We start from the raw sequence: 144,179 nt of genomic DNA, 5'->3' as shown, positions 1-144,179 counted from the left end.
CCCAGTCAAGCCATACGTGAAACACAGTTCCACTCCAGGCCAGCAGGGGGAACTCTGAAACAGGATTAAGGGGAGGAGTGCTGTCTGAGGGCCCGGAGAAAGGGGAGGTAGTTAGTCTGCAGAGGGTGAAGTGTGCAGACGTGGAGAGAGAAGCTGGAGGTTGACCTAGGAAGGAGAGCTCCCTCAGCTTGAGAGTGCAAGAACTGGAGCCTGGTCTCCACGGCTGTACGGACACTAACGGTCCTACAGCAGATACCAGAGGAGTAGGAGGCTGTAAATGCCCTACTCCCATCTAAGACTTGAGGCACAACAGCAGCTTGGATAGGGAGTCAGGACTCCGGAGAAGGGAGTCCCCGAGAGAGGCTACAGCTGTCTGCCGTGCAAGTAAGGTTCTTGGGAACATCTGACAGGAGGAACTTCAGAGTAACTTAGTACTGGAGTACTTCATTCAAACAAGTGCTAGGAAGGAGACTGCACAGCCCGTCTGCTGAGAGAGAATCCCTGAGTTGCTTTCAGGCTAGCCTGCTCCAATACCATCTGTAATCAGGACCCTGGACTGCAGTTATCAAGTAAAGGTACAGAAATTGCACCCCGCTGTGTCTTGTCTGCTTCCTACCCTTACGGCACTGCTACATCACCATGCCATCCACCTCTACGCTGCCCTGGGACTATAGCTTCACCTGTGGAGAGCTTTTACACCCTTGCTGCACCCTACCATCAGTCCCAGCGGATCTCCATGCAGCGTCGGCTTAACACCTCTCTTGCCGAGCACCACAGGTGGCGTCACGAACTATTCCATTCCACTTAAACTACATCACATTCCACCATTACTTGGGCGCCCAGGGCCACGGACCGGGTCGCCGCTGCTGTGACACATCCCACTGACACCGGCCCGGTACCGAGTACCCCACAGCCCTGGGAGGGTGACCCATATACACGGACGAAGAGATCCATCTTTCTTCTTGACGAAGAAGAATCCAGCTCCAGCTGGAGAGGAGGACTTCTGGATAAACCCCCGAGCCAAATTCTCCTTTATGTAATCAGACATGGCTTGAGTCTCAGTGGGAGAAAGAGGATAGATCCTACCTTGAAGCGGAGTGGATCCGGGGATTAGGTCGATGGGACAATCGTAAGACCTGTGAGAGGGAAGAGTTTCGGCCTCCTTCTTGTCGAATACGACCAGCAGGCAGCGGGTAATCCGGGTAAGGCTGCAGGAGGGCGCGGAGATGAACCAGGCCGTACGGGTATGAGGCAGTGATCGTGACATGACTGACCCCATCGAAGGACATCTCCTGACTGCCAATCCAGGACGGGTTCATGATGGTGCAGCCACGGACGACCTAGTAGAAACGGTGGAGAAAGATTCGGTAACACAAAGAAGGCAATGCTCTCCTTGTGGAGTGCTCCGATTTGAAGTTCCATCTCTTCGGTGACACCAAGATTGCGATCTTCCATCTACGGAGATGATGTGCCGGGACTGCTGCAACGGATTTATAGGAATCCCGAACTGCCTGGCCACTGCTTTCTGGATGAAGTTTCCACCAGACCCAGAGTCCAGATAGGCCATCTCAGAGAGCTGCACCTTTCCGAAGATCACCTGTATGGAGATAGTTAGTGGAGGAGAGGAATCATTGTCACCTAGGGAGGCCTCTCTTACCTGTCCCAGGTGGAAGAGTTTCTCCGGTCTCTCCGTGCCACTGCATAGACTGGGAGCAGGGCGTCCACCATAACGATGCAGATTCCTAGCGGACCTTGTCTCCTGCCTATTCCTCTCCACCTCAACGCGTTCAAGCCCCATGAGTTTTTTCTCTGAGACCGAAGTGGGACAAGGTGGAAACCGAGGTTTCAGTGAAAAAGATGCAGGACGAGGGAACCGCTTCTCGAGAATCCTCTCTCTGGAGCGCTCCTGGAGACGCAGGTCAATTCGAATGGCGAGGGATATGAGATCATCCAGGGTCTCAGGTAGGTCCCTGACTGCCAATTCATCCTTGATTCTTCCGGATAATCCACGCCGGAAGGCTCCGACCAAAGGCTCATTGGTCACTGGAGCTCCGAAGCCAGGGTACAGAAACGGATGGCATACTGACCGACAGAGAGAGAGCCCTGCTGCAAATTGAAGAGAGACTCCATGGCAGATGTGGCACGACCAGGCTCATCGAATATCTTGCGGAAGGTGTCCAGGAATACCTGCAGATCAGACATGATGGGATCATTCCGCTCCATTAGGGGGTTGAACCAGGCTAAAGCCTCTCCCTCCAGGTGAGAGGCAAGGAAAGCCACCTTGGCCATGTCAGTCGGATAATGCTGAGGCAAAAAACAAAAATGTAACAAGCATTGGTTGAGAAATCCTCTGCACAACTTGGGGTCACCATTGTAACGAGGAGGCTTGCAGAGACGAGGGCAGGATCCTGTAGTGGGCACAACCATAGAATGCAGTACTGGAGGCTGAAGGACTGGGGAAGCAGCAACCAGCAGTACTTTAGTTAACTGGTCCTCCACAGAGGTCATGTAGTCCAACAGGCGAGTCTGCATCTCTAATTGGTGAGTGAGTTTCAGATGGAGCTCTGCTAGCTGGGTCGCGGTGGTGGGCTCACCAGCCTGTAGAGCAGACAGGTGGGTATCCAAGGTTTGTATAAAGGCCACTAGCTGATCCTGACTCTGTCGAAGCGCAGCCAGCTCTCTCTGGGCTGAGTATCGGGTATCAGCGGGGTCCATGGCCTGAACAAACTGTTAAACCCACAGGGCGTGAAGATGTATAGTGGACTCACTAGACCACTGATGGTGCAGTGGTAGCTGTATACCCGATACACAAGAGACAGGAGAATGAGCTTCAAAAAACCAACGATGTTTATTCAAGGAAGCAAACAAATGCAAAAGGTGCCTGAGGGAAGAACCCTCTGGACCACAACACAGAACCACGTAGTGGAGCACTGGGCAAGGTGTACCCCTATACAGGGGCTCCCCCGTCGCAGCACCAGGTGACCTTAATGCCACGATACCCGGACCAGAGGGACGACCCATACAGACCGTATAGAGGAGGTGGTGAGAATCCCGGAAGATCCGTGTAAACTTAGAAAGGCGGATATAGCCAGCAATGGTAACTGGATGATTCGCAGAGAACAGCCTTGGTCAGTCTGGGGTAGAAACCGGAGTGTCCTGAAGGATCCAGGAGAGGGAACTTCCAGCAGAGGATTCTGAGGAGACAGAGATATATTAGAATATTGCAACAGCCTTCAGTATGCAGAGCAAAGCAGAGTGTGGCCTGAGTGGAAGCCAGCGATCCCACAGAATGAACACGTTGTTCAGGCACCTCCCTCAAAGGGAGGATGCATTTTATGCACAGAACATCACAGCACAGACAGCCCTAATAGCAAACAGGTGCCCTGCTGTTTTAAGTATGTGCAGGAAGCGGGGCGCGTCTCCTAAGAGCATTACCAGGAGGCCTGCCAAGAGGACGCAGGTTCGTGGCAGAGAAAGGAGCTGTTGATTGTCTGGAGCCACGGACAGGGTGAGTAGTACCAGTGGAGCTGCGAGATAGGCGCCGGTCTCTCTGCGCAGCAGAGACCGGGCCTGCGGCTAAGGGCATAACAGTCTGTGTGCCATCGGATAAAAAAAACTGGAAGCACATGGACATTTCACACAAATGTGAGAATGTAGAATAGGGGATTTTACAAAAAAATTATCACTCCACGTCACACAGTGCAGATACAGAATAATATCTACATCCAGGCACTTACCGCTGACATCTCGTCTGATTAGAGCCGCTTTTTCCTTGTTGTTTTCCATCTGGTCAGACCTTCATGTCGACATCTCCGAGCCACAACTTGTCTTGCCACGATGATCTTCGCAGCCCTGAAAATAGCAAGGTCACATACATTGTATACTCGTACATACATGCGTCTCCCCCGAATACTAATGTGTAGAGTTGAGCGACTTTTGGTTTTTTAGGGTCGCGTTTCGTTTCGTGAAACCCGACTTTTCCAAAAGTCGGGTCGAGCAAGATCGTCCGATTATAGGGAAAAGTCGGGGTCGTCCCGAAACACGAAACCCAATGTAAGTCAATGGGGAATAAAAGTCGGCAGTGAGAGGAGGACAGGAAACACACCTACAGTGCCCATTTGAATGCCAAAAGCATCAATTCTTCTTACTTAAGCTTGTCAACCTTAATTAACTTCATAATACAAGTTACGCACTGAAAAATGGGGGTTATTTGGCTGAAGTTGTGGGGGGGTAGGGCTGGCTCCAGGTTTTCATGTGCCCTGGGCGAAAGAGCGCCCCTTTAACACATACCACAACTCATCATGCTCTGATACGGCAGAGAAATAGCGGTATAGTACAATGAAAAATACTTCACTTTTTACATCTCATGACGAGGCCCATCTATTTCTCCATACAGAATCATTGGTCCCATATAATGTTTGAAACAGTATATGATGAGCTCCACATAATGCTACAGTATATGTTGGTCCCCATGGATGAAGCTCCACTGTCTTATGGGCCCAAATAATGCTCCAAACATAATGGGCCCCATTTCTAATGCTCTAGTGTATAATGGGCCCTGTAAATGCTGCTCCAGTGTCTGATGTCCACCTTTGGAATGTTCCAGTGTATGGTGGGCACCATCTATCATTCTCCAGAGTATAGTGCTCCCCAAAAATTGCTGTCCCAACATTGAAAACAATCAAATAAGTCTCCTCGCTAGGGAATCCCTGTACTTGTCTGGACTCCTCGTCATCCCCATCTTCCATCACACTGCACAGTATTTCAACTTTGCAAGTGCTGTGATCCTGAGCAAGCAGGGGGGGGCCCACTCGTTGGCGACGGCACTGGCACAGGGCCCCTGATAGTACGGTGGTGTGTCTGATGGCGGGTGGGCTGAACCTGCACTTTCATCTGCAGCTTCCTCTTTGTCACCGTGTAAGATGGAACTGTATATGGGAAGGGTAACCTGAGTTTCATCAGGGTCAGATTCAGGCCGTGTAGCGTGCGAGGGGAATGTAGTGGTCTGGGTCAATGTACCAGCAGATTCATCGAGCAGTGGCTGGGCATCAGTGCACTTGTGTCGCCCCCAGGAATACGGTCGCCACAGTGGCATTACCTTCCTCCTAGGGAGTGTGATGTCATGCTTGGGAGCAACGAAGGATCTCTCTAGCAGGTTAACTGATTGGGCGGCGTTATTCCCACGAGTCATGATGACCCTCCAAACAGCGTTCATGAAGACAAAGTGTTTGTTTTACGTGGGCAGTATGGTTGCAAAGCTGAACCTTAAAGGAATGTCCAGAAGGGCACCACCAGGAGTGGAGCCTACGGTTAAATTCGACTCCACCTGGGAAACCTCAACCATGCCAGCTACAGAACAGATGCACACATTGCAAGCTTAATTCCGTTAACAAACGAGACTCCGTCATGCCCCGCGGTCCGAGTCCGGCTTACTAGAGGGACACGTGAGGCTCTGGCACATGAGATTGGCCAATAACTGGTGTGTCATGCCATTACATGTCCGTGGCTGCATGTGCGCTACACTGAAAAGGCCAGCGTTTGTCGCTTACAGGTGCAGATAACCCGCTGAACAACGTTAGTGATGGGGATCACTGATGACAATTATTACCCGCGAACAATGATTTCCCAGTAAGTGCAGGTCAACCGCAGTTCCGGAATTAGGCCTAACCGTCATTCCTGAAAAAATGAAAAACTTACGTGTGCAAACCACAGGTGCTGTAGCTTGCTTAACAGCTCGCCAGCCGTTCTCACGCCCAGTATGGATTGCACGTGATTGCACAAAGGTTAGAAAGGGTACCGTATCCCCGGATAACATGTATGGATAGCGTACACATTCAAAATATATGTCTGTACATTAGGAGGCAGGCTCAGACGGTGTTAGGCCCAGTATGGATTGCACGTGATTGCACAAAGGTTAGAAAGGGTACCGTATCCCCGGATAACATGTATGAATAGCGTACACATTCAAAATATATGTCTGTACATCAGGAGGCAGGCTCAGACGTGTTAGGCCCAGTATGGATTGCACGTGATTGCACAAAGGTTAGAAAGGGTACAGTATCCCCGGATAACATGTATGAATAGCGTACACATTCAAAATATATGTCTGTACATCAGGAGGCAGGCTCAGACGGTGTTAGGCCCAGTATGGATTGCACGTGATTGCACAAAGGTTAGAAAGGGTACCGTATCCCCGGATAACATGTATGAATAGCGTACACATTCAAAATATATGTCTGTACATCAGGAGGCAGGCTCAGACGGTGTTAGGCCCAGTATGGATTGCACGTCATTGCACAAAGGTTAGAAAGGGTAACGTATCCCCGGATAACATGTATGGATAGCGTACACATTCAAAATATATGTCTGTACATCAGGAGGCAGGCTCAGACGGTGTTTGGCCCAGTATGGATTGCACGTGATTGCACAAAGGTTAGAAAGGGTACCGTATCCCCGGATAACATGTATGAATAGCGTACACATTCAAAATATATGTCTATACATCAGGAGGCAGGCTCAGACGGTGTTAGGCCCAGTATGGATTGCACGTGATTGCACAAAGGTTAGAAAGGGTACCGTATCCCAGGATAACATGTATGAATAGCGTACACATTCAAAATATATGTCTGTACATCAGGAGGCAGGCTCAGACGGTGTCAGGCACAGTATGGATTTGACGGCCCAGATTACACAGCGGAGGAGCAGGGAGAGGTAAAGATTGCAAATGCTGGGGCCCTGCCCAAGCAAGGGGGGCCCACTCGTGGGCGTCGGTACTGGCACTGGGCCCCTCATAGTACGGTGGTGTGTCTGACGGCGGGTGTGCACCACCACCGTCAGAGACACTTGATTGCACTATGAGGGACCCTGTGCCAGTGCCCGCGCCCAAGAGTCGGCCTACCCACCTGTCCAGGGCAACGGCACTCGCACGGTGTCGTGCGCTAGGTGGTGACCCCGGCCATGGGGGGGAGGCAGCACAGTTAGGGAGTTTTAGAAAGTGGCATATGTTAATGTTGGACATTCAGCTGATGCAAAAGGCGAAATAGGTCAAGTCCCATGAAGAGGTGGACCAAAGCAAGCCATTTTTCTGTCACCCTATGTGTCATCAGGGGAAGGTGGGACAAAATCCTTGGAAACCCATGCATGGTTCATTTTAATGAAGGTTAGATCATCCACATTTTGGGTTGACAGACGGGTCCTTTTTTCTGTCAGGATTGATCCAGCTGCACTGAAGACTCTTTCCGATAGCACACTTGCAGCTGGGCAAGCGAGCTCCTGTAAGGCATATTGGGCCAATTCAGGCCAGGTGTCCAGTTTAGCGGCCCAATAGTCAAAGGGGAATGACCTGTGTGGGAGAACATCGATATGGGAGGAAAAGTAGTTTGTAACCATAGTTGACAACTGCTGTCTCCTGTCACTTTCCATCAATGCAGTATTACCAGTTGTGTGAGCGGTATTTGAAAAATCAGTCCACAACATTGTCATGAAACCCCTGTCTCCAACGCCACTTCTGCTGTGTGCACCACGAACACCTCTGCCAAGCTGCCCCCGGCCCGTACGGCTCGTGTGAGAACCATCACCGCTGCTGTGTGCTGGGAATGCCTCAAGCAAACGATTTACCAGAGTTGCTTGTTTATTAGCCAATATTAGGTCAAGGTTCTCCTGTGGCATGATGTTTTGTAATTTGCCTTTATAGCGTGGATCCAGGATGCTGGCCAACCAGTAGTCGTCATCGTTCATCATTTTGGCAATGCGTGGGTCCCTTTTTAGGATCTGCAAGGCATAATCTGACATGTGGGCCAATGTTCCCGGTGTCAATGATGCACTGCGAGTGCTGGTTGGAGGAGCACTTTCTGGCAAATCCACATCCCTCCAGTCATGCACAAACCCTGTACCAGACCTTGCCACGCCAACATTTTCACTTGCCCCACGAGATGCATCCTCCTCCCCTAAGTAATCATCCCCATCATCCTCCTCCTCCTCCTCTTCTTCCTCCACCTCGTCCAGGAGAGGTCCCTGAGCAGACAATGGCTGAATGTCATCAAGGATTCCCTCCTCCTCTTCCTCCTCATCAACATTGGCTGCAGACGCCTGCTCCTTAAGGTGCGTCAAAGTTTGCATGAGCAGACGCATAAGTGGGATGCTCATGCTTAGGATGGCGTCGTCTTACCAGCCGTGTGCATTCCTCAAAACACTGAAGGACTTTACAGAGGTCTTTCAGCTTCGACCACTGCACACCTGTCAACTCCATGTCTGCTCTCAAAGTGCCTGTCCGTGTATCCTCCCACAAATGCATTATGGCCTGCCTCTGCTCGCACAGCCGCTCCACCATGTGCAGGGTGGAGTTCCACCTTGTTGCAATGTCGATAATGAGGCGGTGGTTGGGAAGGTGGAGCAATCGCTGCAGCTTCTGCATACGAACGGAGTGTACAGGCGACCGGCGGATGTGCGCGCACAGTCTTCGCACCTTCTGGAGCAGGGCTGTTAACTCCGGATAATTTTTGAGGAAGCACTGCACCACCAGGTTCAAGGTGTGAGCCAAGCAAGGTATATGGCTGAGTTTTGAAAGGGCTATGGCTGCCACAAAATTACGGCCGTTATCACTAACTACCTTGCCTGCCTCAAGATGTACACTGCCCAGCCATGACTCAGTTTGTCGCTTCAAGTACTCGGCCAGCACCTCGGCGGTGTGTCTGTTGCCCAAACACATCATCTGCAACACAGCCTGCTGACGCTTTCCACTAGCTGCTCGATAGGAGGACACATCGTGTGCAACAGTGGCAGCTGCAGATGGAGTGCTCGTACGACTGCGCTCTGTGGACGAGCTTTCGCTTCTGGAGGAGGAGGAGGAGGAGGGTCGAACGCCTACAGCCAACTGTTTCCTATACCGTGGGCTAGGCAGCACTGTCCCACCACCGCTGTCCCCTGTGGACCCTGCATCCACCACATTAACCCAGTGCGCAGTGATGGACATGTAACGGCCCTGGCCATGCCGACTGGACCATGCATCAGTTGTGAGGTGCACCTTTCCGCTCACTGACTGCTTGAGTGCATGGACATTGCGGTCTTTCACATGATGGTGGAGGGCTGGGATGGCTTTGCGAGAGAAGAAGTGGCGACTGGGTAGGTCATAGCGTGGTACTGCATAGGCCATGAGTTCGCGGAAAGCTGTGCTTTCCACCAACCGAAAGGGCATCATCTCAAACGAGATTAGTTTGGCAATGTGGGCGTTCAAACCCAGTGTACGCGGATGAGAGACTGAGTACTTTCTTGACCTACTCATAGTGTCTGGGAGGGTGAGCTGGACTTGAGAGCTGCATATGGTGGAAGTAGCGGTGGACAGGGCGGACTGAGAGAGGGTTGATGATGGTGATGGAGTTGGTGTTCTTTCTGATGGCCTAGAATCAGTCTTTCGTTGATATAACAGTGGGATTCCCTGACTGCGATGGCCTTGCAACGACACCTCAACATTTGCTGCTGTGCTAACCGGTGGGCTTACAGTGGGGGAAACAATGTAGCGTTGCTGACTACCTTCGCTGTGATCAGTTGCACATGTGGCACTTGAGGTTTGGTGTTGTGTCCACGCTTGCAAGTGCATGCTGGTTAAATGTCTAAGCATGCAACTGGTATTCAAATTTTTCAGATTTTTCCCTCGGCTAAAGGTCTTTGCGCACTTCTTACAGATAACCTTGGCCTGATCATGAGGATTTTGTTCAAAAAAGTGCCACACTGCACTCTTCCTACTTTGGCAGACATTTTGCGGCCTAGCACGCTGTGATCTTTTGACCCTCTGGACAAGCTGTCCAGCAACTCTTTTGATGTTTGGAACCTGTCTTTGGAGTGCTCCGGGCCTGCAAGATAACAGCTGTTGCGATGTCGATGTCTGCTGTGGATGCTCCTCATCTGAGCTATTGGAAGCAGCACCCTCTTCCCCCAATGGATGCCAATCTGGGTCAACAACTGGGTCATCCATCACCTCCTTTTCTATGTCATGTGCACCTTCCTCTGTGTCACCGTGTATGGTGGTATAGTGTGCGGGAAGGGGCACCTGAGTCTCATCAGGGTCAGAATCTGGCTCTGTACACTGCGAGGACAATGTAGTGCTCTGAGTGAATGTACCAGCAGAATCATCCATCAGCGGCTGTGCATCAGTGCACTCCATGTCAGATTCATCTTGGCCTGGGTAATTCACCATTTGACTTGATAATCCAGGCATGGTATGTGAAAACAGCTCCATGGAGTAATCAGTAGTATGGCCTGCGTCATCCTTCAATCTTGGTTGGGGTGAAGGACACAAGGAAAGGTGTGGTTCATGAACATGAGCCTCCAATGACGACTCAGTGCTTTTACTTTTTACAACTGAAGAAGAGGAGGCGATAGAGCTGGAGGCTGAGTCAGCAATGTAAGACAAAACTTTTTCCTGATGCTCTGGCTTTAAAAGTGGTTTGCCAACTCCTAGAAAACTAAGCGTTCGAGGCCTTATGTAGCCAGACGATGACGCAGGCTCAACACCTCCTGCATTCGGTCCTATTTTGCTCTTGCCACTACCATCAGATCCACCACCAACACCATCATTACCAGCTGCCAACCCCCGCCCAATTCCACGGCCTCTTCCACCAGCCTTCCTCATTTTTGGTAGAAATGTAGACAAAATCCAACAAACTATATAGTAATGTAAAACAAGGTACAAGGTGTCTATAGGACAGGGGAGATTTTGAATTTCTGCAGACACTTGTGGACATTGGACACTTTTGGATTGTGTAAGGCCCACTGATATCTGAGCGCTATGTCACAGGCTCGATGGCACAGCTGTGACAAAAGTGACGAGAGGATAAGGGAGATTTTGAATTTCTGCAGAAACTTGTGGACACTGGACACTTTTAGATTGTGTGAGGGCCACTGATATCTGAGCGCTATGTGACAGGCTCGATGGCACAGCTGTGACCAAAGTGACTAGAGGATAAAGGAGATTTTGAATTTCTGCAGACACTTGTGGACACTGGACACTTTTGGATTGTGTGAGGCCCAATGAATATCTGAGCGCTATGTGACAGGCTCGATGGCACAGCTGTGACAAAAGTGACGAGAGGATAAGGGAGATTTTGAATTTCTGCAGACACTTGTGGACACTGGACACTTTTGGATTGTGTGAGGCCCAATGAATATCTGAGCGCTATGTGACAGGCTCGATGGCACAGCTGTGACAAAAGTGACGAGAGGATAAGGGAGATTTTGAATTTCTGCAGACACTTGTGGACACTGGACACTTTTGGATTGTGTGAGGCCCAATGAATATCTGAGCGCTATGTGACAGGCTTGATGGCACAGCTGTGACAAAAGTGACGAGAGGATAAGGGAGATTTTGAATTTCTGCAGACACTTGTGGACACTGGACACTTTTGGATTGTGTGAGGCCCAATGAATATCTGAGCGCTATGTGACAGGCTCGATGGCACAGCTGTGACCAAAGTGACTAGAGGATAAAGGAGATTTTGAATTTCTGCACACACTTGTGGACACTGGACACTTTCGGATTGTGTGAGGCCCAATGAATATCTGAGCGCTATGTGACAGGCTCGATGGCACAGCTGTGACCAAAGTGACTAGAGGATAAAGGAGATTTTGAATTTCTGCACACACTTGTGGACACTGGACACTTTTGGATTGTGTGAGGCCCAATGAATATCTGAGCGCTATGTGACAGGCTCGATGGCACAGCTGTGACCAAAGTGACTAGAGGATAAAGGAGATTTTGAATTTCTGCACACACTTGTGGACACTGGACACTTTTGGATTGTGTGAGGCCCAATGAATATCTGAGCGCTATGTGACAGGCTCGATGGCACAGCTGTGACAAAAGTGACGAGAGGATAAGGGAGATTTTGAATTTCTGCAGACACTTGTGGACACTGGACACTTTTGGATTGTGTGAGGGCCACTGATATCTGAGCGCTATGTCACAGGCTCGATGGCACAGCTGTGACAAAAGTGACGAGAGGATAAGGGAGATTTTGAATTCTGCAGACACTTGTGGACACTGGACACTTTTGGATTGTGTGAGGCCCACTGATATCTGAGCGCTATGTCACAGGCTCGATGGCACAGCTGTGACAAAAGTGACTAGAGGATAAGGGAGATTGGATTGCTTTTAAAAAAGCAGTTTGCGGAGCAGTGGGTAAACAGCAATGCCAGCCTGTCAGGAAGCCTTAAAAGGCAGCCCAACAACCAACACCACTGATACACCACAATATAGCCTCCCCTTGCACTGCACACACAGTGACTGGTGTGTTGTGCAGGCTAAATCGCTAGCAGCAGAAGCAGGTTTTTTTTCTTCTCAGCAGGACAAAAAAAAAAATTGGGATTGCTTTTAAAAAAGCAGTTTGCGGAGCAGTGGGTAAACAGCAATGCAGGAATGTCAGGAAGCCTTAGAAGGCAGCCCAACAACCAACACCACTGATACACCACTATATAGCCTCCCCTTGCACTGCACACACAGTGACTGGTGTGTTGTACAGGCCAAATCGCTAGCAGCAGAAGCAGTTTTTTTTTCTTCTCAGCAGGACAAAAAAAAAAAAATTGGGATTGCTTTTAAAAAAGCAGTTTGCGGAGCAGTGGGTAAACAGCAATGCAGGAATGTCAGGAAGCCTTAGAAGGCAGCCCAACAACCAACACCACTGATACACCACTATATAGCCTCCCCTTGCACTGCACACACAGTGACTGGTGTGTTGTGCAGGCCAAATCGCTAGCAGCAGAAGCAGTTTTTTTGTCTTCTTCCCTGCCTAACACTCTCCCTACAGAATCAGCAGCAACCTCTCCCTATACTGAGATCGGCAGAAGTAAGATGGCGGTCGGCGTGCACGCCCTTTTATACCCCCTGTGACGCCCACCAAAGCAAGCCAATCACTTGCATGCCCTTCTGAAAGATGGTGGTGACCCCTGCCTATGTCATCACGTTGCCCACAGTGTCTGTGGATCCTGATTGGCTGAAAAAGAGCGCAAAACAAACTTTTGAAACGCGACTTTGGCACGTAAGTCGCCGACCTCGTGGCCGACCTCATCCTAGGGTCGGGTTTCGTTTCATGAAACCCGACTTTGCCAAAAGTCGGCGACTTTTGAAATTTTTCGACCCGTTTCGCTCAACTCTAGTCCCCATCATTCATTATAAGTCCTTGATAGCATCAAAATGAATTTGGGGGTGGGAGAACACGCTATTAGGTACTGAGTATCCTCTGCTACCTCCCAATTCATTATAAGTCCCTGACAACGTCTTCTCCCACCTTTCAGTTCATTATAAAGTGTCCTATGCACCTTATCACCTCCTCTCCCAATCGCCAATAAGTTTTAAGTTCCTGATAGCATCACAATGAATTGTGAGATGGGGAGGATGCTGTCCGGTGCTTAGCGTCCTCCTCCACCACCCAATTCATTTTACTATATCTGATGTCTTCCTCCACCTCCCCCTGTTCATAGGTCCATTATAGGTCCCACTTCCTCCCATCCCAATCCCCCACATCCCTCATTGTCCTCCTCCCCCCCCGCATCCCATCATTGTCCTCTCCACCACCTCCATAACTGCCTTCTCCACCACCCCCATCATTGCCCTCTCCACCACCTCCATCATTGCCCTCTCCACCACCCCAATTATTGCCTTCTCCACCACCCCATCATTGCCCTCTCCACCACCTCCATCATTGCCCTCTCCACCACCCCAATTATTGCCCTCTCCACCACTTCAATCATTGCCCTCCCCATCACCTCCGTCATTGTCCTCTCCACCACCTCCATGATTGAACTCTCCATCACCTCCATCATTGTCCTCTCCACCACCTCCATCATTGCCCTCTCCACCACCTCCATCATTGCCATCTGCACCACCCTAATAATTGCTCTCTCCACCACCCCAATCATTGTGCTCTCCCATCACCTCCATCATTGTCCTCTCCACCACCCCCATTATTACCCTTTTCACCATCTTCATCATTGCCTTCTCCCCCATAATCCCATCATTGCCTTTTCCACCCCACCCATAATTGCCCTTTCCACCACCTCCATTATTGCTTGATCCCCCACCACCCCATCATTGCCCTTTCCACCACCTCCATCATTGTCCATTCCAGCACCTCTATCATTGCTTTCTCCCCCACCACCCCCATCATTGCCCTCTCCACCACCTACACACACACACACACACAAACACACCCACACCACTCACCTCTCCGCACGTTCTTCACAGCCGCAGCATCCGCACACACACGACCCACACCACTCACCTCTTAGCATGCTCCCTCAGCCGCAGCTTCTTCTTCGCCGGAAGCTTTTTGTCTGACACAGATGCGTACTGAAAGTTGATATCATCCAGCTGCGCTGCTGTGTCTGGCAGGAAGCGCGTCCATGAAGCAGGATGGATCCCTGCAGCTACACTCCACTGCCATTTTCTCTTGTAGGCAGCAGAGATGCAGAGATCGCTCCCTGCCTGCTGCACATGAGTGCAATATGGACAGGGGCCCCCCGAAGACTCAGACCAGATTGCACTCAGTTTTAGCCGCCCTACAGGGGTCCCCCTCCACCCCCAGGCCCCAGTGCAGCTGCAGCGGCTGCACATGCGGTATGTCCAGCCCTGCTACTTACCTTCCCTCTGTCCCCTCACAATACAGCATCCTTTTCTGATGTCAGCAGCTGATTTAAGTGTGTAACAGCGCATGATGTCACAGCCATGTGACCCCACACGCTGAACTCAGCTGCCGGAATATTCATTGCTCCCCACACTCGGGACAATGGGAGTGGAGAGCAGTGAATACTTCTATAATAGCGAGCACACTGTTAGCCGCAGCTGCCAGCTCCTGCAGCGGCTGGGCAATCACGTGTGCCTGCTATTAAAGAGAATGAATATTCACTGCTCTCCATTCCCATGGGCATGTGTAGCAGAGAATATTCATTCTCTTTAATAGCAGACACACATGATCGCCTAGCCACTGCAGGAAGCCGGCGGATGCAGCTAACAGTATGCCTGCTATTAAGGAAGATGAGTATTCGCTGCTCTCCACTCCTACCGTCCCTCACACCTCTCTGTGCCAGCTTTGGTGCATGAAGATGGGATGGACTATGGGCATGGGGAGTAGTGAATATTCATTTTCTTTAACATCAGGCACAGGTGTTAGCTGCAGCCACCGATTCCTGCCTCCTGTGATCCGCTTTTGCCCCCCCACAGCCACAGCTGAAGTAAGGTACATCTGGACAATAAGAAGCATCCTCACTTTTTTCCAAAACTTTGGAGGGAAAAAGTGTATCTTATTCTGAAAAATACAGTAAGGCCAGGATCACACAGGCGAGGATACCGGCTGAGTCTCGCTTGTTAATACCCGGCACTGCCGCCGGCACTCGGGAGCAGAGCGTGCAGCTCCATGTGTTGCTATGCGGCCACACGCTCCGCTCCTGAGTGCCGGCGACAGTGCCGGGTATTAACATGCGAGACTCTTCCGTATTCCTTGCATGTGTGATCCGGGCCTAAGTCTGGGACTGGAGTAAGATTTCTGGCTTAAGATATGCCATAGCTCATCATGTATTAGATGAGCTGTGGCATCACGTCTTCATTCCACCCACTCCAGCTGTAGCCATTTTGGAAAAGCTGAGCAAAACTGTCTTGAAAATGGCAACAATTGCAAAACTTTTCTGCAACTTAAAGTTGTACAAAAATTTTGCAACTTTTGAAAGTGTTTTATGCCAGATTTTTCGAGAAAACACTTTATTGAATTGGGACAATAGTCTATTTTTGAAAGCAGATAACAACCCAGCTTGTACTGTAACTCAGTTCATAGCATAGATTTCAATGTAATCTAAACATGTCATCCAGAAATAGCCATGCAAGAAGCATAAAAAAACACCCAGACAGTTCATTAGATGGACATTTTTGAGGAGCATTAAAAAGATGCAATGGTGTGTAGCATAGATTATAAAGTTAGATAGCTGCAGGTGAGAAAATATACAGTTTTTCAAATTATTTTCACATATTTCTTTTCACGTTTCTATGTGTCCCAATGATTCTATACAAGCCTAAGAACATCTATTGCATATAATAATACCAACTAAATAAGATACAACTGAGAATTTGAATGAAGTGTCATGCATGCAAATATGTGGAGGGTTCTTATTCCCAGTGGTCATCTTCTGTAAACTGCATTTCTATTCTGTTGAAAGTCTGCAGTGGACACCAAATTATTGTTTTTTTGGTGATTAATTATATTTCTCCTGTGCCTATGTGGGATAGTTGATCAGTAAAAGCACTTCATGGTAAAAGGTTTTAGGTTTTTTTTATTCATTTTAATAAAATTGATATAATTTTTATATGAAATTTCCTTGTTCACCACTTATTTAGGTGTGCCACGGGAAACAGTCTGAGGGTTTTTTAATTATGTATTAATAAAATTGATATACTTTTTATATGAAATTTCCTTGTTGACCAGTGATTTAGGTGTGCCCGTTGGATACATTGAACCTTTTTCCACCCTTTTTTGTTTTGGTAATCTGTACAGTTGATGGAGGGGCAGGGCACGCTTTTGTGAATGACAAGTATCCTCATATTCATAATTATTTATTCTCATGTGCTGTTTTTTTCTGTATTCTTTTGTTGACAGCTACAGAGCTTCAATTAGTGCTCTTTCTCTCAGCTTTGCTCACATGGACTTTGGCTGTTAGAGCTACTTCAGGCAACATGCATCTGCCCTCCTTCCTCTGCTCCCATCTCCTCTCTGGGGGACCCTTTATGTTAGGAACATTTTATTTTTGCCTCCTTCATGGGCTGGATGTCTTCTACACTGTGGACAGTCACAGAGGTAAATTTAACCTTTTATAAGGCTAGGTTCACATTAATACAATGCTCTCCATCAAGCAATATGTCAGGGTTTCTGTCAGAATCCTCAAAAAAAAACTATTCCAATGGAGACCTCAACATAGCCCCGAATGAGCCATTACCTGAAGTTAAAGGAGTTACTATGGACCCTGTCTGGCCTTTATTCTGGCAGTGTTCATCTATTTCAGACAAGTACAAAAACAATAAACCAATAGACTGTGGGCTATGCAAGCAAGCAGTCTCTGGAATCATGGCCACACCACCTGAGCTTAGGACCACATTCCTCAGTCCTCCCTCCATATGCTGCTCCTGTAATATGGCTTTCTGTACTTCCTCAGGTTTGTTTGGGCTTTCAATCCTTCTTAAGTCTTCTCAGAACCATTGACAGTCCTCTAAGCATGACATCTCACTTTTTGGACGCAAAACTATGCCCATTTGTAAAGAGGGGCTGGCTAACCCAATATTACAGCACCCTTTGTAGTTTGAACCAAGAGCACAGTAGCTCCCCAAAAAGAAACCAAACAATGAAACAATTTAACATGGCTTTATTTTTTTTACATTCAACATGGAGTCACTTTTATTTTAAACAATGTACAACAAAAAAACTTTTCTACAATTATGTACAGCCTCTGATCGCTCAACTTTCAGGTGCATCTGAGCTTGTGTCACCACTATACATTACACCCACTCTGTTATAGGCAATCACTTGTCTTCGGTTCCACTAACTCTCACTCACACACCAGTATCTACAACCGCAGTCCAGCCCCTCACATCCATGGTGCCCACATGCATAACTGGACAGACTCATCCACACAGTGCTATTTGCACAATTGGACAGTACCATTCTGGATCACTAGGCTTTTCCAACTGTTTTTGGCCCACTAGCTACTTCAGGTGCAGTTATTTGTTACTTGATGTCTGCACTCACCCCTTTGCACTTACACAGCTTGCTCAGATAAAATGTGCTCGCACTCTCTCTCTCGGCTCTGCTCACCTGAAGATTGGCTGTTAGGCTTTATTCAAGCATCAGTATTTTTCTCAATATTTCATCAGTATTTCTGTGCCAAAATCAGGAGTGTCTCCAAAACACAGAACGGATGTCAATCTTTCAATGATAGCTTTTCTTTGTAAGTGTCACAGGGCAGTAGGGAAAAACAGGAGACGTGGAACCTGGGCCCCTGAACTGCCCCTCAGGCTAAGGAGGTGCCCTGACTTTCCTTAACTTGGGGGTACACTTGATGGTAGTGAGGCCCAAGTCCCCAACCTGTCCCTATCTCCTGTTTAGCCCTGAGCTAACCCCAACCCCCTCCCCAGGAGGTGAGACAGGGAATAAAGTGAACTGCACCAATAACACAAAAGGAAAAGATAAAACAGACACCACAGGGTTAAAGCAACTAAAAAACAAAACTTAGCTTTGTCTGCTGCCAATGCTCCAAGCAGCAGAGAAAGGCACCCGATCAGCATCCAGCAGCATCACCACTGCTTCAGATAAGCTGAACCCCCTCTGCACTAGGTAGGTCCAGTCTTCACCAAGGTTGGTTAGCAAATGACCAGTATTACCAACTCTGATCTGCAGCAGCATGGGCCTTATAGAGGGAAGTGGGAGTAGTCACCACCTGCATAGATAAATAATCACCATGCAGTAACAGCAGCAGTCACCGAGGGGAAAAACCCATCAGCAGACCAAATACAGTTGTAGCAACACCAGCAGCCATCGGGGACAAAAAAACCTATATTAACCCCCGAGGGCTAGAAAGGAAAAAGGTTTATACAAGAGAGTCCAGACTCTGACACAGATCCAAAAATGGATCGTGACAGTAAGTTATGTAAGGGAGTGAAGCACAAGAAGACTCAGGGGGGGGGGTTACCTTCTCCGCTCCTGATCTGGAACCACTTGGCCAGACAGCAGGCTTGCTAGGGGGAAAACTTTCTGCCCTGGACGTGCTGGGTCATGTGACTGTTGGGAGGAATGAGGAACAGGAAGGAGGGCAGCCTGAGAGCTCGCGAAGCTCAGAGCAGCGTGTGCAGGGGACAGGGCAGGTTGCAGCTGCACGCAGGGGAGAAGAGAGAACTCCCTTTCAGAGGACAAATCCAGGGGGACTGTGCAGAGAGACTGCATCTTGTGAGTACGTGAGACCAGAGCCTGCAGTGACTGGAGAGGTGCGCGCTGACCCCCGTGCGTAGCCCCGGTACCTGCGGTGTTGGTGCAGAGCCCCTGACTCCTGTTGACAGACTTATAGAGACACAGAGCCCTTGATTCCTGCAGAGAGACTGTTTAGTTTTGAAGCATAGACTTAGAGCAGGGGACACCCAGAATGCCTTGTGTTCCCGCTGCCTTTCTTCATTAACCCCAGAGACCCCTGTTGTGGGTCCTTAGAGACTGCAGAGCCTACAGCGACTAGAGAGACGACAAGTGCTGCTGCTGATGGCACCGACGCGGGAGAAGACGACCCTACAAGCAAGTACTCAGCAGACTGATAAGTTCCAAGAACACCTGTTTCTAACTGTTATTCTTTTTGACTGTTTGATATAATGCTTTAAAATCAGTTTAAATCCCACGGCTTTCTCCCTGCAAGGAGTATCATATCCCTGTAAATAAAACCCTTTAACTTTTGATCTGTCTCATTTCCATGGTGACATACCAGCACCTGCACATTTATTATATTTGGCGTAGTCGGCAGGATGTCGCATGGTAGCGCGGACGGGGCAGATCAAGCAGTTGGGGAAGGCCCCAGGTCTAGCATTTCCTTGGGAGCCATGTTAAATAATCTGCCAAAGTAATGTGATGTTGTGGAGTTGGACGGAGCGTATCCAAGGACTGATACGGATGCATCCCATGACACCAGCCTGGAGGCAGAGATTATATTAAAGGCCCTGAAGGGGGAGGCACGGGATTCTGTTATGCTTGGGTCCCCCCCAGAAAGAGATACCCTGGACAAAGTGCTGCGCATACTTAAGGAGACGCATGGGGATCCCACTGACGTAGGAGAACTGCGCATGCGACTGTTTCACCGGGTGCAAAGAGAAGGGGGACTGAGACACAATTTATGAACGCTCTGCAAGAGCTCCATATTTCCATCAAACAGAAGGACGGCGTAGACGTAGGGTCAGTTGATGTTGTGCTCCGGGACCAGCTGGGGATGGGTTTGCGCGACATATTGATGAAACAGGCCCTGCGAGAGCGCATGCGGGTAAAGCCAGAAATAACTTTCTCTGAAATTGGCAGTGAGGCACGTGCGCGAGAGCAAGAGCAGGGAGTGTCAGGGCTAGTGGGGAAGGTGCAGAGCGGGGAGGTAACCACCCCCACAGACACTATCCCTCAATGGGTGGAAGACCTGAAGATGGAGATTAGACAGGTCTGTGAAGAAATGGCGGCCTCAAGAAGAACTTGGGCGATAGAGACAGTCCCTATGGTACAGGACAGAGAAGCTGCCCCCCGACGTGAGGTTGATTCTACCCAGAGGAGAAGCCCTCGTACGTGTTATACCTGTGGAGAGCCCGGCCACATCGCCCGGTGGTGTCCCCAGCGGAGCCGACCTTCGCCGCCCCACATGTAAAGTATTTCTGACAGAATTCACCTCAGTTTCTACATTCACCTATAAGTACTTGTGCAGGTGGCGTGACACACTGTGGAGATAACCCCAAGTACAGGTCTGTAACCTCTAATTGCTGCGTCTACCTCCCTCTGTAAAATACCAAAAGACATTGTCCAGTGCTCTTAAATCTCCAGACCCCTATCACATCTCAGCATCTAAGTGTGAACTGTAATTGCTGTGGACTACCCATGAGAGACTGTTCCTTATTTGTTCTAAGTTATAATTCCCGTTCCTGCTGAAGTAAAAGCAACTGTTATCCCCGACACTGGTGTGTGTCATAATTCCTTCGGCTGCGGACACCGTGTGGAGGTGGATAGCAGGGAACATTCGGCCTGGTCATTACTAGGCTGAAAAATTGCATCACGAACAAGATATTATATTTTTTTGTGCAAAAAATAAAGGTAACCAGCTCACCTGCTTTCTTGGTTAGTAGTGGTGCGTGGAAGCTCGGATATTGTGTGAAGCCCCACGTGGAGTAAATCAATAAAGAAAAAGTTTCCAGCTTCCAAATATGCAAAAATTTATTCAAGGCATAAGAACAAGGATAAATGGACATGCCCCATCAAAGCAGAAAGACACAGCAATGCATATCAAACAATATGTTCCTTTTCAAGCTCGAAAAATTTTTGTATATTTGGAAGCTGGAAACTTTTTCATTATTGATTATATTTTTTGTTAGTCTCTGTAGCGGGCTGGAAGTGCTCCCTTTGAGCTTCGACACAGTACATTTCAATCATTTTCTTACGTTTGACTCAGACTATCCCTACTTTTACAGGTCCTGCTAGCACTAGGTATTCCCTGTCTGGCACCACAGTACTCCCGAAATTGGCTACATTTCCTTCATGTGGATCCACAACCATCTACCACTGTGTGGAAGGGTTGTCAGTTCTCTCTATAGCTCCCAACTTGAGCCTTGAGCTCTGGACGTTGCAGGATTATCCACTGGGAATTTTGTATGATCTCATACTGCCAGAACGATTTGCCACTACAGTGCTTTCTGCCCACTGCACTTGAACTTGACTTTGCCTTTAGCCAACACTTTCACTAACTCTCATAAACTGACTCTAACTAGAAGTAGTTCCCTTTTCTACTTGCCATAGCTGCTTCCAGTTTGGGCTATTCACAAAATATTAACTGTATCTTGCCCTACTGTAAATATAGTAACTGTCTATCTTAAGCACTAGACTATATCCTATGCTTTCCCTACACCTGAGCTGAGCATACCAGTTAAACTAGACATTACCTGTGCAGTACCTATCACACAGGGCCATCTTTAACACTAACCTAGGGTGCCAGGATGCGGGGGGGTGGCACCTGAGCAAGGTTGGTTTTTTTTTTGCTTTTTTTTAGTCCAGGGTCGGTAAGGTCTTCCGGCTGCTGCAGGGGTCTGGGATCCCGCGCGCACACGTCAGCGCCGGTGCCCCAAAGCTTTCTGAGAGCTGTGCACAGGTGTCTTACCTTGACGGCTGCGCAGCTCCAACTCCCTCCGCCCTCACTGGACTTCTGGTGAGGTGTCGGCACGTACGCGATGATGTCATCGTGTATGTGCCAACATGTACAAGGACACTGTGACCAGTGGGGGGAGAGCAGTTGATAATGAATAGAGGGTGGGTGTGGGAGAGAGAGAAGACATGACAATGAATTGGGGTGGAAGGGCCATGTAAATATAATGAATCGGGGGAGCGGGAGACACATAGTCGGGGTCATTAAGGATGCAGTGACTGGTAATGAATTGGAGGAAAAAGTACAGGGGCTAATTAATGCATATATTTATTAAATGGGGAAAATGGCTATTTGTAGTTGGTGGGAGCGCAGTGGTGGATTAATAAAAACTAATTATATATTAATGGTTGGTGCACGTCCGTATTCAGATGTGTATTGTAGAAGAAAGGGAAAAGTGGGGATTGTGCTCTGTAAGTGGGGCTCTAGATAACTATGTGTTATTTTATCAGAGACGAGCCCTGGCTGGAAGAAATTATGGCAGTCTGCACTGCATGAAAAAGAAAAGCAAAGATGAAGGACTTCAGCTAAAGACGTCACTGGTGAGTCAGTGTGTTACCTGTTCACTGACACTATACACTCTATTACCTGGTCACTGTACATTATATACAGAGCTCCTGTGTGTAATGTCACTGGTAATCGCTGTATTACCTGTACACTGACACTATATACAGCGCTCCTATGTGTAATGTCACTGGTGATCACTGTATTACCTGTACACTGACACTATATACAGCGCTCCTATGTGTAATGTCACTCACTGGTGATCACTGTATTACCTGTACACTGACACTATACAGAGCTCCTGTGTATAATATCACCAGTGATCACTGTATTACCTGTACACTGACACTATATACAGAGCTTTTCCAAGAGCGGGCTGTGGGACTTTGGAAGGTTTGAGATGTGTAGGCGGAGCTGGGGTGGTGCATTAGTCATACTCACCAATGGGGGAGGTAGCACTAAAGGTGCCTATGGCAGCATAAACTCTAAATATGGCCCTGCTATCACGCTATACATTAGTTACATTATACTCTATACATTTCACATGTCATCGCAAAATGCAGTAAGAGGCAGGAAAACGACGGTCTCTATCACACCCTTACAATAGGCATTCACAGAAAATGCATTGCTGGAAGATGAACAGATAAATAAAATATAGATAAGTGCACTTAACATAAGTCCATTTGAGGGCTCAAAACAAAAAATCTGACAGGTATTCATCTTCCTTCAGCAGCAGCACCTTTACCTGTCAATAAAATACAATGGCATACAGTAACATACAATGTAAAGCACAAAATCATAAGTGCAACATATCCAACATAAAAATAACAGCCTAACTGGCAAAATAAATGGAACATTTTTGTTTGACTTCCAAAGAGACAAAGTGCAAGAGCTTTTGCTTTGAAATACTTTACCCAATCTAGAAAGTTAAAATCATGTCTGATGTTAAGCTGGAAGGCAGATTTGTTACCATTTACTATAGACAAAGAATTTGAAGTTTGTTGTATATAATACACAGCCTGTAAGAGGCTACAACCACTCACAACCTACCACCTCATGGAGGGGGTGATTGTCCAGAATTAGAATTGCACACACCTGTATAGCACAGCGTCCAGCTACCAGCCTATTACACGCAACTACTATTCGATTAGGTGGGCTGCACTTTACCAATGCATCACAGAGGGACAGGCACCCTAGTTTACAAGGTTACTATTGATGGGCCCAGATGCATCCTATACATTTTTTAATAAAATGTGCAGAAAAATATTATATAAATATGAGGTATTGGTCAATATTTTAACCAAAATATGCAAGCTCGCAATCCACAGCAAGGGCCCTCACTGTCTTCTTATCTGTCACTGCCTAATCTATCCACCTTTATTGAGGGAGTCTGCTGATTCCTGCTTGTGTATTCGCTTCTGTGACTTTGGTTGGTTAATATCATTGCCATTTTTTGACCCAGACCAGGGTACTGTGACTGTCTGGGTCAAAACCTGCACTGCAAAGTCCCACAAATATGATGATTTCTCACACTGACATCCCTACTCCCTACATATTTCACTTTCTCAGGTATTAGAGATTTACATCACCGATATTACACATAAATTCTTCCACTAAAACAAAGTACCATTACAATTCCATTTGAAAAAGAGCTTGCATCTTCCATTGCTACGATCTTCAAGAACACAGATTATTGTCACAGAATATATTTTGGCTCCATGGGACAACAAAAACTGACCTAATCCAGCAGATCATATTAAATGATGCAACCCTGGCTGTTTATTTTATATCAAATAATACCAAATTAATTAGAAATTATCAAGTGATTCTTTCTTCTATCCCTGATAGTGTAAAGTCTCGAAGTTCAGTCTTTCTGAAGCATAACATATCTCATTAGGGATTGTTTCAGGATAAGAAGAAAAGAAAAAGGATCTGTTGATTTTTTTTTATCCCAGAAATAGAACCATATCTTTCTTGGATTGTATCTGATATTTTAGTTCAATCTCATTCCCTTCGGTAGGTATGAGCTGTAATTATCATGCACAGTCCCTGCCTTGTACTGTCACGTTAATGTTTGTAGAAAACTTGAAACTCAAATCATTATTGATATTAATTGCATCTTTACTTGCTTATAGTTATACATCTGCTACTTCAAGGAATAAGATATCTCAGACAGACCGCTGTATTTGCCTATGTCTATCGGCCCCATAAATATGTGGGGTGCATATGTGATCACCACTCTATTGCAAGGCAGGACATGGAATACAGTCTTCTTACCCCACACTCTTTTCTAGCTGTTACCTTGCTTCCCTATGCATATAAATTTGTATTGGTTGCTTTTGTTACATAGGGCTGTCAGCTCATAGTTAAAATTAGTACAAAGATGTTTGCCAACTAAAAATTAATCAGATGTCATCATTTGATTTGCAACATTGACCCTACCAAGCTATCACTTTATCATAATTTGTCTTGCCTTTCATATGAAGACTGGTCATTAGTTTCTGTAGTGCGTTTCAGAAAAGACCTCATTAATTGCATTATATTGTATTATTATTAATATTATCATCATTAATACTTGTAGTAGCATCTATTATTATTTTTATTATTATTATTAACAATAAAAAATACATATGAATAAATAAAAATAATACAACAAAATAAAACAATTTAGGTATTTTAATATTTAATATCAAACAACCAGAATAGTAATATTTAACATGACAGCAGTAATTAAAATAGATTTTAACAAACTTAGAGCCTATGGCAGTAATTACAGTAACATAAGCTGTCCTTTCAGTTCCATAGACAAAAAAACTCTCACCTTTTATTGACTAATATTAAATAGTAATGTGATAATTGAGTTCTATTACTTAGAAGAGCTGTAAACACATAACATACCTCTAGTATCCAGAGAGTTGTACCTGTCACTTATATAAATCAGGGGTGCATGGTGTTTGTCTTTTCAATGCAAATCTATCTATCTATCTATCCAATATATATCTATATATCAAATATTTATCTTTATCTATCCCACATGTATCTATTACATATCTATCTATATATCCAATATATATATATATATATATATATATATAATCTCATATCTATCTTTCTAGCACATATCTATCTATATACCCAATATTTAGTTATATTAATCTATCCCATATCTATCTATATATCCAATATATCATCACAGCCAGTAATATAATGAGTAGTGGAATGAACAGTTCTTTTCTGTGAATTGAGCTGGATTGTGTCTGATACTTTACATTTGTCTTTCCCTACAGAATGTCCTGTAAAAACCGAAATGAATGCCATAATGATTGACTTCACAGCAGCACTAAGTCATTCCTTTACTCCAGCAGTATTTAGTCCCCATTGGGAGCTGTGGGATGTAATGTAGAGGAGAGGCTCTTGGAATATTGGGTGCTTGTGGCATAATATGGATGGCAAGGACACAACGTTTGCCTCGGTGTAATGATTACTGACAACGTTTCTGAGCTGCTTCCTATAGTAGAACAGTAAATTAATCCTATTAGCATCCAACACACAGGCAATTAACTTGTCCAAATAAGCACATGGCAGTGATAGCATAGGGTGGTGCTCCATGCTGGAGCTAATGAGATCCCAGCAGCAGGGCCAGCCACTGACATTACACTGGGGCTTCAGCTTCATGCTTTCCACACAGATAGTAAAACTGCATTTTTGTATTTTATATTGAATATACGTTATATATGAGAACAGGATCTATCTATCTATCTATCTATCTAATATATAAAGCTCAAAGTGTGTATGTATGTATGTGTGTATGTATGTCTGGGATAGGCGGGATAGATAGATAGATAGAAGATAGATAGATAGATAGATAGATAGATAGATAGATAGATAGATAGATAGATAGATAGACACATATATACTGGTGTACAGTATATAAATGTACACATGGAAACGTTCTTAGATATAGTTAATATTGAACTTCTATGAACTTATATATATACACTCACACTGTATATACATATATATGTTCAAGTGGGTGTATGTATATATATATGTGGAGTGAATATAATTTATTTGACAGGACAGTCTTGTACAGTAGATGAGTGCATTGTCAGCATATCTCCAATGTACAGTATTTATTAATGGTACGCTATACAGCAGAATGGCATGGTGTATTCAGTATACATTACTAATTGGAAAAGTGCTGCACATTATATATGAGACGTGGTGACGCACGCAAACGCTATATCTATGAAGTCTGCCACATTTCTTCTATATATCTTTCTGGAGCATTTCCCATCCAGGCTGGACAGTTACAGAACAGTTTGTTAGATCTGATCGGAGGATCTTGGGCGACCTTTCCCTGGATCTGGGCGCACTGTCTCCATCTCTCCTCGCATTGCGGGTGTCGGGAGATCCTGGCGTCCAGCTGAGGTCCAGTCGGCGCCATTTGTACCCACTAGACTCTTCCCAATGAATGAGGGTGACACATTCCCAGCGCTGATCGTCCTGTGTGCAGATCAATGGCAGCTCCTAACCCTGAGCAGTCTCTCTGCATACGCCAAGTACAGTTTAAATGAAGTCGTCTATTAATGATATTAAGGAAAATATCACAATAATAAAGTGTTTATTCTGTAGAGATGGATAAATGGAGGAAGCCACAATTGGCGCTGTGCAGCTTTAGGGAAGGCAGCTCAGATGCCATTCCAGCCATCCAGGGAGAGTGCGAGCTCTGCAGCCAAGTGGGACTAGAGAGCGATGGAAGTCTGGCCATGTACTGATATTAAAGCCACACTGCCATGTGGACTGATGATGACAGCACAAACTGCATTCCATGGATGACTGTTAGAATATCAGATAGACATCATTCACTGTCACAGACAGAATGGGGACTAAAAGCAGAGAGCACGCACATGTATGTGTATTGTATGTTATAGTCAGACAGGTTTGTGCTTTGTGCGTGTATATATATATATATGAAGGAAATGGCTTTTGCTTCTCCAGCGATCAGTCCATAAAAAGTTCCAGGTTTCTTCAATAACAGTTTTGCATACAGTCAGTCCCTTTTGGCTATGCCCAAGAACTTTTCTTTTCTAATATATATATATATATATATATATATATACATACACACACACACTGATATAGATATATATTTCTATGTCAGTTTGTGTGTGTATAAATATATATTTATAATATAGCACTGATGTTTCTCTCTCTCTCTCTCTCTCTATATATATATATATCAACATCATCAAGACACTATATAAATTATATATAATTCATATAGTGCATTGATGTTGTTGATATATATATATAGATATATATATATTAGTAGAGAGAACAGTATTTGGTACTTATTATTTCCATTACTACACCGGTTCCATAGGTATTAATTCTAGGTGGATATTCTAAACTTTGGTTTATAATATCCACTTAGAATTAATACGTATGGAACCGGTGTAGTAATGGAAATAATAAGTTTATTCTTAATAATCCGATGTCAGTAGGTTTCTGTTATCACTATTGTTCTTACTACAATCTCCTATTTATTACTATTATTATTATTATTATTACTATTACATCACTACTGCTTACCTAACAATGTGAAAAAGCTAATGAAATAGTTTGGCTGTTGGAGAATGACCTGTTCTCTAGCTCCAATAAAGACAGACAGAGTGAGACTTCAGAGAGATGGCCTAGAGAAAAAGAAGAACTAGAGAGAGACATTTGATCATCATATCGGATCATAGAATAAGTCCATAAATCCATAAATTGCATATTTTCTGGATCAATGCTTTTTTGCATTTTTGGATAGATAGATAGATAGATAGATAGATAGATAGATAGATAGATAGATAGATAGATAGATTCTAGAGATAGAATACAGATATGTGAGATCAATTTTAGATCTAAGATAGATAAATGGACAGACAGACCGATATTGTGTACTGACTGGGCACAAGACATCGCACAGTGACAGGGGGTCTGGGACACTACAGGTGGGCGGGGACACATTCCTGTCCCCACTGTCACAGTGCTCTGGATAGAAGCCACCTAGCTCAGGTCATCAGTCATTGAAGGAAGCCAAACTACATGCACAAAACACTGACAAATCTAACTTTGTGTCGTGATGCCAAGATGATGATCACACAGTGGCACAGACAAGCAGACACACATGGTACCTGAGGTGGTCTCCAGCAGGAGGGCACACACTATACCTGCACTGGACGCCTCTCATGCCGCAGGTAGGAGCACGCAGGGCTCCTCTGGGAGGTACAAATCATTCATGCGATCCCCCCTCCTGAGGGCTGTGTGACGTCACGCTCCTCCAGGCCCGGAGAAGAGCAGGGCAGCGCTAAGTGGGCACAGGGCGCATTCCCCTCCTCCCCGGTGTCCTGTCACTTTATTCTAAGGGCTGCAGCACAAAGTCACTCAGTGCATTCAGCTTCCCAATCCCTGCACAGAGCCAGGCACTGCCCAGTGTCACAGCCCGGGCTCCTGCAGCCCCCTCTCAGCTGGGAGCCCACTCACACAAGGAGTACATGCTGGGACCACTGATTGGCACACTTGTCCCTCCCGGTCCCATACACGTCTCTCTGGCACTGGGAGTAGCTGACAGAGTCAGGACCAGGACAGAAGAGAAGGCTGTGACTGCTCCCTCCTGGGAGACTTCTCACTACAGCATCCCAAGTGCAGACTCTAATGTGAAGAGGATGCCAGGCCTGTCCTGGAGGGGAGAGCACTGAGCTCTGGAGGGCACCTGTCACTGGACCTGGGCTCAGGCTGCTGGACCTTCTGCCACTATGAGCAAACCTGCGGGATCAACAAGTGGGTAACACGCTGTGCCATGCATTACCCTGCCTGGAGGTGGTTCTTGTGTATGTGTGTGTATGCATGTACTGTATGCATATGTGTGTGCTTATGAATGTATATGTATCTATATCAGTGTGTGTGTGTGTGTGTACTGTATGCATATGTGTGTGTTTATGAATGTATATATATCTATATCAGTGTGTGTGTGTGTGTGTACTGTATGCATATGTGTGTGTTTATGAATGTATATATATCTATATCAGTGTGTGTGTGTGTGTGTACTGTATGCATATGTGTGTGTTTATGAATGTATATATATATATATAAATATATATATACACACACACACACACAGATGTCGCGCTCGCTTTGCCTTGGAGTCCTTTAGTAACCAGTTTCCTTTAAGACTTTTGTGATAAGTTCTTCTAGTGTTCAGCACAAGGAGAGACTTTACAAGCGAGCGCATAATGAAGGGAAAGCGGATTTGAGCTCAGGCTATTGCACCCAGAATTGCTAATTAAACAATCCTAGAATCCAGGGATCGCAGAGAAGAAAACGACTTTAAAGTCACATTGCCCCTAATCCTGGATGCAGGCTCCATACACTGCGCCTGATTGTGTATAGGGAAAGTCGCTGCAGCTAATCCTCAGCACAGGTTACTGGGGAGAAAGAGACATTCTTCTGGACAAGTGTGCGAAAAGTCATTGGACCACAGAAGTAATGCAACTCCTCTAAGGGTGATACTTACGGAGTTTGCTTTTAGACAATCAAATACTAATGAAATGCGATATTTCAAATACAATTACACCATTAATTCTACATATTATCATCATTTCCTGAGATATAGACGCAGTTAAGTGCAAAAGTCTGTTTATCTAGTGATATATAGATATAAATATATATTTACTATTTTACATATAGTCCTTTTTGTGCTTTATAAATAGCAACAGTTAAAGTGCACAACGTATCTAATTTATATTTTTTATCTAGCTGTGAACACACTTCCTTCTATAATAAAAATAATTTTTGATCAGAGTTGTTCAGTGTTTACAATGTAATTAGCTTGGGCTCAACTCATGATTATTGCCAAATTCAAAATAATCAACCCAACTAAGAAAAGTGACAAGTCGAAATGATATCATAAAAAGATAGATGCATATAGATATGAAATGGAGAGATAGATAGATAGATAGATAGATAGATAGATAGATAGATAGATGGGATGATAGATATGTATATAGATATAGGATAGAGAGCTACATAAATAATCTACACATCTTGCACCACTGATTTATAGAACTGACAGGTACTACTCTACGGATGTTAGAGGTATGTTATGCTCTTCTAATTGATATAACTAAATTATCACATTCTTATTTAATATTAGTAAATAAAAGGTGAGTGATTCTGTCTCCGGAACCGAAATGGCCGCTTATAAACTGGGAAATATAGGGATATGGACTGAAGGGTAATAGGTAAATTGAGTAAATATGTTTGTATATCTATATTTCTAGATATCTGAACAAATGGAAATGTGTATGCCTAAAGAACATATACAAAAAGAATATGGATAGTATAGAAGTTAAGTGGATAGATAATAGATAGATAGATATGGGATGGATAGATAGATAGATAGATAGATATGGGATAGATAGATAGATATATATGGGATAGATAGATAGATAGATAGATAGATAGATATGGGATGGATAGATGGATAGATAGATAGATAGATAGATATTGGATAGATAGATAGATATGGGATAGATAGATAGATAGATAGATAGATATGGGATAGATAGATAGATGATAGATAGATAGATAGATATGGGATAGATAGATGATAGATAGATAGATAGATAGATGATAGATAGATAGATAGATAGATATGGGATAGATAGATGATAGATAGATAGATAGATGATAGATAGATAGATAGATAGATAGATAGATAGATATGGGATAGATAGATGATAGATAGATAGATAGATGATAGATAGATAGATAGATAGATAGATAGATAGGATAGATAGATATGGGACAGATAGATAGATAGATAGATAGATAGATATATGGGATAGATAGATAGATAGATAGATATGGGATAGATAGATAGATGATAGATAGATAGATAGATATGGGATAGATAGATGATAGATAGATAGATAGATGATAGATAGATAGATAGATAGATATGGGATAGATAGATGATAGATAGATAGATAGATGATAGATAGATAGATAGATAGATAGATAGATAGATAGATAGATATAGGGATAGATAGATGATAGATAGATAGATAGATGATAGATAGATAGATAGATGATAGATAGATAGATAGATAGATATGGGACAGATAGATAGATAGATAGATAGATAGATAGATATGGGATAGATAGATAGATATGGCATAGATAGATAGATAGATAGATAGATAGATAGATATGGCATAGATAGATAGATAGATAGATAGATATGGGATAGATAGATAGATCGCTCCCCCACAATGACTCTTCTCGTTATCACTGGTGACTCAGGTGCACGGTGTAATTGCTGTGACTTGTAGTGCAGGCTGGCTGGCTGTGTATAGCTATGCGAGCTGATCTCTGCCTGGGTGGTAAGGAGAAGCCAAGCTGCAGTCCCTTAGACCCAGACTAACTTCTTTCAACAGCCCCTGATGGTAATTACAGTAATCTAAGCTGCCATATATCTTTAAGCAATTATAACACACAATAAGTCCCCTGGCCTCCTGCTGCGGGATGTTCAGAACGGTTTCCCAGTTCAATAAAAATCTGTTTTCTCTCGTTGTACTGTCAAGACCATGTTGCCTGGAGGAAGAGATGCTGCCCAAACCCAGGCCTCCCCTGAGCCTAATGGCTGACCCTGGGTCACAGTCACATGGCTGCTTACAGCATTACTCCTATTAATATTAGTCGCTGCCATTATTCCTAAGTGATGCTCTCCTGGAAGGACCTATTGTGGGCTTCCTTTCTCCATATTCCTGTCTCGTGATGTGATGGAGTGTCACATACAGTACCAGCAGCAGTCATGTTGTCCTGTGAGTGTGGGGTCAGAGGTGGAGTCTGTGTCAGTGGGGGCTAAGCCTGCCGGAGGGGGCCACAGCTCTCCCTGATGGCATTGTGTGGTACCAGAATTCCCATGCTACTCTTTTTGACGGGTCACTGGTGAATCAATAGGTAGGTAGCAAAAAGATCTTGTAATTACACATGAACATAAACAAGACCATCCAGGTTGTGCTGCCAATGCTGAGGACACAGCCTACCTGGAGGGCACACAGGGCACCTGCCCCTATACCTGCCCCTGGGAGAGCAAATTGAATTATGCCTGATATTAATTATAGGGAAGTCACTTTACAGCCCCCCTCACTCCCCCCCAGGTTTAATCCCTCTTTTCCCCAGCCCTGTTGTATATAGCAGCTGTCGGGTTTCATTTAGGAGGAGATGTGGCAGCTTGTGCTGGCTGCAGGCAACACACATTCAACGGGGAAATCATTAAGTTACCACTTTATTTAATGTCTCTCTTGCATTATTTTATCACTGCTGGACCTGCTCTCCACTCCATACCGCCCCCTGGGGAAGACGAGCAGTGGTCACTCTGTGTTGTCACTGTGTCCCCTCCACACAGGCTTCAAGTATTGGCAGCAAGCAACAAGTGCTATCTATCTACCTATCTACCTATCTATCTATCTATCTATCCCATATCTACCTATCTATCTATCTATCTCTCTCTCTCTCATATCTCTCTATCCATCCATCATATCTATCTATCTATCTATCTATCTATCTATCTCATATCCCTCTCTCTGTATCTCTCTCTCTCTCTATCTCATATCTATCCCATATCTATCTATCCCATATCTATCTATCCCATATCTATCTATCTACCCCATATCTATCTATCTATCTATCTATCTATCTTTTCCCTTTATTGATACATACTATTAATACATTTTTAGTTTTTTTTGCAATAGCATATACTAAAGTTTGTATTTTATTGGCTAGTGTGACCCATCAATTTATTACACTACAATGAATGAATATATATATACACACATTATATATAGTTACACACATTAACATTAAACGTTCGGCTGCCTGACTGAGTTGTCTTTACGATGAATCCAGGAAATTCGGTGGAAATGGAGTAGTGTGCACATTCTTTGGGTTGCCACCAATCTTCTTATTCCCATGCGGTTGTACCGTCTATTAGAAGTGAATTATTCCCACCATTTGCACTATGTAATTGCTGGTGTTACGTCTTCTCTTCGTTCACAGGTCTGAGACCTAGGACAAGTGTAATTAGAACGCTTCATTCACGGTACTCGCTAAATCTCGATCTAGATGTTCCTGTCATCTCCTACATCGTCAGTTACCGCAGCGCACATCACAGTACATGACCCAGTGCCGCAGTTATGTTTTATGCACCAGCCAAAAGTTGCTAGTTCATTTCTACAGACACCCAACCCCTCCACAGCTCAGTGTGCAGCCCAGGATGGGGAAGAAAGTGGAATATCTACAACTTTGGAACTAATAATTCAAGTTGAAATAATACATTTCTTCTGACACAACTTTCACATCAGATCTTACATTTCCCTGATAATCAGTCTAAATGTGAATATCATCTTTATATTCCATTCAGTTTCTCCCTATGTATTTAGCAAATTATATCTGCAATGAACATTAAGAATAAATGCAGAAGTGTTCAGGTATTAGGAAGAATTGAGAAACAAAGCTCTAATTAATTTACTGGATAAGAAACAGAGATGCTGCTACTCCATATCTATCTATCTCATATCTATCTATCTCATATCTATCTATCTCATATCTATCTATCTCATATCTATCTATCTATCTATCTATCTATCTATCTATCCCATATCTCTCATATCTATCTCATATCTATCTATCCCATATCTATCCCATATCTATCTATCTATCTATCTATCTATCTATCTATCTATCTATCTATCTATCTATCTATCTATCTATCTCATATCTATCTATCCCATATCTATCTATCCCATATCTATCTATCTATCCCATATCTATCTATCCTATATCTATCTATCTATCTATCTATCTATCTATCTATCCCATATCTATCTATCTATCTATCTATCTATCTATCCCATATCTATCTATTATCTATCGATCTATCTATCTATCTATCTATCTATCTATCCCATATCTATCTATCTATTATCTATCGATCTATCTATCGATCTATCTATAGATCTGTCTATCAATCTATCCATATTTTTATGTTCATTACTAACCATGCAAAATATTTTCCAGCTTTATTGGTAAACGTCTTATTTAGCACACATGCTTTATTCCTGGGTTTAGTTACTTTGAAATGTATGCACAAAGAGTAGCAATTATGTCAGAAATGTCACTTTTAGATGAAATGGCATCATGAACCATGTTCCGATTACTATATTATTATATAAATAAACCAGTACATTTCAAGTAACCAAGTGGGTAAAGCATCTAATTATTCCAAAATGATACAATAAGACTAATTGAAGTAAATTTGCTTATTATAATATACAAAATATCAGCGGACCAGGCTATTCATGCAGAAGATAAGCTTCAATAAGTGTTGGTCCTTTTGTATCTTTATCATTGCATGTAGTGTATACTTCTAAACTATAGTTCAAGTCAGACACCATAGCAAGTTGACTCATACTGTTATATAACAAATATAAGACATTATGCATAAAACACATACCACCTGTTATTCTGCTGTTAGTGTTTTGGTCATTTACCACAAATTTTCTAATTATAACAAAAGGAAGAGTTGGTCGAAAATATAGCAGAGAGGCACTAACAAGAAGCCTGTATTATAAGGGAAGTGTAATCCACAATTTTACCTCTAGAGGCCGCTGCAAGGGGAGTGGGATGGTGACATCAGCTTGCCCTAATAAAACAAATTGTTTGTCAGACATTATGGGGATAAATTGGAAAAAAATCGTAATAAACATGTATTGTACAAAGTCAAATACCCAGCACATCTGAGTCTAAAATCACCAAAAATATGAGGAGGTCCATAAGGACTGGGCTCCATCACCAATAGGAAAATGAAACATAACTTTTACTGTGCAATTAAAAACATGGTGGGAAAAAACAGAAAGATAGAAAAGACTAATAGGGTTGAACAAGGTTTGTTAACCCCAAACCCTTAAGCTTATGGATCCTTAATCTTTTCTATCTTTCTGCTTTTTCTCACTATGTTTTTAATTGCACAGTAAGGCTAGTTTCACACTATCGATTTTTTGCGCTGCGTTTTTGCGCAGTGCAAACGCATACAAAAAATGCATCATGCGTTTTGTATGCGTTTGCTGCTTTTTTGCGCATGTGTTTTCACCATTTTTTAGCCATTTTTACTCTTAAAACGCATGCGCTTTTAAACGCAGACGTGCGAATGTCCATGCGCACATCTGCGTTCCCTTAGACTGTAATGTGTTTTTTCGCGCATTCCGTGCGCATGCATTTTTTTGAGACAGGTCGGACGTACCAAAAATGCAATAGGTAGCGTCCGGTGCGCTTGGGCGCACACTACAAAAAACCGCATGCGCACATAAAACGCGTACGAACGCGTGCAAACGCTAGACCGTGCGCACCCATGTTAAAGATAGGGGAAAAGGACGCATGCGCATGTATGTGCAAAAACGCAGCGCAAAAAAATGCTAGTGTGAAACCAACCTTAAAGCTATATATTAACATTTTCCCCGTTGGTGCTGAAGCCCAGTCCTCATGGACCCTTCTTCCATTTCTGACCTGGACACCAGCCTAGCGTGTTCTTATACTCCTTGCAACATACCCTGACCAAACAAGGTCCACCAGGGTTCCCATGTGAATACAAGTGTGCAATAGTTTTAGGGGCCTATTCACATAATTAACATGACAACCAATAAAACAAATAGTATGTGATTTTATGTCTATATTTCATAGTGGGAAAAGCAATCCAGGCTAAAGATATTGATGACCTATCGTCAGGAGAGGTGACCAATGTCATGTAGGTGAAGGTCCTACACACCTTGCCCAACCGGTGCTACTAGATCCAGTGGTGGCCAGATGCAAGAAGTGAATGGAGCCACAACAGAACAGCTCCATTCACTGTGTGGTGGCCGTATCCAGTTACTACGATTCAGCTCCTATTCACTTAAACAACGTCTCCTATAAAGTGAAGGAAGTGGTGTTGGTCCACCTCTGTTTAGTGACTATGTCTGGCTGCCACTGGAGCTAAAAACAACTAATCGGTGGAGGTGCCTCGTGTCAGACCCCAAAGATCTGATATTGATTACCTACAGTAGAAAGCCATTTTATAAACATATTAATTAGAAAAAACAAGAAAGTTTATCTCAGTCCAATTACTGAGCAACGTAACCACTTGCCCTTTGCCATAAATATCTGGGGCAAATATTGCGTACGTGGTCTTCACAGGCAGGACGGTGCAAAATAGGAGGCCAAAAAATGCTCTAAGAAAACACACCAATAGTCTTGTAAGTGGTTGTGTGACACGCTGTGTTGCGCTAAATAAAGTGTGGTAAACACATTAAACCCGCCATTCTGACATTGATTTTTGGGGGATTATGTTTACGGTATACATTTTGTGTTAAAAATTATCATGCAGTTTGATTCTCCTCATCAATGTGATTATGGCGGTACCTAACATATCCAGTTTATTTTTACTATTTTAGTGGTGAAAAAAAATTCAAGAGTTTTTAAAAAAAAAAAAAATTTGGGATGATGTCACCATTTTCTGAGACCTGTAGCAATTATATGTTTTGGCCAATGGAGCTGTGTGATAGCTTATTTTTTGCAGGGTGAAACAAAGTTTTCATTAATACCCTTGTGAGATAGAGGTCACTTTTTGATCACTTGTTATAGCATGTTTTGTGGAATTTTGGAGACCACAAAACCAGAATTTTGACTTCCTTGATTTTTTTTCGTTTACGGGGTTTACCGATTGGGTTAATTGTCTTTACATTTTGATAGACTGGACTTCTCTGAAAGTGATGATCCTAGTATTTTCGCAATATCTTTATTTTCAGTGGGGGTAAATGGGGATGATTATAACTTCTATTTTTATTTTTTCATATTTTGTAAAACTTTTTTTTTACTTTTAAGAGACTTGAAGATTTTCTATCGCTTGTGCTATACACAGGAATGCCACAGCATCGCTGCATACAGTAGAAATCGTGGACTTCTTTGAAACCTGGCCACAGGGTTTAAAAGGTGCCTCTTAATGACAGACACAGGGGTCATTAGCTGACCCCCAGCTGTCATCACAACCCAACAAAGTGACTGGTGATCACGTCAAAGGCGCGTCGATGAGTGGAGAGAATGACGTGCACACATGGTCAGAGATTGACAGCGACATTTAACAGGTTAAGATTTGCGTGAGGAGCATCGCTCTACCCACGATTGTTAGCAGCAGGCCCTGGCTGTAGTACACAGCCATCAACTGCCAGGTATGGACTTTGTGAGCCCGCTACATACTCCCGCTCTTTGACTTGCATGTCGTGAAGGGGTTAAGGAGGGATTTTAAGAGAAAAAGATATTGACTACAAATAATAATAATAATAATAAATATTTAAAATTGGCTTTTGGGAATTATTTTTTACTTTGTCCACCAGTATGTCTCTTTATTGGAAAATGTTGGCACTGAAATTCTTTCACAAAATCTGCAAGTAACGTGGATTTTGCTGCGGAAACACTAAAGATATACTAAAAAAATCCACATAAAATCCACAGCATGTGCATTAAACCTTATAGAAACTGGTGGATGATTATGGCCATTTTAGATGTGTAATTCCACATAGCGTTTGTACCAAGCAACAGGGTAAACTTGTGCCAGCTTAACTGATGGGTATGAAAATGCCCACAATAGGTATACTAAGGAAATAAAAGTGTATAAGCTTTGTGTCTTGAAAAATAAAGAAAAAGAACTGTGGTAAAACATACAGTATGTAGTAAATGATGGCTTTTAGTTCATATTGGTGAATATATTACTATGGTACAGATTATTTTGTGCATGTGTAACTCTTACGTGTTTGGTAAAATGGCACTTAAAAAAACTCATCGCACATAAAAACAAGACCTGATACTGTGAAATAAAAAAGTATGGCTGTAACAACTACAAATTAATGAGCAAAAAGAAATCCTCTGATCATGTGAACAAGGACATCACAAAATGTCACTGTGTATGTGAATATGCATGTAAATGTATGTTTACTTACACAGGTGGGGAATGACAGATAGGGGGGCACAGGCAAAAATCCAGCAAGTGTCCACCCCCAATAGGACAATTGTTTAGGTCATTTATACTTCTAAATCATTCCTGGTTAATACTTTATATATTGTATGCATGTTCCTATAAAAGGGAAAGTACTAAACATTAAGGCCACCATGAGAGAGGACATCTGTCAGATGCTGGGGGAGAAAAGTATCATACTTTAATCACTACCTTCTTTACATTGCCTTCTTTTTAATCTTTTTGACCCCCATTTTTAGTGTTATTGTGGTATCTAACAGATGAAGTCTAAATTAAATGGATATTTATAAAATTACAAATTCTAATATTTGGGTATATTTGCTTGAATCATTTGTTTTGGAGTTGCACTCACCCTGTTCATTGTGTAATACGCAGCTATCGTTTATTACAATAAACTAGGGATGTCCATAAGCCGGTGTGTGACATGTTGAACAGGGAGTACAGTGTGCTGTGCAGTAGTTTCTCTTGGTGCCCCCTTATTTTGTGTACTATATAATGTACAAATAGCCATACTGTGCCTGATTACCAGCACCATACAGTGTGCCTAAATATCAGTTTCATAAGGCTAAAAAATAAAATTTGCCTAAATAACCATGCTATACCGTACTTCTGCTACCAAACATTGAAAAACTAATGTACAATATAGTGCCTATTAGTAACTCATATCTGAGGCCCGATATGGGCACACCTTGACTTTAAACAGAGTTATGAACGTTCACTTTTCAACAACCTTTTGAAAAAGGGCAAAGTCTAAGCCAGAGATATAAACCAAAATTATTACACTTTCTCCAGTTTAAGATACAAGAAATTTATCAAACTTTGGATTTTAGCACCAAAACATGATATTAATAGTACAACGTTATTGTGAACTTTTCTGAGATTTAACATATAGAAAAAGTGGTAACAGGATCAACGATATCTTGGTCGCAGAACAATCTTATAATTGGTTTGTTGAGTGAAGTTTACCATGTTCACATTACAAGTCCAACCTAATGATTCAGTTAGAGGTTAGAATCACATATTTCAAAGTTACTTCTTTTGGATGATCCGCACAGTAATTTTATCATACGGCCCAGCTGTGCTTTTTCATAGCGATAAAAGGTTATCACTTACACTTTATATGAGCATAGAAGACCAATCAATGCTCGCAACTCACAAAGACCACACTGAGACTATTTTTCTGCATGGGTGGTCCAAGTTACTAGTAATGGCTCCTCTATCCTCTATGGAAAAGAAACCGCTAAGACAATATTGTAATGAGGTCATCAAGCTCAACATTAATTGAACCTGTCAACAGGATATGCAATTTTAACTGTTTAATTTCTGGGGTGCACAGCCTAGGAGGAGCTGTTTATCAGTTGACATCAACCTGCATCCATACTCTTAATATACACATTACCGTTTCTCTGCTATATGTGCAGTTGTACGTTAACAATATGTAAGATGAGAAGTATTGTACATTTTATAATCAATGTTGGGAAAGCTTTTGAGCCAGAGGATGTTATCTAAATGAATCCATCAAAACAAAAATATCATATCCATGAAGCATGAATGTTCAATATTCACTAAAGTGCATATGGTAAGAATGAATGTTGCTCTAAGTTAGCATATTCAATGCATTATTCAACTCTCATAGGTAGAATGTAAGTTTTAATTACACTGTTCTGCATATTTTCAAAAGTTGTCAGGTTCAGTTATGAAATGAGCCATTGCTTAAAGGGAGTCTGTCACCCCATTTTAGCCCTATTAGCTGCCGGCACCGCCATCAGAAGCTTATGTACAGCATTCTGTAATGCTGTAGATAAGCCCCCAATGTAACTTGAAAGATAAGAAAAACAAGTTAGACTATACTCACCCTAGCGTCCAGTCCGGTCCGATGGGTGATGCGGTCCGGTCCGGCAACTCCCATCTTCATACGATGCTGTTCTCCTTCTTACTCCTGCCTCGGCTCCGGCACAGGTGTACTTTACCTGCCCTGTTGAGGGCAGTGTAAAGTACTGCACTGCGCAGGCGCCGGACCTCTCTGACCTTTCCCGGTGCCTACGCACTGCAGTACTTTACTGCACTGCAGTACCGGACCGTGACACCCACCACACCGGACCGCGCCCCCAGTGTGTATAATCTAACTTGTTTTTCTTATCTTTCAGGTTAGATGGGGGATTTATCTACAGCATTACAGAATGCTGTAGATAAGCCCCTGATGGCAGTGTCGGCAGCTGATAGGGCTAAAATGGGGTGACAGATTCCCTTTAAGTCCTTTCCGATGTTGGACATAATAGTACACCCACGTCGGAATCTCTCCCTTTGATGTGGGCTCCGGCTGACATGTGCCTCTAGCAGCCGTGGGTGGAATGGCAATCCACCCATAGCTGTTATCCTGTTAAATGCCGCTGTTAATCTCTGACAGCGGCATTTAACTCGCTCTTACCGGAAACGTGCTGTAAATCCCGCCCATCGGTGAGCCTGTCACATGATTGCGGGTCACTGATGGGTTGGCATGACAACCAAAGGTCTTCAGCAGACCTCTATGGTTGTCATAGCCAGGTGGTCGGTGCTCATAGCAAGTGAACATTTCTGCTACTCAGAGGCGATCTGATTATAGCAGAGGCGATCAGACAACTGCAGCTTTTAGTCTATCATGGAATCTATTGAAGTATGCAAAAAGGAAAAAAAGTTTTTAAAAATATTAAAAAAAATAAAATAATAGTTCAAATCACCTTCCTTTCGCCCCATTCAAAATAAAACAATAAAAAAATCAAACATACACATATTTGGTATCGCCACGTTCAGAATCTATCAATCTAAAAAAATTAACCTGATTGATAAATGAAACGGCATAACGAGAAAAATATTCAAAACGCCAGAATTACGTTTTTATGGTCGCTGCTACATTGCAATAAAATGCAATAATGGGCGATCAAAAGATAAAAACCTTAGCTTGGCGCACAAAAAATAAGCCCTCACCCAGCCTCAAATCACGAAAAATGGAGACGATACAGGTCTTGGAATATGATCTCCTGATCTCAACCCAATTGAGCATGCATTTCACTTGTTAAAGACTAAACTTCAGACAGAAAGGCCCACAAACAAACAGCAACTGAAAACCACCGCAGTGAAGGCCTGGCAGAGCATCAAAAAGGAGGAAACACAGCGTCTGGTGATGTCCATGAGGTCAAGACTTCAGGCAGTCATTGCCAACAAAGGGTTTTCAACCAAGTACCAGAAATGAACATTTTATTTACAATTATTTAATCTGTCCAATTACTTTTGGTCCCTTTAAAAACATGGTGGCACATGTTAAGGAGCTGAAACTCCTAAACCGTTCATCCAATTTTAATGTGGATACCCTCAAATGAAAGCTGAAAGTCTGAGCTTCAACTGCATCTGAATTGTTTTGTTTAAAATTCATTGTGGTAATGTCTAGAACCAAAATTAGAAAAATGTTGTCTCTGTCCAAACATATATGGACCTAACTGTACCATCGATGCTTAGTGTCCTCCTGATGGGGGACATGAACTTTAAGATTAGCAAATGTTTGAGAGGCCTTTAGTTGCTTACAAGTTACCTTAGGTTTCTTTGTGACTGCACAAACTATTATATATCTTGCGCTTGAAGTGATCTTAATTGGTCGACCACTCCTGAGGAGGGTAATAATGGTCTTGAATTTCCTCAGTTTGTACACAGTCTGTCTAAGGGTACCGTTATACTTAGCGATGCACCAGCGATTCCGACAACGATATGGATCGCTGGTGCATCGCTAAGTGGTCGCTAGTGAGCTGCCAAACAGGCAGATCTCACCAGCGACATAGCAGCGGTCGGGGGTCGCTACTTACCTGTCAGACGCGGTGATCCTGATGTCCTCCCGCCCGCGTCCACGCGTCGCTCGTCGGCGCCACAGGAAGTCCAGCAGGAAGCGCCCAACGAGAAATGGTCCAGGACGTTCTCTCGCGATCAGCGATAATCAGCGGGGGAGCCAGTCGGAGGTAAGTATCACATGTATCGATATTGCTAGCAATATCGCTGCTGCGTCACAAAATCGGTGACGTTACAGCGATATTGCTAGCGACATCGCTATGTGTAACGGGCCCTTAACTGTGAATTGTTGAATCCAGAGATGATACTTTGATCTTTTCCAGCCAGATTAGCATCTACAATTCTTCTTCTTTTGTTTGCGCCATGATACAGTTCCTCAAACATGTGGCAAAAATCAAACTTTGATATCACTATTCTTTAAATAAAACAGTTCACCCACTCACACCCGATTGTCATCCCATTGATTGGTTCATTTTCTGCAATAAAAAAAATGGAAAAGTCTAATACTTTTGGCTTACTTACTTGATTTCTTTTTATTTACGGTATCTATTTTAAGACTTTTGTGCAAATGTAATGTACCATAGTTTTAGGTCCATTTTATGCAGAATTTAGGAGTTCTGAAACTTTCAAGCACCACTGTATGCTCTGAATTGTGGAGAGCCACAGAATATGTTGGCCCCATCAAAATAAAGATTATTATTACTATTAACAATTAATGCAAATACCTACTAATGCAATCTTTTATTACTCTTTGATATTATTTTGATCAAGTTACTACTTTAATACTCGTAAACATACAAGTAATATTATTTAGAAAAAAATCTGGTGGCTTATTTAGAGGTGTAACTAATTGTATTTTGCATGAAATTCCTTGAGCATGTTTACTTGTAACTTTGAGCTTTGTTGTTCCACTGTTTTTCTGTTTAGAAAAGTGTGAAATTAACAACTGGGTGTTACCTGGCAGAAGTGTGTTCTTGTACATCATGACATTATCCAATCAGTAACTGCCAGACTTTTACTCCTTTGCCAGCAGAACATTAATACACCCAGTTGTCAATTAATAAATAGGACTTACGCACAAGTGAACGTTGCATTACCTATGGCTTCATGTGGTGCCTGTATATTTACCGACAAAATGAGATGGAACCAAGGTTTTGTTGAGTAAAGTTTTCCTGATTTCTTCTGATGGGATGGTTCTCCAAGCTCACACACAGAGCAATTTTATGGCCAACTGAAAGCAACCTAAAGCTGGCCATACATATTAGCTAGATGTCATCTGAATGATTGTTCAAACCAAGTTCACTATACACAAGCATTCCTGTGTTCTCTGAGAGAGCTGCTGCCATATGCCAGCATATGGATCATCTGTCATGATAGAATGTGGAGGCTCCATATACATTAGATGGCTGGCCAATCCTGCTGAAATTGGCGAGTCTGGTCGTCTTATAACTAATGTGTGTTTTGGCCATAACCATGCCTCAGCCTACTGATTGACTACCAGAGAGATGAGTAAACATTTTATCCTGCTAGCTTAAAGTCAAAAGAATGGTATAATGTATACACAGAAATGGCTCATGGTTGCCTATAACACTATGAAGAGTGAGACGAGTCGGTAATGTATAATGAGGCAGTAATGTCTACCTTGTAGAAAGAGAAGACAATAATGATGACCATAGCAATCAGTTAAATACATGATTACTTTTGTTATAGGCCGAATCTTGGATATTCCTTGTAAAGTATGTGGTGATCGCAGTTCGGGGAAACATTATGGAGTTTATGCTTGTGACGGGTGCTCTGGATTCTTCAAAAGAAGTATTCGGAGGAACAGGACTTATGTGTGTAAATCTGGAAATCAGGTTAGTATTGTGCCGTCTATATACAGTATATGTGAACATGTGCTGTGTTATATAAATAATGGCAAGCCTACATTAAACGGTTTCGCATTGTTTTAAACTACAGTCCAAGAGAAGTGTATTCTAATGGAGTCCTTGAGCGTTTTAAGAGAAATGCTTAAGTAAGTGCTTGTTCTTTCATTAGTGACTGAATACAGGTGTGGATATTCTTTGCGGTAATAGCACTGAGGTGGAATGATTTAAGACATACTTGATACGCATAAGTGGGAAACAATGCGATAAACAAGATGAAATCTATAACCAGCTTCAGCTCTTTATAATGTGATTAGAAGATTACCAATTCTGATGGGATGGGGCGGACTAAAGCCTGCCACCAGACATAGTGAACCACCACATTCCTTTATGAATAAAATGATATTGTTATTGGAGAATTGACTAAATATGGCCTGTTGTAACTATTACAAAATATGATGTGTCCTTAATCCTACCCAAAAGGGCCCAATGTTCTAGCAAAAATTAGATCCGAACTTCAGAGTACTGGGATACTGATACGCAGATCCCTCTGTGCCTGTTCCCATCCCACCCCCATATGTTTCAGCACTGGTTTAGTTTAAAGCGCAAGATCTTGGGATTGGGATTACTTGCCAAATATTGAGCTGTCACAGTGTGAGGGACTGCATGGGATTCTGGTCTACATGTAGGAATCCTGCAATCCAGACTATTATTCGGACCTGACTTTTGTAGAAATTTGAGTTCTTTATGGGCCATTAGGCATACTTAGCATTTTTGACAAAAAAAGAAGCATCAGTCTGAAGTTCACCAATTTTTCTTGGAGCCTTTGGAGCAAGTCTGCTCCGAAAAACATCATTTTATTTCTATTGAAAAATGACTTTGCACAGCTCATATCCTCAGTCCTTGGATATTATTTTATTTGCTCTAGGTTTCAAAAAACACCTAGCGTTTAAAAGAAGTGACCTGACCATCCTTTAGACTTTTTCTGCTGTGAGCTGCTTCTTTACAATAGAAGTCAATTGGAAGACTTCAAAAACACCACGAAGATATTTGGGTGTTTTTTGAGCATTTTGAAGGCATTTTGTTTAAGTTTTTGCCTTATAAAACCTTTGTGTTTTATTCATTATTAAAAAATTAACAAAATACTTCAGAAAACATTAACAAAATGCTAGCAAACAAAAAATGCATCAGGAAGAAAACAAATGCTAAACAAAGTCACATGCGAGGATCATTTCCTCAGGCGGTTTCTGCTGGAACAATGTATCGTTTGCAACAGCGCAACGCATCCCTAAAAAATCACTTTGAGAACATACCATTAAATAATGATGGGAAGAACTATTTAACCCTCTAAGAAGCAAATGATAATCTCAATACCTCAAAAACACTTTTAAAATTTAGTCATGTAGCCAAGCAAGGGATGGGGGTCATGTGCCTCAGATGCTGAGTTCCAATAAGTCACTTAGCTTTGGCCAAGGAACTGAGATTGCGCCTTAGTTCGGTAAACTGAATTTTTGTCCTAAGTGATGGAGTGATTAGTTATTAAGTGGTTTTACAAGATTGAAAATATATTACTGCTTAGTTCCAGAAACAGCGCCCCTTATGTGTCCTGGTTGAGTTTGGTATGGCAGCTCAGTTCCCCGAGGATCATTTCCTGAGTCTGTTTCTCCTGGAACAACGTATCGTTTGCAACAATGCCATGCATCCTTAAAAAAATCACTTTGAGAACATACCATTAGTTATTAAGTGGTTGTACAAAATTAAAAATATATTACTGCTTAGTTCCAGAAACAGCGCCACTTATGTGTACTGGTTGAGTTTGGTATAGCAGCTCAGTTCCCCTCACTTAAGTTGTGCTAGGTTGTAAAAACCCAATGGAGCTCATGGATAGAAGAAAGCAACCATGTTTTCCTAATCATGGACAGCTTATTTAAAGTTTTATGATGTAAGAAGGCTAGAGATAGGCAGGGCACCTGCACTAAAGCTCTCTAAAAGTTGTGGATACCAAGTGTTTATACTGTGAATAGCTTATGATAGCTTATACTAAAAATTAGAAAGGGGAAAAAGTACATAAACAAAAATAGAGGAATAAATAAAGCCAAAAAAAGGCTCGACGAGAAAGATGGGTGATAAAATATCAAGCATATATTAGGGACTCCGTGCAAATATTCATTGTTTTGCTAAATCCCTACAGTGAGCTTTTGGGGAACTTTTGACGCAGAATTTCTGCATCATTTCTGCACCTATTATGTAAATTAGGTTACTTGTGGTTTTTCATTGTGCTTTTTGTTAGTTTTTTTACATGCTTTTTTATTGCGATTTTGACTGTGTTTTTTGGCTGTTTGTTTTTTGCTTTAAATAAAGCTGTTTTATTTTTGACACTTCCTGTTATTTAACTTTCACTAAACTTTATTGACATACTTAGGTGCGGTTTACATGCGTTTTTGATGTGTTTCCATCGTGGAAACGCACTTCATACAGTTGTGTGTTTTTTTTACCAGCGGATTTTACACATCTTATGCAAGTTTATGAAAAAAATCCACACAAAACTCAAAACACTCAAGGAATTGATATGCTGCAGATTTGAAACACGCACCGCAGGTCAGTTTACACTGAGTTAATAAAAAGCACTGTGGCCATGAGATTTCTATAAATCCCATTCACTTTGCTGGAATTAAGATGTAGTGTCAAAACTAGCGCATAAAGCTCATCATGGGAACGTTAGCCAAAAGCCCTATTTTCTTATAACTCAAACATTTGCAAACTCTTGCCAAACAATTCATCGTAAAATATAAAAAGGAAAACTTTCCTTATTTTAACCCTGTGTAATCCTGCTTTTTAATAGATTACATTGATATTACCTATTTGTTTTACTAAATCCTCTATTAGACTTTCACAATGTATATGCAAAAAAATAATGTAAGTGGATTGTAGTTTCACCAGTCAAAAATGTAAAATATAGAAGACATAAAGCTAAGTGTTCTTAACTTTTGAATATGTCAAGAGCCGTTGTAAAATGACCTCACTGCGCTGGTTATTTGCTGTATGCTATAAGCTACATGATACATACAATGAGAGCTGTGCTTTTTGCTTCGCTGTAAATCTGATATGTGCTTCTCATGTTTCACCCTCAATGGATATAAGAAATACTGAAAGAAAAACAGCATGATATGATTGTCAACCATTCATTTCCACAAGTGGCTATATAACAGACTAGTATATTGACACTGCGAGGACTATAATAAGTTATTTAGGCGTTTTATTTAATAAATTATAGGCTTATACACACTTACAAAAGCATACCAAGGTACATGCGTTAAAACTAGTACACAAAGTTGAACAAAAAAAGTCATTATATACACTATATGATCAAATTATTATGCACCTTCACATTACACATACAGAGCATTTTGTGATATCTTATTCTAATTCCATTTATATTAATAGAGCGTCGATCCCCCTTTGCAGCCATAACAGCTTCCACTCTTCCAGGAAGTCTACATACAAGATTTTGGAGTGTGTCTGAGAATTTTCACTCATTCATCAAAAAGAGCATTTTTAAGTTTAGACATTTATGTTGGATGAGAGGACCTGGATCACAATTTCCTTACAATAACCTCATTCCAAAGGTGTTCGATGGTATTAATGTTAGGGCTCTATTGGGTTCAGTTAAGCTAACTCACCCATGTCTTTATAGACCTTGCGTTGTGCATTTCGGTACAGTCATGCTGGAACAGAAAGGAGTCTACCTTAAACTGTACCCATATAGTTGAAAACATACAATCTTCCAAAATGTCTTAATATGCTGATTGCTGAAGTATTAAGATTTCCCCTCACCAGTGGCATAACTAGAGTCTGATGGGCCCGGGTGCAAGATTTAGACTGCACCCCCCCCATCCTAAATAAATTTTATGTACATATACAGTGAAGGAAAGAATTATTTGATCCCTTCCTGATTTTGTAAGTTTGTCCACTGACAAAGACATGAACAGTCTATAATTTTACGGGCAGGTTAATTTTAACATTGAGAGATAGAATATCAAAAATAAAATCCAGAAAATCACATTGTATAAATAATATAAATTTATTTGCATTTTGCAGCAAGAAATAAGTATTTGATCTCTCTGGCAAACAAGACTTAATACTTGGTGGCAAAACCCTTGTTGGCAAGCACAGCAGTCAGACGTTTTTTGTAGTTGATGATGAGTTTTGCACACATGTCAGGAGGAATTTTGGTCCACTCCTTTTTGCAGATCATCTCTAAATCATTAAGATTTTGACGCTGTCGCTTGGTAACTCGGAGCTTCAACTCCCTCCATAAGATTTCTGTGGGATTAAGATCTGGATTCTGGCTAGGCCATTCCATGACCTTAATGTGCTTCTTTTTGAGCCACTCCTTTGTTGCCTTGGCTGTATGCTTTGGGTCATTGTCTTGCTGGTAGACCCAGCCACGATCCATTTTTAACCCCTTCACCCCCAAGGGTGGTTTGCACCGGGCCAATTTTTACAATTCTGACCATTGTCCCTTTATGAGGTAATAACTCTGAAACGCTTCCATGGATCCCCGTGATTGTTTTCTCGTGACATATTGTACTTCATGTTAGTGGTAAAATTTCATTCATATAACTTACGTTTATTTGTGAAAAAAGCGGAAATTTGGCAAAAATTTTGAAAATTTCGCAAATTTCCAACTTTGAATTTTTATGCCCTTAAATCACAGAGATACGGCACACAAAAAACTTAATAAGTAACATTTCCCACATGTTTACTTTACATCAGCACAATTTTGGAACCAAAATTTTTTTTTCTTAGGAAGTTATAAGGGTTAAAGGTTCACCAGCGATTTCTCATTTTTACAACACCATTTTATTTTTACGGACCACATCACATTTGATGCCACTTTGAGGGGTCTATATGATAGAAAATACCCAAAAGTGACACCATTCTAAAAACTGCACCCCTTAAGGTGCTCAAAACCACATTCAAGAAGTTTATTAACCCTTCAGGTGCTTCACAGGAATTTTTTGAATATTAAAAAAAAAAATGAACATTTAACTTTTTTTTCACAAAAAAAATAATTCAGGTTCAATTTTTTTATTTTACAAAGGGTAAAAGGAGAAATTGGACTGGAAAAGTTACTGTGCAATTTGTCCTGAGCACGCTGATACCTGATATGTGGGGGGGACCACTGTTTCGGCGCATGGCAGACCTCAGAAGGAAAGGAGCGCCGCTTGACTTTTTCAATGCAAAATTGGCTGGAATTCTGATCGGACGCCATGTCACGTTTGGCGAGCCCCTGATGTACCTAAACAGTGGAAACCCCCCACAAATGACCCCATTTTGGAAACTAGACCCCCAAGGAACTTATCTAGATATGTGGTGAGAACTTTGAACCCACAAGGGCTTCACAGAAGTTTATAACGTACAGCGGCACTGAGGAAGCCAGCTCCCTACAGGCCCCCGAAGGTCCCAGTCGCCATCTTGGATCCGGGGACCTGCAGGGAAAGAGCCCCCCCACAGCAGCGCTGCACATTGCGCTGCTGTGGGGGGCTCAGGGAAGCACGGAGGGAGCCCCCTCCCTGCCGATGCTTCCCTTTAACCCCCAGTACACCGCGATCGTGTTTGATCACGGTGTGCAAGGGGTTAACGTGTCGGGGGCGGTCCACATAGTGCCGGGTGTCAGCTGTGATAATCAGCTGACACCCGGCCGCGATCAGCGGCGCTCACCATGTGGGCGCCGCTGATCGCGCTAGACATATTATCCCGTCCATGGGCATAGGGGCCCGGGTCCCATGGACGGGATAGTACGTCTGATGTCAGAAAGGGGTTAATGTCCTGGCGGAGGGAAGGAGGTTGTCACTCAGGATTTTACGGTAAATGGCTCCATCCATTTTCCCATTGATGCTATGAAGTAGTCCTGTACCCTTAGCAGAGAAACACCCCAAAACATAATGTTTCCACCTCCATGCTTGACAGTGGGGACATGTGTTCTTTGGGTCATAGGCAGCATTTCTTTTCCTCCAAACATGGCGAGTTGAGTTAATGCCAAAAAGTGCAATTTTTGTCTCATCTGACCACAGTACCTTCTCACAGTCTCTCACAGAATATTCAAGGTGCTTACTGGCAAACTTCAGACAGGCCTGCACATGTGCCTTCTTGAGCAGGGGGACCTTCCGGGCACTGCAGGATTTTAAACCTTTACGGCGTAATGTGTTACCATTGGTTTTCGTGGTGACTGTGGTCCCTGCTGCCTTGAGATCATTAGCAAGTTCCCCCCATGTAGTTTTAGGCTGGTCTATCACCTTCTTCATGATCAAGGATAGCCCATAAGGTGAGATTTTGCATGGTGCCCCAGATCAATGTCGATTGACAGTCATTTTGTATTTCTTCCATTTTCTTACTATTGCACCAACAGCTGTCTCCAACTCTCACAGTATCTTACATATGATTTTGTAGCCCATTCCAGCTTTGTACAGGTCTATGATCTTGTCCCTGACATCCATAGAAAGCTCTTTGGTCTTACCCATGTTGTAGATGTTATAGTCTGACTGATTAATTGTCTTTGGACAGGTATCTTTTATAAAGGTGGCTTTATAAGACAGCAGTCTTTAATACAGGTAACGAGTTGAATAGGAGCGTTTAATTGGTCTGTAGTAGCCAGAACTCTTAATGGTTGGTAGGAGATCAAATACTTATTTCTCACTGCAAAATGCAAATAAATTTATAGAATTTGATTTTCTGGATTTTATTTTTGATATTCTATCTCTCAAAGTTGAAATTAACCTACCCTTAAAATTATAGACTGTTCTTGTCGTTGTCAGTGGGCAAACTTACAAAATCAGATCAAATAATGGTTTCCTTCACTGTATAAGTCCTCCATCCTGTTATATATGCGCCGTCTATCCTTGTGTATATGCGCCCTCCATCCTGGTGTTTATGCCCCTTATTCTGACCCCATCCTGGTATATATATCCCCCATCCTGGCATATGTCCCCCGTTCTGTTGCTGTTCTTTAATGTATCGAAAAAAATAAACTATTATACTCACCAGTGGCGTACTTTGAAGTCATGGGGCTCCATAGCAGAAGTATAATGCACCCCTCCGTAGTTCTCTTTATAGTATAATGCATCCCATAGTTCTCCATATAATATTCTGCATAGCCTATAGTCATCCATGTAGTATAATGCATCTCATAGTCCTCAATACAGTATAATACACAGCTCATAGTCCATACCTAAAGTATAATGCACAGCCCATAATCATTCATAAAGTATAATGCACCCCCATAGTCACTCATAAAGTATAATGGACCCCATATTCATTCATAAAGTATAATGCACAGCCCATAGTCATCCATAAAATATAATGCACCCCATAGTCAGCCATAAAGTATAATGCACAGCCCATAGTTATCCATAAAATATAATGCACTGCACCCTATTTTCATCCATAAAGTATAGTGTATCCCCATAGTAATTAATAAAGTGTAATGCACCCCCCATAGTCATCCATAAAGTATAATGCACTTAACCCCATAGTCATCCATAAAACGTAATGCACATAACCACAGTCATCCATAAAGCATAATGTACTGCACCTCATAGTCTTCCATAAAGTATGATGCACTGCACCCCATAGTTATACATGTACTAGTATGGCCACTGATTTGAAATAGATAAATGAAAACTTACCTTACCTTCACTCTCACGCTGCGTTCATCCTCGTGTGAAACTGGCAGCTGACTTTGGCACGTGATGAGAGTGTATGACGTCACTGCCGTGTACCCCATCGCCAGCTGTTGGCCCCTGATTGGCCGGCAGCGAGTGTGCCTGTGTGCGACAATTCACTACAACTGGATGTGCGTCCGAGGGTGCACATTCAGCAGGGGTTTCTGCTGCTGTCAGCGAGCCCCTGAACCGCCGGGCCTGCAGTCAAAGTTGTTACGCCACTGCTGCTCAATGGAACTAAGAGGCCTAGACGAACTCCTGAAAATCAACATCACAGCATTATGCCTCTTCCACCGAACTGTACAGTTGGTACAAAGAAGTCAAGCTGGTAACGTTTTCCTGGTAATCACCAAATCGAGATTTATATTTCCTTACTTCCAGTTAGAGACGTGTGATTCCAATGTTTCCGCTGCTCCAGAAGTTCAGTGAAGACATACGTACACCACTTCATCCAATGCTTGGCATTGTACTTTGAGATGTAATGCTTACTGGTTCCTCAGTAACAGAAACCCATACCATAAAGTTTTAGAGCACAATTTTTGATCTGATGCTAATGCCAGATAAGGTTTGGAATTCTGCAATTATTATGTCAGCAGAGCCTTGTCAAGTGTTGGCATTTTTTATATACTCTGCGCCTTAGGACTCGGTGACTGTAACTTTATGTGGAGTTGCTGTAGTTTCTAAATGCTTTAACTTGTAATTGATGCCACACACAGGTGGTTGCAGAATATTTAGGAGGGAAGAAGCTTCACAAACTAACTTATTTACAACAGTGGCGTCCTATTACAGCAGCACATTCATAATGAGCTCTTAAGAATGCCCCATTACTTCACAAATTTTAGAAACTAAAGAATGTATTGATAGGTACTTCATTTTATACACCTGTGGCAATAGGAATGAATGCCTCAGCTTATAATACAAGATCGATAAAGGTATGGATTGTGTGCGTTTGATGTGGCTACTTGACTGGCTACAGAAAGCTTGACCTCATCGCTATCAAACATCTTTAAGATGAATTAGAATGGAGATTTTGAGGAGGTTCTCTCATCCTACATCAGCGCCTGATCTCACAAATGCTTTTCTTAATGTATGGCCAAAAAATCTTACAGACATACAGATATTTTCCAAAATCTTGACAAAAACCCTCCCAAAAGAGCTGCAGCTGAAGCAAAGAGAGTATTAATGACTACGGATTTAGAACACAGAAAATATAGATCTAGGACAGTGCTCCTATAGTGTTAAATTAGTATGCAAATGCACACATGCTGTAGCCACTATACTGACCTACTGCATGTGCAAACAGTATATATACAGTCATGGCCAAAAGTATTGGAACCCTTGAAATTCTTCCAGAAAATTATTGCAATTATACGTTTTGTTATACACATAATTATTTCCTTTGTGATTATTTGAACACCACAAAAAACCCTGAGAAAAAAAGGCAAATTAGACATAATTTCACACAAAAGCCTAAAAATGGGCAGGAAAAAAATTGTTGGCACTTAATATTTGGTTGCACATCCTTTAGAAGAAATAACTGCAATTGCTTCCTATAACCCTCAACAAGCTTCTTACAACTCTCAACTGGAATTTTGGACCACGCTTCTTTTGCAGACTACTTTCAGGTCTTTCATATTTGAAGGGCGCCTTCTCTCAACAGCAATTTTAAAATCTCTCCACAGGTGTTCAATGGGATTTAGATCTGGACTCATTGCTGGCCACTTCAGAACTCTCCAGCACATTGTTCCAATCCATTTCTGGGTGCTTCTTGAAGTACTGTGCTGTGAGACACCAAGCCGTCTGCCCTGCCGCTGCATTGCCGCTGTGGCGGTGGTCGGCGTGCGGCTCCGCTCCGTGGGGGCGATGGGGACTCCTTTCATTTGGTAACGGTGCCGTGTGGCGGCCATTGTTGCTGTGGTTTTGTGCTGGTGTAGCTGTGCGCTCTGGTGATACCGGGCCTTCTGCTCTGGTGGTGCATTGCCGCTGTGGCGGTGGTCGGTGCACAGAAGCCCAGAGCAAAAGCAGCAAAGAGCAACAGAGAAGATGTCCACTAGCAGCAATCTTGTCAAGTTCTCAGTGCCAAGCCTCACTAACCAGAACTACCAGTCCTGGAAATTCAAGGTGTAGATGCTGCTCATAAGAGAAGGTACGTGGAAATATTCAGGAACAAGTGCCTCATCCATTACCAGATGATTGGCTAAAGAAGGACCTCCCTCAGTGTAAATAATAATCAGATTGTGCATATATGCAAGTGTGCAACTGAAAAAAAAGATGTGGGATGAGTTACAGAAAGTGCATGAAAGATCAAATCTCAGCAATAAGCATGATAAAGCTGTATCAGTCTAAGCTAAGTGATGGACAGAATATGCAGGACTATGTAAGAAACACCCTAGAGATTGTGGAGCATCTCAGGGGTATTGAAGAAGAAAATAAAGATTTTCATGTTGCTGCACTTCTATTAAGTGGTCTTCCAGAGAGTTATGACACACTCGTGACTGCACTAGATGCACGGCCAGATGATGAACTGACACTAGAGTATGTTAAAGGCAAACTTGTGGATGAATTCAAAAGAAAAACATAGTATGTAAGCAGCAGTAATGAATCCTGAGCAGAAACAGCATTAAAGACACAGGATTTTCCTAGATATAAGAGCAATCTAAGAGAAACTCGTGAATGTTTTGTCTGTAAAAAGCCCGGCCACCTTAAAGCAGACTGCAGAATTTGGAAAGCAAGAACGAGTCAGCTTAAAAAGCAGAATAGTCATCAAAGGGTTAAAATATCTGTAAGGGAAGATTCTGCATGTGCTGAAGCTGCATTTAATGCCAGTACAGGCCCATCTGCAAAGCATATATATAATGTATAGATTCTGGTGCAAGCAGTCATATGACAAATAACGAGGATTTCTTCAATGACCTTAATGAAAGCAAGTCAGAAAAGGTCATCTTAGCGAATGGTCACTATATGACTTCAGATGCTATCTCCATTGTCCAGTTTCCTCAGCAAAATGCAGAAAGATCCCAGTAAAGGATGTTCTCTATGTTCCCAGCATTGAAAGCAATCTTCTGTCCATAAAGAAGCTCACAAAAAAGGGGAATGTAGTTACTTTTAAAGATAACAGCTGCATCATCTCAAAGAAGGGTCACACTCTTGCAGAAGGAAAAATCCAAGATGAACTTTATCAGCTAAAATGCAAAGAAAGAGTGTGCATTACTAGACAAGATCTGCATAAGAACTGTATCCATGTATGACACAGACATCTTGGGCACAGAGACCCAGAAGCAGTAATACCATTGCAAATGATGTTGAAATCAACCAGTGTAGTCAAAAGATGAAGTGCACTAGCCGTCGTAAAAGGGAAAATGTCCAGAAAATCCTTTCCTAAATTAAGCACCACTAGATATGCACAGCCTCTGGATCTGATTCATACAGATGTATGTGGTCCAATAAGTGTTCAAACTCCTAGCAAGAAGAGATATTTTCTCACATTTATTGATGACTACTCCAGATAACAGTCACCTACCTGCTGGATGAAGTTCCACAGAAACTGGAAGAATATCTTGCTATGGTGTTTAACAAATTTGGAAGAATGCCAAAAGCCCTGTATACAGATAATGGAGCTGAATATACAAGTGGTAAGGTGCAAACCATTTGAAAAAGGATGGAATCGTGTTCCAGACTACCATTCCATACAACCCAGAACAAAATGCTATTGCAGAGAGAAAGAACCGTATTCTCTGTGAAAGTGGAAGAAATATGTTGTCTGATGCGAATCTACCTACAACGTATTGGGGAAAAGCCATCATGACAGCTTGCTATCTTCAAAACAGAGTGCCAAGTAAAGCCACAAATAAAACTCCATATGAGCTATGGAACTGCGAGAAGCCTAACTCGAAGCACCTCAGGATATTGGAAGCAAAACGTTTATGTAGGTTCCCAAAGAAAAACGTTTCAAGTGGGAATCACATACAAAGCAAGGAGAGAAACTCAAAAGGGATACAGAATCCTGCTCCCAGAGACCAACACAGTAACAATCTGCAGAGATGTAGTGATTGATGAAAACTCTGTATCGCTCAAATTCCTTGAAGTTGTCAGGAACACCACACTGCACTTGCTCACTGAGCCAGTGCGGGTGTCCTGAGTACAAAGACAGTACTCACAGATACCTGTGGAGCAGGGCAGCAGCGGTGACGATGCGTGCTTCAGAGTATCAGGATCTGAAGCACATGACTGCTGGGGGCGTGGCCTGAGCTCCACAGATCTAGGAGCTGCAGGGAAACTCCTAGAATCATAGAATCATAGAATCATAGAATCGTAGAGTTGGAAGGGACCTCCTGGGCCATCTGGTCCAACCCCCTGCTCAAAGCAGGATTCGCTAAATCATCCCAGTCAGATGTCTGTCCAGCCTCTGTTTGAAGACTTCCATTGAAGGAGAACTCACCACTTCTCGTGGCAGCCTGTTCCACTCATTGATCACTCTAACTGTCAAAAAGTTTTTTCTAATATCTAATCTGTGTCTCCTCCCATTCAGTTTCATCCCATTGCTTCTAGTCTTTCCTTGTGCAAATGAGAATAAAGTTGATCCTTCTACAATGTGACAGCCCTTTAGATATTTGTAGACAGCAATTAAGTCTCCTCTCAGTCTTCTCTTTTGCAAACTAAACATTCCCAAATCCTGCAACCTTTCCTCATAAGACAGGGTTTGCAGACCGGTCACCATTCTGGTCGCTCTTTTCTGAACTTGCTCCAGTTTGTTGATGTCTTTTTTAAAATGTGGTGCCCAAAACTGGACACAATATTCCAGATGAGGTCTGACCAAAGAGGAGTAGAGGGAAATAATGACTTCACGTGATCTAGACTGTATGTTTCTGTTAATACATCCTAGAACTGCATTTGCCTTTTTTGCTGCTGCATCACACTGTTGACTCATATTCAGTCTGTGATCTATTAGTATACCCAAGTCTTTTTCACATGTGCTGTCACTTAGCCCTATTCCTCCCATTCTATATATGCTTTTTTCATTTTTATTGCCCAGATGTAGTACTTTGCATTTCTCCCTGTTAAAAACCATTCTGTTAGTTACTGCCCACTTCTCCAGTTTATTTAAATCTTTTTGAATCCTCTCTCTCTCTTCTCTAGTATTAGCTATCCCTCCTAGCTTTGTGTCATCAGCAAATTTAATCAGTTTACCCTCAATTCCTTCATCTAAATCGTTGATAAAGATGTTGAACAATACAGGGCCCAGGACAGAGCCCTGTGGTACCCCACTTGAGACATTCTTCCAACTGGATGTGCAGCCATTTACGACCACTCTTTGGGTCCGATCACTAAGCCAGCTATGAATCCACCTAACAGTTGCCTTGTCCATTCCATACTTAGTCATTTTTTCAATAAGGATTGTATGAGAGACTTTGTCAAATGCTTTGCTGAAGTCAAGATATACTATATCTACAGCATTTCCTTGATCCACCCAATCAGTGATACCGTCATAGAAGGAAATTAAGTTAGTCTGACATGACTTATTAGTTACAAACCCATGCTGACTCTGTTTGATCACTTCATTCTTATCCAGGTATTGACTTACATGTTGTTTAATAATTTGTTCAAAGATCTTTCCTGGTATAGAAGTCAGACTCACCGGCCTATAGTTGCCTGGGTCCACCTTCTTCCCCTTTTTGAAGATAGGAACAACATTTGCTCTTCTCCAGTCTTCTGGCACTTCTCCTGTTCTCCAAGAATTTTCAAAGATTATGGAGAGTGGTTCAGAAATTTCTTCTGCTATCTCCTTCAGTACTCTGGGGTGTAATTCATCTGGACCTGGAGACTTGAATTCATTTAGGTTAGCTAAGTGTTTCCTCACTATCTTTCTGTTTATAGATATCCTGGATTCTTCTATTCCCTTAATAGGACAGTGAATAACAGTTGGTGTTACATTTCCTTTCTGAGAGAAAACAGATGCAAAATAGGAATTTAAAAGTTCAGCCTTCTCAACATCCTGTCTTACCATTTCATCATTTTCATCCTGTAAAAATCCTATAGCATCTTTGACTTTTCTTTTACTTTTGACATATCCCCAAAATCCTTTATTATTGCTTTTGACATCTCTTGCAAGCCTCAATTCATTTTCAGCTTTAGCTAATCTGATTTGTGCCCTGCAGATTCTGCAGACAGCATTATATTCTTCTTTAGATATGCCTCCCTCTTTCCATTTTATAAACATTTTTTTCTTCCTTTTTAGCATGTGCTTAAGTTCTGTGTTCACCCATCCTGGTTTCCTTAAATGCTTCCTATTCTTCCCTCTTTTCGGAATTGTTAACAACTGTGCTTTGAGAATTTCATTTTTCAAGATTTCCCATCCTTCCTGGACATTTTTGTCTTTAAGGATATCCAGCCATTGGATCCCTCCAATTATCTTTCTGAATCCCTTAAAATCTGCCTTTCTGAAATCTAACCTTGACGTCTGAGTCTTCACAGGTCTTCCGCCTCTAGTTATCCAAAATTCTAAAATAGCATGGTCGCTACCTCCTAGGGTTCCAGCCACTTTTACCTCCTCAACCATTTCCTCCCTGTTTATAAGGATTAGATCCAAGGTAGCAGTTCCCCTTGTTTTCTCCCCTACCTTTTGGAAGATAAAGTTGTCAGCAAGAGAGGATAAGAATTTCCTTGACCTGTTAGTTTTGCCTGAGAGAGATTCCCAACAAATGTCTGGATAGTTGAAATCTCCCATGACAACTATGTCATATTTTTTGGAGAACTTGGCCATTTGATGCATAAAGAGTTCATCCATATCTTCAGCTTGCACAGGCGGCCTGTAGTAAATGCCTACAATGGTGTCCTTTCCATTGTTCTGTCCTTGTATTCTTACCCAAACAGTTTCCACAGAACTCCCAGTCTCTGAAGCTTCAATCTCTGTGCAGATATATGCGTTTCTAACATACAATGCAACACCCCCTCCTCGTTTATCAAGTCTGTTTCTTGCAAATAAGTTGTATCCTTCTAGTCTTGTATTCCAATCATGTGTATCGTCCCACCAAGTTTCAGTGATTCCAATGACATCATATTTCTTTTCCTGTGTTAGTAGTTCCAATTCTCCTTGTTTGTTGCCCATGCTTTGTGCATTAGTATAGAAACATTTTAGTTTGTGATTGGTTTCTCTTTCTCCAATATTGTTATTAATTAGATTCTTTCGTCTTTGTTCTTCCTTTCCACTTCTATTAGCAGAGTTCTCAATAGCATTTGTCAGGTGTATGGCTTTTTCTGGTCTTTTGCTTCCCTTCCCATGTTGTTCTAGTTTAAAGCTCTCCTTACAAGTGTAGCAAGGCGACTTCCAAATACATGCTTTCCAGTCTTCGTAAGGTGCACCCCATCTCTAGCAAGTAGTCCATCGTATAAGTAGTTCACTCCGTGATCCAGAAATCCAAATCGTTGCTGACGGCACCATCGACGTAGCCAGTTGTTCACCTGCAGAATCTTATTCCACCTCCTTGTTCCATGGCCATCCACTGGGAGGATGGAAGAGAAGACCACCTGCGCTCCCAGTTCTTTCACTTTCTTGCCTAAGTCTTCAAAGTCTCTGCAGATGGTTTCCAGGTCGTTTCTTGCGGTGTCATTTGTCCCCACATGTAGTAGCAGGAATGGGTAGTCATCTGTAGGTCTGAAGAGTCCTGATATCCTGTCAGACACATCTTTAATTTTTGCACCTGGAAGACAGCACATTTCTCTTGAAGTTATATCCGGTCTGCAGATAGCGGCCTCTGTTCCTCTCAACAGGGAATCCCCCATGACCACCACTCTCCGTTTCTTCTTCACAACATTTTTCTTTCTCCATCCAGGAGGACTCTGAAGGCGTACAAGGTTGCTGTTTGTTGGCAAAGTCTTATCCTGATGTATTTCTTCATCATTTTCCTGCGTGAGAGCCTGGTACTGGTTTCTGAGCAGTATGGGTGCTGACTGCCTCCTGATCCTCCTGCTTCTCTGGGTCACATGTCTCCATTCCTCTGTTTCTTCAGGTGCACTTCGAATTTCTTCTCTTTCTGTAACATGAAGAGATAATTCTGCTCTGTCCAAGAACTCTTCACCTTCCTTAATGATCTTCAACGTAGCCAACCTCTCTTCGAGATTTTGCAACTTTTCCTCCAACAGGGACACAAGCTGTAGAAAGGTAACTACGGGACAATGTTACCAAAGGGCATAGACAGAGAGAGAAACCAGACGAAACCAGGGTCAAAGCACCAGATAGCAATACAGTACCACGGGGTTTAGACAGAAAGGATAGTCAGGATGTAGCAATAGGTCAGAAAACCAGAACGGGCAATAGACGGTACAATAGGGACAAACTGTAACGGAGTAACGATAGCCAAGCCAAGAAGTCAGAACCGGAGAAGACAGTAGTACCAAAGCGAGAGACGGAGTACAGAGTGAGGGAACAGGCCGGGTCATACACGGGAAGCAAACAAGCAACGCAGAATACATGCACACCAGGGGTCAGACACACCAGAACAACAGTATAGCTGGCAGAGAACCCTGGTAAAGAGTGAGTATAAATACCCCTCCCAGGTCCAGAAAGAGGCCATGAACACTTAACCCTGCGAGTGCAGGGCAAGAACCATGCTCAAACCATGACAGTACCCCCCTCTTAATGGGGGGCCACTGGACCCCCAGGCTTGTCTGGGTATCTGGCGTGGAAAGCCCGCACCAGACGATCGGCATGCACCGAACTGGCCGGAACCCATGACCGATCTTCCAGAGAGTACCCCTTCCAGTGTATCAGATACTGGAGTCTCCGGCGCACCCACCGGGAGTCAACAATGCGCCCTACTTCATACTCCAGCTGCCCCTCTACCAGCACTGGCGGAGCATTTGATGAGGGATCCTCTCTCACCGTCCCCACAGGCTTTAACAGGGACCTGTGGAAGACATTAGAAATTTTAAAGGAGGTGGGCAGCTGCAGTCGGTAGGCTACTGGGTTAACAACCTCCACAACTTTGTATGGGCCAATAAACTTGGGGCCCAGCTTTATAGAAGGTATCTTAAGCTTGATATTGCGGGTGGATAGCCACACCTTCTCCCCTACTGCAAATGCTGGACCTGGCCCCCTCCTCCTGTCAGCAAACCGCTTATAGTTTTCCTGGGCCTTGGAAATATTCCTCTGAACCTCCCTCCAAAGAATTCTAAGGTGTTGTGTCACATCCTCAGCACTAGGACAACCTGAATCCATACTGGAAAACTCTCCAAAATGTGGGTTAAAGCCATAGTTGACCTGAAAAGGAGACTTCCCAGTAGACTGACTCACACGACTGTTGAATGCAAACTCTGCCATGGGCAATACCTCACACCAGTCCTCCTGCCTGGAAGAGGCCAAGCATCTCAGAATCTGCTTCAACGATTGGTTCGTGCGCTCCGTCTGTCCATTAGACTCTGGGTGGTAGGCAGAGGAGAAGGACAACGAAATCCCCAGCTTTTTGCAAAAAGCCCTCCAGAACCTGGCTACAAACTGTACCCCTCTGTCTGACACCACATTCATAGGCACTCCATGTAACCTAATTATATGCTGCATAAATAAGCGGGCCAGGGTTTCAGCAGATGGTAACGCGGGGAGAGGTACAAAGTGAGCTTGTTTTGAAAACCTATCCACCACCACCCATATCACCGAGTTGCCCCTGGAAGGAGGAAGATTTGTGATAAAATCCATGGACAAATGTGTCCATGGTCTATCCAGAATTGGCAAAGGCACCAATTCCCTGGCCGGCCAGACCTGAGAACTTTTAGAACGAGCGCACACCCCACATGCAGTCACAAACTTTTTAATATCTGTTACCATAGAGGGCCACCAGAAATCCCTCGCAATTGCCCCCCGGGTAGCTGCAATCCCAGGATGAGCACTCAACACAGAATCATGAAATTCCTGCATAAGTCCGAGACGGAAACGTTCCGGTACAAACAATTTACCCGGGGGTTTACCACCAGGAGCCCGAGCCTGGGCCTCCAAAATCCCTCTCTGTAACTCAGATGAGATTTCGGCCACCACTACTCCTGGCTGAAGAATGGAGGAGGGAGGTTCTGGAGGGGACACCGAATCAAAGCTTCGGGATAAGGCATCAGCCTTGATGTTTTTAGATCCCGGGCGGAATGTGATGGTAAACTGAAAACGAGAAAAAAAAAGCGCCCACCGAGCCTGTCTGGGGGTCAATCTCTTGGCAGACTCGATATAGGCCAAATTTTTGTGATCAGTGATGACTGTAATGGGATGAACAGCCCCCTCCTGGAAATGCCTCCATTCTTCAAAAGCCAACTTTACCGCCAACAACTCTCTATTGCCGTCATCGTAATTTCTCTCGGCAGAGGAAACATTTTTAGAGAAGAAGGGGCAAGGCCTCAGGTTAGTAAGGGTAGGAGGGCCCTGAGACAAAACTGCCCCCACCCCCACTTCCGAGGCGTCAACCTCCACGACAAAAGGTCTTGACGGGTCGGGTTGTACCAATACAGGGGCTGAAGAAAAGCACTTTTTTAATGTCATGAAAGAGTTTTTTGCAGCTACAGACCAATTTTTTACATCAGCTCCCTTGAGAGTGAGGTCCGTTAGAGGCTTTACCACCTGCGAAAAGCCCTTAATAAATTTCCTATAAAAGTTGGCAAAGCCCAAAAATCGTTGCAACCCTTTCAAGTCATGAGGTTGCACCCACTCCGTAACAGCCTGGACTTTCTTAGGATCCATGCGGAACCCCTCCCCTGACACAATCAACCCCAGAAAGGATACTTCTTGCATGAAAAATGAGCATTTTTCCAGCTTGGCATACAAATGATTCTCCCTCAGTCTCATGAGAACCATCCGCAAATGGTGCAAGTGAGATTGACTGTCCACCGAGTACACCAGAATGTCATCCAAATAGATAACCACAAAACGACCGATTAAATCAGAGAAAATCACATTAATAAAATTCTGAAAAACAGCAGGAGCGTTGGTGAGACCAAAGGGCATAACCAAGTTTTCGAACAGCCCTTCAGTCGTCAGGAATGCTGTTTTCCATTCGTCCCCTTCACGGACTCTTATAAGGTTATATGCCAGACGTAAATCCAGTTTAGAGAACCACTTGGCCCCGGTAAGTTGGTTACATAGATCAGGAATTAGGGGGAGAGGGTATGTATTTTTCACAGTAATTTTGTTTAATTCCCAAAAGTCGAGGCATGGCCGCAAACCACCATCATTTTTCTTAACAAAAAAGAAGCCCGCTGCCACAGGTGAAACAGAAGGCCTAATATGCCCTTTGCGGAGACTCTCAGTAATGTACTCCTTCATGGCTAGACGTTCGGGCCCGGACAAATTGAACAGGCGAGCCTTGGGTAACTTGGCTCCAGGGACTAGATTAATGGCACAATCAAAGGGTCTATGTGGTGGTAGCGCCTCAGCCTCACTTTCAGAAAATACGTCTTCAAAATCTTTCAGGCACTCCGGAATACCTTCCAGATCGACAGACGACACTGACACAGATTTTACTGGGGTGACAAGGGTTGTCAATTTACAACATAGACCATTAGCCATACAACCCCACTGAATGATCTCCCCTGTGACCCAGTCAATAGTAGGATTGTGACGTTGAAGCCAAGGCATACCCAGTATCAGTCCAGCCGGCAGATTATTTATGACAAAACACCTTAATTTTTCCACGTGAGTGGAACCCACTTTCAGAGAAAAGGTATCAGTCATGAAACAAATTCCCTCCTGGGTGATAGGAGAAGAATCAATTGCCACGATTTTAACAGGATCTTTTAACCTGACTGTCCCTATCTTATGAAAAGTCACAACTTTGGCATCAATCAGATTAATAGAAGAACCACAGTCAACAAACGCGGTAGTCCCAACCGGACCGCCTGTAAGTTCCAGTTCCACCGGAAGCAGAATTTTAGTAAGCGAGTAAAAGGGTACCTGGGAGTCTGGGCAACCTCCTCGATTGTTACCCAGACTCAGTCGTTTTCCTGACGGCTTCACTGAAGAAGAGCAAGAAGGACAGTTCCTTCTCCAATGTCCAGCGGATCCACAGTAAAAGCACAATTGGTTGTTTCTTCGGTGTCTCCTCTCTTTTTCCTCCAATGACGTGGCACCAACCTCCATGGGCTCAGGACTAGATGCAGAGTCTCTCAGATTGGAGAATAAAGGGGTCTCCTGCAGCATGACCCCTCTTGCCCGCAGCCTACGGTCCATACGGACAGCCTGGATCATAGCGTCCTCTAAAGAATCCGGTGGAGGATGAAGGGCTAGGGCATCTTTCAAACGTTCGGACAGGCCTCTACAGAACAAACTCCGGAGGGCAGCGTCATCCCAGGAGACCTCCGCTGCCCATCGTCTGAACTCAGAGCAGAACCATTCAGCAGAGTTCCTTCCCTGTGTCACACTCATCACCATATCCTCTGCCAGACGCACTCTATCAGGCTCATCATAAATGTGCCCCAGAGCCTCAAAAAACAAATTCACAGACATGCGTTCAGGAGCAGAGGAAGAGAGAGAGAAAGCCAAGCCCATGCCTGTGGAGCCCCCCGAAGTAGGGAAATGACGACCCCCACCCTCTGGAACTCATCCCCGGAAGAGCGGGGCCTCAGAGAAAAAAAAAGCTTGCATCCTTCTCTGAAAGCCCTGAACTCCTTTTTATCCCCTGAGAAAAGGTCTGGCAATTTGACCGGAGATTCTGGGAATGCCAATGACACATCTCTATCCCCAGCACAAGAATCCCCTGTAGCGGCAGCCCGTGTACCGTATCCACCAACTGTTGCTGGGTCTGGGCCATCGTGCGCTGTTCCACATTAAGTTTGTGGAACATTTGGGTCAGGTGCTTGACCTGACCAGCCAAAGCTTGTATGGGATCCATGAGGATAACACACTTTTTTTTTTCTCAGAGGGGGAAAAAAAAACAAAACTGAAATGGTCAGTTATAATGTCAGGAACACCGCACTGCACTTGCTCACTGAGCCAGTGCGGGTGTCCTGAGTACAAAGACAGTACTCACAGATACCTGTGGAGAAGGGCAGCAGCGGTGACAATGTGTGCTTCAGAGTATCAGGATCTGAAGCACATGACTGCTGGGGGCGTGGCCTAAGCTCCACAGATCTAGGAGCTGCAGGGAAACTCCTAGAAAGGTAACTACGGGACAATGTTACCAAAGGGCATAGACAGAGAGAGAAACCAGATGAAACCAGGGTCAAAGCACCAGATAGCAATACAGTACCACGGGGTTTAGACAGAAAGGATAGTCAGGATGTAGCAATAGGTCAGAAAACCAGAACGGGCAATAGACGGTACAATAGGGACAAACTGTAACGGAGTAACGATAGCCAAGCCAAGAGGTCAGAACCGGAGAAGACAGTAGTACCAAAGCGAGAGACAGAGTACAGAGTGAGGGAACAGGCCGGGTCATACACGGGAAGCAAACAAGCAACGCAGAATACATGCACACCAGGGGTCAGACACACCAGAACAACAGTATAGCTGACAGAGAACCCTGGTAAAGAGTGAGTATAAATACCCCTCCCAGATCCAGAAAGAGGCCACGAACACTTAACCCTGCGAGTGCAGGGCAAGAACCCTGCTCAAACCATGACAGAAGTTACACCAGCTATTCAACCTAAGAAGCAAGAACAAGAATCTCAATCACCAAACCCAGACACCGAAAAGGAAAACACTGAAGTGTGGATAAGCTCTGAAGCCACCAAGGAACACACAGAAGAACCAAGTCAACCTCCATTCAGGAGATCAGAAAGGCCAAACAAAGTTATCCCAACTAGACGCCTTTCTTATATAATCAGAACACTTCCTGAACCAGAGCCACAGTCATGGCAAGAGATGCAAAAACTGCCTGTTCACGAGAAGCAGAAGTGGAAAAATGCTGGAAGGAGGAGATCTGCTACCCAGCAATGAGAGTTACAGACAAGCAGTGGGGGGCGCTTCTGTACATAGCAATCACAACTCGTCTGGATTTCACAGCCACAGTTAGAATATCTCACTCTCGAGGTTATGTGGATGCAGATTGGGCTAGAGATTCAATTGATCGGAAATCAACAAGTGGTTACTTGTTCAAGTTAGGAGTAAATTCAGTTTCTTGGTCCAGCAGAAAACAAATGTCAGTCGCATTATCTTCTACAGAAGCAGAATATATGTCTGCTGCTTATGCAAGTCAAGAAGTAATTTGGTTGAAACAACTTTTGGAAGATTTCGGCAAGCTATTAACTCAACCAACAGTTATCAATCAGGCATTAAACATGCCAACAGTGAGAAGATTAGTGCAAGGACTACGAATATGCAAATAAAGTCCGTGGAGCCTCATTTAAGAGTCTCAAACAAGGGACTAGCCAGATCTTCCTCCAGAGAAGGACCCAGCCAAGGGGTGGCTCCTTTCAGAAACCACCATTACCACCATATTAAGTGGCCCTTTAAGTCAATATCCAGCTCTTTACGAGTTTACAGATATGACAAGGGAATTACCAAGGCCAGGTATCCATCCACAGACAGCTGTTTTGGGGTGTTGCCCCTCATCAGTGTGGAGTAGGATCCTGGCTAGGTTGGAGCAATGCCTAGTAGACCAACATCACAAAACAATCACTGACCTCAGGGAGACCAGTCAAAGAAAACACTGCGACAGCCGGCAAAGGCGCTCAAACACAGTGAAACCCTAGGTGCAATGCTCCCTGGGAAATACGAATATGCAAATAAAGTCCATGGAGCCTCATTTAAGAGTCTCAAACACGGGACTAGCCAGATCTTCCTCCTTTAAGTCAATATCCAGCTCTTTACGAGTTTACAGATATGACAAGGGAAATACCAAGGCCAGGTATCCATCCACAGACAGCTGTTTCGGGGTGTTGCCCCTCATCAGTGTGCTTCTTTGGATGGATACCTGGCCTTGGTATTTCCCTTGTCATATCTGTAAACTCGTAAAGAGCTGGATGTTGACTTAAAGGGCCACTTAATATGGTGGTAATGGTAGTTTCCGAAAGGAGCAACCCCTTGGCTGGGTCCTTCCCTGGAGGAAGATCTGGCTAGTCCCGTGTTTGAGACTCTTAAATGAGGCTCCACGGACTTTATTTGCATATTCGCATTTCCCAGGGAGCATTGCACCTAGGATTTCACTGTGTTTGAGCGCTTTGCCGGCTGCCGCAGTGTTTTCTTTGACTGGTCTCCCTGAGGTCAGTGATTATTTCGTAGTGCAAGGAATAAGCACATTGATGTAAAACATTACCACTTACGTGACTTAGTGGAACATGGTGTACTCGAATTTTTTTATTGCTAGTTTGACAGGATGATGGCTGATGGTATGAAAAAGCCATTATTATGAGCCAAGTTTGTGGACTTCAGAACCACAATAGGATTAACAGGATAAGTAGTAGTTGAGTGGGGGTGTTGGAATATGTTTGGTGCAACAACTCCATTCCTGTCTGTGAGTGTTTAGTTGCTAGATTTGTATGCCGCTTATAAAGTTAGAACAAAAAAACTCCCAGTGGCTCAAACAGGGAGAGCATGTGACTGTATTTACTGTTTTTCCTGTGTCTGTGTTGGAGAGAAGCAGCGTGCTGTAGCTGATGCACAGATAGTGACACACAAATTATTTATTCCTGATCTGTTAAGTTTATCATATATTGTTCCTGAATAAAGAAGCTCTGTTGTCACATGCTTGGAGAGTATATCACAAAAACGTGCCAAGAAGACATACACCAGATGCAGGGATCACCATAGAAAAGTTACCAATTTTATTACATAGGATACACAAGACACCAAAAATGTGTTAAAAACATTTAAAATAGACAAAGGTTATTAAACATAACCTATAAACATGGAGTAATAACAAGCCCTATATAACATCTCCCAATTGTATACACATGATGTGTGCAGCAAGTCCACATAATAAATATAATGTGTATAATACACTAAGCCCTGTACAGAGCAAGTACCTGGCCCTTTCGCACCTATTCATGTATGATGGTCATTTGTATTCAGTGAGCATGTCCGTCATTATTCCTATAGCCTGCTGTCTTGGGTGGTAAAGTATGGGAAGGGAGGTTTAATCTCTGATTTATCTGATAAGTGTTTTGGCTCCCTTTAACCCGATAGCTCACTTTTACATACTGAACACGGGCTAATGCAGTAGTCTATATCTCAGTTTATTATACTGGACTAGTATTTGATGCCACAATGCTTCATCTTGATGTGTTTAACTGTGAGCTTATCGTGTGCTTTTTACATCCCTCCTCTTTTTGTGTATATTCTAAGATATTTGCACTCATTATATGGTTTTTGATGTACCTAAATTGATGCATCTAGCAACAGTATAAACTTAGATATTTGCTCTGTACAGGGCTTAGTGTATTATACACATTATATTTATTATGTGGACTTGCTGCACACATCATGTGTATTCAATTGGGTGATGTTATATAGGGCTTGTTATTGCTCCCATGTTTATAGGTTATGTTTAATAACCTTTGTCTATTTTAAATGTTTTTAACAAATTTTTGGTGTCTTGTGTATCCTATGTAATAAAATTGGTAACTTTTCTATGGTGATCCCTGCATCTGGTGTATGTCTTCTTGGCTCGTTTTTGTGACATACATTTAATTTGGACATACTGTGGTTGGATTCCTTCTAATTAGTTTTATTATCTGATGGTGCCCTCCGCGTTCTTGTAGACAATGCTTGGAGAGTATCCTGAATAATCCACTGCCAACACACGGCTGTCATTTGTGTGTCATCAGTGTGCTCAGCTGCATCACGCATTTTGTCCGTGCTGCTGATAAAAAACTGACATAGCTGTAGGTCTTTCACACAGACACAAAGTCCGTGTGAAAAACCTGACATGTGCGCACCACCAGTGAATACAATTGTTGTGCGTGTGTCTGTATATGCGGCCCTTAAAATACAGACTGCATAAGGACACAAAAAACGGACACGTGAAGGGGGTATTAAACATCCGGGCAGTCTGCATTTTACTTTGTAAAGACATTCTAACATGTCACTGCAGAGGGAGCAGGAGTAGAGAACCGAACTTCCAATAGAGAAGGCAAATATGGGTTATTATTATCTCTGCCTTCCTTATTGCTGAATATAAAGCATTGAATAAGTGCTATGCATATAGTATAGGAAGCAATGATGCCAGATGCAAATTGCTACTGCAGTTCAAGCAGGAGACCAAAATTTGTGTCTAATATACCACCCCCAGTTACAGGGGAAATCAGTAATTTAAAAAGGTATGTCATAGGTCACTCCCCTCTTTTACTTCTTATGTCTTTTTTGGTGGCCGCAACATTGCAATAAAATGCAATAACGAGTGATCAAAACATCGTATCTACTACAAAGTTATATCAATAAAAACATCAGCTCGGCATACCTAAAATAAGCCCTTATTGAGCCCCAGATACCAAAAAATAGAGATGCTATGGGTCTCAGAAAATGGAGCCTTTTCTTTTTACAAACTTTGGATTTTTTTTTTGCCACTTCAATAAAAAAAGTCAATATATACCGCATTTTTTGGACTATAAGACGCCCCGGACCATAAGATGCACCTAGATTTTAGAGGAAATTAGGAGAAAAAAAATGAAGCAAAAAATGTGGTCAATCCTGTACTTCATATCCCCTATCCTGGTAAATATGGTCCCCTGATCCCCATCCTGATACACATGGCCCCTCATCCCTATCCTGGTATGCATAGCTCCCTCATCCCTATCCTGATATGCATGGCCCTCTCATCCCTATCCTGGCAAGAATGATCGCCCTCAACCCTATACTGGTATGCAGGGTCCCCATCCTTAACCTGGTATGGTTGGCCCCCATCCCAGTCCTGGTATGCATGGCCCCATACCGGTCCTGGTTTGCATGATCCCATCCTTATCTTGGTGTGATTGGCCCCATCCCTGTCCTGGTATGCATGGTCCCATCCTTATCCTGGTATGATTGGCCCCATCGCAGTTTTGGTATGCATGGCCGCATCCTTATCCTAGAATGATTGGCCCCATCCCGCATCCCGGTCCTGGTATGCATGGTCCTTGCCTTATCCTGGTATAATTGGCCCCATTCCATTCCTGGTATGCATGGTCCCATCCTTATCCTTGTATGATTGGCCCTATCCCAGCCCTGGTATGCATGGTCCCATGCTAGTCTTGGTGTGATTGGCCCCATCCCAGTCCTGGTATGCATGGTCCCATCCTTATCCTGGTATGATTGGCCCCATCGCAGTTTTGGTATGCATGGCCCCATCCTTATCCTAGAATGATTGGCCCCATCCCTGTCCTGGTATGCATGGTCCCATCCTTATCCTGGTATGGTTGACCCCATCCCGCATCCCGGTCCTGGTATGCATGTTCCCTGCCTTATCCTGGTATAATTGGCCTCATTCCATTCCTGGTATGCATGGTCCCATCCTTATCCTTGTATGATTGGCCCTATCCCAGTCCTGGTGTGCATGATCCCATCCTTATCCTGGTATGATTGGCCCCATCCCAGTCCTGGTTTGCATGGCCCCATACTTATCCTGGTATGATTGGCCCCATCCCAGTCCTGGTATGCATGGTCCCATCAGAAAAGATTTAAAAAAACAAACCATTACACTTACATTCCCCCGCTCCCTGGCAGCATCTTGTTCTGATACCAGCAGCTGCTTAATCACAAGCAGAGCACAGCTGCCGGAATACTCGCCGAGATTGTTCATCACAAAGAGCAGTAAGTATTCATTGCTCTTCAGTAGCGCGCAGTGTCATCCGGAGCCTTCCTGATGCTGCTGGCGGTCACGTGTGCCGATACTTCAATACTTAAGAGAAATGAACATTCAGGATATTAATTTCTCTTAAGTATCGGCACACGTGACTGCCAGTACCAGCAGGAAGTCGGTGGCCAAAAAGAAGTGAATAGTCATTGCCCTCCATGCTCATGAGCATGAAATGCAGTGAATATTCATTTCTCTTTAGTAGCTGGCACAGGAGTTAGCTGCAGCCGCCGGCTCCTGCCTCTGTGACCTGCTGCTCCTCCAAAACCATTCCCCCACCTCCCCACCACAGCCAGAGCCGGTACATCCGGACTATAAGACGCACCCCCCATTTTCCTCCACATTTGGAGAGGAAAAAAGTATGTCTTATAGTCCGAAAAATACGGTATTTGGTATCTACGAACTCATAATGACTAGGAGAATCATAATGGCAGGTCAGTTTTAGCAATTATTGAACATGGCAAAAAAAAAAACAAAAAAAACCCAATTCTGGATATTGCACTTTTTTTTTGCAATTTCACCGCACTTGGAATTTCTTTCCTGTTTTGCAGTACACTATATGGTAAAATCAATAGTGTTGTTCAAAAGTACAACTCATCCCACAGAAAACAAACCCTCACATTGCCATATTGACTGAAAAATAAAAAATCTATGGCTTTGGGAGAAGGGGAGCAAAAAATGAAAACAGAAAAACGGAAAATCCCAAGGTGGTAAAGGGGATAAATGTTGAAATGCCCTTCAATTGGCTTTAATGGGCTTATGGGGGCATAATGTCTGAAATAAATGAACAAATAGTTTAACAAATGTGAGTTTTTTGCCCTACCCATGTTGACATTTGAACAAGCATTTTTTTTAGAGCTGTTAAAACTGTATGAACACATGTGTCTGGTCAGGAATGGGGAAAATGGCTTGGTCCTGAACTGGTTCAAAACCTGTTTTTTTCCAGAAACAGTGCTACTCTTAATGGACTATAGGTGATATTAAACCCATGAATGCTTAATAACGAAGCTAAAGATGTTAAAATGTGCTATAATCAAAGCCTGCTGTGGTTTTCAAAATGCTTGAGGGACACCATAGTCACAATTCATGAAGACTGTCGTTGTCTGTGCCGGTTTTGATGAGGGGATGTGCTGGAGTCAGATATACCAGATTCATTAAGAGGTGCACACCTCCTAATAAATCTGGCACCTCGGAAAAATGGTGTGTGCTTCGTTACAAACTTTACTGTAGTCAGGCTTAGGCTCTTCTTAGTTTTTGTTTCGTTTTCTCTCTAAATGACTTCCAAATCCTTGTCCTCAACTTTTAATTTGATTTCTCATAATGTTAAGTGATTTAGCTTACCGCAAAAATGCAAGAAATTTTCCAGTTTTACAAGTCAGTAAATAATAGCATCCTCTGTTTGCAGGAAACCAGATTCTCTGCTTTCTTGAGTTCCAGATATTTAAATTTACATTTCACTTAAATCTACCAGGCAAACTTAACTGAGCAAAGCAGAGGTGTCTGCACAGCCTTTAGAAAGAATCTATCTAATTGAACACTGGAAATAGTGGACCCGATGGGCAGTTATCTACTCCTACTGGGAAAGTTGCTTAATGTTGAATTGATGATCGTCCCCAACTAATACCAAACTTATATTTTTCTCTTATCTTCTCAAAGTCATTTGCTTACAGCAAAGAGGATTTCTACTATTAGCTGGGCATTCGCACTTAGTTTTAGACCCTAATATAGATGAACTACTTCATCACCCTTTAGGTATGTATGTGCACATAATGTCTTTTTCAGGCATATTACACCTGGTACCCAACTGGAAAAGCATGTGAACCAAATAGCAACTGACACTTTGCTCTCATAATCACACACAGCTCTGAAGTTAGATCAGAACTAACACAGGCCAGTAGAGATAGCACAGTACAGTACAACTGAACTTTGTCTCATTACAAACACATTTGCAGTTACAGTTGTACTTTCATAGTGCAGACAGCTCTATTGTATTGATCCTACTTCCGACATTGGTTGCCTGTGAGATGGAATCTGAAGCACTGTGAGAGAACAGTTATTTATGATACAGGAAAGATGTACATCTTTGTACCGTGTTAGCCAGTAGATAGAAAAATATTCAGGATTGAGAGTCCTCAGTAGTTGATACCTTTTAATGGCTAACTGAAAAGATGATAGCACATTGCAAGCTTTTGAGACTACTCAGGTCTCTTCATCAGGCTAGACTAATACAAAATCTGAAGTCACATATTTATGCACAATACAGCCTAGAAAAAATGCAATAGATAAGACAAGTGACGTGAAGCAGAACTATCAATATGGGAGAGGGAGAAACATAAATATAAACATTGGACCAGTTCATAGATAAGGAGTCCGGATGTTTTATGGTCCTCTGATTGGGGTCTAGTTCTGTGTTGTGATGCCCCCACACGGTTTTAAAAGGAAATTCCTTAATTGATGTAAAAAGACATAAATCCATGCGACACATTCATTCCAGCACTGAGAGTGTCAAAGTTCGTCATAAATTTGTACTCCCAAACTCGTCTCTCTCTCTGAGAATTGAAGTTACCTTTCAAAATCAAATCAAATCAAATCAAATTTATTATCGCCAAGTACATATTACATATATACAAGGAATTCTTTGTGGCAAAGAGGCAACATAATATATAACAACAGATACAACAAGTAACATCTAACAAGACAGATACAGTATATAGTCTACACATGACGATTTAATTGTTGAACAGAGAGTGGATAGAAGCTGTTCATATGGCGGTTGGTGCTGCATTTGGGGACTCTGAAGCGACGTCCTGAAGGGAGTAGTTGGAATGAGGAGTGTCCCGGGTGAGAGGGATCGGATGAAATTTTCAATGCGTGGGATCGAATACTCTTATCATAAAGATCCTGGATTTTAGGCAGGGGGGAGCCTATAATTCTCTCTGCTGTTCTGAAAGTCCTTTGTAAGCGGAGTTTGTCATGCGCAGTGGCTCCCCCATACCAGACTATCAGAGAGGAACAAATCACAGATCTGATGACAGCATTAAAGAATAAGATCAGCAGATTCTTAGACAAACCATATCTTTTCAGCTGACGCAGGAAGAGCATCCTCTGTTGTGCTTTTCTTATAACAGCATCCACGTTTTTCCCCCATTTAAGATCATGAGAGATGATAACACCAAGGAATTTGGTCTCTGTGACCCTAAGAACCACTTCGTCATGGATGTAGATTGGAAGTATCTCATGTTGATCTTTCCTAAAATCCACAACCATCTCAGCAGTTTTTTTAGTGTTGAGTACAAGATTATTGGCTTTACACCAGTCACATATTCTTTCCACCTCACTCCGATACAAGTCTTCAGCATTTCCCCTGATGAGACCAATCAGTGTCATATCATCGGCAAATTTCAAGATTTTTACTGAGTCTGCTGAAGAGATGCAATCATTCGTATAGAGAGAAAACAGTAACGGGGACAAAACACACCCCTGAGGTGCCCCGATGTTTGTGACCAAGGTGTCCGAAGTGAATGGTCCAACTTTTACACTCTGTATCCTGGCTGTCAGGAAGTTATAAATCCACAAGCATAAGTTGAGAGGGACTCCAAGAGCTACCATTTTCTTATGAAGTAAATTCGGATCAATGGTATTGAACGCTGAGCTAAAGTCCATGAAAAGAATCCGGACATATGAGTGCCGTTCATCTGTATGATCCAAAATGTACTTCAGTACATTTCAATACCAGTAATTTCATATCCACGCTGCTGTGATCAGGGATACAGAAATGTTTTGCCACAGGTAGATCCATTCTTTTTTCTCTTATTGTGTGACGATGAGCATTCATCCTTGTTCTAAGCTTTTGCCCTGTCTCCCCCACATACAGACCCCTAGTTGGACATTTAGTACAAATAATTAAGTACACCACATTAGATGTAATGCAGGTGAAAGTACCTGGGATCTTGTAGTCCTGATGTGAGTTAGGGATCTTTATCTTGTCCGTGGTCATTATAAATGGACAGGTTTTACATTTTTTCTGGTTGCAAGGAAAGGTTCCTGCAGCTGTTGGAGAGGACAGGGAGCTTCTGACAATGATGCTTCTTAAATTTGGGGGCTGCCTAAAACACAGCAGTGGGGGGTCTGGAAAAATGGATTTTAATCAGGCATCTTTTTGTAGTAAAGGTTGTAATTTCCGTGCAGCTCCCCTTAGCACCTCCAGATTAGGATTGTAGGTGACTACAGTCATGGCCAAAAGTTTTGAGAATGACACAAATATTAATTTTTACAAAGTCTACTGCTTCATTTTTTCTAATGGCAATTTACATATACTCCAGAATGTTATAAAGAGTGATCAGCTTAACAGCAATTACTTGCAAAGTCAATATTTGCCTAGAAAATTAACTTTATCCCCCAAAACACATTTCAACATCATTGCAGCCCTGCCTTAAAAGGACCAGCTAACATCGTTTCAGTGATTGCTCCATTAACACAGGTGTGAGTGTTGATGAAGACAGGGCTGGAGATCAATCTGTCATGATTAAGTAAGAATGACACCACTGGACACTTTAAAAGGAGACTGGTGCTTGGCATCATTGTTTCTCTTCTGTTAACCATGGTTATCTTTAAAGAAACACGTGCAGTCATCATTGCACTGCACAAAAATTGCCTAACAGGGAAGAGTATCGCAGCTAGAAAGATTGCACCTCAGTCAACAATCTATCGCATCATCAAGAACTTCAAGGAGAGAGGTTCCCTTGTTGCCAAAAAGGCTCCAGGGCGCCCAAGAAAGACCAGCAAGCGCCAGGACCGTCTCTTAAAAGTGTTTCAGCTGCGGGATCGGGCTACCAGCAGTGCAGAGCTTGCTCAGGAATGGCAGCAGGCAGGTGTGAGTGCATCTGCACGCACTGTGAGGCGGAGACTCTTGGAGCAAGGCTTGGTCTCAAGGAGGGCAGCAAAGAAGCCACTTCTCTCCAGAAAAAACATCATGGACAGACTGATATTCTGCAAGAGGTACAGGGAGTGGACTGCTGAGGACTGGGGTAAAGTCATTTTCTCTGATGAATCCCTTTTCGATTGTTTGGGACATCTGGAAAACGGCTTATTCGGAGAAGACCAGGTGAGCGCTACCACCAGTCTTGTCTCATGCCAACTGTCAAGCATCCTGAAACCATTCATGTGTGGGGTGGCTTCTCAGCCAAGGGAATGGGCTCTCTCTCAGTCTTGCCTAAAAACACAGCCATGAATAAAGAATGGTACCAGAATGTCCTCCAAGAGCAACTTCTCCCAACCGTCCAAGAGCAGTTTGGCAATCAACAATGCCTTTTTCAACATGATGGAGCACCTTGCCATAAAGCAAAGGTGATAACTAAATGGCTCAGGGAACAAAACATAGAGATTTTGGGACCATGGCCTGGAAACTCCCCAGATCTTATTCCCATTGAGAACTTGTGGTCAATCATCAAGAGACGGGTGGACAAACAAAAACCTTCAAATTCAGACAAAATAAAAGCATTGATTTTGCAAGAATGGACTGCTATCAGTCAGGATTTGATCCAGAAGTTGATTGAGAGCATGCCAGGGAGAATTGCTGAGGTCCTGAAGAAGAAGGGTCAACACTGCAAATATTGACTTGCTGCATTAACTCATTCTAACTGTCAATATAACCTTTTGTTACTCATAATATGATTGCAATTATATTTCTGTATGTGATAAAAACATCTGACAAACACACATAAAAACCAGAGGGCAGCAGATCATGTGAAAATATAATATTTGTGTCATTCTCAAAACTTTTGGCCATGACTGTACTAGAGGCACTCGGTTATTTTCTTCTTTAGCTTTGTAATTTAGCAGGTGATTCCTTGACAATCTGGTGGCTCTTGTAATTTGGTTTTCAATTGTTCTTGGATGGTAACCCTGATTCAAAAAGGTCTTTTTGAGGCGACCAAGGTGTTTGTCTCTATCCATGGGGTTGGAACATATACGATTGTATCTGATGGCTTGGCTATAGATAATAGAGTTCTTTATGTGTTTTGGATGGAAACTGTCCCATTTAAGGTATGTTGGACGGTCGATTGGCTTCTGATACAGGGATGTCTCTATTTCATTGTTTTTTAGCTTAATGATGGTGTCCAAAAAATTAATCTCAGTACTGGAGTAGTTGAGTGTTAAATTGATGGTGGGATGAAATTGATTAAACTGTTCGTGGAACGTCTTTAGCTGTTGCTCAGACTCCGTCCAGATGATTAAAATATCATCAATGAAGCGGTAGTAGGCCAGGGGCCTGATGGGGCATGAGGACAAAAAGTTGCTTTCAAGCTTTGCCATGAAAAGATTTGCATACTGTGGAGCCATTTTACTTCCCATAACTGTGCCAGTCTCCTGTATATAGATCCTGTTGTCAAATTCAAAGTAATTGTGGATGAGGATGAATTTTATAAGTTTCACCACAGCATCAGCATCAGTCCCTGTGTTTTCCATGAAGAATTTGCAGGCATTTAAACCATCTTGGTGTGGGATATTAGAGTACAAAGATTCCACATCCATGGTGGCCAGGATGGTTCCTTCTGGTAGAGGACCTATTGCTGCTAGTTTATTCAATAGGTCAGTTGTGTCTTGAATGTAGCTGGATGTATCCTTCACCAGTGGTTTAAGAATACCCTCTACCCATCCAGATACCTGCTCAGTGAGGGTGCCCACACATGAAATAATTGGTCTTCCTGGATTTCCAGATTTGTGGATTTTGGGAAGCATGTAGAATGTCCCTATTCTTGGAGTCTCTGGTATCAGGTCATCGCCAGCTCTTATGGACTGGTCAGGCAGACAAGAAACCAACTTGTTTAGTTCTTTGTAATAGTCCTGTGTAGGATCCGACTCCAATTTTCTATAGTAGCGTGTGTCCATAAGTTGCCTGTTTGCTTCCTTCATGTAGTCTGACGTATTCATCATGACTATTGCACCTCCCTTGTCAGCAGGTTTAATGATGATTTCTTTGTTGGTTTTTAAAGACTGTATGGCCTTTCTCTCCTGGGCACTGATGTTGGATGCTTGTCTCCTGTTAGTGTCTATGATTGTGGATTTTATCAAATGTCTGAAGGAGTCTATATATTCATCCAAATGAGGGTTGCGTCCAGGTGGAGGTGTCCAGTCTGACCTTTTCCTAGTTGTTACGATCCCTTTTCCTTCGGTCTGAGTGTTTTCTGAATCTTCTGTATCATTGAAATATTCCCTCAGGCGCAGTCTCCTGAAATACTGTTCCATATCACTGCAGACTTCAGTTTTATCTAGGGCCTTAGTGGGACAAAATGAGAGTCCTCTAGAAAGCACGGCCAGTTCCACTTTGTTGGGTTTATAATCTGCGAGATTGATGACACAGTTAGATGCTTTTGTGTCTGGAGTGGAGTGGTTGTCCAAGTTGTCAGGTTTTGGATTTGTTTTCTGTATCCCTGATCACAGCAGCGTGGATATGAAATTACTGGTATTGAAAGGTAACTTCAATTCTCAGAGAGAGAGACGAGTTTGGGAGTACAAATTTATGACGAACTTTGACACTCTCAGTGCTGGAATGAATGTGTCGCATGGATTTATGTCTTTTTACATCAATTAAGGAATTTCCTTTTAAAACCGTGTGGGGGCATCACAACACAGAACTAGACCCCAATCAGAGGACCATAAAACATCCGGACTCCTTATCTATGAACTGGTCCAATGTTTATATTTATGTTTCTCCCTCTCCCATATTGATAGTTCTGCTTCACGTCACTTGTCTTATCTATTGCATTTTTTCTAGGCTGTATTGTGCATAAATATGTGACTTCAGATTTTGTATTAGTCTAGCCTGATGAAGAGACCTGAGTAGTCTCGAAAGCTTGCAATGTGTTACCATCTTTTCAGTTAGCCATTAAAAGGTATCAACTACTGAGGACTCTCAATCCTGAATATTTTTCAGTTATTTATGAAAATCTTACAGAGGCCAACATAACGTTATTGGAAGTCCAAACAGCTATAAAATCCATATAATCTTCCAAATCCCCGGCCCTGGTGATTTCTCAGCTTTCTTGTGCTAAAACAAAGAAAAAAAAATTGCTACACTTTCTGGTCCATTTTCTCTCTTTTTAACATCCATAAGGCTGATTTCACTCTGCACTCAACCTCTACACTTATTTCACTTGTGAATATTAATATTAAGTTCCTAGCCATTAGACTGAACTCATTCTTAACTCCCCAATACAAAGATCAAATGGGATTCATCAGAGTGCCAGGGTAGAGTTATTCCCTTCACCCCTGGGCGATTTATTGTTTCTCATTTTCATTTTTATTCGTCCAAGAGCCACAACTTTTTTTTATATTTCCATCAATATGGCCATATGAGGGCTTGTTTTTTGCGGAAAGAGTTGTACTTTTGATGTGCGGTGAAGTTGCAAAAAAAGTGCAATTCCACACTTGTTTTTTTGTTTCTTTATTTACCATGTTTGCTATATGGTAAAAATAACCTGGTAATATGGTTCCCCAGGTCAGTATGAGTATGCAGACACCAAACATGTATAGTTTAGTTTTATTTACAAGGTGAAAAAAAATTCTGAAATTTGTATGAAAAACAGTTTTTATGTTTGTTGCCATTTTCTGAGACCCATAAAGTTCTAATTTTGCATGATCTAGTGCTGGATAATGGCTTATTTTTTTGCAGCTTGAGCTGATGTTTTTATTGCTTCTACTTTGGTATAGCTACAATGTTTATTGCATATTATTAACTTAATTCTGGTGTATATAGATCAGATATTTCTGAATGCAGCAATACCAAATACGGTATGTGTATTTTCAAATAGTTTTATTTTTATTGGGGCAAATGGGGGTAATTTGAACTTTGTGGGGGTTTTTAAACTTTTCTTCACTTTGTACTTTATTTAATTATCTTCTTAGGAAAGTTGAAGTAGGGATCATCCTATTTCCTGTGCTATGTTTAGAAAAAAAAATTACAATTTTCTATGAACGTTTACCACGATCCGGCGTTCACAGGAGATTCACAATGACAGGCACGGGAGTCATGGCAACTAGTCAGTGCCCCGCGATCATATGACAGGAGCGCCGATGGGTGAGACTTGTGACAAACTTCCAACCAGCGCGTGTTAATTGCCGTTGTCAGAGATTGACAGCGGTATTTATCTTGATAAAAACTGTGGGTGGATCTTGGATCCACCCAAAGCTGTTAGAGGCACTTTATGGCTGATTAAATCAGCCATGAAGTGCAGGTTAAGATGAAGGCTCAGCGCTGGATCAAAGGCAGGGACAAGGGGTTAATATCCGTAGAGTTGTCCACTTGGCTTTCTCTCTCGATACTAGTAAAGCTTTTAATTTATTATCGTGGGATTACAAACCCTAGTGCATTAAGCAGGATATATATGTCTACCATTCCCCATAAGAGAGAGTAATGTGGCAGGGCTGCCCCCTTTCTCCCATTCTATTCGTGCTTTCCATTGAACCACTCGTAGCAGCTATAAAAGCCCGTTTGCACGTTAGGGTGAATTAGGTGGCTGGAGTGGCTTATAAATAATGTTGATTCATTGACATTTTGCTAACACGTACACAGCCCCTTACCACTGTCCCCAACTTGATTTCTATTTAAACAGCTTTTATCAATGTCTGTGTCTTAACTATTAATAATTTGAAATTCTATGCCTCCAGTGTTTACATACTTGACATTTCTTCCCTACAGTCTACCTCCCCCTTTAAGTGGTCTACCACCCATCTAGATTACCAAGGGGTTTGTATCACCCCCTTGTATAAGTACATTTTTACAGCTAACTACCTACCGTGACTTCAATCCATTTCCATCTTTGTGTCCAGTTGGTCCCCCATTAACCACTTCTTGGTTAGTCAAAATCAGTGATGTTAAAATGACTGCTCTCCCAAAGTATCACTACCTTTAATATATATTGCCGTTTCTGTCATCACTTACGTTTTGCGTCTACTACAAAAACGTCTTACTCCAATATTGGAAGGGTTGGCTGCCCCCCCTCCACACCCTGACATCCCACAAAATGATCATCTATCAGGCAACTGCCATAGCTCAACTTTCTACACTACATTCAGCAGCTGAAAATTCCTAACATTTCCCCTCTGCCTATTAATTCCCTATTATGAATTCCCCATGTTTAGATCTTTAGACCTTCTGCATTGAACCCTGTGATGCTTCACTCCCTTAGTGTTTGGGATGCAGTTAAAGTATTGGCTAAACTTGTATCTCCTCACCTTCCACTTCAATCTTTATGGTATAATAGGGCCTTCACTCTCTGTGAAGATGAATATATGTCTTTCTAGTGGTGGCAGTCGAGTGGCTTTGAGAAAGTTCATCAGTTCTCCTTGCCACTTTTGATGTTCTAAGAGAGAAATACTCAATTCTCTCTTCATAATATCTTATATATTTTGAAATAAACATTGGTTGAGGAGCCATCTGCCTGGTTTCAACCCTCTATTTACATTACACATGTATGGAGATGTGAGGTTGAATTTGAAAGACAGATCCTCCTGGAATAATGCATGCTACGTTATATCTGCCTTCTCAATAAACTTCAATGCAATGGAATGTGCATACAAAGTCCTCATGTGCTGGTAGAACACATGGTCAATCTTTATCCAGCCAATTGTTTCCCAGGGTGATACCTGCAAATGGGTTTCTCTCTTCTGTGTATACAATTTGAGCCATACTATCAAAGCTTTATTAAACCACAAATCATCCACGTTCACTTGACTTGGTCCCAATGTAGACTCCTCAAAAAGCACACATCTTATTCCTGGAATTTGTAACCTGTGTAGATAACTTAATGAGCAACTTACAATTGTCCTCAATGACACACAAGCTAAATTTTTCAAAATATGGAACTCATGGATAATATATGCACATTCGCAATTGTCAAGTGCTAGTCTGTTCTTTGGCTAGTTACATAATATTACCACACAAAAGAGAAATCCAGTGTAATGTGCCAATTAAAATAGATTTTTCTTTATTCAATAGATTGTCAATAATAAATAAATAGATGCAAATTGTCTCTTCAGAGAGGAAGAGGACTAGAACTCTAGTGCCACCTATTGGAAGTAGCAATCCTAAAAGTCAATGTCGACCCTTTAACAAGCCTTGTTACATGTCTTAGGATAAAAGCCAAAACCAGAATCTCAATTTGCAGACACTGTGTTTCGGGGTACTGCTCCTCGTCAGTGCAAAGTGTGACATCTGGTTTGACAGTGTGAGAGGCGTCTGACCGATATCCAAGAAGTATTGTTTCTCCTTGCGGAGAATAACATGCTAAGCATGCTACGATGAGGAGACTTAAAAGTCTCCTCATACCCCCAATGTGCGTTTCATCCCCCTGCGTTTGGGGAGGACCGCATAAAGCAGCTCACCATCAATTTAAGTGCTATGAATATATCCTTCATGATATAATAGCCACATTTGGGCATCATTGTTGCTGTTGATTACAGACTGCCAATACTGGGAATAGTAGGTTCTTTATTGCTATTAGGAAGAATTATCCTGTGCACTATGATACATAAATTGTAGGTCGGGCTTATGACGTTGTTTACTCCCATAATGATTAAGTAGTGACCTTGATATGTGATTTGACATTTTTGTATGCTATTTATTTATTATTGAGAATCTATTGAATAAAGAAAAATCTATTTTAATTGGCATGTTATACTGGATTTCTCTTTTGTGTGGTAATTGATTGCAGTCAGTTTTTGTGCCCTGTTCATTTTCATGGGTTTTTGTGCTATGTTTTAGTTACATAATGTACAGTATTAGAGCATAGCTATATCAACTTCGGATTATTTTTAATTATCCATGTTCCCTTCACTCCATCACCCCACCCCCTTATGTCTTCCCCACCTTATTTTGTTTTAACACTACTGTGTTGACATTAAATGCCATTGTCTTCTTTATAATCCCTGTAACATGATTTACATAAATAACTGAAGTTGTATACTACAGTTTCAATTTGGTTATATTAATGAAATATCATTAAATATTTGAAAGAGAAGATATATTATAACAAATGTCTTGTGAGAGAATTAATAGAGGGTTCTTTTATCTGAAATATATATTTATAGAAATGTTTGCAGAATATTAAAACTATGCCTAATTAGAAAAATTAAAGGTGCAGGAAAAATACACTTTGCTCTCTATTTTTTAAATTATTTTTAAATGATTTATACAACAAATAACTATTAAAAAGGTATAAATACTAGCATTAAAGTAATTATGCTTAATCTTTTTTATAGTTTTTAAGTCTTTTTCAGGCATGTTGAATGAATCTTTAAAATTCTTTGCCACATTTTCCCCCAAAAATATGTTTAACGAAAAACTGAATCACTGTGAATTACAAATATTACAATTGACATTAAGAGATGTGCATGACACTATGAGGTCACCTAGGAATCCAACCACCTTTAATCGAAATGCAGCCTTAATAATGTCACATTGACTTCAACAATTAAGGCAATGGGGAAAATCATGATAACTCAGTGTTGTGCTGTCATATACTATCTGTAGAAAGCATTCTGTTTTATGGCTTTCTCTCCCTCTTTCTATTGCCAAGCAGTGACGTCTTTGCACGATCCAGATTCATACTAAAATGTCTGCTGCATTCCCTGCTGCTTCTGCTTTTATACATGCTATGATATCAGTTCCTAATTGGCTGTACCATAACATGTGATGTTATAGCTGAAAAGCAATATGGGGAAGAGTTACTGGCAGCGCCCAAGGTAATGTGGGCCTTCCTTGCCTGATACTATCTTCTTCAAAGTGTAAAATAGCGGAGGGCATTTTTTGGCATTTTCTGTGAAGCAAACTGCAATTTGTTTGAATTCGCTGAGTCTCACCAATTTCAGCAAAATTTGATTCACATAGAATCAATTTAATCCTCTTTAAAATCAGTCAGCATACCATTACCCTTTCAGATTAGGCAAACTTCAGAGAAAGAAGGATTATTGTTTTTACCACACTAGACCCTTTTTTTTGCTTAACTGTCAAGAAAAGAAAAGAAATAAAAAAAATTGTAAATTTGCAATGCAATTATTGAGTAGTAACCCGCCATGTTTTTAACCCCTTCACTGCCAAGCCTATTTCCACCTTCATGACCAGGCCAAATTTTTGTTTTTTAGTGACACATTGTACTTCATAATATTTGTAAAATTTGTTCGAAATGAGTTGCGTTTAATTGTGAAAAAATCTGAAATTTGGCAAAAAAATTTTAAATTTTGCAATTTTCTAAATTTTAATTTTTATGCCTTTAAACTAGATAGTTATATCACACAATATGGTTAATAAATAACATTTACCACATGTATACTTTACATGCACACAATTTTTGAAACATATTTTTTGTTAGGAAGTTAGAAGAGTTAAAGGTTGACCAGCAATTTCTCATTTTTCTAACAAAATAACTTCACATTTGAAGTTACTTTGAAGGACCTATATGACAGAAAATACCCCAAATTTACAGCATTCTTAAAGCTGCACCACTGAAGATGCAAAAAACACATTCAAGAAGCTTATCCCCTTCATGGCGGAGCCCTTTTTTGTAAGACACCATTGGCTTTACCATATCGTGTATTCTAAGTGCGTTGAAATTGCAAAAAAGTGCAATTCCACAGTGTTTTTTAGGATTTTTTTTACCATGTTCACCAAATGCTAAAACTGGCCAGCCATTGTGATTCTCCAGGTCATTACGAGTCCATAGACACCAAACATGTCTAGGTTCTTTTTTATTTAACCCCTTTCTGCCATATGACGTACTATCCCGTCCATGTGCCCTGGGACTTAATTCTCAAGGACAGGATAGTACGTCATAGCGATCAGCGCTGATCGCGGCTGGGTGTCAGCTGATTATCAGGGACACTATGTGTCAGGGGCAGTCACGGACCGCCCCCGGCACATTAACCCCTGGCACACTGTGATCAAACATGATCGCAGTGTATCGGGGCATAGTAGAGAAGCTCGCAGGGAGGGGGCTCCCTTCATGCTTCCCTATGACCCTCGGAGCAGCGCGAAGACCTCACATGACTCTGTGGGCCAAAGTATGGAAAAATTATAGGTCTCAAAATGTGGTGATGCAAAAACTTTTTTTTACAATAAAAAGCGCCTTTTTGCGTGCGACAGCTGCCGAACATAAAATCTCACCATAATTAGTAAATCAAACCCCCCTTTATCACCCCCTTAGTTAGGGAAAAATAATAAAATAAAAAAAATGTATTTATTTCCATTTTCCCATTAGTCTTAGGGTTAGGGCTAGAGCTGGAGCTAGGGTTAGGGTAAGGCTGTGTGCAAGCGATGCGGATTCTGCTGCTGATTTTTCCACGCGGACTTGGCTAACTCTGCAGGTCAAATGATCTGCGTTTTAATTGCGGATTTAGTGCGGATTAGCCTGCGGTTTTCCCCTGTGTTTTGACACCTGGTTATGGAGCAGGTGTCAAACCGCTGAGGATTCCGCACAAAGAAGTGACATGCTGCAGATTTTAAACTGCAGCAAATCCATGCAGAAAAATCCGCAGCAAGTGCACTGCATTTTTCATTTGCCATTGAATATAAAGATACTGTACAACGCAGCAGAAACTGCTGTGGATCCGCAGGGCTAAATCCGCTGCGGATCTGCAGCAGAATCTGCAACATGTGCACACATTAGGACTAGGGTTGGGGCTGAGTTTAGGGTTAGGGGTGTGCTGGGGTTAGGGTTGAAGTTAGTATTGGGGGGTTTCCACTGTTTGGGCACATCAGGGGCTCTCCAAATGCAACATGGCATCTGATCTCAATTCCAGCCAATTCTGAGTTCAAAAAGTCAAATGGTGCTCTTTCCCTTCCAAGCTCTGCCATGCTCCCAAACAGGGGTTTACCCCCACATATGGGGTATCAGCCTACTCAGGACAAATTGCACAACAAATTTTGGGGTCCAATTTCTCCTCTTACCCATGGGAAAATAAAATTGGGGGCAAAAATATCATTTTTGTGGGAAAAAAATATTTTTTATTTTTATGGCTCTACGTTATAAACTTCTGTGAAGCACTTGGGGGTTCAAAGTGCTCACCACACATCTAGATAGGTTCCTTGGGGGTCCAGTTTCCAAAATGGGGTCACATGTGGGGGGTTTCACTGTTTTGGCACAACAGGGGTTTTCCAAATGCGACATGGTGTCCGATCTCAATTCCAGCCAAAAAAGTCAAATGGCGCTGCTTCCCTTCCGAGCTCTGCTATATGCCCAAATAGTCGTTTACCCCCACATATAGGGTATCAGCGTACTCAGGACAAATTGCACAATAACTTTTGGGGTCCTGTTACCCTTTGTAAAATAAAAATTGGGGGTGAAAAGATCATTTTTGTGGAAAAAATATGATTTTTTAATTGTATGGCTGTACGTTATAAACTTCTGTGAAGCCCTTGGGGGTTCAAAGTTCTCACCACACATCTAGATAATTTCCTTGGGGGTTTAGTTTTCAAAATGGTGAAATTTGCGGGGGGGTTTCCACTGTTTTAGCACATCAGGGGCTTTCCAAACGCGGCATGGCGTCCGATCTCAATTCCAGCCAAAAAAGTCAAATGGCTCTGCTTCCCTTCTGAGCTCTGCCATGCGCCCAAATAGTCATTTACCCCCACATATGGGGTATCAGCGTACCAAGGACAAATTGCACAATAACTTTTGGGGTCCTGTTACCCTTGAGAAAATAAAAATTGGGGGTGAAAAGATCATTTTTGTGGAAAAATTATGATTTTTTTAGTTGTATGGCTGTACGTTATAAACTTCTGTGAAGCCCATGGGGGTTCAAAGTTCTCACCACATATCTAGATAAGTTCCTTGGGGGGGTCAAGTTTCCAAAATGGGGTCACTTGTGGGGGGTTTCCACTGTTTAGGCATATCAGGGGCTCTCCAAACGTGACATGGCGTCCGATCTCAATTCCAGCCAATTTTGCAGTGAAAAAGTCAAACGGCGCTCCTTCCCTTCTAAGCTCTGCCATGCACCGAAGCAGTGGTTCCTCCCCCACATATCAGGTATCAGCGTACTCAGGACAAATTGCGCAATAACTTTTGCCGTCCAATTTCTCCTGTTAGGCTAGTTTCAGACTAGCGTTTTTTGCCAGCAGCTAAGCCCCACCCCCTGTCCTCCCCCTCCGGTCATCTCCGCCTAGTATCGCACACGTCTGCATGCGATCTGCACACCCTATCTTTAGCAGTAGAATTTTGCGTGCGCTGTGCCCTTTTGACGGTGCTCCGAGCGCACCGAAATGCAACATGGTGCGTTCAGCGCTCACGGGTGCACCGTCAAAAGGGCGCAGAGCATGCAAAATTTTACTAGCGCACTGTCAGCACACAGTCTGCGCACCCTATGCTAAAGATAGGGTGTGCAGATCGCATGCAGCCGTGTGCGATACTAGGCAGAGATGACCGGAGGGGGCGGGCAGGGGGTGGGGCTTAGCGGCAGCGTGCGCTGCTGGCAAAAAATGCTAGCCTGAAATGAGCCTTAGCCTTGGTAAAATAAAAAAAATTGGACCTGAATTTATTTTTTTGCGAAAAAAAGTTAAATGTTCATTTTTTTAAACATTCAAAAAGTTCCTGTGAGGCACCTGAAGGGTTAATAAACTTCATGAATGTGGTTTTGAGCACCTTGAGGGGTGCAGTTTTTTGAATGGTGTCATTTTTGGGTATTTTCTATCATATAGACCCCTCAAAGTGACTTCAAATGTGATGTGGTCCCAAAAAATAAAATGGTGCTGTAAAAATGAGAAATCGCTGGTTAGCTTTTAACCCTTATAATTTCCTAACAAAAAAAAATTTTGGTTCCCAAATTGTGCTGATGTAAAGTAAACATGTGGGAAATGTTATTTATTAAGTTTTTTTGTGTGATTTAAGGGCATAAAAATTCAAAGTTGGAAAATTGCAAAATTTTCAAAATTTTTGCCAAATTTCCGTTTTTTTAACAAATAAACACAAGTTAAATGAATGAAATTTTACCACTATCATGAAGTACAATATGTCACGAGAAAACAATGTCAGAATCACCGGGATCCATGGAAGCGTTCCAGAGTCATTACCTCATAAAGGGACTGTGGTCAAAATTGTAAAAATTGGCCTGGTCATTAACGTGCAAACCACCCTTGGGGGTAAAGGGGTTAAGCAGTGAAAAAAATAATTGAGTCTTTTTCTGAGACCTGTACCGTCTCCATTTTTCATAATCTCGGGTTGGGTAAGGGCTTATTTTTTGCATGTCGAGCTGACGTTTTTAATGTTACCATTTTGGTGCAGATACGTTCTGTTGATCACCCGTTATTGCATTTTAATGCTATGTTGCGGTGACCAAAAAAGCGTAATTCTGGTGTTTTGACTTTTTTTTCTCAACCCCCTGTTTATCAATTGGGTTAATTCTTTTTTATATTGATAGATCGGGCGATTCTGAAAGCAGCAATACCAAATATGTGTATCTTTGATTTTTTTGTTCTATTTTGAATGGGACGAAAGGGGGGTAATTTAAACTTTTATATTTTTATATTTTTTTAATATTTTTAAAAATATTTTTTACTTTTGGCATGCTTCAACAGTCTCCATGGGAGACTAGAAGCTGCCATAACCCGATTGGCTCTGCTACATACAGGTGATGATCAGATCACCTGTATGTAGCAGAATTACTCACTTACTATGACCACCGACCACCAGGCTGCACTCAGAACAATCTGGCATTGTCAACCATAGAGGTCTCCAGGAGACTTCTGGTTGTCATGCCAATCCATCGGTGACCCACGATCACGTGACGGGGGTCACTGATGTGTGGCTTTCCCGCACGGTTGCCGGAATCGCATGTTAAATGCCACTGTCAGAGTTTGACAGCGGCATTTAACGGGTTAATAGCGGCGGGTGAATCACGATTCCACCCTCAGCTGTTCCGGGCACATGTCAGCTATTCAAAACAGCTAACATGCTGGAAGAGATGTGGGCTCAGCGCTCCCACATCAAAGAGGGAGACACGAAATGCGCTGTACTAGTACGGCGCATGTCGTGAAGGGGTTATTAACCTGTGAAAATAAAAAAATTCACATTTTTCCCACAAAAATGTTTTCTAGCTATCATTTTTTTTATTTTCACAAGGGTTACAGGAGAAAATAGATGCCAAAATTGTTGTGCAATTTCTCCTGAATACACCAATATACCCCATATGTAGGGAAAAACTACTATTTGGGCGCACAATAGGGCTCGGAAGGGAATCAGTGCCATTTGCCTTTTTTAACTTGAAATTTATCTAAACACTAGAAACCCCCCAAAATTACCCCATTTTGGAAACTATACTCCTCATCGAATGCATCAAGATGTGTGCTGAGCACCTAAAACCCCCAGGTGCTTCATAGCAGTTTTTGAAGTTTTTCTCATAAATAAGTTATTTTAGCCCCTTTTTTTATTTTCACAAGGGTAACAGAAGAAATTGCACCATACAATTTGTTGTGCAATTTCCCTTGAGTATACCAATACCCCATACTGTATGTGGTCAAAAACTACTTTTGAGGCACAGTGCAAAGCACAGAAGGGAAGAAGCACCATAATGGAGTTCAGGGAGGTGGAATGTCCTTAAAAATTATTACAGGGAACTGGGAGAGAAGCTTAAGGACCTCCAAGGTGGTGTTTTCAGAATTATTGCCAGTTCCACGAGCATGACTAGAATGATATCGGGGGATTAGGGAGATAAATACAGTGGATACGGAAAGTATTTAGACCCCTTTACATTTTTCACTCTTTGTTTAATTGCAGCCATTTGGTAAATTCAAAAAAGTTCATTTTTTTTCTCATTAATGTACACTATGCACCCCATCTTGACTGAAAAAAGCAGAAACGTAGAAATATTTGCAAATTTATTATAAAAGAAAAACCGAACTATCACATGATCATAAGTATTCAGACCCTTTGCTCAAACACTCATATCTTAGTCATATGCTGTCCATTTCCTTGTGATCCTCCTTGAGATGGTTCTACTCCTTCATTGGAGTCCAGCTGTATTTAATTAAACTGATAGAACTTGATTTGTAAATGCACACACTTGTCTATATAAGACCTCACAGCTCACAGTGCATGTCAGACCAAATAAAAATCATGAGGTCAAAGGAACTGGCCAAGGAGCTCAGAGACAGAATTGTGGCAAGGCACAGATCTGGCCAAGGTTACAAAAGAATTTCTACAGCATTCAAGTTTCCTAAGAGAGAGCACAGTGGCCTCCATAATCCTTAAATGAAAGAAGCTTGGGAGCACCAGAAGTCTTCCTAGACCTGGCTGTCCAGCCAAACTGAGCAATCATGGGTGAAGAGCCTTGGTGAGAGAGGTAAAGAAGAACCCCAAGATCACTGTGGCTGAGTTCCACAGATGCAGTAGGGAGATGGGAGAAAGTTCCACAAAGTCAACTATCACTGCAGCTCTCCACCATTCAGGCCTTTATGGCAGAGTGGCCTGACGGAAGCCTCTCCTCAGTGCCAGATATACGAAAGCCTGCATAGAGTTTGCTAAAAAAAACAAAAACATGAAGGACTCCCAGACTATGAGAAATAAGATTCTCTGGTCTGATGAGACGAAGATAGAACTTTTTGGTGACATTTCTAAGCGGTATATGTGGAGAAAACCAGTCACTGCTCATCACCTGCCCAAGAATCCCAACAGTGAAACAGGGTGGTGGTAGCATCATGCTATGGGGGTGTTTTCAGCTGCAGAGACAGGATGACTGGTGCAATTGAAGTAAACATAAATGCAGCCACATACAGAGATATCCTGGATGAAAATGTCTTCCAGAGTGCTCTGGACCTCAGACTTGGCTGAAGGTTCACCTCCCAGCAAGACAATGATCCTAAGCACACAGCTAAAATAACAAAGGAGAGGCTTCAGAACAACTCTGTGAGCATTCTTGAGTGGCCCAGCCAGAGCCCTGACCTAAATCCAATTGAGCACCTCTGGAGAGACCTGAAAATGGCTGTCCACCAACGATCACCATCCAAAATGACGGAACTGGAGAGGATCTGCAATCAAGAATGGCAGAGGATCCCTAAATCCAGGTGTGAAAAACTTGTTGCATCATTCCCAAGAAGACTCATGGCTGTACTAGCTCAAAAGGGCGCTTCTACTCAATACTGAGCAAAGGGTCTGAATACTTATTGAAAATGTGATATTTCAGGTTTTCTTTTTTAATAAATTTGCCAAAATTTGTACATTTCTGTTTTTTCAGTCTTCATGGGTTGCATGAAATGAAAATGAACTTTTTTGAATTTACTAAATGGCTACAATGAAACAAAGAGTGAAAAATTTAAAGGGGTCTGAATACTTTCAATACCAACTGTAAGTGGCTTAGAAATTGATGCAGAAAGGAAGGAAGGAATCGTTTGGGTTCATGAAGAACTGTGCTGACTTCTCTGTCAGGTACAGGTTCTACAGTAGGAATGGTTTGCACCTCAATGGGGAGAGTGCAGCTGTGCTTAAGAAAAATATGGTTAGACAGATGGAGGAGCTTTTAAACTAGAATCTGGGGATATTTATCTATCTTACTCATTTATATAGCATCATTTATTTCACAGCGCTTTACAAACATTACCATCACTGTCCCCATTGGGGCTCACAATCTAGAATCCCTATAAGTATGTCTTTGGTATGTGGGAGGAAACCAGAGAACCCGGAGGAAACCCACGCAAACATACAAACATAAAACAGGGGAGATAATCTGCTGGATCTGGTTCTGTCAACTAGACCAGATACAATTTCAGATCTACAGGTCAAGGAGCATTTAGGATGCAGGGACCATAATATAGTAAGTTTCAAAGTAATTTTAAATCAAACATTCAAAAGGGGAAATGTAAAAACCTGTATCTCTAGGAAAGCTGACTTCAACAAATTAAGGGAAGAGCTTAATTGTGTATACTGGGACCATCAAATGATATCTAGGGATACCAACCATAAATGGGGCATGTTTGAGGATATACTATTAGAATCCTGTAGAAAACATATACACTCTGGCAATAAAATGTCCAAGAATAAAAAGAAAACATTTGGAGAAATAAGACAGTACAAAGTTTAAACAGACTCAAAGGGCATTCAAAATCTTGAAGGCTGAGAATACAGAAGTTGCATTTCAGGAGTATAAAGATCTCAATAAGATACGTAAAAAGAAATCAAGCTAGAAAAGTTATCTACATAGAAACAAATCGCCAGTGACTTTAAAATAAGTCCCAAAATTTTATATAAATACATCAGTGCCAAAAAGAAAAACAAAAATGGTATAGACCCCTTAAAAGTCGATAATAAGATAATTATAGAGGACAAAGAAAAGGCTGAGATATTATACAGGTACTTCTCATCCATGTTCACCAATGAACTGACTGTTCCACAAGGTAAAAATCAAAGTTCACCACCTGATATAACTAGCTTAACACAAGAAGAAGTACGCCTTCATCTGCGCAAAGTAAACATTGACAAATCCCCCAGTCCATACGGCATTCATCCATGGATACTGAGGGAATTGAGCTCAGTAATTGATAGACCACTGTATCTTATATTCTTAGACTCACTTGTAACAGGGGATGTGCCACAGGATTGGAGGATGACTCACGTGGTAACGATATATAAGAAAGGTAAGAAGGTGGATCCAGGCTACTACCGTCCGGTAATCCTCACATCAGTATTGTGCAAAGTCTTTCAGGGCATTATAAGAGATGACCTGCAGAAATACATAGTAGAAAATAATATAATAACTGACAACCAACGTGGATTCATGAAGAATAAGTCATGTCTAACTAACATGTTGCGTTTCTATGAGGAAGTAAGTGCAAACCTGGATGTTGGTAATGCGGCTGATGTGATTTATCTGGATTTTCCAAAGGCATTTGATAGTGTACCATATAACAGACTTACACTAAGCTAAAGAAGCAAGGACTGGGGGAACTATACGCAGACCAATAGGAATTGGCTAAATGACAGGAAACAAAGAGTCGTCATAAATGGTACTTTCTCTAAATGGGATATAGTCAGCACTGGGGTACTGCAGGAATCTGTGCTAGAACCAATTGTTTTTAACCTCTTTATTATTAATCTTGTGGATGGGATTGAGAGTAAAGTGTTAAGGTCCCGTTACACAGAGCGATCTCGCTGGCGAGATCGCTGATTTTGTGACACATCAGCGGTCTCACCAGCGAGATCGCTGTGTGTGACATCCAGCAGTGATCGGCCCCCCGTGGGGTATCGCTGATCGTGCTGGATCGTCCTGGCCGGTTTTTCATCACTGGTCTCCCGCTGGCCAGCGCGCATCGGTCTGTCAGACCGGAGTAGCAGATAGCAGAGCTACGCCGGTCTGTCTGCGCCGCTCTGCCTCCACCTCCCGCCCTGCCTGCAGTGCACGCTGGTATCTAGGGTAAACATCAGGTTTCTAAGGGCCCCGCGGCTCTTAGAAACCCGATGTTTACGTTGGTAAACCAGCGTGCTCGCTGGTCCTGATCGCTGGAGGGGTTGTCTATGTGACAGCTCACCAGCGATCAGCTAACAATGTCCCAGCGATCCCATCCACGTCGGATCGTTGGTGGGATCGCTGGGACATGGTTATGTGTAACGGTACCCTTAGCCTTTGCTGAGGACACCAAACTATGTAGGATACTAAAATCTGACCTTGACAGTACAATATTGCAAAAACGATCTGGATAAGATGTCTGAATGGACAAACACTTGGCAAATGAAGTTTAATGTGGATAAATGTACAGTAATGCACTTAGGACGGAGTAATCCTATTGCTGCATATACATTAACTGGGAGTAAACTCGGGAATACAGAGCAGGAGAAGGTCTTGGGTATTCTGGTTACAAGTAAGCGAAGCAGCAATACTCAATGTCAAGCAGTAGCCACAAAAGCAAACAAGATTTTAGGATGTATAAAAACAGAGAGAAAATCCCACGATCCCAACATATTGTTACCACTTAATAAATCACTAGTGAGGACACATCTAGAATATGAGATCAAGTTTTGTTCTTCACATTTAAAAATCAATATTCAGAAGTTAGAGTCAGTTCAAAAGTGGGCAACTAGACTATTACAAAGGGATGGAAGGCCTCTCGTATGATGAGAGGTTGGAAAAAGTTGGGCTTGTTTAGCTTAGAAAAAAGACACCTCAGAGAGGATCTCATTTACATGTATTTAGCAAGATGTATAAATACATGTGTGGCCATTACAAAGGACTGGCACATAACTTATTCCTTCCAAGGACCATATTTAGGACCAGGGGGCATTCATTATGGGTGGCAAAATGTGATTCTGACAAATAAATAGGAAAGGGTTCTTTACAGTTAGAGCAGTCAGAATGTGGAATTACCTACCACAAGTGGTAGTAATGGCAGACACTATAACAGCTTTTTAAAACGTGCTGGATGATTTCCTCAATACACATAACATTGCGGGTATTGGTTAATCTAATGACAAAATGTATAATTGGTGGAGAAAGGCTGAACTTGATGGACCTAGGTCTTTTTTCAACCAAATGTAACTATGCAATAATATTTAATACATTTTTACCGCTAAAATATTGTTTTAACCCAAAATTGTACAGTTTTATAAGGGCTAATAAGAAAAAAATTGACCTCTCACCTTGTTGTGCAATTACTTCTGAGTACGCCAATACCGTACATGTAATCAGGAACTACCGCCATCATTTAGTGCAGATTTTACTGGTTTTTTTTAGCGTGCCATGACCCACTAGGAGTGTCCCTGAGGTGCCAGAACAGCAAACCCCCCCATAAGTAACCCCATTTTATAAACTACACCTCTAAATGAATTAATCTAAAGGTGCAGTGATCATATTGACACCACAGGTGTGTCACAGAATTTTATACCATTAGGCTGTGAAGAAAAAATAATTACAATATTGTCGGCCGAAATATGGAAAAATTATAGCTCCCAAAATATTGCCATGCAAAAATTTGTTTTTTAAAAAAAGTGTATTTAGTGTGTGACAGCTGGCAAACATAAATACCTCATATTAATCTGGTATCACAGTAATCGCACTAACCCAAAAAATAAAGTCATCTAATTCCTTATACCGCATGAGGAACAATATAAAAAATAGATAAAACTAATAATTCACCTGCTGTTGATTTGTTCATTATGCCTTCCAAAGATCGCAGTAAGGCACGGCTCACAATTATCCTGTGCTCTACGCTGAGCACTTACATTGGGGTTTCTGTGTAAATCTCTGAAATATGTGATTTGGACAGAACCCCTGGCAAACATTCCCTATAATAAGGCAGATGGAGGCACTGTGAACACCATCTGGCCTATGATTCGGCGGGTCCATCTTTTTAGGTGTGCATTAAAGTGCAGTCGGCCACAGTTTTGTGCACGTCTGAAAAGAAGGACACTGTTGAACAGAGGCCAGACTGAGTCCAGAGTTATGATGCCTCATTATAGTGAATGGATAACTCAGGGGTTTCAACTGAATCACATCACTCAGAAATTTAGATGGAAACTCCAATGTAAGTGCTCAGTGTAGAGCTTTGGATGAATGTGATCCCAAATATTATGCAAAATGTTCCCAACAAAAGCTTCAACTCAATCAACAAAAAAAAGCAAGTTCCCGCTCATGTCCGTCATCTGTTAATGGAAATATAGGGGACTTCCACGTTACTGGTAGTAAAACGATTCTGGAAAAGTTAAATGGTTCCTCACCTTCCAAAAGAAATTCAGCAAATTCTGCACTCCCAAATCCAAATGCCCTCTCCCTTCTGAGCTCTAGTGAGCCTAAAGCACATATCGCGACCACATGTTTGGCATTTCTTTAGCTTTTGTCTCCAGAAACATGAGCTGGACATAATGTTCTGGTCACTATAAGGTACTGGTCACTACGGCGCACTCATCACTACAACGGCAGTTTGCAATTTTCACTCAGCATCATCCACTGCTGCTTGTTTCTGGAAAACACCCATGGAGTCAAAATTGTCACTACAATGGTAGTGGTATAATTTCCAAAATGGGGTCACTTGAGTGAGGGATTCTGCTCTTATAGCACTTAGAGACTCTGTATATAGAGTCTGCAAACTATTCCAAGAAAATCAGCACCCTAGGAGGCAAATAGCATTCCATCCCTCTCAGGTCTTGCCCATGTGGCTAAACAGTACAACACAGCCACATATGGGGTATTGCCACGTTCTGTAGAAATTGTGTGACAAATTTTGGCACCATTTTTACCTACTTATTGTGTGCAAATGTAAAATTTGGGGCTAAAACTAAATTTTGGTTGTAAAAATGTACCATAATTATTTCTTTCTCATTGCGCAAAGGTATAAAATTCTGTGACACACCCGTGGTGTCTATATAATCACTGCACCCGCTGATTAGTTCGTTGAGAGGTGTAGCTTGTAAAATGGTGTCACTTATGTGGGCTTATGCTGTGCTGGCTCTCCCATTGGGTCATGTTACCCACAAACCACAATGGTAAAATCTGCAACATAATACGGCGCTTCTTCCCTTCTGAGCTTTGCACTGTGCCTGCAAAGTATTTCCCGATTACACGTAGGGTATTGACACACTCAGGAGAAAATGGACCTCAGTTTGTAGTTTGCAGTAAAAATTCTCCTATTAAACATTATAAAAATTAAAAACTCGGGAGTCGGGACCTAAAACAACATTTTTGTGGTAATAATGTAATTTATTCTTTCTTCACCGCTCAATGGTATAAAATTCTGTGAGGCACATGTGGTGTTAATATGATCATTGCACCCCTAGTTTAATTCATTGGGGGGGGGGTTTAGTAAAATGAGCTCACATATGGGTTTTTTTTGTTGTTCTGGTACCTCAGAGGCTCTGCCAATGTAATGTGGCACCCTTGAATCAAATTCAGCAAAATCTGAACTCCAATATGCCACTTCTTACCTTCTGAGCTTTGCACTGTGCCTCAAAAGTAATTTTGCCCCACAAATGGATATCGGGGCACTCAGGAGAAATGGCACAACAAATTGTATGGTGCAATTTCTCCTGTTACACTTATGAAAATACAAAATTTGGAGCTAAAAAACACTAGTGGGGAAAATTTGATTTTTTTTTATTTTCACTGGTCAACGTTATAAACTTCTGTGAAGAACCGGGGGGGATTCAAAGTGCTCGCCACACATCTAAATTACATTCCTTGAGGTGTCTAGCATCCAAAATGAGGGTTACTTGTGGGGGTTTCCACTGTTTAGGCACATCAGGGGCTCGCCAAACAAGAAATGGCATCCGTTAATGATTTCAACTAATTTTGTATTCAAAAAGTCAAATAACGCTCCATCCCTTTCGAACTCTGCTGTGTGCCCAAACAGTAGTTTTCTCCCTTATATGGGGTTTCTGTGTACTCAGGAGAAATTGCACAATAAATTCTACACTGCAATTTCTCCTGTTACCCTTATGAAAATGCAAAATTGGGGGCTAAAAACATTTTTGTGGGAAAAATGTGTTTTTTTTTTATATTCACAGCTGAACATGATAAATTTCTGTGAAGCACCTGCGGGTTCAGAGTGCTCAACATACATCTAGATAAATTCCTTAGGCTACTTTCACACTTGCGTTTTTTGCGGTGCGTTTTTTGCGCACACAAACGCATGAAAAAAACACATCATGCATTTGTGTGCATTTTTTTGCGGGGTTTGGTGCGTTTTTTAGCGCATACGTGCGTATTACAATGCACACATATGCGCACCCATAGACTATAATGGGTGTTTTGCTGTAAAAAATCGCATTGCGTGTGCATGCGTCTTTTTGGGCAAGTCAGACGCACAAAAAATGCAACAGGATGCATTTTGTGCGCCCGAGCGCACACTACAAAAAAACGCATGCGCATACAAACGCATGTGTATGCGCACCTATGCGCACCCATGTAAAAGATAGGGGGAAAAAACGCATGCGGTTTTTTGCGCTAAAAAACAGCGCAAAAAAACGAAAGTGTGAAACCAGCTTTAAGGGAACAAAAACCTGTATATAAAAGAAATCTCATACATGAAAATTAATTAAATTATACTATGAATACCAAAAAATACAAAGCTTAAACCCCCCAAAAAGTATTCACTAATAAAATATATGTAATACAAACTTTATTAGATGTATAATAAAAATATGATTGCACAGCAAGAAAAAATATTAAAAATAATTACACAAGATATAACTATTAGAAAGAAGATATTAAAAATATGAAATATAAAACAACGTTAAGTGAGGAGGCAGGATATGTCTCACAGATTGGCAAATAATAAGCCAAAAATATAAAAATATAAATAAATTCACAATTACAATAAAAATTACGGGGACTGCTGAGTCAGGTAGATCAATAGCATAGATACAAACATGATATTCAGGATGGTTCATTTAAATAACTAATAACTGGTGTATATAAAATATGCAACTGTATCTATAAACCAGAACACCGATAAAATATTAAAGTAAGTAACCAAATACCATTTGTAGTTTAATATTGTTAACCTATGAAAAGTGCATAGTGCAATAGTGCAAACAATAGGACATTTTAATCTATGGGCAGCAGTACCACAATGAAAACGTATGAAAACAATATCAATGGAATTAATTCATAATAATGATAATCAAATACCAACCCCAGTGGCACACCACTGCCCCCTCACCACACTCCATTGCGCGTTTCGCTGTCACTTTTGGGTATTTTCTGTCATATAGACCCCTCAAAGTCACTTCAAGTGTAATGTGGTCAATAAAAAAAATGATTTTGTAAATTTTGTTTTAAAAATGAGAAATCGCTGGTCAACTTTTAACCCTTATGACTTCCTAACAAAAAAAAATATTGCTTCAAAAATTGTGCTGATGTAAAGTAGACATGTGGGAAATGTTTTTTTTTTTTTATTAATTATATGGTGTGACATATCTCTCTGATTTAAGGGCATAAGAATTCAAAGTTTGAAAATTGCTACATTTTCTTCAAATTTCCTTTTTTTTACCACAAATAAACGCAAGTCCAATGGAAGAAATGTTACCACTGTCATGGAGTACAATATATGATGAAAAAACATTCTCAGAATAAATTGAAGCGTTCCAGAGTGATTACCTCAGAATTGCAAAAATTGGCCCTGTCATTAACGTGCAAACCACCTTAGGGGTTAATTGGAATTTTTTTACCCTCTTTCTAGTACATCACATAATAAAATGAATGGTGTAATTCAAAGTACAAGTACTTGAATTAAAAAAAGAAGCCCTTTTGTACGGCTATACGGACAGAAAAATAAAAAAGTTATGACTCTTGGAAGAAGAGGAGGATGAATCGAGAAATTGGCTGTGGTGTGAAGGGGTTAAAGATGTTATGTCCTGTTAAAAATATCATTGACTATTTCCGGAACAATAGGATCATTTATTTTCCAATAGTTCTATTCTTTGCCAAATGTCTCTCCATGCTTTTCTGGTACCAAAAACAACTTAAAACAGGACCATAGCTGAATTATTAACATCTTCATTTGTAAAAAAAAAAAGAAAATAACTTACATTGGTAGAAAGTTATAGCCTTTCACAACACACAACAGAATCATTTTTTTTTTTGTTCCTCTACAGGGTGGGTGTCCAGTGGACAAGACACATAGAAATCAATGTCGAGCATGCCGCCTCAAGAAGTGTTTGGAAGTCAACATGAATAAAGATGGTAATTAAAATACTCGCTAAATGTCTGGTTCCCATTAATAGGAAACGTGATCATTTCTGGCCTAAATATACAATCATCTATTGTCGCTCATATTACAAAAAGAAAAAAAAATCCAATTATAAGATTTTCGTAGCAATCAGCGAAACAGTCACTGCTATCTCTTTACATAAGCAAAATCAAAAGCATTATGCTTAAGAACAGAAGCCTACATTAAAATGATTGACATAGCTCTGGTAAAATATAGATTAATGCCGTTATTTAGAAAAAAGGAAATCATAAGGAAGAAATGTTCTCTCAAGGACACAGTATGAGGGAAGATTTTCATGATTTTAACCTTTTAATGAACTGAAGTACCTAAGAGCCTGCTCTTTGCATCAATTTACCAAATGAGTTTGATTAGTACTAAGATGATTACTGGATTGATTTCAGCTGTTCAACATGAAAGAGGACCAAGAACATCCACCATACGAAAGCAAGTGGCTCTGTATTTCAGAGGACATAAGGATGTCAATGGAACCACTCCTCACTTTCCATCAGCAGCTTTGCCGACACCTACCTTTTTCACCACTGTTAGTCAACTCGAGCCTCACAACCTAGAGTTAGCAGCTGTTTCGACCACCCCTGAGAGGCAGACCTTAATTGGATTAGCCCAACCAACCCCGAAGGTAAGCTTTAGAAGCTTTCTATGATGGATCATTGCCAGATTGTATTTACAGTAGTCAGTGGTTCCAAACTTTCATACGTTTCTCTGTTGCGTAAATTGTTGGATATTCTTTCTAGATACATTTTCTGATATCGCTGTATGTTTTTATTCAGCAATTAAAAAAAAGGTGTGTCCAATATTTAAAGTGGATGTCCACTACTAGGACAACCCCATCTCACTTTGAATATTAGCCCCCGTTAAAATAAAAACACCTATACTCACCTCCGGTGCTGGCGCTGTTCCGGCGGTGTCGGCACTCCCATTACCTTGGCTCATATGAGGTTGTTACGTCATGTGAGCTTTGCGCTCAATCAGCGCTGACGTTACCGTCCTCGCCTTTGGAAGTATAAGTGATCAACAGAAAATGAGAACTGAAGCTGGCTGCTCATTCCTCTTGATTACTTATAAGTCCAAAGGTGGAGACAGTGATGCCAGTGCTGACTGGGCATAAACCTCACCTGATCCCCAGGAATGCATTTGCTGACACAGCTGGAGCGGCACTGGAGTTGAGTATAGGTGTTTTTCATTTTAACAAAAAAAACATTCAGATCAAAAAGTGGTTGTCCTAGTAGTGGACAACCCCTTTAACAAAAAATTGACAATTTCTGTAAGGCCGGGATCACTCATGCGAGAAACTTGGATGAGTCTTGCATCTTAATACCCGACATTGCCACCAGCACTCAGGAGCGGAGCAAGCAGCTGCATAGAAATATATATAGTGGCGGCGGCAGTGCCAGGTATTGACATGCGACACTCGTCCAAGTTTCTCGCAAGTCTGACCCCGGCCAAAGAAGCAGTAACATACTTATCCATGAGTTACATCTAGAGTTGAGCAAAAAGTTTTGATGGACAAAAGCCCTGCGAATCACATCTTACCTGCCAGCATCCCCAACAATTGTTTTGATAATTTGGCCCTGAAATATGCATTTGCCACACACAACAATGATGTCGTACAAGGCCTGCTAATTAAGAGACCCTAAGGAGGCTGACAAGTAGGAGGATGTTTACAGTGCTCTGATCCAGTAGCCACAATCCACCATCTTGTCTGCTGGACCAGGATCCTGCAAATCTTTTTACTCAAAGCTTGTAGTATTACAGATTAATTTAATTGAAATCAATAGGGCTAACATGCATTACCAGATCTTAGCAGGTATGGCCCTTTTTTGAAATATTTATTTTTCCTAATAATGGACAATTCCCTTAAATGAATATGCAACTTGGTTTTCATTACCCCTTCTGAGAGTAACATAGTGTAGGAGCGGAGATCCTGATTCCAGTCATGTGTCACTTACTGGTCTTCATGCTCACATTTTGATAAAATAACTGTTTTCACTTCTGCAGATCTACCAGTTATCTGCATGCTGAGCTCTGTATAACCCCTCCTACTCCACTGATTACAAAGACAGCTGCTACAGTGGGCATAAGCAGAAAACGCTCCTGCCAACAATTTTGCTGCTTCATTTGAACTCACGTCAACAGAACAGATCTTCCTCTTTTGGGATGCTCTGTCAACATAAGGGTTAGGGTTGGGGTTAGGGTTGGGGCTAAAGTTAGGCTTATGGTTGGGGCTAAAGTTAGGTTTAGGGTTGGGGCTAAGGTTAAGGTGGGGCTAAAGTTAGGGTTAGGGGTGGGGCTAAAGTCAGGGTTGGGGCTAAAGTTAGGTTTAGGGTTGGAGCTAAAGTTAGGCTTAGGGTTGCGATTAGGGTTAGGGTTGGGAATTGTGTTAGGTGTGTGTTGGGGTTAGGGTTGGAGTTACAATTGGGGCTTTTAGGCACATCAGGGGTTCGCCAAACGCGACATGCATCTGAACTCAATTCCAACCAATTCTGCATTGAAAAATTCTAACGGTGCTTCATCTCTTCCGAGCTCTGCCATGCGCCCAAACAGTGGTTTACTCCCACATATGGAGTATCAGCATACTCAGGACAAATATTACAACAACTTTTGGGTCCAATTTCTCCTGTTACCCTTGGTAAAATAAAACAAATTGGATCTGAAGAAATTTTTTTGTGAAAAAAAGTTAAATGCTCATTTTTTTTTAAACATTCCAAAAATTCCTGTGAAGCACCTGAAGGGTTAATAAATTTTTTAATATGGTTTTGATCACCTTCAGGGGTGCAGTTTTTAGAATGGTGTAACTTTTGGGTATTTTCTATCATATAGACCCCTCAAAGTGACTTCAAATGTGATGTGGTCCCTAAAAAAAATGGTGTTGTAAAAATGAGAAATCGCTGGTCAAATTTTAACCCTTATAACTTCTTAACAAAAAAAAATTTTAGTTTAAAAATTGTGCTAATGTAAAGTAGACATGTGAGAAATGTTATTTATTAACTATTTTGTGTGACATATTTCTCTGTTTGGCATGAAAATTCAAATTTGGAAAATTGCGAAATTTTCCCCAAATTTCCATTTTTTTCACAAATAAATGCAAGTCATATCAAATTAATTTCACCACTATCATGAAGTACAATATGTCACCAGAAAACAGTGTCAGAATCACCGGGATCCATGGAAGCGTTCCAGAGTTATTACCTCATAAAGGGACAGTGGTTAGAATTATAAAAACTGGTCTGGTCATTAACATGCAAACCACCCTTGGGGGTAAAGGGGTTAATAAGTTGTTAATTTTGTTGCACACTACTTGTACAAAAAAAATGTAGCTATTTTATGTACCTCCTTTGCCAATTTTGACAGTGGGTGTAATCTGGGTGTGGTTAGCTATGCAAATAAGGGTTAAGCCAAATCTATAAATTGTGGATTATTGTAAGGATGTATAAAAAATATTACTGAAGAGGAATCAAACAAAAAGTGGAAAAATAGTTCTAGATTGAAGTGTTATATCTATAATGAGTTAAATTTATAAAGCATCATGTGACACTGATACATTTGGTGAAAATATCAAAAGCATAACCTTAAGCCAAACTGACTTAAAAAATTCCTTTTGTGATGAATTCCCCCTACCTTTTAATTGCATGTATTTTCATTTATCAAGAGTTTTAATTGTGCATTATGTAACTGCTAATCCGTGACTTTAGTAATGTCTTTTTCTCTGTTTGTTCAGACCAACTGACAGCATCCATGTGTTGCACCAGTGTCAGCAGCCAACTTAAAATGACTGTCAGCTCAAAATTACTGCTACAACTAACTCGGTGTTTCATGGTGGGACCATTCATTTAAATCCACATTCCCACGTGCTTGTTTTCCCTCAATCTCCACCCCTTCTTCTTCTTTGATTGACAGCACTGGTTTCATAGAGCTATAAAAGGGCAGAGAGTGATGGAAACCAAGCAGGTGAAAAGGTGTATTTAAATGATTGGCCACGCTATGAAGCACTGAGTGCCTGTACTACTCATTCTGTGCTGACAGAGTCCCTTTAAAGCAGAGATGTCAAACTCAAATACACAACGGGCCAAAATTACCTTGTGCAAAGTCGCATGCCAACATTGATATTCACTTAAAAAATCTCTACAATTGAGAAAGTTTTTCATTATCATCAAATATAATGCTGAAACTTTTCATATGGAAACAAACTTAGTATGATACTACCACAGTGAATTCATCCACATTACCCTCTACATACACGGTTTGATGACCCTACTGTATCACTCCAGCTAAGTATGATGATTTTTCACAGTATGATACCCCAACTGTTATCTAACACAAACCTTCACACGGTATAATGAGCCCCACATAGTCCTCCATACAATATATTGAGCTCTACATAGTCCTCTATACAGAATAATGCCTCACATAGTCCTTCATACAGAATAATGTGTCACACATAGTCCTCCATGCAGAATAATGGGTCCTCATAGCCCTCTAAACAGTATAATGTCCCCACGTAGTCCTCCATACAGTATAATGAGCCATACATAGTCCTCCATACAACATAATGGGCCCCACATAGTCCTCCTTGCAATTTAATGGGACCCACATAGTCCTCTATATAGTATAATGGCCCCACATAGTCCTCCATACAGTATAATTGGCCCCACATATTCCTCCATATGGTATAATGGGCCCCACAAACTCCTCCATACAGTATAATGGGTCCCATATAGTCCTCCATGCAGTATGATGGGCCCCACATAGTCCTCCATGCAGTGTAATGGGCCCCACATAGTCGTTCATGTAATATAATAAGTTCCACATAGTCCTCCATACAGTATAATGGCATCACATAGTACTCGGCGATGCGTGCCAAATATAAGCACCCTCAGGGCAAGATGTGGTCCACAGGCCAGAGTTTGACTTGTGTACTTTAAAAGGAGTCTGTCAGCACAGAATGACTGATCAAAGTACAGGTGATCAGTGCACCCTTGGTGTGGCCAAACATTTAGGTACACCTTCCCTCCTACTTGTTTTCTCTCAGTCTCCACCCTTCCTTTTCTTTGATTGACAGCTGTACCTTTATAGAGCTATAGAAGTATGAAGATAGATGGAAAACAAGTAGATACACTGAACTATTTGTCCACAGCATGATGCACTGAGTGGCTTGTACATTTATTCTGTGCTGGCGGAGTCCCTTTAATGTGGGCCTTGACTTTAAAGTGACAAAAGCAGTTTAGTTTTGGTCCAATTTACACTTTACTTTTTTTATTCACTCTTTGCATGTAGTTTTATTTTTGTTAGAATCTTTTCAATTTAAACTTCTCCACCCTTCAGACTCCACTTTTGCCTTTGGCATCAAATTCTCAAAACGGCAATGTGTGAATGAGCATAAAGGAAAGTAAAATATACAAAAAAAAAAATTAAACCTAAAGCAATTTAGGTTTTAAAATAGCAACCCTTAAAGGAGATGTACTATTGTCAAACATTTATTCTATTGCATCTCAAATAAGAAATGTCATGTAGCCAGGTATCAATGCTTGGAAGAGCTCAATCCACTACACACAGAGGCATGTGCTGACTGTGGAATACAGATGGTATCTGCCTCTAACAGCAACCAGAGCTAGATCCCAGCACATTTGTTTAACCCTTTGAATCACAATGTAAATCTCAGAGAGCGCCATGTGAGTAGCGCAATTTCACCTGGGTGTCCGTTCAGGCATCCCCTCAAGAAATTATTGCAGGGTGCCGAAGGATTGTCATGGCAGCCAGAGTCCTGCTGAAGGTCCCATCGCTGCCATCTTGGTACTCCTGAGTAGTATTACAGTGTGTATGGCAGTATAGAGTATAGTATCATCTATAGTATGGATCACAGGTTCAAGTCAGTCCCTTACATGGAGTAAAAATACAATGTAAAATAAAAAAAAATCTTTAAAAAAAATGAGAAAAACATAAAAATTGTAATCACTCCTTTAATTAACAGCAGCCATGCGATATGACAATGCCCTGTGACCAGCCAAGAATAGCAGCGCTGACAATGCAGGAATGGCGCCACTATAGTAAATGAATATTGATTGTTTTTATCTTATGTGGGGCGCTGCAGTGATTAAGCACTGGTTGTCTAGTAGAGGACAAACCCTTTAAGATATGAAGACATAAAAGTTTTGTCAATAAATGTCTGAACCAGTCACATAGACCTCAATGATCCTGATCATGATGAGATCCCACAGTCACATATTCACAATTACTTTTATTGAATTCATGGGGGGTCTACAAGCCCTCTGAGGGTACTAATTGATGCGATGTAAAGTAAGGCTGGAGTCCCACACAACGTAGAAAAATACGGACCGTATTATACAGCCGAAATACGCATAAATGGTCCCTAAATAGTGATCCGTATGTCATCCGTTGTCAGGGTGTGGCCTCGTATTTTTCTCATGTAAGCATCTGTATGTAATCCGTATAGCGTTTTTTTCTTGCAGGCTTGCAAAATGGACATATAATGGAGCTCAATGACAGGTTTTCAAACACAAACGAAAGAATAGATATATACACATAGAATGCACATATATATATGTATATATATATATATATATATATATGTTTTTGTTTTTTTTTCCTCATAGATTGTAAGCTTGCGAGCAGGGCCCTCATTCCTCTTGGTATTTGTTATGATCTATGTGATTATTGTTATGCTGTAATGTCTATTGTCTGTACAAGTCCCCTCTGAAATGTAAAGTGCTGCGGAATGTGTCGGCACTATAGAAATAAAATGTATTATTATTATTATTATATTGTAGATTCAGCATGATCACTTTTATAGAGGACAATGACACCAAGAGAAGCAAAAGTTTCACTGAAAGAAATAATAATAATAATAATAAGGCCGGGGTCACGCTTGCGTGTGTAATGCAAGAAACTCCCGCGAGTCTCTTGCATCAATACCTGGCACTGCCGCCAGCAGTTCGGACCAAAGCCATCAGCTGCATAGAAAGACATGCAGCCGCACACTCCGGTCCCGAGTGCCGGCGGCAGTGCCAGGTATTGATGCAAGAGTTTCTCGCATTATACAGACAAGTGTGACCCCGGCCTAATAATAATAATACAGAGTAAACAATATCTGTATCTAATAATGAATCACATCTCATTCTGCTTGTTATGCATTATATACATTACTAATATAATAATACTTATGTTCAATGAATTCTAGCAAAATAAATTAAATAAAACTAAACTAATAAAGTAACGTTTTCTAGTATCCCCATGAAGTGAACGGCGCTCCTCTGTACCTCTATGAAGTGGCGACGGAATCAGTATGTGAATCTGCAGCACGGCTTCTTTTCATGAGCATTAAATGGGCAAAGAGTGTACCCGCATTCTCCACTTTGTCCTTACAAGATCAGGTAAGAAAACATACCTCTCTTGTTTGCATTTTTTTAAACTATAATTTACTTAGATTAAGCTGCATTTTAACAAGAATTAGATAAAGGAAGCGTGTTTGTGTGCAGGACCCTACTATAAAGATAGTGTAAATTGTCTAATTAACTTAGCATACAATTTATCATAAATTACAACGTCACAGAAATTATGATTCTCATCGCCATGTGTGAGACGCACTTCTTATGTGATTTTTGATATTTATTATTTCAATACACTGGATTTTAAATGAAGGAAAAAACACAACAATAGTGAAAACATTATTACATTTTCAAATGTAAAAAAAAAGTCATGCATTAAAAAAACACTTCAGGGTTAGTTAATGTTACTGTTACTGGTTTCAATGAAAAAAATTACATTTTTGGTGCATACTAGAAATGCAGTTTTGCTTTTAATAGGCAGCAGAACACCCAGCGACAGTTTTGGGAACTAAAATATCTTCTATTAGCACATTATCAAATTCACTTTTATATATCCTCTGTTAACATGTTATATTTATTGCCTTTTTTTCAATAAAGGGAACCTGTGATGTAAAAAACACTATTAACCTGCAGGTGTGGGGTTAATCTGCAGGTTAATAGTGTTCTGAACCTGCCTGGCACCTGCATTCAGAGCCCCACTGCCGGGAGGAAATTAAGTTTATTCCCCCTAGCAGTGTTCATGTTTCAGTCAAGGGCTTCATGTCGGCACGATTTCAGTTGCCGTTGTGTATATATTGTAGATTTTGACTTTGCATATCCTAAGGTCACGTTCACATGCAGCAGTTTTTGCTGCATTTTTATGCCAATTTAAAGCTGTTTTTACAGCACCATCATTCAGAAATCTCATGCACAGGTTTATTTTTTTTCTTGTCTGAATTTGAGAACTGCAGCATTTTTTAAATCTGCAGCTGGTCAATTCTTTCAGCGTTTTTGCAGTGCTTTTTTCACCTATAGAAAGCAACAAGAAAGTGAAAAAAACTAAACAAAAATTTTTGTCCTGTAAGCAAAGCACACATGTAATCCAAACCCCAAAAGTATTTTTTCACCCATAGAAAGCAATGAGAAACTGAAAAAAAACCCACATGTAATCCAAACCCCCAAATAAATATTGCAAAAAAATTTGCAAAGCACACAGCGGAAATGCTGAAAAACAGGCTTTTTCAATGTAGCGTTTTATACTGCCAACAAAGCAGGTTTTGGCTGCAGAAAAATTGCTGCATGTGAACATATAATAGCAAAAGACACAGGGGCAGGTGAGCCCATACAAATCTTGTGGTCCCCAAAACTTCACATATTTAGGGCTCATACTCATTTGCGAGAAAAACGGACTAGTGCAATCTGAGGAAAAATTGGATTGCACTCTGACCAATGTTATTCAGTGGGTTACATCTCATCTGCGATTTTTTTTCACAGCTGAAATCGGACTGAGAAAAAAATCACAGCATGCTACGATTTGCTGCGTATCTCAGACAAGACTCACCAATGCAAGTCAATGGATGTGAGAAAAAAATCGCACAGCACTCGCACCATGCCAGTGCTGTCCGATTTTTACGCACTGGTGTCCTTAGAAAAGCCGGCAATTCATGTGCGGTGTACAGTAAAATCACACTGACAGCTTAGAAGAATATATACACTCACTGGCCACTTTATTAGGTACACCTGTCCAACTGTGTGTTAAGACTTAATTTCTAATCAGCCAATCACATGGCGGCAACTCAGTGCATTTAGGCATGTAGACATGGTCAAGACAATCTCCTGCAGTTCAAACCGAGCATCAGTATGGGGAAGAAAGGTGATTTGAGTGCCTTTGAACGTGGCATGATTGTTGGTGCCAGAAGGGCTGGTCTGAGTATTTCAGAAACTGCTGATCTACTGGGATTTTCACGCACAACCATCTCTAGGGTTTACAGAGAATGGTCCGAAAAAGAAAAAAAATCCAGTGAGCGGCAGTTCTGTGGCCGGAAATGCCATGTTGATGCCAGAGGTCAGAGGAGAATGGACAGACTGGTTCGAGCTGATAGAAAGGCAACAGTGACTCAAATTGCCACCCGTTACAACCAAGGTAGGCAGAAGAGCATCTCTGAACGCACAGTGCGTTGAACTTTGAGGCAGATGGGCTACAGCAGCAGAAGACCACACTGGGTACCACTCCTCTCAGCTAAGAACAGGAAACTGAGGCTACAATTTGCACAAGCTCATCGAAATTGGACAGTAGAAGATTGGAAAAACGTTGCCTGGTCTGATGAGTCTCGATTTCTGCTGCGACATTCGGATGGTAGGGTCAGAATTTGGCGTAAACAACATGAAAGCATGGATCCATCCTGCCTTGTATCAACGGTTCAGGCTGGTGGTGGTGGTGTCATGGTGTGGGGAATTTTTTCTGGGCACTCTTTGGGCCCCTTGGTACCAATTGAGCATCGTTGCAACGCCACAGCCTACCTGAGTATTGTTGCTGACCATGTCCATCCCTTTATGACCACAATGTACCCAACATCTGATGGCTACTTTCAGCAGGATAATGCGCCATGTCATAAAGCTCGAATCATCTCAGATTGGTTTCTTGAACATGACAATGAGTTTACTGTACTCAAATGGCCTCCTCAGTCACCAGATCTCAATCCAATAGAGCATCTTTGGGATGTGGTGGAACGGGAGATTCGCATCAGGGATGTGCAGCCGACAAATCTGCGCCAACTGTGTGATGCCATCATGTCAATATGGTCCAATATCTCTGAGGAATGCTTCCAGCACCTTGTTGAATCTCTGCCACGAAGAATTGAGGCAGTTCTGAAGGCAAAAGGGGGTCCAACCCGTTACTAGCATGGTGTACCTAATAAAGTGGCCAGTGAGTGTATATAAATATATATATATACTGTATGTATTTATATTGCTTAGGCTGGTTTCACACTTGCGTTTTTTGCGCTGCGTTTTTGTGCATAAATGCGCATGCGTTTTTTTCCCCTATACTTAACATGGGTGCGCATTGTCATGCGTTTGTATGCGCATGCATTTTTTGTACTGTGCGCCCAGGTGCACAAAATGTGTCCTGTTGCAGTTTTTGTGCGTCCGACCTGTCTCAAAAAGACGCATGCGCACGAAACTCACCCAAAAACACATTAACCTCTTTCTGTCATGTGACGTACTATCCCGTCCATGTGCCCTGGGACTTAATTTCCAGGGACGGGATAGTACGTCACAGCGATCAGCGGCGCCCACGTGGTGAGCGCCGCTGATCGCGGCTGGGTGTCAGCTGATTATCACAGCTGACACCCGGCACAATATGTCAGGGGCGGTCACGGACCGCCCCCGACACGTTAACCCCTTGCACACCATGATCAAACACAATCGCGGTGTACCGGGGGTTAAAGGGAAGCATCGGCAGGGAGGGGGCTCCCTCCGTGCTTCCCTGAGCCCCCCACAGCAGCGCAATGTGCAGCGCTGCTGCGGGGGGCTCCATCCCTGCTGCAGGGGGCTCCATCCCTGCAGGTTCCTGAATCCAAGATGGCGACGGAGACCTTCTGGGGCCTGCAGGGAGCTGGCTTCCTCATGCCTGCAAAGCGCAGACAAAGAGGAAACCTTGTGCAGTGCCTGTGACAGATCAGCGATCTGTCACAGTGATCTGTGCAGATCAGCGATCTGTCACAGGACAGTGATGTCCCACCTGGGACAATGTAATAAAGTTAAAAAAAAAAAGTGTAAAAATAATTTTAAAAAAATCGCTAATTAAAAAAGAAAAAATATTCCCTAATAAATTCATTTTTTGGAAATAAAAAAAAAAACAATAAAAGTACACAAATTTGGTATCACCGCGTCCGTAACGACCCGCCCTATAAAACTGTCCCATTAGTTAACCCCTTTGGCGAACCCCTTAAAAAATAAAAAACGAAGCAAAAAGTAATGATTTATTATCGTACTGCCAAACAAAAAGTGCAATAACGCGCGATCAAAAAGACACATATAAATATGCATGGTACCGCTGAAAATGTCATCTTGTCCCGCAAAAAACGAGCCACCATACAGCATAATCAGTCAAACAATAGAAAAGTTATAGCTCGCAGAATAAAGCGATGCAAAAATAATTATTTTTTAAATAAAATTGTTTTCATTGCATAAAAGCGCCAAAACATAAAAAAAGACCTAAATGAGGTATCGCTGTAACCGTACTGACCCGAAGAATAAAACCGCTTTATCAATTTTACTGCACGCGGAACGGTGTAAACGCACCCCCCAAAAGAAATTCATGAAACGCTGGTTTTTGTTCATTCTGCGTCCCAAAAATCGGAATAAAAAGCGATCAAAAGATGTCATGTGCCCGAACATGATACCAATAAAAGCGTCAACTCGTCCCACAAAAAATAAGACCTCACATGACTCAGTGGGTCAAAATATGGAAAAATTATAGCTCTCAATATGTGGTGATGCAAAAACTATTTTTACAATAAAAAGTGTCTTTTAGCGTGCGACAGCTGCCAAATATAAAAACTGCCATAAATAGTAAATCAAACCCCCCGTTATCACCCCCTTAGTTAGGGAAAAATAATAAAATTAAAAGAAAATGTATTTATTTCCATTTTCCCATTAGGGTTAGGATTAGGGCTAGGGCTAGAGTTAGGGCTAGGGCTAGGGTTAGGGCTGAGATTAGGGTTAGGGGTGTGTTGGGGTTCGGGTTGGAGTTAGAATTGGGGGTTTCCACTGTTTGGGCACATCAGGTGCTCTCCAAATGCAACATGGCGTCTGATCTCAATTCCAGCCAATTCTGCGTTGAAAAAGTCAAATGGTGCTCCTTCCCTTCCAAGCTCTGCCATGCGCCCAAACAGTTTTTTACCCCATATATAGGGTATCAGCATACTCAGGACAAATTGCAAAACAACTTTTGGCGTCCAATTTCTCCTGTTACCCTTAGGAAAATAAAAAATTGGGGGCAAAAATATCATTTTTGTGGAAAAAGAAGATTTTTTTATTTTCACGCCCGGGCGTTATAAACTTCTGTGAAGCACTTGGGGGTTCAAAGTGCTCACCACACATCTAGATAAGTTCCGTGAGGGGTCTAGTTTCCAAAATGGGGTCACTTGTGGGGAGTTTCAATAGTTTAGGTACATCAGAGGCTCTCCAAATGCACATGACACCGGCAGAACATTCCATCAAAGTCTGCATTACAAAACGTCACAACTTCCCTTCCGAGCCCCGACGTGTGCCCATACAGTAGTTTTCTCCCACATATGAGGTATCAGAGTACTCAGGACAAATTGGACAACAACTTTTGGGGTCCAATTTCTCCTGTTACCCTTGGGAAAATAAAAAATTGGGGACTAAATGATCATGTTTGTGGAAAAAATACGATTTTTTTATTTTCATGCCCAGGCATTATAAACTTCTGTGAAGCCCTTGGGGGTTCAAAGTGCTCACCACACATCTAGATAAGTTCCTTAGGGGGTCTAGTTTGCAAAATGGTGTCACTTATGGGGGGTTTCCACTGTTTAGGTACATTCGGGGCTCTCCAAATGCAACATGACACCTGCAGAACATTCCATCAAAGTCTGCATTCCAAAATGTCACTACTTCCCTTCCGAGCCCCGACGTGTGCCCATACAGTAGATTTCTCCCACATTTGGGGTATCAGCGTACTCAGGACAAATTGGACAACAACTTTTGGGGTCCAATTTCTCTTGGTACCCTTGGGAAAATAAAAAAATTGAGGACTAAAAGATCATGTTTGTTGAAAAAATACGATTTTTTTATTTTCACACCCGGTCGTTATAAACTTCTGTGAAGCACTGGGGGGTTCAAAGTGCTCACCACACATCTAGATAAGTTCCTTGGGGGGTCTAGTTTCCAAAATGGTGTCATTTGTGGGGGGTTTCCACTGTTTTGGTACATCAGGGGTTTTCCAATCGCGACATGGTGTCCGATCTCAATTCCAGCCAAAAAAGTTAAATGGCGCTGCTTTCCTTCTGAGCTCTGCCATGCGCCCAAATAGTGGTTTACCCCCACATGTGGGGTATCAGCATACTCAGGACAAATTGCACAATAACTTTTAGGGTCCTGTTACCCTTGGGAAAATAAAAATTGGGGGTGAAAAGATCATTTTTGTGGAAAAAATATGATTTTTTAATTGTACCGCTGTACGTTATAAACTTCTGTGAAGCCCTTGTTGGTTCAAAGTTCACACCACATATCTAGATAAGTTCCTTGGGGGTCTAGTTTCCAAAATGGGGTCACTTGTGGGGGGTTTCTACTGTTTAGACACATCAGGGGCTCTCCAAACGTAACATGGCGTCCGATCTGAATTCTAGCCAATTTTGCATTGAAAAAGTCAAACGGCGCTCCTTCCCTTCTGAGCTCTGCTATGCGCCTAAACTGTGGTTCACCCCCACATATCAGGTATCAGCGTACTCAGGACAAACTGCACGATAACTTTTGCAGTCCAACTTCTCCTGTTACACTTGGTAAAATAAAAAAATTGAACCTGAATTATTTTTTTGTGAAAAAAGTTAAATGTTCATTTTTTTTTAAATATTCAAAAAATTCCTGTGAAGCACCTGAAGGGTTAATAAACTTCTTGAATGTGGTTTTGAGCACCTTAAGGGGTGCAGTTTTTAGAATGGTGACACTTTTGGGTATTTTCTATCATATAGACCCCTCAAAGTGGCTTCAAATGTGATGTGGTCCGTAAAAATAAAATGGTGTTGCAAAAATGAGAAATCGCTGGTCAACTTTTAACCCTTATAACTTCCTAAGAAAAAAAATGTTGGTCCCCAAATTGTGCTGATGTAAAGTAAACATGTGGGAAATGTTATTTATTAAGTTTTTTGTGTGCCGTATCCCTGTGATTTAAGGGCATAAAAATTCAAAGTTGGAAAATTGCAAAATTTTCAAAATTTTTGCCGAATTTCCATTTTTTCACAAATAAACGCAAGTTATATGAATGAAATTTTACCACTAGCATGAAGTACAATATGTCACGAGAAAATAATGTCAGAATCACCAGGATCCATGGAAGCGTTCCAGAGTTATTACCTCATAAAGGGACAGTGGTCAGAATTGTAAAAATTGGCCCTGTCATGAACGTGCAAACCACCCTTGGGGGTTAAGGGGTTAAAGTCTATGGGAGCGCTGACGTGCGCATAGTGATGCGCACGTCAGCATTTAAAAACGTATGCTTTTTTTGCAAAAAAACATGCGCAAAAAACAAGAAAACGCATTAAAAACGTATGATGCGTTTTGTATGCACATTTGCACTGCGTACGCAGCGCAAAAAAATGCAAGTGTGAAAGTAGCCTTAGAGAGATAGATAGAAAAAAAGCCGCTAACACATCTGCCGGGTTCTGTAAAGTTACTGCAGGAGCCGACAGGCTAGAAGAGATGGTTTACATACAGTAAATACATACAGAATAGGCAGAGTAATGCAGCGGTGTCCACGCTGTGCAGTGATGAGGCAGTGACCCAAGCAAGTTCAAAACAAAACGTGTTTAATGTCCAAAACTCACACAGTGCACAGGACGCTGTATCCTCTGGATCACAGCCAGGAAAACAAAAGACAGTCTGGGACCAGTTGCCATGAGCGACTGCACTGCTGTGTTCGCAGGGGGTGCCAGACCTTTTGGCTCCGCTTGGCCCTGTGTTGCCTCACACAGGGATTGCTCTGCAGACCAACTGTTCTGTCTGCTTGCAAGACCAAAACTGACACTCCCAAACTGTTCGTGCAGGTTTTTTTTTTCCTTCATTTCATGGGTCACTTATAAGATCTGGGCTCGAGGAAACAGACCGGACCCCACTTCCTTCTTGAAGTCCGTTTCAAAAATTGAAGCCCATACCCGGTTTTCCTCAACAAGCTCCTTAATCAAAAATAACTTGGCCAGGTTCAAACTTACTTTTTTTGTGCCTTGTGACTCACAGGCACCCTGATGTGACTACAAGGCACTCCAGCGGATCTAATATGCTTCTGAGCACATCCTGGGGGACACACAGTGATCCTCACATATGACTCCGATCACTGCCTCACAGTAGATAATATACATGTCAGTGACAAATACAATTAGTACAGTGTGTGTGGAAATTGCTGTACATGTATTTAATTAATGAAAGATGATTTTTATGAAAAAAGATGGCGTGGGCTCCCGATCAATTTTTGTAATCAACCGAGGGTAAGGCGACGGCTGGGGGCCAATATTTCTAGCCTGGGAAGGGGGTAATACCCATGGAGCTTTCCAGGCTATTAATATCAGCTCACAGCTGTATACTTAGCCTTCCCTGGCTTTTAAAATAGGGGATCCCAAAAAATGGGCTGATATTAATAGCCTAGGAAGGGGCCATGGATACTGCCCCCCGGCTAAAAACATCAGCTCTCAACTGCCCCAGAAAAGGCGCATCGATAAGATGCGCCAATGCTGGCACTTAGCCTCCGCTCTTCCCACTTGCCCTGTAGCGGTGGCAAGTGGGGTAATAGTTGTGGGTACGGAAAGTATATATATAGTGTGTGTGTGTTTTGAGGAATATTCACTCAGAAAATGATGTGTAAATTATAGAGAACTGCTGTATGTAAAAGCTCATGTTAAAATCGCATTGCACTCGGATGTAAGTCGGATTCTAGGTGTAAAAAAAAAATTGCATTGTACTTGCATGACACTCGCATGTCACTCGTCCGTTTCTTCGGTCCACATTACGGACCCTTTTTTTCTCACATATGGGTATGAGTCCTTATAGACATAGAATAGCAAAGTGTGAAAAATAAAACCTAACTTTTACTTTACATATGTAAAAACTATTGGTGAGAGATTTCCAATTTTATTTTCTCAGTAGCAAACAGTTTGACATTTTCCTAATTCTCTTACATCCTTTATTTGTGACCACTGTCATTTCTTTTAGGCATATGTATCAAATTTTTCTTGCAGGTCTCTGTTGTGTTCACAGATACACTGTCCACCACTGTGGAAGTATATTCATTTAAATCTATATTCTTGAGAGACGGAGGTGTTATCATTTTTATGCTACTATAGTAGTTTTTACATATGGAAAATAAAAGTTATATTTTATTTTTCTCACTTTGCTGTTCCATACATGTGAACACAACCTAAATATTCTAATATAAAGCTTCCCAAATCCCCACTTTTAACACTTCATTAGTTGGCATATTATATTGCCTATATTGGCTTAAGGCTAGGTTCATATAGCATTAATGCTGTCCGTTCAACGATCGCGTTATGTGAGCCAGCTAGCGCAGATGCTTCAACTGCGCTAGCAGTGACGGACCCCCGGATGCTGCAGCCCGCGTCCGAGGGTCCATCACAGAACGACGGCACCTCGCTAGCACATGCCGATTTATGGCATGCGCTAGCGACGTGCTCCTAATGGGAGTCAATCGCAGCATTAACGGATTGCGTTACATTGCGCTATGCCCCGGTGTAACGCAATCCGTTAAACAGACTGCATTAACGCAGTGTGACCCCAGCCTAATATATATTATGTTTTCCTTTCTCCTTAAATATTTGTTCTCTTAAATGCGACATTTTGTAATTTAGAGACAATTCAGTTTGCATGGATGAGGGATATTAAAGATACAGTCTTGTATGATCTTCAAAATCATTAACGAAGCATAATTGAGGCAAAATATTCAGTAATAAAGCATTCTAAAGAGCCAGCAAAGGGCACCTGAAATAAGAGCAGTATACATGGCTGATGTACTTGTAAGCCTATCATTCATATATTGTTGGCAGCTGATGCTCCTGGAAGATGCGTGGAGAGAGCTATTTGTTCTGGGAATTGCACAATGGGCCATCCCGGTGGATGCTACCACGCTACTGGCTGTATCTGGTAAGGACGGCTCAATTTAATGACTTTGTTGTAGAAATTAACATTAAAATACATTGCTGGGAATATGAACAACATGTGAAGAATAACAAATCCCATGTGAACAATGGACCCTACCTGTCATTTATAAATCCATATTTAAATGCAAATAATGTTGTCTTGTTGTATTCATAACTGCTTGTTTCATCATTGAAATGCTAATCACTGTGTTTGTTATCATCCAAAAGAGTGCTTTATTATCATGTTCACAAAAATCGTCCTGGAAATAGTTTGTACCAGGCTGTCAGATACATGTTAAGTGGAAGAGATTTGCAGGGGATTAGAAATGAAAGGTATGAAAGCTATACATTTCGATCTGTTTTGATTTCAGGAATGAACAACGATAACACCGAGTCGCAGAAGCTAAATAAAATCATCGCTGAAATCCAGGCGTTGCAGGAAGTGGTGGCGAGATTCCGGCAACTTCGATTAGACGCGACCGAGTTTGCCTGTCTCAAATGCATTGTCACTTTTAAGGCTGGTACGTTACTAATAACTTATCACCGAACATCTAAATAAATGTAAAATGTGCATTTTTTAATAGATTTGTACATTTTTAATGTTACGTCTCACAATCTAATTCAAAATAAATGAATCAAGCTGAATTTTTCTATACCCAACCAAATTAGTAACTTTCCTGGTAGCTACCATGATTTTAATCCAAGCTGAACTGTGTGCAAATATCTCTTAATTATAGTGTGCAGTTTATAAGACATAAATATTATTGTTTCATAGATTTTTTCATATAGTTTTAAACTTAAAATTTCTTTGTAGCGTAATATCTACCTCAATGCATTAATGATAGGTGATGAAGGGGTTACATTCACATCTTGACTCTGGAGAACAAACGGCCTTATGTGAAAAACACCAGTACTACATATGGCATGTGATTGTTGGGATACCTAAGTATAGATTTTGCACCAGGGTCCAGGAGTTTCAAGTTACACCTCTGTCCATATATAATTTATAGGGGTTGCTATCCCAGATGATATCTTAAATGGGCTATCCACTATAACCCATTCTCAACCCCTATGTTTCCCCTATGAAAAATAACAACACCTATACTCACCTTGAGTGTTGGCACCGTTCCAGCAGTGTCGGGACTGGCTCTCCTAGGGATCGTCTGATAACAGAGAGCTGCTGCTCTCTCACTTCTTCAGGATGTATGTGATTTGCCTGATTGGCCACAGGGATCATGTGACATTTCAATGGGAGAGCCAGTGGCAACACAGCTGGAATGGCATTGGCACCGAAGGTGAGTATAAGTGTTATTTTATAAGGGGAAAACATAAGGTTTGAGAAGGGGTTGTCCGAGCAGTGGAGAACAACTTTTACATCATGATGTACTATCAGGGTCATGATGACATATAGTGTGAAATGACTTTATCAAATAGTATTTACTCGTCCACCAGGTGACCAGCAGCATGTTTATAGAGGTTTATAATCTGAAATGACCCTTCTTGTGAATGTTCATTTACCGAATATCAGCCGTAAAGGGGTTGTCCACCACTGGTGAAATCCTGCATCGCGTTGCCAAATCCTAAGGGTGTATTATGCACACAATGTTAGGATTAGGCTCCACTTGCCGATTCCAGAGGTCATCACTTGGCTGTAAGTAGGAAATTTGCATATTTGCAGTCACAAGCTGACTAGAGTTTCAGCCACGTCTCTCAATAGAACATTAAGTGATGTGGCTGACACACTTGTTGGCACATGACCCTAAGACCTCTGAGGCTGGCAAATCCTAAGGGTGTGTGCTACATACCATTATGATTCAGCACACTACAGCCCACTACAGGTGCTTGCCAAAGATATAACCAGAGGTGGACAACCCCTTTAGGGCTCTTTTTTCACGAGCTGATATTCGGCAATGAGCATTTTTTTTTTTTTTTTAATATCGGCCTGTATAAATCTGATGCCAATCACCTGTTGAATGAGAAAACACTTTGATAAGATGCACAGGAGTTCATGTAATATAATGGAAGCCATGACTTTGATTGTAAATAAATTGGCATATTAATAAAATAGTATGGAGAATGTTAAATGCCAGTTTGCTATAATTTCTGCCTATTGGTTTGCCTGTTGTGTTATTGTATATTTATAAGTTTATTCTTTCAGTACTTACACACAGTGGCTCTGAACTGAGAAGTTTCAGGAATGCAGCAGCCATTGCAGCCTTGCAAGACGAAGCTCAGCTCACTCTCAATAGCTACATACATACCAGGTAACTAAGGAAACTTCAAGCTTAAAAAGAGGTTGTGCTCTACTGGACAACCCCTGCTTAAATGCAAATTATCCAAAGTGAAATAAAAATAATTAATAAATACTCACCGGCGCCATTTCAGCAACGTTGCCACTGTGCTTCCAAGCAGTCACTTAACATTGATATAGTTCAAGATAGCTGCAGTCAATCAGTGGCCATTAATCGGCTGCAGCCTTCACTATTCCTTCAGAGCGGATACGTTTGCATTCAAGTAGGTGATGTTCATTAGTAGACAATCCCTTAAAGATAAATGCTTGCTATGCAACACTATTTTATCACATATCTAAATAGAGTGGGTATGGAAAGTATTCAGATCCATTTCTTCTCCTGGCATCACAGATGTGGCCCTATCTGGATCTTGTCATATCTAACAGACCGGACATTCAAAGTCTCCCTCTCCCATGCCACTTCCTCGCCTCGTCCCCTGTCGGTTTTCCCCAAGGCTCAGTTCTAGGACCCCTACTCTTCTCCATCTACACCTTCAACCTGGAACAGCTCATAGAATCCCACGGTTTGCAGTATCATCTCTACGCCGATGACATGCAGATCTACCTATCTGGACCTGACATCACCTCCCTACTGACCAAAATCCCACAATGTCTATCCGCTATTTCATATTTCTTTACTGCTTACTTTCTAAAACTGAACATGGACATAACAGAATTCATCATCTTTCACCCATCTCACTCTACCCCTCCACCAGATCTATCCTTCAATGTCACTGGCAGCTCACTTTCCCCAGTCCTGCATGCTCGGTGCCTCGGGGTGATCCTCCACTCTGCCATCTCTTTCAAGCCACATATCCAAGCCCTTGCCTCCTCCTGCCGACTCCAACTCAAAAATATTTCCCGAATCCATACATTCCTCGACCAAGAAACTGCAAAAACGCTAGTGCATGCCCTCATCATCTCCCGCCTCAACTATTGCAACCTCCTACTCTCTGGCCTCCCCTCTACCTCTCTTGCACCACTCCATTCCATCCTACACTCTGCTGCCAGACTAATCCACCTGTCTGCCCATTACTCCCCAGCCTCTCCTCTCTGTCAAGCCCTTCACTGGCATTCAGTTGTCCAGAGGCTCCAGTTCAAAACCCTATCTATGACATTCAAAGCCATCCACAACTTGTCTCCTCCATACATCTGTGACATGGTCTCCCAATACTTACCTACATGCAACCTTCGATCCTCTCAAGATATCCTTCTCTACTCCCCTCCCCTCTTATCTCTTCTTCCCACAACCACATACAAGACTTCTCCCGTGCTTCCCCCATACTCTGGAACTCTCTATCCCAACACATCAGGCTTTCGCCTACCACAGAAACCTTCAAAAGGAACCTGAAGACACACCTCTTTGGTCAGGCCTACAACCTGCAGTGATCCGCAGTCTATTGAATCGCCGCACGACCAACTCTACCCTCACCTAGTGTATCCTCACCCATCCCCTGTAGACTATGCAGGGCAGGGTCTTCTCTCCGTCTGTACCTGTGTGTGCCTTGTATTGCTCATGTTTATTGTACTTGTCTATATTTGCCCCTTCACATGTAAAGCGCCATGGAATAAATGGAGCTATAAAAATGTGTTAATAATAATAATTAAAATGTTTCACTTTTTGCTTCAATTCAGCCTTTTGGTAAATTGAAAAAAGTTCATTTATTTTTCTCATTAATGTACACTCTGCACCTCATCTTGACTGAAAAAAACAGAAATGTAGAAATTTTTGCAAATTTATTACAAAATATATATACATATTAAAATATCACATGGTCATAAGTATTCAGACCCTTTGCTCAGTATGGAGTAGAAACTCCCCATTAATCTAGTACAGCTATGAGTCTTCTTGGGAATGATGCAACATGTTTTTCACACGTGGATGTAGGGATACTCTGCTATTCTTCCTTGCAGATCCTCTCCAGTTCCATCAGGTTGGAACAGCCATTTTCAGGTCTCTCCAGAGATGCTCAATTGGGTTTAGGTCAGGGCTTTGGCTGGGCCAGTCAAAAATGATCACAGAGTTGTTCTGACGCCACTCCTTTGTTATTTTAGCTGTGTGCTTAGGGTCATTGTCTTGTTGGAAGGTGAACCTTCAGCCAAATCTGAGGTCCAGAGCACTCTGGAAGAGGTTTTCATCCAGGATATCTCTGAACTTGGCTGCATTCATGTTTCCTTCAATTGCAGTCAGTTGTCCTGTCCCTGCAGCTGAAAAACACCCCCATAGCATGATGCTGTCACCATAATGTTTCACTCTTGAGATTGTATTGGGCAGGTGATGAGCAGTGCCTGGCTTTCTCCACACATACTGCTTAGAATTATCACCAAAAAGTTCTATCTTTGTCTCATCAGACCAGAGAATCTTATTTCTCATAGTCTGGGAGTCGTTCGTCGTTCATGTGTTTTTTAGCAAACTCTATGCGGGCTTTCATATGTCTGGTACTGAGGAGAGGCTTCCGTCGGGCCACTCTGCCATAAAGGCCCGAATGGTGGTGGGCTGAAGTGATAGTTGACATTGTGGAACTTTCTCCCATCTCCCTACTGCGTCTGCGGAGCTCAGCCACAGTGATCTTGGGGTTCTTCTTTACATCTCTCACCAAGGCTATTCTCCCACGAGTGCTCAGTTTGGCTGGATGGCCAGGTGTAGGAAGACTTCTGGTGGTCCCAAACGTCTTTCATTTAAGGATTATGGAGGCCACTGTGCTCTTAGGAACCTTGAGTACTGCAGAATTTTTTTGTAACCTTGGCCAAATCTGTGGCTTGCCACAATTCAGTCTCTGAGCTCCTTGGCCACTTCCTTTGACCTCATGATTCTCAATTGGTCTGATATGCACTGTGAGGTCATATATCTATAGGATCACAAGGAAATGGATAGCAGGTGACTTAAATATGAGTGTATGACCAAAGGGTCTGAATAATTATGACCATGTGATATTTCAGTTTTTCTTTTTTAATAAATTTGCAAAAATTTCTACATTTCTGTTTTTTTCAGTCAAGATGGGGTGCAGAGTGTATATTAATGAGAAAAAAATGTACTTTTTTGAATTTACCAAATGGATGCAATGAAACAAAGAGTGAAAAATGTAAAGGAGTCTGAATACTTTCTGTACCCACTGTCCACTTAATATGCTGTGCTAATCAATCTCTAATTCATCTATCTACTATAGAAACAGATGTAAGATTTTATGATGACAACACTTTCCAATAAGATGTTTGTTTTGCTTGTTGAGTGTATGAAGGCTTCAAAAAGAGGTCAAACAGCAAAAAAGACCTTCAAAAAACTTTGATTAATTACAACAGAAAGTATGTGAAAAATTGCAAAACATTAGTATTATCTTAAAGGAAATGGGTCATCCAAAAATGGCGTATAGTTTAAACCAAATCTTTTTGTTAAATCTATTTTTGTTTTTAATTTTGATTTTTTTTTTTTAATATCACTAAAAAATGCAAACAAACACATATATTGCAATTTTCTCACTTGTCACTAGACTTAATATTGAACTCATACCTCCTTTTATCATCGGCCACATTGACATCAACATGTCAACAATAGCCTGTCTGATTCAATGACCTCTACAGGAGAGTTTCCTAGGCATACTCTGATCAGAGTAAAGGTCATTGTGAACGGAGGGGGAGATGGTGAGCTGTGTTATCAACTATTGTGCAGAATGGGTCCTATGTTATGTAATGTACATAGAGGTGTTACCCTTCATTGGAAGCCTGTCTGTCATGATAGTAGTCAAGATACATTTATTTTTTCAATAGTATTATAAAATATATATATTCTAAAAATAAATTTAACAAAAAACCTGATTTAGTCAATTTCTTATTATGCATTTAAGGTTTATTCTTAATTAATGTTCTTTAACCCCTTCCCAACATCCATCATATATACAGACGCAGTCACAGTATATACAGCAGGTGACAGTTGTCACACTGCTCTCTAACTCTGGTGATTGGACTTAGGTTCAGTCATTGCTTTCTAACTACTGAAATTCTGCTGTCAATCTATGATATGGCATTTAAAGAAGTATTCCTCCCATCAAAATGTTTATCTTCTTAATATATTGCAATCATCATATTATATAGCACTGTGTACACACAATTGTTCTTTTTGCCTTTCTGCCCAGCTAATTCTTCTCTTTCACATGATTATAGACAGACTGGCTGAATTCTTCTAAGCTCTATGTAGGAACAGGAAGTCTCTTTTACCTACATGAGTCATCACTGCAAAAGTTGAATATGGGTGTGATTCATGCAAGGAAAATTGACCTCCTCATTCTACTTCGAGCTTAGAAGAATTCAGCTAATCAGTTTTTAATCACGTGATGTCATAAACTTAATGGAAAAGAGAATAATTAGCTGGGTAGAAGTGCAAAATGAGCAATTTTAAGTACACAGTGCTATATAATATGATTGCAGTATATTAAGAGGAGAAAAACTTTGATGGGAGGAGTGCTTCTTTAAATGATGCAGCCCTGCAGGGGTTCATCACTTTGTGGGCTGATGTGTTGCCATAGCAGTTGTTGGCCTGCTGAAGGTCCCCATCATTGCACTCCGAACGGCATTGTAATAGCTTCTAATTGCGATCAGGATGTTGAAAGTGAAAATCCCATAGTGAGACAAAGTAAAAAAGTTTAAAAAAAAGGAAAAATAAAATGGTAAAAATATGTTAAAAAAGTCAGATAATACATAATGTAGTTCTGATACATTTCTATTTTTATGTAAATAAAATAAACAAAAAAGTACACGTTTCAAATCACTGTATCAGTGGCTACCTGCTCTTTAAAACTGTCCCACTAGTTAAGCTCTTCCGTGAATATCGTAAAAAAAAAAAAAAAACTTATGATGCTTTTTCATCATATTGCCAAACAAAAAGTCGAATAAAACATGATCAAAAAGATGACCAAAACATAAAAAGTCTAAATAAAGCTGCCTTATCAATTTTACCACACGTGGAACAGCATTTAAAAAAAAAACAGTTCCTGAATTGCTGTTTTTTGCTAATTCTTTCTCCCAAAAATAAAAATAGAAAACGATCAAAAAAATGTTATGTGACCGAAAGTCATACAAATGAAAACGGCAACACGTTCCGCATAAAACAAGCCATCACATGACTGTCAGACGAAATATGAAAGAAAAAGTATAGCTCTCAAAATATGGCAATGTGTTTTTGCAATAAAAAGAGTCTTTTATTGTGTCACAGTAGCCAAACATGAAAAAACTATATAAATCTGGTATCGCTGTAATCGCACCGACCTGAAAAATAAACTTATCTAATCACTTATATCCCATGTGAAACGGCGTAACAAGTAAATAAACCAATTCTTCACCTGCTGTAAATTTTTTCATTCTGCTTCTAAAGATTGCAGTAAGGCGGCGCTTACACCAGGGTTTCCAGGTAATTCTCTGAAATACATGATTCAGACGGAACCCCTAGTGGAAGATTCCCTATAAAGAGGCAGTGGAAGGCACTGTCGACACTGTCTGTTCTATGATCCAGCAGAAAAGGTGTAAAGTTGTGCACAAAAATGCGGTCCGCCACAGTTTTGTGCACTTTTGAAAAGAAGGAAACCACTGAACAAAGGCCAGATTAAATCCAGAGTAACTCTGCTGCCACATTATAGTGAATAGATCCCTCATGGGTTTCATCTGAATCACATCACTCGATGATTTAGATGGAAAACCCAAAGTAAGTGCTCAGCATATAGCGAGGATAAATGTGATCCCAAATGTTATATAAAATGTTCCCAATAAAAGCTTCAATTCAATCCAAAAAAATAGCAAATCCCCACATAGGTCCGTCACCTGTCAATGGAAATATAGGTGGTTTCCATGTTACTGGTAGCACAAAGGCTCTGGAATAGTACTATGGCTCCTCACACCCCAAAAGAAATCAAGTGAATTCTGAGCTCCCAAATCCAAATGCCCCCCTGCCTTCAGAGCCCCACAGTGTGCCTAAACCACATTTGGCGTCTACATGTTTGGCATTTCTGTAGTGATGACAGCCCACCTAATTTACAGATGCTTGTCTCCACAAGCATGAGCTGGGCAACACAACATACTAGTCACTGTGAGCGCAACGTTCTGGCCACTACAGCATACTGGTCACTACAACGGCAGTTTGCAATTTACTCAGTAACATCCGCTGCTCCTTATTTCTAGAAATCACCCATGGAGTCAAAATCATCACTACAACTGTAGAAAAATTCCCAAAGGGGTATAATTTCCAAAATGGGGTCACTTCAGGGGGATTGTGCTCTTCTAGCACTTAGGGGCCTCGCAATGGAGTTCGCAAACTACTCTAAGAAAATCTGTTCTTCAGGAGGCAAGTAGTTATTTGTTCCTCCTGCGTCTCTTTGTGTGGCTAAGCAGTACTGTATAGCCACATATGCTGTATTTCTACATACAGAAGAAATTGTGGGACAAATTTTGGTGTCATTTTTTCTAATTTCTCCTCGTGAAAATGTAACATCTGGGGTTAAAACAAGTTTTTTGGGTAAAAATTTAATTATTTTTTCTTCACATCCCAATGGTATAAAATTCTGTGACTCACCTGTGGTGTCAATATGATCACTGCAACCCTAGTCAAATTCATAAAGAGGTATATTTTGTAAAATCGGGTCACTTATGAGGTGTTCTGCAGTTCTGGCACTCCAGGGACTCTCCCAGTAGGTTATGGAACCTGCAAAGCATAACAATAAAATCTGCACTTTAATATGGCACTCCTTCCCTTCTGAGCTTTGCACTGTGCCTGAAAAGTATTTCTCTTTTACATGTAGGGACTCTCAAGAGAAATTTTTACAACAAACTAAGGCTAATTTTTTCCTATTATTCCTTAAAAAATTAAAAACTTGAGGCTAAAATAACATTTTAGTTATAAAAATGTAATTATTCTTTTTTCACCCCCAATAGAGAGGCACATGTGATGTTAATATGATCACTGCACCCCTATATTAATTCATTGGGGAGTTTATTTTGTAAAATAAGGTTATATATGGGGGCTTTCTGCTGTTCTGGCACCTCAGGGCCTCTGCCAATGTGACATGGCACACGCAAACGATCCCAGCAAAATGTGAACTTCAATATGGCACTCCTTCCCTTCTGAGCTTTGCACTGTGCCTCAAAAGTAGTTTTTGACCACATATCCCCCACCTGTCGCTTAAAGTGACGGGCCAGGCTTATAGCCTCCGCTCACAGTATATTGAGCAGTGACTTTAACAGCTCCAAGTACGCCTCTATGAAAGTGAAAGTGGGTGGCTCCCGGGAAAAAATAAGTTTATTTTCTCCTGGCTAAGGCCAGAGTCACACTACAGCGAGATACGGCCGAGTCTCGCAGGTTAAAACCAAGCTCTGGCACCGGCACTCCGGAGCAGAGGGTGCAGCTCCATGTATTGCTGTGCGGCTGCACGCTCCACTCCGGAGTGCCAGCGCCAGAGCTTGGTTTTAACCTGCGAGACTCGGACGTATCTCGCTGTGTGTGATCCCAGCCTAACTAAACTTTCAGTAAGGCATACGAGTAGCACTGCAACACTATTTACCCACAGATTAATACTATATCTGCAAGTAAACAGCATTTTCCGAAATGACAGGTTCCTGTTAAATCACCCCTCTTTTCGAAATAAAAGAAAGGGAAAAAAAATACAAACTTACTATTGCCACTTCCACAAAAATCTTATTTATCAAATATAAAATTAGTTAACCTGTAGGTTAAAAACTAAAAAGAAAAAAAAATGAAACCCCAGAATTGCTAGTTTTTGATCACCACACCTCCCCCAAAAATGGAAAAGAAAAGCGAACAAAGCATTGTATGTACCTCAAAATGATACCAATTAAAACAGCTAACTATGCACAAAAACAAGCTGTGCACAATTACATCAACTGAAAAAATAAGAAACAACACTATGGGTCTCAGAAAAGAGTGATATAAACACATTTTTTTTATGAAGCTCTGAATTTTGTTTAACCCCTTTCCTGACATGGCATGACATTTTCATTCTGTACAGTCCTTTTTCGAAGAGCCATAACTTTTATATTTTTCAATCATCATAGACGTATGAAGGCTTGGTTTTTGTGGTACGAGATGTACTTTTTAAATGACACCATTTATTTTATCATATGATGTACTGGCAAGTGAGAAAAAGATTCCAAGTGTGGCTAAATTGCAAAAAAGTGCAATTCCGGAATTGTTTTTTGTGGTGTTCACAGGACTGTCATGACAGGCACAAGGGTCTTCAGCACACCCCAGGATGTCATAGCAACCCATTGTCACCCAGTGATTGCATCAGATTGAGGAGGCACCGATGGGTGCATAGAATGATGCACGCCCTACTGGCTCCCTGTAAGTGCTGCTATTACAGATTAACAGTGGCATTTAACAGACTAACATCAGTGGGGGGTGAGTCCGCTCCACACGCAGATTTTAGAGGTAAATGTTAGCTGAATATCACAGCCATCATTTGACAGCAAAAATGTGTGGTTAGTTCGCAAGTCAGCATATGGCGCACCAGTATGTCATATGTTGGTATGAGGTTAACCACTGAAAAAGCTATGCAAGATTGCTTTTACTGTTTGTACTGGCCTGAATAATCATGTTGCCAGGTCATTTTTATTTCACAATGAATGCTGTAAAAACAAAATACAGGTGAAATTGTGTTCCCCACTCACACCCTTTTTACATTTTCCTTGGAATTTTTTTGTTCCCATTTTGCAGTACATTATATGAAAAAATGAACTGAGTCATTCAAAACTATAACTTGTAAAAAAAAACAATATAACTTTGTAAATGTTAAAGTAAAAGAAAACGCATGACTCTTGCAATGATAAGGAAAAAAAAGTGAAGTGCGAGAACGAAAATAGTATGCTCAGTACTCATGTATATTCAATTTTTTAGTCTAAAAAAATCATGTACAGGTTATCTATTATATATATGTACTGTATGTATATATATATATATATATATATATCACTCAGCTAAACAGCTATTGTGTTTCACAGGTATCCTACACAGCCCTGCCGGTTCGGGAAACTTCTTCTGCTCCTACCAGCTTTACGATCCATTAGTCCATCCACGATAGAGGAAGTTTTTTTTAAGAAAACTATTGGCAATGTTCCTATCACACGGCTTCTATCAGATATGTATAAATCTAGTGATATCTAACCTGGAAGACCAACCTAAAGAGCTTACTCTTATACAGAAGACGGACGACTGGCAGATTTATTACTAAGGAATAAGACTCAAGGACACAATTATTGTGGAGAACTTTTGTCAAAAATAGCCATCATATTGATGTGCATGCTATTAGATTACAATCTGCCACATGATGCAGCCTGTGCTGTTTGGCCTACAAATCCAGGGGATGACTCTCAAGTACCTTTTAAAAGCTCAGTTATCTGACGATGTACATAAAAATAGTGTTTTGTCATGAACATTGTTGACCTTCTCTAGTAAAACCCAGAATTCCGTTGAGAAACCAGCACTACAAGAATTATAAGTAAAGGACATGTATAATAGGATTGATGGATGCGTTACAATGCATCTAATGTCACATAATGTTGGACCAAGTCACTAGAATCACCGGAGACATCTATTGTGGACTCCCTATAATCTCATCAAAAGCAATCTCTTACCTGCACATTAAACAAGCCACAGGCGTTAAAACCGTCCATGTAAAGTGTATGTTCACGTACGAGCACCAGTTACAGCTTATAAATAAATTTATCTATAAAATATAGCAGCATTATAAATACTCTGTATTACTTATATTTTATTAGCCCAAAGTTACACCTGTATTATGTCCCGGAGCCACTTTCTGTAAGGCCACATTCACACCTTCAATGTGAATGTGACCTTCAAAACCAGGAGTGGAACAATCAGAGTAAAAGTATAATAGAAACACGTCATTACTTCTGCATTATCACCCACTCCTGGTTTTGGCTTGATTGAAAATACTGACCAAATACTGATAGTGTGACAATAGCCTTAATGGAAACAATCAGCAAGCTCCTATAATGCAGAGGAATGGTTTATTACTATACACTTCTCAATATATAAAATACGTGATGAAGATTTGAGCAGACAATGAACCAGCAGGGACAACTAGGAGCTTTAAGAATAATAGTATTCAGAATAATGAATGCAGCTCTGCACGCTAATACAGGCTGTAAAACAAGATCTGATCTAATAAGTAATACAACCTACAATAAATAGAAAGTTACTCAACTTATGTAGATTTTTTTTATCTCAGTTATAAAATGGTGCTCTAAAGTGAGCTCTTTGAGTAGAACCCTTAGTGTGGTGGGGAAGTAAATTGGTAGTATTGGTCATGACGGCGCTGTGTTGCTCCATCAGAATGGACAGCAGATCTCGAAAGGACTATTTGATTCATAGCTGTGTGTTATTTTTCACTTCCAATCACTTTTGAGAAATGGCTGTGCTGGTTGAACGTCGTAATAACTGTCAAATGTAATTATGCATTATATATACTTTAATTCTAGTAAATAAGCATGGGGCAAGTCAAAGAGCTAAAGTGCAAAAGGCATTAACTATTTCCTAGCATGTCATGTTTCTATGGCTATCTAGCCATGCTATTATTAAACTAAAGAAAATATAAACTTGGGAAAGAATTATTTAAAAAGAAAATTGTCCAATAAACTTGGTAAACTTATCCATACATGTAAGATGGCACTACCTTTAGATACAGTGTAATAGTTTCATTATGTTTAGTTTATGGTGTGTGATTAGGGTCTAGCACTAAAATTAATCAGCACTTCAACTATCATAGACACATAATATGGTTCTTGTACAGTGTCCTCTAATTGTGAGCTTAAAGTTGTACTCATTTCTTTACAGAGAATAAAATATATTGAATTTGAGTAATTTACGATGTTTTAATGGATGATCATTCAAGTGTGTTTTTTACAGCAGCATTTTAATTTTAATATGGCATAAAACTGATTAGGAAAATCAATCTTTGCAAAAAAACAAAAATTAGAGTCTTTAAAACAAATCAATGGGAACATTTGTATAATTGAAAGCTTAATCAAGAAATATTAAGATACTATGACCTATACATTTTGTGTTAAAACAGAAGACCAATATTTAATGGATTTAGAGTCTTTTTTCTACATAAAAACAAACCTAGATTCAGCAACAAGTGAGATTATTAGGCTAAAATATAACTTGAAATATTTAAGGTGTAGCACCACTAACATGGATATGTCTTCATCCCTATTTCTCTTTTTTAGGGTCTCATTTGGGTCTACTAGTATTTTTAGTGCAAGGTGAACTGATATCAGCCCCACCACATTTTTATAGTATTTGAAGACAGTGTAAATATGATCTCTGTCAGTCTCGTTTGGGTTTATAGGGAAAACTGAACCAATGTCAGCTTCACTACATACTACAGAACCCAGAATGAGACTATAGTCAGTATCACTATAACAAGGCAGCACTGTGTGGTAGTTATGGGCGAGCCCCTTAAAGGGAAGGTGTTGTCAAAAAATTTTTTCTCAGCAATTGAAAAAATGTAAAAAATTAATGTTAAAATGTTCTTAAAAATATTATCAATTATTATTTTGTAAATCATGAAAAATAATTTTAAAAGGTTTGGTATTTCCACTTTTAAACACTAGGGGGAGCAGCTACTGAAATTTGACACAAAAAACCTACTGTACAACTAGCTCACAGTACTGTGGCAGTAAATACGGGCTGAATCTGCTCACATGTGTGTGATGTCACTCCTCTCCTCCCCTTCTGGGTGTTTGCTAAGGGATAAGAGAGGATGACATTTAGGAACACAGTGTGGAGTCATTTTGTTGGTGACAAGTTATATTGACAAGTAAACGGTCACCGAGAATGTCAGGCAGCAAGGATTCTGTTAGTTGGTGCTGCTCGCTGCATCACGCTCACGCTAAGGCCGGGGTCACACTAACCGACGCAAAATACGGTCCGTATTTTACATGCGTAATACGGAGAAATGCCCCCTAAATAGTGCTCCGTATGTCATCCGCAATCAAGGTGTGGTCACGTATTTTGCGCATGTAAGCATCCGTATGTAATCCGTATGCCAAGATTTTCTCTCAGGCTTGCAAAATGGACATTTAACGGTTTTGAGGCCTGCTAACTATTTAAGTCATCAGTCTGCACCCTATTTATTGGCTCTGGAACAGGTGGCTGCCTCCATTGTGTCCATTTGTCACCTTGCCTTGACTAGGTGTGTTGGTGTTGTATGTGCAACATGGCAGACAGTCTGAGTTTCAACACAACTGAGCATGTTCTCTTCAACTGGGTTTTGTCACGCTGCTTTGGTCACCCATACCCAGTGATAGTGGATCCACAGGGGAGGAGACGTGTTATGATTGGGTCACCGAGGAGGAAAGCAAGACCAAGCTAAGCCACAGAAAACCAGAGAGGTTGGTAACTAAGCATATTGCAGATCCCTGATCCTATCCACACAACTAGCAGTAGCCGTGGAGCATACCTACGATGATTCTAGATGCCTCGACACAGCCGGAGAACTAAATAAGCCTAAAGCAAGAAAGGGGAAATCTAAACTGCCCCAGAGCAGACCCCTAAAGGAATAGACAGCCCCCAAACATATATTGTCGGTGAGACAAGATGAAAACAAACGCAGCTAGGAAAATAGGCTGAGCAAATGATGGGGCCCACACTAACCAGACAGGACAGGAAAGGAAAGACACTGTCTGCAATCACGCAAAAAACCCTGCAAAAAATGCCCAACATGTCTGATAGAAAAATACTGAAGTCACTAGACTTTGCCCACTATATCAGCACTCTGGCATATTCTGAGAGCAGAGCAAAAAGAGGCCAATTGTGACGTATTCTGTGATGACAGGTAGGTTACATCTGAGAGTGGACCCTCTGGATTGCAGCACTGGAGCTCCCGGGGGTTAGCGCGCCAGGTGGTGCCGACCCCTATACAGGGGCCGTTAGGGGCAGGCCCTCAGAAGACATTCCATGACTGCTTGAACCAAGAGGGGCGGCTCAAAGGACTGAGTGAGGGGTGCAGGACTGAGAACAGAATGCAGAAGGGAGTAGGAAGTACAGAGTTGAGTGCAGGATGGAAACACGGAGTATAGGACCAGGCACAGAGAGGGGAGTATGGGACGGAGACACAGAGTACAGGACTGGGCACTGTGGTGCAGGACAGAGACACGGAGTACAGGACTGGGCACTGGGGTGCAGGACGGAGACACGGAGTACAGGACTGGGCACTGGGGTACAGGACGGAGACACGGAGTACAGGACTGGGCACTAGGTTGCAAGACGGAGACACGGAGTACAGGACTGGGCACGGGGGTGCAGGACGGAGACACGGAGTACAGGACTGGGCACTGGAGTATAAGACTGAGGAGAGAGAGTGAGAAGGGGGAAACCCCTAAACACTTGGCCAGGATACCGTAAGGAAAGGCACACGATAATCAGGCGTCTCCACCATGTTGGAGACACCTGATATACCCCGTGCTGCCGGCTGATTGGGCGCTCAGGCTCCTGGGCGGGCGCTGCAGGGTTAAGAAACCTGCAGAGCGCGCGCCCGCGGCCTAGGGTGCCCGCACGAAGCAGGCACGTGCTGGACAGAGGGGAACGAGGAGGCGGGCACAGTGCGGCGTGGCGAGCACCAGTGAGTATAGGTGGCGGCGGGCCCCGCCGCTGCAGGGACGACGGCGGCTACCACTGCCGATGTGACAGTACTCCCCTTTACGTCTCCCTCTCCTGAGGTTGGACAAAAACCTCCTTAAAAGAAGAGGAGCATTAACATTCTCCTTGGGTTCCCAGGACCTCTCCTCTGGGCCACAACTCTTCCAATCAATGAGGTAGAGGGTACACCCCCGAACTTTTTTCACAGCAAGAATTTCTTTCACCTCAAAGACGTCATTGGCCCCTACTGGCTGAGGGGAAGGAGGTGGGACTGAGCGGTACCGATTCAGAACAACAGGTTTGAGGACCGAGACATGGAAGGCGTTAGGGACCCGAAGCGAAGCCGGCAACTTCAATTTATAAGCCACGTTGTTAATGCGTCACAAAACCTCGAACGGACCGATGTACCGAGGACCCAGTTTGTAAGAAGGTATCTTCAAGCGGATATACTTAGTTGACAGCCAAACTTTGTCGCCAGATTGGCATGGCGGAAGATCCCTGTGCCTCTTGTCTGCATGTCTCTTAATCCGGATACTGGATCTTTCAAGTGCCTCTCGGGTCTCCTTCCAGACTTGAGAAAATTCGGTAGCGAGGGCATCTGCTGCGGGAACACCAGAAGGCGTAGCGAGAGGTAGTGGAACACCAAGGTTCTGGCCAGAAACCATGAAGAACGGGGCTTTGGTGGTGGACTCATTAGGATGGTTGTTGAGGGCGAACTCTGCCCAGGGCAGAAGAGACACCCAGTTGTCTTGATGGGCGTTAGAGAAGTGACGCAGGTAGGCTGTTAATACCTGATTGATCCGTTCCACTTGCCCATTGGACTGAGGGTGATAAGCAGAGGAGAAGTCCAGAGATATACCCATGAGCTGGCTGAGTGCCCTCCAGAAACGGGAGGTAAACTGGACCCCTCGATCGGAGACAATTCGTTGAGGGAGTCCATGAAGCCTAAAGATCTGGTGTATGAAGACCTTGGCCAACTCAGATGCCATAGGTAACCTGGGCAGCGGGATGAAATGGGCTATTTTGGAGAAGCGATCGACCACTACTAAGATGGTAGTACACCCGGAAGAGAGTGGTAGATCGGTAATGAAATCCATACCAATCGGTCGCCAAGGGGCTTCAGGAGGAGGCAGAGGGTGGAGCAGACCGGACGGCAGACTTCTTCGTACCTTGTTCAGAGCACAAGTCGTGCAGGAGGCCATAAAATCGGTCACATCTTGGCGAAGGGATGGCCACCAGTAGTAGCGCGAAAGAAGGCTGAGGGTTTTCTTGAGCCCGACGTGACCTGCAACCTTGGAGGAATGCCCCCAATCCAGGACTTCCGAACTCTTATTCTGTGGGACGAAGGTCTTGCCTGGCGGAATGGGAGAGAGCATCACGGGCACCACGGTGATAACTTTGGAAGGTTCAATGATGTGAGACGAACTCTCCTCAACCTCAGGTGACTGTAGGGACCTGGATAGAGCATCTGCCTTGATGTTTCTGTCCCAAGGTCGAAAATGAAGTTTGAAGTCAAACCGGGAGAAATATAGCGACCACCTGGCTTGCCTGGAGTTGAGCCTTTGCGCGGACTGAAGATACGCCAAATTCTTGTGGTCTGTGAAGATTATGAACGGATGAACTGCCCCTTCTAAAAGATACCGCCACTCCTCCAGAGCCATCTTAATGGCCAGTAATTCCTGGTCTCCAATTGCATAATTGCATTCCGCGGGAGAGAATGATTTAGAGAAGTACCCACAAGGCACCACTTGACCAGAAGTTGTCCGCTGAGAAAGGACCGCTCCCGCACCAGTAGAGGAGGCATCTACCTCTAGGATGAAGGGCCTATCGACTAACGGCCGATGTAAAATCGGAGCGGTAGCAAATGACTGTTTCAAGGTGAGAAAGGCCTCTTCAGCCTCCGGAGTCCAGGCATTTGGTTTGGTCCCTTTCCGGGTCAAAGCAGAGATGGGCTTGGTCCCCGAGGAGAAGAAGGGAACAAACTTTCTGTAATAGTTCGCGAAACCTAGGAACCATTGGATGGCTTTTACTCCAACCGCACGTGGCCATTTGAGCACTGCAGACAATTTTTCGGGGTCCATCTTTACTCCGGAGTCCGTGATGATATACCCTAGGAAGGGCAATGAGTTTTGCTCGAACAGACATTTTTCTAGTTTAGCGTAGAGTCTGTTCTCCCGTAGACATTGCAGAACCAGCCGAACACTCCTTCTGTGGGTGGACAAGTCAGGGGAAAAGATGAGTATGTCATCTAGGTATACGACGACACATGAGTAGAGTAGGTCTCGAAAGATCTCATTAAGGAACTCCTGGAAAACCGCCGGGGCATTACAGAGACCAAAAGGCATAACCAAATACTCGTAATGGCCGTACGAGTATTGAATGCCATCTTCCATTCATCCCCGGCACGGATTCGGATCAAGTTATAGGCTCCCCGCAGATCCAATTTGGTAAAGATCCGGGCCCCTCTCAAGCGGTCAAAGAGTTCTTGGATCAGCGGAAGGGGGTACCTATTTTTGACTGTGATACTGTTCAGGCCTCGGTAGTCAATACGTGGCCGAAGGGATCCGTCTTTCTTCCGGACGAAAAAGAACCCTACTCGAGCAGGAGAAGATGACTTCCGAATAAAACTCCGAGCCAAGTTTTCCTGGACATATTCAGACATGGCCGAGGTTTCTGCCGGAGACAGAGGATAAATTCTTCCCCTGGGAGGAATTGCTCCTGGCAACAGCTCAATTGGGCAGTCGTAGGCATGATGCGGCGGTAGTGTCTCAGCCTCCTTCTTACTGAAGACGTCGGCGTACAAGTGGTAAGCCGTATGAAGCCCAGGAAGATCAATAGGAGCTTGCTGCTGACTTGGGCGAGATACCGGCAACAGACAGCGTTCATGGCAGAAGTGTCCCCAGCGGAGGATCTCCCCGGAACGCCAGTCTAGAATGGGCTCATGTAGACGAAGCCAGGGTAAGCCGAGGAGCACGGCGTGGGACAAACTGGGCAAAACATAAAAGGCGATTTTTTCTCGGTGAAGAGCTCCAACTTGTATCTCCACCTCGACAGTGACCATGGTGATGGGTTCAGGTAGTGGTTTGCCATCCACGGAGGCGATGGAGCGTGGATTCTCTAACGTAACAACCGGAATTCGGAGCTGGTCCACTTCTTTGAGCCGGATGAAGTTACCAGCCGCACCCGAGTCCACATACGCCTCCACAGATCTGCGCTCCCGACCTAAAACAATTAAAGCCGAAATAGTAAGGGGCAGAGAGGAATCGGTGTCACCTAGGAAGGCCTCTCTTACCTGGCCTAGGTTGAGGCGTTTCCCGGCCGCACTGGGCAAGTGCGCACAAAATGATTAGCCCCACCACAATAAAGGCATAGGCCCTACGTCCTTCTCTCCCTGCGTTCTTGCTCGGACAACCTTACTCGGTCTGCTTGCATGGGTTCAGGAGAGGAATTACTAGAAGACGCCGGAGAGCGGGGAATGGGCACTTGGTATAGCCTAAAAGATCTCTTCTCCCTAACTGACTCCCGTGTGCGTTCCTGAAACCGTAAATCTATACAGTAGCTAGGGATATAAGATCTTCCAGAGTGGTAGGAGTGTCTCGGCCGGCAAGCTCATCCTTTATTTTACCGGAGAGTCCCCTCCAAAAGGCCCCAACCAAAGCCTCATTATTCCACCCCAGTTCAGAGGACAGTGTCCGGAAGCGGATAGCATACTGTCCTACGGTAAGAGAGCCTTGGCGAAGACTGAAAAGAGCCTCAGTGGTGGAGGCCACACGGCCAGGCTCATCAAATACCCTGCAAAAAGTATCCAAGAAGTTGTGGATGCTTGATACCACCGGGTCATCTCTCTCCCACAGGGGATTTACCCACGCTAAGGCCTCCCTCTCAAGATGAGACACAATGAAAGCTACCTTGGCCCGATCAGAGGGGTATTGCTGAGGCAGGAGCTCAAAGTGCAAGCGGCACTGGTTTAAAAACCCCCGACACAACTTGGGGTCGCCACTAAACCTGGGAGGTTTCCCCAAGCGTGGTGGCGGATGGGATAGGGGGTCCCGAAGTAGGGCTGAAACGGCAGAAGAGGGCTGTAGGGACTGGAGTCGGTCGTCCACCGACGCCATGTAGCTCAGAATATGGGACTGGGCATCACGCTGCTGCGCGAGCTCCTGCTGGAGTCCCGCTAGTAACGGGGCGTTCCCCGGATCAGTAGTTTGTAAGGCGGAAAGGCGGGTGTCCATAGATTTCATAAAGGACATTATTCTAGTTTGATTTTCACGCAAAAAGAGCAATTCTTTCTGGGTGGCCGCCGCGGCGCTAGCAGGGTCCATGGCCTGATTATACTGTGACGTATTCTGTGATGACAGGTAGGTTACGTCCGAGAGTGGACCCTCTGGATCGCGGCACTGGAGCTCCCGGGGGTGAGCGCGCCAGGTGGTGCCAACCCCTATACAGCGGCCGTTAGAGGCAGGCCCTCGGAAGACAGATGCCGCGACTGCTAGAACCAAGAGGGGCAGCTCAAAGGACTGAGTGAGGGGTGCAGGACTGAGAACGGAATGCAGAAGGGAGTAGGAAGTACAGAGTGGAGTGCAGGACGGAAACACGGAGTATAGGACCAGGCACAGAGAGGGGAGTACGGGACGGAGACACAGAGTACAGGATTGGGCACTGGGGTACAGGACAGAGACACGGAGTACAGGACTGGTCACTGTGGTGCAGGACGGAGATACGGAGTACAGGACTGGGCACTGGAGTACAGGACGGAGACACGGAGTACAGGACTGGGCACTGGGTTACAGGACGGAGACACGGAGTACAGGACTGGGCACTGGAGTACAGGACTGAGAGAGAGTGAGAAGGGGGAAACCCCTAAACACTTGGACAAGATACCGTAGGAAAGGCACACGATAATCAGGCGTCTCCACCATGTTGGAGACGCCTGATATACCCCGTGCTGCTGGCTGATTGGGCGCTTAGGCTCCTGGGCGGGCGCTGCAGGGTTAAGAGACCTGAGAAAACAAAAAGCAAAAAACACAAATATAAAAGTAAAAAATATACTGCAAATAATGCATAAAGGTAATAATAATAATAAGGGTATTTAGTAAACATAATTTTGATCAAAATAATGTACAAGCCATCCCGCCACGTCACGGCAACCCTTGTGGGACAGTCCCTACTCTAGTATTTAAAACCTTTTCACTTGCCAAGTGGCGTGAATGTGAATAAGGGTCGAGCGGCTGAACCACTAGTAACAGCTTAGGCCAGACTGGATGGCTTTCCCAGCTCAGAAAGAGGGCGGTCACACCCATATATGCACTGAATGCACAATGAAATGAATAAAAAACAAATCTGAACTGAGAAAAGTAAGTTAATGTGTATGCACAATGTAAGTGCATATAAACACATGACCATTAACCAGAGAAAACAAAAAGCAAAAAACACAAATATAAAAGTAAAAAATATACTGCAAATAATGCATAAAGGTAATAATAATAATAAGGGTATTTAGTAAACATAATTTTGATCAAAATAATGTACAAGCCATCCCGCCACGTCACGGCAACCCTTGTGGGACAGTCCCTACTCTAGTATTTAAAACCTTTTCACTTGCCAAGTGGCGTGAATGTGAATAAGGGTCGAGCGGCTGAACCACTAGTAACAGCTTAGGCCAGACTGGATGGCTTTCCCAGCTCAGAAAGAGGGCGGTCACACCCATATATGCACTGAATGCACAATGAAATGAATAAAAAACAAATCTGAACTGAGAAAAGTAAGTTAATGTGTATGCACAATGTAAGTGCATATAAACACATGACCATTAACCAGAGAAAACAAAAAGCAAAAAACACAAATATAAAAGTAAAAAATATACTGCAAATAATGCATAAAGGTAATAATAATAATAATAAGGGTATTTAGTAAACATAATTTTGATCAAAATAATGTACAAGCCATCCCGCCACGTCACGGCAACCCTTGTGGGACAGTCCCTACTCTAGTATTTAAAACCTTTTCACTTGCCAAGTGGCGTGAATGTGAATAAGGGTCGAGCGGCTGAACCACTAGTAACAGCTTAGGCCAGACTGGATGGCTTTCCCAGCTCAGAAAGAGGGCGGTCACACCCATATATGCACTGAATGCACAATGAAATGAATAAAAAACAAATCTGAACTGAGAAAAGTAAGTTAATGTGTATGCACAATGTAAGTGCATATAAACACATGACCATTAACCAGAGAAAACAAAAAGCAAAAAACACAAATATAAAAGTAAAAAATATACTGCAAATAATGCATAAAGGTAATAATAATAATAAGGGTATTTAGTAAACATAATTTTGATCAAAATAATGTACAAGCCATCCCGCCACGTCACGGCAACCCTTGTGGGACAGTCCCTACTCTAGTATTTTTTTTAGGGTTAAGAGACCTGCAGAGCGCGCGCCCATGGCCTAAGGCACCCGCACAAAGCAGGCACGCGCCGGACAGAGGGGAACAAGGAGGAGGCGGGCACAGTGCGGTGTGGCGAGCGCCGGTGAGTATAGGCGTCGGCGCGCCCCGCCGCTGCTGGGACGGCGGCGGCTACCACCGCCGACGTGACACCAATCTAGTAAAGGACAAAAGCAAACTGGCACAAAACTGAATAGACAAAACCAAATCAAATGTGAACAATAGCAAAAGAACACTTAGCTTGAGCATGCAGGGACTGAGCTGGAACTAAGACCTCAGGAGGCAGGAAAAAATCACCAGCAGGGATAGAGGGAGTCGGCTGTCTTAAATACTGTCAAAAACTCCAGATGTCCAATCATCCTCCTCATTATCAGGTGGCAGGCCTCTGTTAATTAGATCAGCTCCATTACCTCCTGTAACCACCAGAGGGAGCCCGGAAAGAGAACTCGCAACCCCTCTGTCAATATAACCAGCTCCACTACCTTCACTAGTAACCAGAGGTAGGCCAGAAAGTGAATTCACAACAGAGACACATGTGGGTCCATCCACTTTTGAGGCAGCGACTCACAAGAGGTAATTTTCACCGCCTCTATTCTTCTCTGCGGGATCATCCAGAAAAATTTTACCAATACTGCCGCATGAGCCTAGCAACATTTGATCTACTCTTGGAGACACTGAGCCCTGGGATCACCTTTCAGGACACAAGGATGGGCAAAGCTATATCTGCAGAGGACCGACTTCTCACATTACGGTATGTACTAACCAATCAAATTCTCTCTGTTCATGCTGTGTTGCCCAATGTATGTTTTGTTTTGGTTTAGAGAATAATTTTGTTGCCCTCATCTTAGACCACATATATTTAAACTTACATACCAGAATGTTATGTGTAATATGTAGTGAATATCACGTAGTCATTATGCTAGAAAATATATGTGTGTTAGTAGATATGAAACAAAAAAAAGTTTGGTATGTATGTAGCTGGTATTCTTATCATTTTTCCCTTGTAAAATGTTCCATTTCTGTTGTTCTTCAGCTTCCTGCCACTTGCCTGTCTTATGCCGCCCTCCACCATGAGTTTCTCATTGGAAGATCTACCATTTCTGGCATGGTCAGGTCAATATGTAGTCAAATATGGTCAAGACTCCATCAACTCGTCATGCCCGAGCACAGGATGGAAGATTGGTTGAGGATCTCAAGGGACTTTTAGGAGGAATGCCAGTTTCCTAATTGTATTGGGGCCCTTGATGGCAAACATATCCGGGTGCGTAAGACGCCAAATTCTGGCTCCCAATTCTTCAATTATAAACAATACTTTTCTGTTGTATTGTTGGCTCTGGCCGACCCTCAATACAAGTTTATAATTGTCGACATTGGGGCCTATGGAAGGACGGGAGACTCTCGAGTCTTCAATACTTCCATTATGGGTCGGCGGCTACGCACCAACCAGTTGGATCTACCCCCACCACGCCAGTTACCAGGCTCCACTCAAGAATCAGTCCCTTATGCCCTTGTGGCAGATGAGGCGTTTCAGTTAACGCGCAATGTCATGAGGCCATATCCTCGGCGCAACCTGGACCACCGTCGCAGAATTTTTAACTTGCACCTATAATGTGCTCGGCGACTGGTGGAGTGTTCCTTTGGCATCCTTTGTGCCAAATGGCAGGTCCTACAGTCTGCTATTCAGCTGAGTGAACAAAATGTGAATTAAGTTATCAAAGCATGTGTCGTTCTTCATAACTTCACCAGGATACATGATTGTTCCTCCTCTGCTGATGTTGTGCGTGGGTCGGACAATGTGCGTAGGGCGAGACCATCTATCAACCCTCAATGTAGACCGCTCTCTGGGCTCAAAGTGTGTGATATTTTCACAAATTATTTTATGTCACCTGAGGGGGACACTTCTTGGCAAGAGCATGCTTTGTCTTTGTTATAATTTTTTTGTTTGTCTGTCTAAATATATATATTTAAACCCCTTATGATTCTCTGACTGTTTAATTGCCTTCGTAAGCGTATGTTAGTATGCTGACACCTTTTTTTATAATTGAGACAGAGACGTAAAATGTAGTAGACAAATGTTTACTTTTGTCATATTTTTTTTTGTTTTGATAAACATATTATTGCCATATGATAAATGTGGCAATGGCCCAAAGTGGCCTTTTTGCCGATGTGAAAATTTTGAAATAAAACATTTTCAGAAAAACAAAAATACAACAAAACCATTATGCAAGACCAAAATGGCTACATTACAAATTTTGGTAGGTCGGGGGAGAAGGTGGAAGACAAGCCAGTGTTTGCTGCTGGCTACTTTGGCCAACCTGGCCATCGCCCTTTGTGGAGGCATACTGTTACCCATGATGTGGGTAGTTTACTGCCTCCTGGGATTGTGGTGAGTACTGGGCTGACTGAAATTATAGAGGGGCCTCTTGTTGGGGCTGGTAGGCCTATGGCTCATACCCACCAAAGTAGCCATGTCGTCCCGAACCAGGTTGGGACCAGCCTCCAACACTGGGTGGGAACAAGTGGCCATATTGGTGAGGTTGGCTAGAGGCAGACATATGTGGCTGCTGTGGGAAAGGTTGGGTAGGGGGAGGAAAGGGGTGAGGTGTAGGCACATGTATTTGAGGATCCTCAGAGCCTGCTTGAGCAAGCATGTGTGTGGGGTGTCTAAGGCACATCAGATTCTTTGGGGAAAGCTGACACCTCTCCAGATATTCAAATAACTCATATGGGGTATTGGTGTGTGTGCTTGCATCAAGCAGGATCTGAAAACATCCTTGAATATGTAGCCTCACCTCACGGGAAAGGACCCGAAGATAACGGGCCAGGCTGCATGAGTACGCCTCCTCGCCATCATCATTATTGACTCTAGCCAGATAGTTCAGTACCCCTGTGTCAACATTGGTACGGGTATTTTGGGCAGGGATCTGGCGCCTTCTTCTTCCTCGCCGGGATGGTCCAGCAGGCTGTGGAGAGCCCTGGATTTGGGCAGTTGGTCTGGTGCTGATGTTGCCCTACTCCTCCTGTATGACGGATGGTGCTGCAGCAGACGGTCCTGCTTGTGGATGTAGTCTTGGTGGTGGGGTTTGTGGTGCAGGCACTGGGTTTTCCGGAGAGGAATCTTCACCCATGCTTCTTGGAGGGGGAGAAGATGGGCCAGCCACCTCTTCTCCTCCAGCCACAGGATCAATTATGGCCTCTGTATCTGAGCCAGTTTTTCTCTCCATGAGGTTGGACTGAGTTCTGTTATGAAATCGAACAGAGCCAAAATACTAAACATCAGTTTTGTCCCTGTAAAGTATCTGTGTAATGTGGTGTGAGGTATCTACTTACGGTCTCAGATCCAGAATTGGAGCGAGGAAGGAGAGGCGATCATAATAAATATATTTTCACTTTGTGTGGCCCTCATCACCAATCCTGGCCCGCTGCTGACGTTTCCGTCTGTATTGGTCGCGTATGCTGCGCCAGCGTCTCATCACATCTTCCACTGCAATGTGACAGGAAATATTCTAAATTGCACATATTTGCTTGCTAAAATTTGCTACAAGTAGCCTAGGCATGTGGCCTTCTAGGGTGTGCTTTCTACCCAGGGTGGCATATATAATTGGAGTATCCAGGCCAGATACACAGGGTCACAATAGTTCTGGGGTCAAGTAACTACACTTAATAACTTGGTTGGCTAGGAGGATGAGGAGCTTGTGGCCTGGGCCAAATTATGTCAGTGTAAAACAATGGATCACATAAAAATCTACACGCCTCATGAGGCAAAAAGGCCAAGCACAGGAAGCGGGGGGCCCTGATTCTAAATGCCTTTTTTGATGTAAGGTAATTTTAAACACTTTTTGGGTTGTACTTACTCATTTGCTGCTGCTCCTCTCATGGCCGATCACCAAAATCGTGGAACATCTGGCAACATATGCGTCTCCATGACGCCTCCTTTCTTGCCCGGTTGGCATAATGGCCATCACGTTGGTCCCAGATTTCCGGGCGCTCCTGCACTTGTACAAACAGCATCTCCACATTGAGGAAGTATGGTGCCATGACGCTGCAGGACTCCGTGGAGGCGTACTTCCTGGATGCTTGGAGCGCTTTTTGAGCTAATTAGCATGTCTAAGCTTCCTGATGATGGATTGTCCCACAATCCTGTCACCTGCCAAAAGACCTGCGTATTTCTCGCAAGTCACACGTGTGGTCCGTGTGTAATGCGTATTTTTTGCGCACCCATAGACTTGCATTGGCGTACTACAGGAGTAGTATGCTGACAATCGCAGCATGCTGCGATTTGCATGGACTGTAGAATACGGATGAGAAATATACGGCTGATGGTAGCTGCCCCATAGAAAATCATTTGTCCGTGTGTAATGCATGGTTTTAACGCCTCTCACTCGTCCGTATTTCACTCTAGTGTGACCCCAGCCTAACACTGACCCTCACACGCCTACGCTGTTAGGTGTTGGGATTCTTCAGCTGCCCGGTATAGATTCCAATTATCTGGTTCTGTGGTCTCTCATTCAGGTCCAGCCACTGCTCAGCACAGACGTCGGTCCCAGCGTATTGCTCAGGCTCATGGTATATGTTTGGTTACTGCTGGATCTCCAGCAAAGTCTATGGTAACCAGTGATATACAGGTGCAGCCATGCGCTCTGGAGTCTAAGTCCAGAGATCACCTTACTGGGCATGTCCATGATGTGGTGTCTTCTTATTGTTGGTCGGATGTTAGCTGCTCTGGTGATGTTGCAGCTCCGGATTGGCCCGCAGGTGATGCCTCGACCGATTGGGTATGAGCGTTTTGGGTGGAGCCTTGCGTATAAAAGGCTCTCAGCTGTGCATGCAGGCGCACTAGTGTTACTTATGTTTGGTGTTTGTGGGTGGTTACTCTACCACTCTGTCAGCAGGTTTGTGTGTGTCTGTCCATGCTCTAAGACTGTACATGTTGACAGGCAGGTAGCACACATATGCGGTTTTGTACCCATGGCTCAATGCCTGAGTCTCTAGTCTGCTACATGCTTAGGGTGCCGGTCAGGCACACGTTCAGTAGCATCAGGACTGGGGTAACTAGCCACTTGGCTTAGCATCTGTTTCGTTCTTGTGTGCGGTTAGCACAGTTCAGTTACAGAGCAAGCTCAACCTTTATGTTATACTTCTTTATGAAGGCAACAGGGTATTGTACCTAGCGTCATGAGAGTTCCTT

At 42.3% G+C, this 144,179-nt stretch overlaps 1 protein-coding gene across 1 annotated transcript; it reads left to right on the top strand.

Annotated features, from left to right (window-relative positions):
• Positions 1-28,885: 28,885 nt before the first annotated feature.
• On the top strand, positions 28,886-129,774 carry NR2E1 (nuclear receptor subfamily 2 group E member 1). The gene is made up of 9 exons (XM_073576059.1): positions 28,886-29,274; positions 44,084-44,229; positions 99,259-99,346; positions 99,776-100,011; positions 106,634-106,780; positions 116,509-116,605; positions 116,973-117,122; positions 118,760-118,865; positions 127,889-129,774. Exons 1-9 carry the CDS (start codon positions 29,250-29,252, stop codon positions 128,049-128,051), a joined length of 1,158 nt encoding a protein of 385 aa, XP_073432160.1. The 5' UTR covers positions 28,886-29,249; the 3' UTR covers positions 128,052-129,774.
• Positions 129,775-144,179: the final 14,405 nt, after the last annotated feature.

The sequence above is a fragment of the Dendrobates tinctorius genome, unplaced genomic scaffold (genome assembly GCF_039654945.1).
Source record: "Dendrobates tinctorius isolate UK_male_01 unplaced genomic scaffold, ASM3965494v1 ptg000046l, whole genome shotgun sequence".
NCBI classification, from domain to species: Eukaryota; Metazoa; Chordata; class Amphibia; order Anura; family Dendrobatidae; genus Dendrobates; species Dendrobates tinctorius.
The sequence above is the reverse complement of the archived record's forward strand: the minus strand, read 5'-3'. Positions and strand labels throughout refer to the sequence as shown.

Bases quoted from the DNA above. Each gene is read 5' to 3' on its own strand.
- NR2E1 (XM_073576059.1), top strand. From the start codon at position 29,250: ATGAGCAAACCTGCGGGATCAACAA. The intron at 100,012-106,633 runs GTAAGCTTTAGA...AACGTTTTCTAG, and splicing joins TAGCCCAACCAACCCCGAAG to TATCCCCATGAAGTGAACGG. The intron at 106,781-116,508 runs GTAAGAAAACAT...TATTGTTGGCAG, and splicing joins CTTTGTCCTTACAAGATCAG to CTGATGCTCCTGGAAGATGC.